The following is a 144179-nucleotide window of genomic DNA, read 5'->3' as shown; positions in this document are numbered from 1 at the left end:
GCTGGAGACGAGGTGAGGCTGGAGGCTGGAGACTTGAGGCGAGGTGAGTCTGGAGGCTGGAGGTTTGAGGCGAGGTGAGGCTGGAGGCTGGAGACTTGAGGCGAGGCGAGGCTGGAGGCTGGAGACTTGAGGCGAGGCGAGGCTGGAGGTTTGAGGCGAGGAGAGGCTGGAAGCTGGAGACTTGAGGTGAGGCGAGGCTGGAGGCTGGAGACTTGAGGCGAGGAGAGGCTGGAGGCTGGAGACTTGAGGCGAGGTGAGGCTGGAGGCTGGAGACGTGAGGCGAGGCTGGAGGCTGGAGACCTGAGGCGAGGTGAGGCTGGAGGCTGGAGACTTGAGGTGAGGCAAGGCTGGAGGCTGGAGACTTGAGGCGAGGTGAGGCTGGAGGCTGGAGACTTGAGGCGAGGTGAGGCTGGAGGCTGGAGACTTGAGGCGAGGCTGGAGGCTGGAGACTTGAGGCGAGGTGAGGCTGGAGGCTGTAGACTTGAGGCGAGGCGAGGCTGGAGGTTTGAGGCCAGGTGAGGCTGGAGTCTGTAGACTTGAGGCGAGGCTGGAGGCTGGAGACTTGAGGCGAGGCGAGGCTGGAGGCTGGAGACTTGAGGCAAGGTGAGGCTGGAGACTTGAGGCGAGGCTGGAGGCTGGAGACTTGAGGCGAGGTGAGGCTGGAGGCTGGAGACTTGAGGCGAGGCTGGAGGCTGGAGGCTTGAGGCGAGGTGAGGCTGGAGGCTGGAGACTTGAGGCGAGGAGAGGCTGGAGGCTGGAGACTTGAGGCGAGGAGAGGCTGGAGGCTGGAGACTTGAGGCGAGGTGAGGCTGGAGGCTGGAGACTTGAGGCGAGGAGAGGCTGGAGGCTGGAGACTTGAGGCGAGGTGAGGCTGGAGGCTGTAGACTTGAGGCGAGGTGAGGCTGGAGGCTGGAGACTTGAGGTGAGGTGAGGCTGGAGGCTGGAGACTTGAGGCGAGACGAGGCTGGAGGCTGGAGACTTGAGGCGAGGAGAGGCTGGAGGCTGGAGACTTGAGGTGAGGCAAGGCTGGAGGCTGGAGACTTGAGGCGAGGTGAGGCTGGAGGCTGGAGACTTGAGGCGAGGCTGGAGGCTGGAGACTTGAGGCGAGGTGAGGCTGGAGGCGGGAGACTTGAGGTGAGGCAAGGCTGGAGGCTGGAGACTTGAGGCGAGGCTGGAGACTTGAGGTGAGGCAAGGCTGGAGGCGGGAGACTTGAGGCGAGGCAAGGCTGGAGGCTGGAGACTTGAGGCGAGGTGAGGCTGGAGGCTGGAGACTTGAGGCGAGGCTGGAGGCTGGAGACTTGAGGCGAGGTGAGGCTGGAGGCTGGAGACTTGAGGTGAGGCAAGGCTGGAGGCTGGAGACTTGAGGCGAGGTGAGGCTGGAGGCTGGAGACTTGAGGCGAGGTGAGGCTGGAGGCTGGAGCGAGGTGAGGCTGGAGGCTGGAGACTTGAGGCGAGGTGAGTCTGGAGGCTGGAGGTTTGAGGCGAGGTGAGGCTGGAGGCTGGAGACTTGAGGCGAGGCGAGGCTGGAGGCTGGAGACTTGAGGCGAGGCTGGAGGCTGGAAACTTGAGGCGAGGTGAGGCTGGAGACTTGAGGCGAGGTGAGGCTGGAGGCTGTAGAGTTGAGGCGAGGCGAGGCTGGAGGTTTGAGGCGAGGAGAGGCTGGAGGCTGGAGACTTGAGGCGAGGCGAGGCTGGAGGTTTGAGGCGAGGCGAGGCTGGAGGCTGGAGACTTGAGGCGAGGTGAGGCTGGAGGCGGGAGACTTGAGGTGAGGCAAGGCTGGAGGCTGGAGACTTGAGGCGAGGCTGGAGACTTGAGGTGAGGCAAGGCTGGAGGCTGGAGACTTGAGGCGAGGCAAGGCTGGAGGCTGGAGACTTGAGGCGAGGTGAGGCTGGAGGCTGGAGACTTGAGGCGAGGCTGGAGGCTGGAGACTTGAGGCGAGGTGAGGCTGGAGGCTGGAGACTTGAGGTGAGGCAAGGCTGGAGGCTGGAGACTTGAGGCGAGGTGAGGCTGGAGGCTGGAGACTTGAGGCGAGGTGAGGCTGGAGGCTGGAGACTTGAGGCGAGGTGAGGCTGGAGGCTGGAGACTTGAGGCGAGGTGAGTCTGGAGGCTGGAGGTTTGAGGCGAGGTGAGGCTGGAGGCTGGAGACTTGAGGCGAGGCGAGGCTGGAGGCTGGAGACTTGAGGCGAGGCTGGAGGCTGGAAACTTGAGGCGAGGTGAGGCTGGAGACTTGAGGCGAGGTGAGGCTGGAGGCTGTAGAGTTGAGGCGAGGCGAGGCTGGAGGTTTGAGGCGAGGAGAGGCTGGAGGCTGGAGACTTGAGGTGAGGCGAGGCTGGAGGCTGGAGACTTGAGGCGAGGTGAGGCTGGAGGCTGGAGACTTGAGGCGAGGCTGGAGGCTGGAGACTTGAGGCGAGGTGAGGCTGGAGGCTGTAGACTTGAGGCGAGGCGAGGCTGGAGGTTTGAGGCGAGGAGAGGCTGGAGGCTGGAGACTTGAGGTGAGGCGAGGCGAGTCCGGAAGCTGGAGGTTTGAGGCGAGGAGAGGCTGGAGGCCGGAGACTTGAGGCGAGGCGAGGCTGGAGGCTGGAGACTTGAGGCGAGGCTGGAGGCTGGAAACTTGAGGCGAGGCGAGGCTGGAGGTTTGAGGCGAGGAGAGGCTGGAGGCTGGAGACGAGGTGAGGCGAGGCTGGAGGCTGGAGACTTGAGGTGAGGCGAGGCTGGAGGCTGGAGACTTGAGGTGTGGCGAGGCAAGGCCTGAGGTTTGAGGCGAGGAGAGGCTGGAGGCTGGAGACTTGAGGCGAGACGAGGCGAGTCCGGAAGCTGGTGACTTGAGGCGAGGTGAGGCTGGAGGCGGGAGACTTGAGGTGAGGCAAGGCTGGAGGCTGGAGACTTGAGGCGAGGAGAGGCTGGAGGCTGGAGACTTGAGGTGAGTTAAGGCTGGAGGCTGGAGACTTGAGGCGAGGTGAGGCTGGAGGCTGGAGACTTGAGGCGAGGCTGGAAGCTGGAGACTTGAGGCGAGGTGAGGCTGGAGGCGGGAGACTTGAGGTGAGGCAAGGCTGGAGGCTGGAGACTTGAGGCGAGGCTGGAGACTTGAGGTGAGGCAAGGCTGGAGGCTGGAGACTTGAGGCGAGGCAAGGCTGGAGGCTGGAGACTTGAGGCGAGGTGAGGCTGGAGACTTGAGGCGAGGCTGGAGGCTGGAGACTTGAGGCGAGGTGAGGCTGGAGGCTGGAGACTTGAGGTGAGGCAAGGCTGGAGGCTGGAGACTTGAGGCGAGGTGAGGCTGGAGGCTGGAGACTTGAGGCGAGGCTGGAGGCTGGAGGCTGGAGGCGAGGTGAGGCTGGAGGCTGGAGACTTGAGGCGAGGTGAGTCTGGAGGCTGGAGGTTTGAGGCGAGGTGAGGCTGGAGGCTGGAGACTTGAGGCGAGGCTGGAGGCTGGAAACTTGAGGCGAGGTGAGGCTGGAGACTTGAGGCGAGGTGAGGCTGGAGGCTGTAGAGTTGAGGTGAGGCGAGGCTGGAGGTTTGAGGCGAGGAGAGGCTGGAGGCTGGAGACTTGAGGTGAGGCGAGGCTGGAGGCTGGAGACTTGAGGCGAGGTGAGGCTGGAGGCTGGAGACTTGAGGCGAGGCTGGAGGCTGGAGACTTGAGGCGAGGTGAGGCTGGAGGCTGTAGACTTGAGGCGAGGCGAGGCTGGAGGTTTGAGGCGAGGAGAGGCTGGAGGCTGGAGACTTGAGGTGAGGCGAGGCTGGAGGCTGGAGGTTTGAGGCGAGGAGAGGCTGGAGGCTGGAGACTTGAGGCGAGGCGAGGCTGGAGGCTGGAGACTTGAGGCGAGGTGAGGCTGGAGGCTGGAGACTTGAGGCGAGGTGAGGCTGGAGGCTGGAGACTTGAGGCGAGGAGAGGCTGGAGGCTGGAGACTTGAGGCGAGGCGAGGCTGGAGGCTGGAGACTTGAGGTGTGGCGAGGCAAGGCTGGAGGTTTGAGGCGAGGAGAGGCTGGAGGCTGGAGACTTGAGGCGAGACGAGGCGAGTCCGGAAGACTTGAGGTGAGGCAAGGCTGGAGGCTGGAGACTTGAGGCGAGGCTGGAGGCTGGAGGCTGGAGACTTGAGGCGAGGTGAGGCTGGAGGCTGGAGACTTGAGGCGAGGCTGGAGGCTGGAGACCTGAGGCGAGGTGAGGCTGGAGGCTGTAGACTTGAGGCGAGGCGAGGCTGGAGGTTTGAGGCGAGGAGAGGCTGGAGGCTGGAGACTTGAGGCGAGGCGAGGCTGGAGGCTGGAGACTTGAGGCGAGGCTAGACGCTGGAAACTTGAGGCGAGGTGAGGCTGGTGACTTGAGGCGAGGTGAGGCTGGAGGCTGTAGAGTTGAGGCGAGGCGAGGCTGGAGGTTTGAGGCGAGGAGAGGCTGGAGGCTGGAGACTTGAGTTGAGGCGAGGCTGGAGGCTGGAGACTTGAGGCGAGGTGAGGCTGGAGGCTTGAGACTTGAGGCGAGGTGAGGCTGGAGGCTGGAGACTTGAGGCGAGGTGAGGCTGGAGGCTGTAGACTTGAGGCGAGGCTGGAGGCTGGAGACTTGAGGCGAGGCGAGGCTGGAGGCTGGAGACTTGAGGCGAGGTGAGGCAAGGCTGGAGGCTGGAGACGAGGCGAGGAGAGGCTGGAGGCTGGAGACTTGAGGTGAGGCAAGGCTGGAGGCTGGAGACTTGCGGCGAGGAGAGGCTGGAGGCTGGAGACTTGAGGTGAGGCAAGGCTGGAGGCTGGAGACTTGAGGCGAGGTGAGGCTGGAGGCTGGAGACTTGAGGCGAGGCTGGAGGCTGGAGACTTGAGGCGAGGTGAGGCTGGAGGCTGGAGACTTGAGGTGAGGCAAGGCTGGAGGCTGGAGACTTGAGGCGAGGTGAGGCTGGAGGCTGGAGACTTGAGGCGAGGTGAGGCTGGAGGCTGGAGACTTGAGGCGAGGCTGGAGGCTGGAGACTTGAGGTGAGGCAAGGCTGGAGGCTGGAGACTTGAGGCGAGGCTGGAGGCTGGAGACTTGAGGCGAGGTGAGGCTGGAGGCTGGAGACTTGAGGCGAGGTGAGGCTGGAGACTTGAGGCGAGGTGAGGCTGGAGGCTGGAGACTTGAGGTGAGGCAAGACTGGAGGCTGGAGACTTGAGGCGAGGTGAGGCTGGAGGCTGGAGACTTGAGGCGAGGTGAGGCTGGAGGCTGGAGACTTGAGGTGAGGCAAGGCTGGAGGCTGGAGACTTGAGGCGAGGTGAGGCTGGAGGCTGGAGACTTGAGGCGAGGAGAGGCTGGAGGCTGGACACTTGAGGCGTGGTGAGGCTGGAGGCTGGAGACTTGAGGCGAGGTGAGGCTGGAGGCTGGAGACTTGAGGTGAGGCAAGGCTGGAGGCTGGAGACTTGAGGCGAGGTGAGGCTGGAGGCTGTAGACTTGAGGCGAGGCGAGGCTGGAGGTTTGAGGCGAGGAGAGGCTGGAAGCTGGAGACTTGAGGTGAGGCGAGGCTGGAGGCTGGAGACTTGAGGCGAGGAGAGGCTGGAGGCTGGAGACTTGAGGCGTGGTGAGGCTGGAGGCTGGAGACTTGAGGCGAGGCTGGAGGCTGGAGACTTGAGGCGAGGTGAGGCTGGAGGCTGGAGACTTGAGGTGAGGCAAGGCTGGAGGCTGGAGACTTGAGGCGAGGTGAGGCTGGAGGCTGGAGACTTGAGGCGAGGTGAGGCTGGAGGCTGTAGACTTGAGGCGAGGCGAGGCTGGAGGCTGGAGACTTGAGGCAAGGTGAGGCTGGAGGCTGGAGACTTGAGGCGAGGCTGGAGGCTGGAGACTTGAGGCGAGGTGAGGCTGGAGGCTGGAGACTTGAGGCGAGGCTGGAGGCTGGAGGCTTGAGGCGAGGTGAGGCTGGAGGCTGGAGACTTGAGGCGAGGAGAGGCTGGAGGCTGGAGACTTGAGGCGAGGAGAGGCTGGAGGCTGGAGACTTGAGGCGAGGTGAGGCTGGAGGCTGTAGACTTGAGGCGAGGAGAGGCTGGAGGCTGGAGCCTTGAGGCGAGGTGAGGCTGGAGGCTGTAGACTTGAGGCGAAGTGAGGCTGGAGGCTGGAGACTTGAGGTGAGGTGAGGCTGGAGGCTGGAGACTTGAGGCGAGACGAGGCTGGAGGCTGGAGACTTGAGGCGAGGAGAGGCTGGAGGCTGGAGACTTGAGGTGAGGCAAGGCTGGAGGCTGGAGACTTGAGGCGAGGTGAGGCTGGAGGCTGGAGACTTGAGGCGAGGCTGGAGGCTGGAGACTTGAGGCGAGGTGAGGCTGGAGGCGGGAGACTTGAGGTGAGGCAAGGCTGGAGGCTGGAGACTTGAGGCGAGGTGAGGCTGGAGGCTGGAGACTTGAGGTGAGGCAAGGCTGGAGGCTGGAGACTTGAGGCGAGGCAAGGCTGGAGGCTGGAGACTTGAGGCGAGGCGAGGCTGGAGGCTGGAGACTTGAGGCGAGGCTGGAGGCTGGAGACTTGAGGCGAGGTGAGGCTGGAGGCTGGAGACTTGAGGTGAGGCAAGGCTGGAGGCTGGAGACTTGAGGCGAGGTGAGGCTGGAGGCTGGAGACTTGAGGCGAGGTGAGGCTGGAGGCTGGAGACTTGAGGCGAGGTGAGGCTGGAGGCTGGAGGTTTGAGGCGAGGTGAGGCTGGAGGCTGGAGACTTGAGGCGAGGCGAGGCTGGAGGCTGGAGACTTGAGGCGAGGCTGGAGGATGGAAACTTGAGGCGAGGTGAGGCTGGAGACTTGAGGCGAGGTGAGGCTGGAGGCTGTAGAGTTGAGGCGAGGCGAGGCTGGAGGTTTGTTAGGCGAGGAGAGGCTGGAGGCTGGAGACTTGAGGTGAGGCGAGGCTGGAGGCTGGAGACTTGAGGCGAGGTGAGGCTGGAGGCTGGAGACTTGAGGCGAGGCTGGAGGCTGGAGACTTGAGGCGAGGTGAGGCTGGAGGCTGTAGACTTGAGGCGAGGCGAGGCTGGAGGTTTGAGGCGAGGAGAGGCTGGAGGCTGGAGACTGGAGGAGAGACGAGGCGAGACAGGAAGCTGGAGACTTGAGGCGAGGAGAGGCTGGAGGCTGGAGACTTGAGGCGAGGCGAGGCTGGAGGCTGGAGACTTGAGGCGAGGTGAGGCTGGAGGCTGGAGACTTGAGGCGAGGCTGGAGGCTGGAGACTTGAGGCGAGGAGAGGCTGGAGGCTGGAGACTTGAGGTGAGGCGAGGCTGGAGGCTGGAGACTTGAGGTGAGGCGAGGCTGGAGGCTGGAGACTTGAGGTGTGGCGAGGCGAGGCTGGAGGTTTGAGGCGAGGAGAGGCTGGAGGCTGGAGACTTGAGGCGAGACGAGGCGAGTCCGGAAGCTGGAGACTTGAGGCGAGGTGAGGCTGGAGGCTGGAGACTTGAGGCGAGGCTGGAGGCTGGAGACTTGAGGCGAGGAGAGGCTGGAGGCTGTAGACTTGAGGCGAGGCGAGGCTGGAGGTTTGAGGCGAGGAGAGGCTGGAGGCTGGAGACTTGAGGCGAGGTGAGGCTGGAGGCTGGAGACTTGAGGCAAGGCTGGAGGCTGGAGACTTGAGGCGAGGTGAGGCTGGAGACTGGAGACTTGAGGCGAGGCTGGAGGCTGGAGACTTGAGGCGAGGAGAGGCTGGAGGCTGGAGACTTGAGGTGAGGCAAGGCTGGAGGCTGGAGACTTGAGGCGAGGTGAGGCTGGAGGCTGGAGACTTGAGGCGAGGCTGGAGGCTGGAGACTTGAGGCGAGGTGAGGCTGGAGGCTGGAGACTTGAGGTGAGGCAAGGCTGGAGGCTGGAGACTTGAGGCGAGGTGAGGCTGGAGGCTGGAGACTTGAGGTGAGGTGAGGCTGGAGGCTGGAGACTTGAGCTGAGGCAAGGCTGGAGGCTGGAGACTTGAGGCGAGGTGAGGCTGGAGGCTGGAGACTTGAGGCTAGGTGAGGCTGGAGGCTGGAGACTTGAGGCGAGGAGAGGCTGGAGGCTGGAGACTTGAGGTGAGGCAAGGCTGGAGGCTGGAGACTTGAGGCGAGGTGAGGCTGGAGGCTGGAGACTTGAGGCGAGGCTGGAGGCTGGAGACTTGAGGCGAGGTGAGGCTGGAGGCTGGAGACTTGAGGCGAGGTGAGGCTGGAGGCTGGAGACTTGAGGCGAGGCTGGAGGCTGGAGACTTGAGGCGAGGAGAGGCTGGAGGCTGGAGACTTGAGGTGAGGCAAGGCTGGAGGCTGGAGACTTGAGGCGAGGTGAGGCTGGAGGCTGGAGACTTGAGGCGAGGCTGGAGGCTGGAGACTTGAGGTGAGGTGAGGCTGGAGGCTGGAGACTTGAGGTGAGGCAAGGCTGGAGGCTGGAGACTTGAGGCGAGGTGAGGCTGGAGGCTGGAGACTTGAGGCGAGGTGAGACTGGAGGCTGGAGACTTGAGGCGAGGCTGGAGGCTGGAGACTTGAGGCGAGGAGAGGCTGGAGGCTGGAGACTTGAGGTGAGGCAAGGCTGGAGGCTGGAGACTTGAGGCGAGGTGAGGCTGGAGGCTGGAGACTTGAGGCGAGGTGAGGCTGGAGGCTGGAGACTTGAGGCGAGGCTGGAGGCTGGAGACTTGAGGCGAGGTGAGGCTGGAGGCTGGAGACTTGAGGTGAGGCAAGGCTGGAGGCTGGAGACTTGAGGCGAGGTGAGGCTGGAGGCTGGAGACTTGAGGCGAGGTGAGGCTGGAGGCTGGAGACTTGAGGCGAGGTGAGGCTGGAGGCTGTAGACTTGAGGCGAGGCGAGGCTGGAGGTTTGAGGCGAGGAGAGGCTGGAAGCTGGAGACTTGAGGTGAGGCGAGGCTGGAGACTTGAGGCGAGGAGAGGCTGGAGGCTGGAGACTTGAGGCGAGGTGAGGCTGGAGGCTGGAGACTTGAGGCGAGGCGAGGCTGGAGGCTGGAGACTTGAGGCGAGGTGAGGCAAGGCTGGAGGCTGGAGACTTGAGGCGAGGAGAGGCTGGAGGCTGGAGACTTGAGGTGAGGCAAGGCTGGAGGCTGGAGACTTGAGGCGAGGTGAGGCTGGAGGCTGGAGACTTGAGGCGAGGTGAGGCTGGAGGTTTGAGGCGAGGAGAGGCTGGAGGCTGGAGTCTTGAGGCGAGGCTGGAGGCTGGAGACTTGAGGCGAGGTGAGGCTGGAGGCTGGAGACTTGAGGCGAGGTGAGGCTGGAGGCTGGAGACTTGAGGCGAGGAGAGGCTGGAGGCTGGAGACTTGAGGTGAGGCAAGGCTGGAGGCTGGAGACTTGAGGCGAGGTGAGGCTGGAGGCTGGAGACTTGAGGCGAGGCTGGAGGCTGGAGACTTGAGGCGAGGTGAGGCTGGAGGCTGGAGACTTGAGGTGAGGCAAGGCTGGAGGCTGGAGACTTGAGGCGAGGTGAGGCTGGAGGCTGGAGACTTGAGGCGAGGTGAGGCTGGAGGCTGGAGACTTGAGGCGAGGCTGGAGGCTGGAGACTTGAGGCGAGGAGAGGCTGGAGGCTGGAGACTTGAGGTGAGGCAAGGCTGGAGGCTGGAGACTTGAGGCGAGGTGAGGCTGGAGGCTGGAGACTTGAGGCGAGGTGAGGCTGGAGGCTGGAGACTTGAGGCGAGGCTGGAGGCTGGAGACTTGAGGCGAGGTGAGGCTGGAGGCTGGAGACTTGAGGTGAGGCAAGGCTGGAGGCTGGAGACTTGAGGCGAGGTGAGGCTGGAGGCTGGAGACTTGAGGCGAGGTGAGGCTGGAGGCTGGAGACCTGAGGCGAGGTGAGGCTGGAGGCTGTAGACTTGAGGCGAGGTGAGGCTGGAGGCTGGAGACTTGAGGCGAGGCGAGGCTGGAGGCTGGAGACTTGAGGCGAGGTGAGGCAAGGCTGGAGGCTGGAGACTTGAGGCGAGGAGAGGCTGGAGGCTGGAGACTTGAGGTGAGGCAAGGCTGGAGGCTGGAGACTTGAGGCGAGGTGAGGCTGGAGGCTGGAGACTTGAGGCGAGGTGAGGCTGGAGGTTTGAGGCGAGGAGAGGCTGGAGGCTGGAGACTTGAGGCGAGGCTGGAGGCTGGAGACTTGAGGCGAGGTGAGGCTGGAGGCTGGAGACTTGAGGCGAGGTGAGGCTGGAGGCTGGAGACTTGAGGCGAGGCTGGAGGCTGGAGACTTGAGGCGAGGAGAGGCTGGAGGCTGGAGACTTGAGGTGAGGCAAGGCTGGAGGCTGGAGACTTGAGGCGAGGTGAGGCTGGAGGCTGGAGACTTGAGGCGAGGCTGGAGGCTGGAGACTTGAGGCGAGGTGAGGCTGGAGGCTGGAGACTTGAGGTGAGGCAAGGCTGGAGGCTGGAGACTTGAGGCGAGGTGAGGCTGGAGGCTGGAGACTTGAGGCGAGGTGAGGCTGGAGGCTGGAGACTTGAGGCGAGGCTGGAGGCTGGAGACTTGAGGCGAGGAGAGGCTGGAGGCTGGAGACTTGAGGTGAGGCAAGGCTGGAGGCTGGAGACTTGAGGCGAGGTGAGGCTGGAGGCTGGAGACTTGAGGCGAGGTGAGGCTGGAGGCTGGAGACTTGAGGCGAGGCTGGAGGCTGGAGACTTGAGGCGAGGTGAGTCTGGAGGCTGGAGACTTGAGGTGAGGCAAGGCTGGAGGCTGGAGACTTGAGGCGAGGTGAGGCTGGAGGCTGGAGACTTGAGGCGAGGTGAGGCTGGAGGCTGGAGACTTGAGGCGAGGTGAGGCTGGAGGCTGTAGACTTGAGGCGAGGCGAGGCTGGAGGTTTGAGGCGAGGAGAGGCTGGAGGCTGGAGACTTGAGGTGAGGCGAGGCTGGAGGCTGGAGACTTGAGGCGAGGTGAGGCTGGAGGCTGGAGACTTGAGGCGAGGCTGGAGGCTGGAGACTTGAGGCGAGGTGAGGCTGGAGGCTGGAGACTTGAGGCGAGGTGAGGCTGGAGGCTGGAGACTTGAGGCGAGGAGAGGCTGGAGGCTGGAGACTTGAGGTGAGGCAAGGATGGAGGCTGGAGACTTGAGGCGAGGTGAGGCTGGAGGCTGGAGACTTGAGGCGAGGCTGGAGGCTGGAGACTTGAGGCGAGGTGAGGCTGGAGGCTGGAGACTTGAGGCGAGGTGAGGCTGGAGGCTGGAGACTTGAGGCGAGGCTGGAGGCTGGAGACTTGAGGCGAGGAGAGGCTGGAGGCTGGAGACTTGAGGTGAGGCAAGGCTGGAGGCTGGAGACTTGAGGTGAGGCAAGGCTGGAGGCTGGAGACTTGAGGCGAGGAGAGGCTGGAGGCTGGAGACTTGAGGCGAGGTGAGGCTGGAGGCTGGAGACTTGAGGTGAGGCAAGGCTGGAGGCTGGAGACTTGAGGCGAGGTGAGGCTGGAGGCTGGAGACTTGAGGCGAGGTGAGGCTGGAGGCTGGAGACTTGAGGCGAGGCTGGAGGCTGGAGACTTGAGGCGAGGAGAGGCTGGAGGCTGGAGACTTGAGGTGAGGCAAGGCTGGAGGCTGGAGACTTGAGGCGAGGTGAGGCTGGAGGCTGGAGACTTGAGGCGAGGTGAGGCTGGAGGCTGGAGACTTGAGGCGAGGCTGGAGGCTGGAGACTTGAGGCGAGGTGAGGCTGGAGGCTGGAGACTTGAGGTGAGGCAAGGCTGGAGGCTGGAGACTTGAGGCGAGGTGAGGCTGGAGGCTGGAGACTTGAGGCGAGGTGAGGCTGGAGGCTGGAGACTTGAGGCGAGGTGAGGCTGGAGACTTGAGGCGAGGTGAGGCTGGAGGCTGGAGACTTGAGGTGAGGCAAGGCTGGAGGCTGGAGACTTGAGGCGAGGTGAGGCTGGAGGCTGGAGACTTGAGGTGAGGCAAGGCTGGAGGCTGGAGACTTGAGGCGAGGTGAGGCTGGAGGCTGGAGACTTGAGGCGAGGTGTGGCTGGAGGCTGGAGACTTGAGGTGAGGCAAGGCTGGAGGCTGGAGACTTGAGGCGAGGTGAGGCTGGAGGCTGTAGACTTGAGGCGAGGCGAGGCTGGAGGTTTGAGGCGAGGAGAGGCTGGAAGCTGGAGACTTGAGGTGAGGCGAGGCTGGAGGCTGGAGACTTGAGGCGAGGAGAGGCTGGAGGCTGGAGACTTGAGGCGAGGTGAGGCTGGAGGCTGGAGACTTGAGGCGAGGCTGGAGGCTGGAGACCTGAGGCGAGGTGAGGCTGGAGGCTGGAGACTTGAGGTGAGGCAAGGCTGGAGGCTGGAGACTTGAGGCGAAGTGAGGCTGGAGGCTGGAGACTTGAGGCGAGGTGAGGCTGGAGGCTGGAGACTTGAGGCGAGGCTGGAGGCTGGAGACTTGAGGCGACGTGAGGCTGGAGGCTGTAGACTTGAGGCGAGGCGAGGCTGGAGGTTTGAGGCCAGGTGAGGCTGGAGTCTGTAGACTTGAGGCGAGGCTGGAGGCTGGAGACTTGAGGCGAGGCGAGGCTGGAGGCTGGAGACTTGAGGCAAGGTGAGGCTGGAGGCTGGAGACTTGAGGCGAGGCTGGAGGCTGGAGACTTGAGGCGAGGTGAGGCTGGAGGCTGGAGACTTGAGGCGAGGCTGGAGGCTGGAGGCTTGAGGCGAGGTGAGGCTGGAGGCTGGAGACTTGAGGCGAGGAGAGGCTGGAGGCTGGAGACTTGAGGCGAGGAGAGGCTGGAGGCTGGAGACTTGAGGCGAGGAGAGGCTGGAGGCTGGAGACTTGAGGCGAGGTGAGGCTGGAGGCTGTAGACTTGAGGCGAGGTGAGGCTGGAGGCTGGAGACTTGAGGTGAGGTGAGGCTGGAGGCTGGAGACTTGAGGCGAGACGAGGCTGGAGGCTGGAGACTTGAGGCGAGGAGAGGCTGGAGGCTGGAGACTTGAGGTGAGGCAAGGCTGGAGGCTGGAGACTTGAGGCGAGGTGAGGCTGGAGGCTGGAGACTTGAGGCGAGGCTGGAGGCTGGAGACTTGAGGCGAGGTGAGGCTGGAGGCGGGAGACTTGAGGTGAGGCAAGGCTGGAGGCTGGAGACTTGAGGCGAGGCAAGGCTGGAGGCTGGAGACTTGAGGCGAGGTGAGGCTGGAGGCTGGAGACTTGAGGCGAGGCTGGAGGCTGGAGACTTGAGGCGAGGTGAGGCTGGAGGCTGGAGACTTGAGGTGAGGCAAGGCTGGAGGCTGGAGACTTGAGGCGAGGTGAGGCTGGAGGCTGGAGACTTGAGGCGAGGTGAGGCTGGAGGCTGGAGCGAGGTGAGGCTGGAGGCTGGAGACTTGAGGCGAGGTGAGTCTGGAGGCTGGAGGTTTGAGGTGAGGTGAGGCTGGAGGCTGGAGACTTGAGGCGAGGCGAGGCTGGAGGCTGGAGACTTGAGGCGAGGCTGGAGGCTGGAAACTTGAGGCGAGGTGAGGCTGGAGACTTGAGGCGAGGTGAGGCTGGAGGCTGTAGAGTTGAGGCGAGGCGAGGCTGGAGGTTTGAGGCGAGGAGAGGCTGGAGGCTGGAGACTTGAGGCGAGGCGAGGCTGGAGGTTTGAGGCGAGGCGAGGCTGGAGGCTGGAGACTTGAGGCGAGGTGAGGCTGGAGGCGGGAGACTTGAGGTGAGGCAAGGCTGGAGGCTGGAGACTTGAGGCGAGGCTGGAGACTTGAGGTGAGGCAAGGCTGGAGGCTGGAGACTTGAGGCGAGGCAAGGCTGGAGGCTGGAGACTTGAGGCGAGGTGAGGCTGGAGGCTGGAGACTTGAGGCGAGGCTGGAGGCTGGAGACTTGAGGCGAGGTGAGGCTGGAGGCTGGAGACTTGAGGTGAGGCAAGGCTGGAGGCTGGAGACTTGAGGCGAGGTGAGGCTGGAGGCTGGAGACTTGAGGCGAGGTGAGGCTGGAGGCTGGAGCGAGGTGAGGCTGGAGGCTGGAGACTTGAGGCGAGGTGAGTCTGGAGGCTGGAGGTTTGAGGCGAGGTGAGGCTGGAGGCTGGAGACTTGAGGCGAGGCGAGGCTGGAGGCTGGAGACTTGAGGCGAGGCTGGAGGCTGGAAACTTGAGGCGAGGTGAGGCTGGAGACTTGAGGCGAGGTGAGGCTGGAGGCTGTAGAGTTGAGGCGAGGCGAGGCTGGAGGTTTGAGGCGAGGAGAGGCTGGAGGCTGGAGACTTGAGGTGAGGCGAGGCTGGAGGCTGGAGACTTGAGGCGAGGTGAGGCTGGAGGCTGGAGACTTGAGGCGAGGCTGGAGGCTGGAGACTTGAGGCGAGGTGAGGCTGGAGGCTGTAGACTTGAGGCGAGGCGAGGCTGGAGGTTTGAGGCGAGGAGAGGCTGGAGGCTGGAGACTTGAGGTGAGGCGAGGCGAGTCCGGAAGCTGGAGGTTTGAGGCGAGGAGAGGCTGGAGGCTGGAGACTTGAGGCGAGGCGAGGCTGGAGGCTGGAGACTTGAGGCGAGGCTGGAGGCTGGAAACTTGAGGCGAGGCGAGGCTGGAGGTTTGAGGTGAGGAGAGGCTGGAGGCTGGAGACGAGGTGAGGCGAGGCTGGAGGCTGGAGACTTGAGGTGAGGCGAGGCTGGAGGCTGGAGACTTGAGGTGTGGCGAGGCAAGGCTGGAGGTTTGAGGCGAGGAGAGGCTGGAGGCTGGAGACTTGAGGCGAGACGAGGCGAGTCCGGAAGCTGGTGACTTGAGGCGAGGTGAGGCTGGAGGCGGGAGACTTGAGGTGAGGCAAGGCTGGAGGCTGGAGACTTGAGGTGAGACGAGGCTGGAGGCTGGAGACTTGAGGCGAGGTGAGGCTGGAGGCTGGAGACTTGAGGCGAGGCTGGAAGCTGGAGACTTGAGGCGAGGTGAGGCTGGAGGCGGGAGACTTGAGGTGAGGCAAGGCTGGAGGCTGGAGACTTGAGGCGAGGTGAGGCTGGAGGCTGGAGACTTGAGGCGAGGCTGGAGGCTGGAGACTTGAGGCGAGGTGAGGCTGGACGCTGGAGACTTGAGGTGAGGCAAGGCTGGAGGCTGGAGACTTGAGGCGAGGAGAGGCTGGAGGCTGGAGACTTGAGGCAAGGTGAGGCTGGAGACTTGAGACTTCAGGCGAGGTGAGACTGGAGGCTGGAGACTTGAGGTGAGGCTGGAGGCTGGAGACTTGAGGCGAGGTGAGGCTGGAGGCTGGAGACTTGAGGCGAGGTGAGGCTGGAGGCTGGAGACTTGAGGCGAGGCTGGAGGCTGGAGACTTGAGGCGAGGTGAGGCTGGAGGCTGGAGACTTGAGGCGAGGCTGGAAACTGGAGGCTGGAGACTTGAGGCGAGGTGAGGCTGGAGGCTGGAGACTTGAGGCGAGGCTGGAGGCTGGAGACTTGAGGCGAGGTGAGGCTGGAGGCTGTAGACTTGAGGCGAGGTGAGGCTGGAGGTTTGAGGTGAGGCGAGGCGAGGCTGGAGGTTTGAGGCGAGGAGAGGCTGGAGGCTGGAGACTTGAGGCGAGGCGAGGCTGGAGGCTGGAGACTTGAGGCGAGGCTAGAGGCTGGAAACTTGAGGCGAAGTGAGGCTGGAGACTTGAGGCGAGGTGAGGCTGGAGGCTGTACAGTTGAGGCGAGGCGAGGCTGGAGGTTTGAGGCGAGGAGAGGCTGGAGGCTGGAGACTTGAGGTGAGGCGAGGCTGGAGGCTGGAGACTTGAGGCGAGGTGAGGCTGGAGGCTTGAGACTTGAGGCGAGGTGAGGCTGGAGGCTGTAGACTTGAGGCGAGGCTGGAGGCTGGAGACTTGAGGCGAGGTGAGGCTGGAGGCTGTAGACTTGAGGCGAGGCTGGAGGCTGGAGACTGGAGACTTGAGGCGAGGTGAGGCAAGGCTGGAGGCTGGAGACGAGGCGAGGAGAGGCTGGAGGCTGGAGACTTGAGGTGAGGCAAGGCTGGAGGCTGGAGACTTGCGGCGAGGAGAGGCTGGAGGCTTGAGGTGAGGCAAGGCTGGAGGCTGGAGACTTGAGGCGAGGTGAGGCTGGAGGCTGGAGACTTGAGGCGAGGCTGGAGGCTGGAGACTTGAGGCGAGGTGAGGCTGGAGGCTGGAGACTTGAGGTGAGGCAAGGCTGGAGGCTGGAGACTTGAGGCGAGGTGAGGCTGGAGGCTGGAGACTTGAGGCGAGGTGAGGCTGGAGGCTGGAGACTTGAGGCGAGGTGAGGCTGGAGACTTGAGGCGAGGTGAGGCTGGAGACTTGAGGTGAGGCAAGGCTGGAGGCTGGAGACTTGAGGCGAGGCTGAAGGCTGGAGACTTGAGGCGAGGTGAGGCTGGAGGCTGGAGACTTGAGGCGAGGTGAGGCTGGAGACTTGAGGCGAGGTGAGGCTGGAGGCTGGAGACTTGAGGTGAGGCAAGACTGGAGGCTGGAGACTTGAGGCGAGGTGAGGCTGGAGGCTGGAGACTTGAGGTGAGGCAAGGCTGGAGGCTGGAGACTTGAGGCGAGGTGAGGCTGGAGGCTGGAGACTTGAGGCGAGGAGAGGCTGGAGGCTGGACACTTGAGGCGAGGTGAGGCTGGAGGCTGGAGACTTGAGGCGAGGTGTGGCTGGAGGCTGGAGACTTGAGGTGAGGCAAGGCTGGAGGCTGGAGACTTGAGGCGAGGTGAGGCTGGAGGCTGTAGACTTGAGGCGAGGCGAGGCTGGAGGTTTGAGGCGAGGAGAGGCTGGAAGCTGGAGACTTGAGGTGAGGCGAGGCTGGAGGCTGGAGACTTGAGGCGAGGAGAGGCTGGAGGCTGGAGACTTGAGGCGAGGTGAGGCTGGAGGCTGGAGACTTGAGGCGAGGCTGGAGGCTGGAGACCTGAGGCGAGGTGAGGCTGGAGGCTGGAGACTTGAGGTGAGGCAAGGCTGGAGGCTGGAGACTTGAGGCGAGGTGAGGCTGGAGGCTGGAGACTTGAGGCGAGGTGAGGCTGGAGGCTGGAGACTTCAGGCGAGGCTGGAGGCTGGAGACTTGAGGCGACGTGAGGCTGGAGGCTGTAGACTTGAGGCGAGGCGAGGCTGGAGGTTTGAGGCCAGGTGAGGCTGGAGTCTGTAGACTTGAGGCGAGGCTGGAGGCTGGAGACTTGAGGCGAGGCGAGGCTGGAGGCTGGAGACTTGAGGCAAGGTGAGGCTGGAGACTTGAGGCGAGGCTGGAGGCTGGAGACTTGAGGCGAGGTGAGGCTGGAGGCTGGAGACTTGAGGCGAGGCTGGAGGCTGGAGGCTTGAGGCGAGGTGAGGCTGGAGGCTGGAGACTTGAGGCGAGGAGAGGCTGGAGGCTGGAGACTTGAGGCGAGGAGAGGCTGGAGGCTGGAGACTTGAGGCGAGGTGAGGCTGGAGGCTGGAGACTTGAGGCGAGGAGAGGCTGGAGGCTGGAGACTTGAGGCGAGGTGAGGCTGGAGGCTGTAGACTTGAGGCGAGGTGAGGCTGGAGGCTGGAGACTTGAGCTGAGGTGAGGCTGGAGGCTGGAGACTTGAGGCGAGACGAGGCTGGAGGCTGGAGACTTGAGGCGAGGAGAGGCTGGAGGCTGGAGACTTGAGGTGAGGCAAGGCTGGAGGCTGGAGACTTGAGGCGAGGTGAGGCTGGAGGCTGGAGACTTGAGGCGAGGCTGGAGGCTGGAGACTTGAGGCGAGGTGAGGCTGGAGGCGGGAGACTTGAGGTGAGGCAAGGCTGGAGGCTGGAGACTTGAGGCGAGGCTGGAGACTTGAGGTGAGGCAAGGCTGGAGGCGGGAGACTTGAGGCGAGGCAAGGCTGGAGGCTGGAGACTTGAGGCGAGGTGAGGCTGGAGGCTGGAGACTTGAGGCGAGGCTGGAGGCTGGAGACTTGAGGCGAGGTGAGGCTGGAGGCTGGAGACTTGAGGTGAGGCAAGGCTGGAGGCTGGAGACTTGAGGCGAGGTGAGGCTGGAGGCTGGAGACTTGAGGCGAGGTGAGGCTGGAGGCTGGAGCGAGGTGAGGCTGGAGGCTGGAGACTTGAGGCGAGGTGAGTCTGGAGGCTGGAGGTTTGAGGCGAGGTGAGGCTGGAGGCTGGAGACTTGAGGCGAGGCGAGGCTGGAGGCTGGAGACTTGAGGCGAGGCTGGAGGCTGGAAACTTGAGGCGAGGTGAGGCTGGAGACTTGAGGCGAGGTGAGGCTGGAGGCTGTAGAGTTGAGGCGAGGCGAGGCTGGAGGTTTGAGGCGAGGAGAGGCTGGAGGCTGGAGACTTGAGGCGAGGCGAGGCTGGAGGTTTGAGGCGAGGCGAGGCTGGAGGCTGGAGACTTGAGGCGAGGTGAGGCTGGAGGCGGGAGACTTGAGGTGAGGCAAGGCTGGAGGCTGGAGACTTGAGGCGAGGCTGGAGACTTGAGGTGAGGCAAGGCTGGAGGCTGGAGACTTGAGGCGAGGCAAGGCTGGAGGCTGGAGACTTGAGGCGAGGTGAGGCTGGAGGCTGGAGACTTGAGGCGAGGCTGGAGGCTGGAGACTTGAGGCGAGGTGAGGCTGGAGGCTGGAGACTTGAGGTGAGGCAAGGCTGGAGGCTGGAGACTTGAGGCGAGGTGAGGCTGGAGGCTGGAGACTTGAGGCGAGGTGAGGCTGGAGGCTGGAGCGAGGTGAGGCTGGAGGCTGGAGACTTGAGGCGAGGTGAGTCTGGAGGCTGGAGGTTTGAGGCGAGGTGAGGCTGGAGGCTGGAGACTTGAGGCGAGGCGAGGCTGGAGGCTGGAGACTTGAGGCGAGGCTCGAGGCTAGAGGCTGGAAACTTGAGGCGAGGTGAGGCTGGAGACTTGAGGCGAGGTGAGGCTGGAGGCTGTAGAGTTGAGGCGAGGCGAGGCTGGAGGTTTGAGGCGAGGAGAGGCTGGAGGCTGGAGACTTGAGGTGAGGCAAGGCTGGAGGCTGGAGACTTGAGGCGAGGTGAGGCTGGAGGCTGGAGACTTGAGGCGAGGCTGGAGGCTGGAGACTTGAGGCGAGGTGAGGCTGGAGGCTGTAGACTTGAGGCGAGGCGAGGCTGGAGGTTTGAGGCGAGGAGAGGCTGGAGGCTGGAGACTTGAGGTGAGGCGAGGCGAGTCCGGAAGCTGGAGGTTTGAGGCGAGGAGAGGCTGGAGGCTGGAGACTTGAGGCGAGGCGAGGCTGGAGGCTGGAGACTTGAGGCGAGGCTGGAGGCTGGAAACTTGAGGCGAGGCGAGGCTGGAGGTTTGAGGCGAGGAGAGGCTGGAGGCTGGAGACGAGGTGAGGCGAGGCTGGAGGCTGGAGACTTGAGGTGAGGCGAGGCTGGAGGCTGGAGACTTGAGGTGTGGCGAGGCAAGGCTGGAGGTTTGAGGCGAGGAGAGGCTGCAGGCTGGAGACTTGAGGCGAGACGAGGCGAGTCCGGAAGCTGGTGACTTGAGGCGAGGTGAGGCTGGAGGCGGGAGACTTGAGGTGAGGCAAGGCTGGAGGCTGGAGACTTGAGGTGAGACGAGGCTGGAGGCTGGAGACTTGAGGCGAGGAGAGGCTGGAGGCTGGAGACTTGAGGTGAGTTAAGGCTGGAGGCTGGAGACTTGAGGCGAGGTGAGGCTGGAGGCTGGAGACTTGAGGCGAGGCTGGAAGCTGGAGACTTGAGGCGAGGTGAGGCTGGAGGCGGGAGACTTGAGGTGAGGCAAGGCTGGAGGCTGGAGACTTGAGGCGAGGCTGGAGACTTGAGGTGAGGCAAGGCTGGAGGCTGGAGACTTGAGGCGAGGCAAGGCTGGAGGCTGGAGACTTGAGGCGAGGTGAGGCTGGAGACTTGAGGCGAGGCTGGAGGCTGGAGACTTGAGGCGAGGTGAGGCTGGAGGCTGGAGACTTGAGGTGAGGCAAGGCTGGAGGCTGGAGACTTGAGGCGAGGTGAGGCTGGAGGCTGGAGACTTGAGGCGAGGTGAGGCTGGAGGCTGGAGGCGAGGTGAGGCTGGAGGCTGGAGACTTGAGGCGAGGTGAGTCTGGAGGCTGGAGGTTTGAGGCGAGGTGAGGCTGGAGGCTGGAGACTTGAGGCGAGGCTGGAGGCTGGAAACTTGAGGCGAGGTGAGGCTGGAGACTTGAGGCGAGGTGAGGCTGGAGGCTGTAGAGTTGAGGCGAGGCGAGGCTGGAGGTTTGAGGCGAGGAGAGGCTGGAGGCTGGAGACTTGAGGTGAGGCGAGGCTGGAGGCTGGAGACTTGAGGCGAGGTGAGGCTGGAGGCTGGAGACTTGAGGCGAGGCTGGAGGCTGGAGACTTGAGGCGAGGTGAGGCTGGAGGCTGTAGACTTGAGGCGAGGCGAGGCTGGAGGTTTGAGGCGAGGAGAGGCTGGAGGCTGGAGACTTGAGGTGAGGCGAGGCGAGTCCGGAAGCTGGAGGTTTGAGGCGAGGAGAGGCTGGAGGCTGGAGACTTGAGGCGAGGCGAGGCTGGAGGCTGGAGACTTGAGGCGAGGCTGGAGGCTGGAAACTTGAGGCGAGGCGAGGCTGGAGGTTTGAGGCGAGGAGAGGCTGGAGGCTGGAGACTTGAGGTGAGGCGAGGCTGGAGGCTGGAGACTTGAGGTGTGGCGAGGCAAGGCTGGAGGTTTGAGGCGAGGAGAGGCTGGAGGCTGGAGACTTGAGGCGAGACGAGGCGAGTCCGGAAGACTTGAGGTGAGGCAAGGCTGGAGGCTGGAGACTTGAGGCGAGGCTGGAGGCTGGAGGCTGGAGACTTGAGGCGAGGTGAGGCTGGAGGCTGGAGACTTGAGGCGAGGCTGGAGGCTGGAGACTTGAGGCGAGGTGAGGCTGGAGGCTGTAGACTTGAGGCGAGGCGAGGCTGGAGGTTTGAGGCGAGGAGAGGCTGGAGGCTGGAGACTTGAGGCGAGGCGAGGCTGGAGGCTGGAGACTTGAGGCGAGGCTAGAGGCTGGAAACTTGAGGCGAGGTGAGGCTGGTGACTTGAGGCGAGGTGAGGCTGGAGGCTGTAGAGTTGAGGCGAGGCGAGGCTGGAGGTTTGAGGCGAGGAGAGGCTGGAGGCTGGAGACTTGAGTTGAGGCGAGGCTGGAGGCTGGAGACTTGAGGCGAGGTGAGGCTGGAGGCTTGAGACTTGAGGCGAGGTGAGGCTGGAGGCTGGAGACTTGAGGCGAGGTGAGGCTGGAGGCTGTAGACTTGAGGCGAGGCTGGAGGCTGGAGACTTGAGGCGAGGCGAGGCTGGAGGCTGGAGACTTGAGGCGAGGTGAGGCAAGGCTGGAGGCTGGAGACGAGGCGAGGAGAGGCTGGAGGCTGGAGACTTGAGGTGAGGCAAGGCTGGAGGCTGGAGACTTGCGGCGAGGAGAGGCTGGAGGCTGGAGACTTGAGGTGAGGCAAGGCTGGAGGCTGGAGACTTGAGGCGAGGTGAGGCTGGAGGCTGGAGACTTGAGGCGAGGCTGGAGGCTGGAGACTTGAGGCGAGGTGAGGCTGGAGGCTGGAGACTTGAGGCGAGGCTGGAGGCTGGAGACTTGAGGCGAGGTGAGGCTGGAGCCTGGAGACTTGAGGTGAGGCAAGGCTGGAGGCTGGAGACTTGAGGCGAGGTGAGGCTGGAGGCTGTAGACTTGATCGAGGCGAGGCTGGAGGTTTGAGGCGAGGAGAGGCTGGAAGCTGGAGACTTGAGGTGAGGCGTGGCTGGAGGCTGGAGACTTGAGGCGAGGAGAGGCTGGAGGCTGGAGACTTGAGGCGAGGTGAGGCTGGAGGCTGGAGACTTGAGGCGAGGCTGGAGGCTGGAGACTTGAGGCGAGGAGAGGCTGGAGGCTGGAGACTTGAGGTGAGGCAAGGCTGGAGGCTGGAGACTTGAGGCGAGGTGAGGCTGGAGGCTGGAGACTTGAGGTGAGGCTGGAGGCTGGAGACTTGAGGCGAGGCTGGAGGCTGGAGACTTGAGGCGAGGTGAGGCTGGAGGCTGTAGACTTGAGGCGAGGCGAGGCTGGAGGTTTGAGGCGAGGTGAGGCTGGAGGCTGTAGACTTGAGGCGAGGCTGGAGGCTGGAGACTTGAGGCGAGGCGAGGCTGGAGGCTGGAGACTTGAGGCGAGGGGAGGCAAGGCTGGAGGCCGGAGACTTGAGGCGAGGAGAGGCTGGAGGCTGGAGACTTGAGGTGAGGCAAGGCTGGAGGCTGGAGACTTGAGGCGAGGTGAGGCTGGAGGCTGGAGACTTGAGGCGAGGCGAGGCTGGAGGCTGGAGACTTGAGGCGAGGAGAGGCTGGAGGCTGGAGACTTGAGGCGAGGTGAGGCTGGAGGCTGGAGACTTGAGGCGAGGCGAGGCTGGAGGCTGGAGACTTGAGGCGAGGTGAGGCAAGGCTGGAGACTTGAGGCGAGGAGAGGCTGGAGGCTGGAGACTTGAGGTGAGGCAAGGCTGGAGGCTGGAGACTTGAGGCGAGGTGAGGCTGGAGGCTGGAGACTTGAGGCGAGGTGAGGCTGGAGGTTTGAGGCGAGGAGAGGCTGGAGGCTGGAGTCTTGAGGCGAGGCTGGAGGCTGGAGACTTGCGGCGAGGAGAGGCTGGAGGCTGGAGACTTGAGGTGAGGCAAGGCTGGAGGCTGGAGACTTGAGGCGAGGTGAGACTGGAGGCTGTAGACTTGAGGCGAGGCGAGGCTGGAGGTTTGAGGCGAGGAGAGGCTGGAGACTTGAGGTGAGGTGAGGCTGGAGGCTGGAGACTTGAGGCGAGGCGAGGCTGGAGGCTGGAGACTTGAGGCAAGGTGAGGCTGGAGGTTTGAGGCGAGGTGAGGCTGGAGGCTGGAGACTTGAGGTGAGGCGAGGCTGGAGGCTGGAGACTTGAGGCGAGACGAGGCGAGTCCGGAAGCTGGAGACTTGAGGCGAGGTGAGGCTGGAGGCTGTATACTTGAGGCGCGGCGAGGCTGGAGGCTGGAGACTTGAGGCGAGGCGAGGCTGGAGACTGGAGGCTGGAGACTTGAGGTGAGGAGAGGCTGGAGGCTGGAGACTTGAGGCGAGGCGAGGCTGGAGGCTGGAGACTTGAGGAGACTTGAGGTGAGGCTGGGCTGGAGCCTGGAGGCTGGAGACTTGAGGCGAGGCTGGGCTGGAGGCAGGAGACTTGAGGCGAGGCGAGGCTGGAGTCTTCAGGCTTGAGGCTAGGCAGGCTCCTCTGGGGCAGGGCACGGTTCACCTGGGCAGGGCACGGTACTCCTGGGCAGGGCGCGGATCACCACCCGACAGAGGCATGGGACAGGAAGGGACAGAACCAACCGCAGGTAACGGCGAGACGGCCTGGCTTACCCGACGGAGGCAAGGGACAGGAAGGGAGCTAGGTACAGGGTGGCTCCAGGACAAGACTGCAGGCGAGACGAGGCGAGAGTTACCAGCAAGACAAGGCAAGGCTTCAGGCAAAGCAAGGCGAGACGAGAACTTCAGGCGAGGCGAGAGTTACCGGCAAGACAAGACAGGGGCTTCAGGCGAGGAAACAGAAGGCAGAGGACAGGATACAAGGAGTAAGGACAAGAATTATTCAAATATTATTGACATATTAAATACAAAACTTGTCTCTTCTCAGGGTGCTCTAATTTCCTCCCAGATCCCAGACACATTTAGTTTGTGCCTCTAGTATGTAGGTGAGTGTCAGAATGTGAGGAGAATGAAAAAATAAGATTAATGTAGGATAAGTATAAATGGATGGTTGATGACTGGTGTGGACTTGATGGGCTGAATGGATGAATTCTGTGCTGTATTTCTCTATGACTGTGATTATAATAGCCTGAAAGCTCCAGTTTCACCGCTGCTGACTTTTGGAATCATAATTAAATCATTTGATTCATTGTGGGCTGTAACTGGCTTCTTGACCACAAGCTAAATGCAGCCAATTTGCAAGCTCCATAAGCAGCTGCTTGTAACATATGCTATTCAGACTGACACATTTGGAATTGCCATAACAGAAGTGATATCTGATATAGAACAAAAGTTGAAAAGGCTTCATTTGGTTGTTCTATGGTTTACGTTGTCCATCCACTTTACAAATGTGTGGAAGAACTGTTGTGCCAAGAAATACATTTTCAGTGCATAATGGGCCAACATGTGCTTTCTGAGTACTTGCCACAGAAAAGTTCTATCACAGCTAAGTCCAAGGCACTCTATTATTAAGGGGAAGGGATGTGGTCATAATAAGTTGCGAGGAGAAGAAGTTGAGATAGCTGCCTCCAGGTGGAGAGGACCTTTCCATGTGGGACAGTAAATAGGGCTTAAATATAATTTCTTATTCATAGGGCAGCCCATCCTATAAAGCTGGAATCCCCCACATAACAATGTACTGCCAGTGCAGATTTTGGTGCTCAAATATTTTGAATGTGACCCATATCCAAACACCACAGAGATAGCTGTTCTACCACCCGAGCTAAAGCCAACCTGACATACATTTAAAAATAACAGATATTGTAAGACCTCAAGTCCTGCATAGATTCTTTATTCTATAAACATTCCCTTTCATTGTTAGGCATTCTTGAGTTCGTGAAAAACTTTCAAGTCTGATTATCCAACAAAGAACTGAAAATTCCTCCTTGGCTATGTGTACATGTGATGAATATCAAACTAAGTTCTGGAAATAGAATCCAATGCCCATGCATTATAAAATACACCTTCAGTGCATGCAGCCGGAAATGAGCGATGGACTCCCACAGATAAATGAACAAATGCTGAATCAACATTCACCATTGTCACCCATTTTCCATTGATTTCATAATGAGAGAAAATGTCCCCATTGAAACATCAGACCATGCAGTCCTGAAGGGCTAAAGAGCACTAACTAATGCAACCCAAGAGACTGTAGGTGCTGGTTTTGACGCAGGCTTTCACCCTGAAACCTTGACAATTCCTTTTTCCCTCTACAGATCCTGCTCGACTCACTGTGTTCCTCCAGCACATTGTTTGTTGCACCAACTCATGCAAAATACTCTATAAAAATGAGAGATCTTTCAAAAATAATGCTTAGACAATGTCTGGACCGTACTGATATTGTGGTACTGAAGATCCTATTGTCAAGGGATGTTCTGTCTGTTGCCCTGAACAAATCTCCAATTAAAAAGCAACTCCTGCTTGGTGAGGAAAGGAATTGATGGAATCTCTCAAGGTGCTTTGTAACTCCTTGCAGAGAGAGCAACAAGCTGGTAAAAAATCCAATGTGTGGTCTTGGCTTCTTTGTGGTTTCAGCAAGATGGCAGACTCACAAATGTGAACATATCACTGCAGAAGTGATGCCTAGTCTGTCACACAAGTGGTTATCAACTGCCAGGCCCAAGGCCAATATAATTTTCTGTATTATTTTAGAGATACAGCATGGTAACAGGCTATCCCAACCCAATGAGCCTGCACCATCCACTTACATCCATGTGATGAATTAATCCGCTAACACGCATGTCTGTGAGATGTTGAAGGAGACCAGAGCACCCAGAAGAAACCCACACAATCACAAGGAGAACATATAAACTCTTAAAGACATTTTAAGCTATATAAAAGGCTTTGGTATTTTGTACATGGTCTTCATAAAAGTGAATTAAGGACCAGAAGAGCACGAAACATATATTGGAGTTCATTCCAAAGCCCTCAGCAACTATACAAGCAGAGAAGAGCCCAACTTTCCTATTAGCCACCTACCCAGCGTTTCATCTCGTTCAAGTATTGTAGGCACTATATGTTACCGCACAATAAAGACATCATGTCTGCCTCCTGCATAGCAACCATACCTGCGCAAGGATGTCTCTGTGGTTAGATACGACCTGAAAATTAATTGATTGCAATAGCTTTCTCGTTTTTAAAGCAATGGGGTTGACATGAAGAACCCTGAATCCCACATGGACACCATATGTGATTCTTTGTACATGAAGCATCCTGCCAATTTGTCAAAACTATGGGTTCTGTCAAGCAGATGTCTTCTGGCCACAGAAAACATGACAAGGTGTTAACCCTTTCAAACGAAGTGTCTGTCACTTCTCTGAGGCATGTGTGTGCTTCAGACTGCTGCCTGGTGGCTTCTGGGTGGCTTGGAAGGATGCGGTTTCATGAAAGCTTGATGCTGTGGTAACTGTCACTTCTACAGGAAGAATAAACTCTGATCCAGATGTTCACTGCTCTTCATCATGCAGCATCTGGCACAATTGTATCATACCCTATCCTGTAAATTAGAGCAAGTAAACACTGTGCTCCTTCAACCTAACCAGGTGCAGCTCTTATGATAATAAAAGATGCAACTAGATATCCTCAGGCTCTCTCAAATGCATCATAATGCACCAACGGAGCTTCTATAACAGATAACATTAAAAACAGTGGTAGATACAACAATAGAATAAAGTTTTACTGGAGGGAAAGAGAAACATTCTAGTAGAGCTTAAGGATAACTAAACAGTAATGATTTAACATTTTAGTGGGATTGGCATTCCAGAAAGAAAACATCAAATGGGCAGAGTGGTCAGAGCAAGTAAGAAGACAATATATTGGCTGCCGATAAAGTCCTGATGAATTCTGTCTGGGTCTGTTGGAGAGCCAAAGTGCCATGAACTATAACTTGGTTTAGAATGGTAAGTGATAAAATAGTGAGCAAAAATAATGCAGGGTCTCAACCTGAAAAATAGATAATGCCTTTTACTCTGTTCGTGCTGCATTCTTTCGGTGTTCTAGCTTTGTTCTAGGTTACTGCATAAGCAGTATCTTTTGATTTTTGAACAACATATCAATGTCAAATGGAGTTGAAAATGAAAAGCAAATGAAAAGGTGTGTTTCTCCTCACGGTAAGTAGATTGCATGTAGTTTGGGAACAAGAAAACCCTTTGGCTTAGTTGAGCGTTGTCTAGAATGGCTGGCTCCACCATTTCCCCACTGCATCTTTTAGTTATTGCTAAATATATTCAGCATCCTAAGCTTAAGAGCTCATTGCAAACTTCCCATGACTACCTTAAGCTTTTTCTCCACAAGCTTCAACCTCACCCTCTTCTCCAGCACCCCAATAATGTCTCTTAGTTATGTTTTCAAAGTGGAGGAATGAGATCTGGTCATTCTTCTTCAATTCTCCCTTTATTACCAAGAGACAGATTTGTTATTTCCCTAGAACTACAGGGGCAAAAAAAAACAAGAAATGCTTGCAGTATTCCTGACACAAATGATTGGACTACTTCTAGTTTCAGCATTCTTTCTAAGAATTTGAAGTAGAAAAAATTTGGCATTGTGTCATAGCATCCTGTTCATTTTATTTATTTTGCTTTATGCTGTTTAAACAAGTCAGCCAAAACTTTCTTTCAACTTGTACTGGGTAAATTCCATTCCATTCCTGTAGAACATATGCAAGCCACTTCTACCTTAAACATATGCTCTCATTAGTTGTCCCCATTGAACCTCGTAGACATTCTCTCAAAATACTTTTGTCAGATTTGAACTTCCTTTATTTGCCTCCTCGTTGTCCCTTATTTCGACTTTGTCTGCTTTTTGGTATATATTAATGACTTTAAGATCTCTGCTGGCAAATTCTGGACAGCCACCAAAGGTAGTCGAAAGACAACAACCAATTCTCCTGGTAGGGAATCGTGAGCCTTCCCTACAGCCTGTTTATGCAAAAGTGCCTTTTGATAATGGATATCTGTAAGAGACAAAATGATTTTTACAGATCTGCAAATATAAATATCATTGTGAATCTTGACCTACGAAAAGCAAGAAAAGTGGAATCAAATTATTGGCCTTAGACAAAGTGCAAGAAGAGACACAGTTTTGTTCATGAGCTAATAGGCACAGGAGCTTCTAAAAGGTTATTACCATTATGGTGGCCACCTTCATCCCTTGTCCATAAGACCATAAGACATAGGAGCAGAATTAGGCCATTCCATCATTGCTGATTCCACTGAACCCCAAACACATGCCTTCTCACCATATCCCTTGATGCTCTGACCAATCAGGAAACTATCAACTTCCAGTTTAAATATGCCCACAGACTTGGCCTCCACCACAGTCTGTGTTAGAGCATTCCACAGATTCACTACTCTTTGGTTAAAAAAAAAATTACTCCTTACCCCTGTTCTAAAAGGTCGCCCCTCAATTTTGAGACTGTGCCCTCTATTTCTGTATACCCCTACCCTAGGAAGCATCCTCTCCACATCCACCTTATATAGTCCTTTCAACATTCAGTAGGTTTCAATGAGATCCCCCTCATTCTTCTAAATTTCACTGAGTACAGGCCCAAAGCTGCCAAACACTCCTCATATGTTAACCCCTTCATTCCTGGAAACATACCCGTGAACCTCCCCTGGACTCTCTCCAATGACAACACATACTTTCTGAGACACGGGGCCCAATACTGTTGATGATACTCCAAGTGCAGCCTGATCAGTGTCTTATAAAGCCTCAGCATTATCTCCTTATCTTCTTGCTTTTATATTCTATTCCCCTTGAAATAAGTGCACAACATTGAATTTGCCTTCTTCACCACAGACTCAACCTGTAAATTAATCTTCTGGGAGTCTTGCAGAGGACTCCTAAGTCCCTTTACATCTCTGATGTTTGAACCTTCTCCCCATTTAGATAATAGACCACACTATTGTTCCTTTTACCAAATTTTGTTATCATACATTTCCCAACACTGCATTCCACCTGTCACTTTTTTGCCCAGTCTTTTGTCTAAGTCCTACTGCATAAATGCTGAGGAAAGGGCATATAAGGTAGCAAAAGTGAGTGGGAAGTTAGATGATTGGAAAACTTTTAAAATCCAACAAAAGGCAACTTAAAAAAAGCTATAAAAAGGGAAAAGGTGAAATATGTGGGCAACCTAGCCAATAATATAAAGCAGGATACTAAAAAATGTTCAGTTATATAAACTCCTCTCTCATGCCTTTGTAATTCCCTTTATTCCATTGCGAAACTGATACATGTGACTTATGATTTTCCCTCTCACATTGCAGTATGAATTCAATTATATTATGATCACTGTTTCCTAAAGGTTCTTTTACATTAAGCTCCCTCATAAGATCTGGGTTATTACACAACACCCAATCTAAAATAGCATTTCCCCTAGTAGGTTCGAGCACAAGCTGCTCTAAAGAACTATCTCGTAGGCATTCAATAAATTCCATCTCTTGCGATCCAACACCAACCTAATTGTCCCAATCCCCTTGCATATTGTAGTTCCCATTACAATTGTGACATAACCCTTATTACATGCATTTTCCTGCTCCCTTTGCAATCTCAACCCCACATCTTGGTTACTATTTAGGGGCCTATATATGATACTCATAATGGTATTGTTGCCCTTGTAGTTTCCACTCATAAAGCTTCAACATTCTCTTTCTAAAGATGTAATTCTATCTCTTAGCACATCACCGCCTTTGCCTTCTTGCCTGTCCTTTCAATATAAAGTATATCTTTGGATGTTAAGCTCCCAATTATGGCCTTCTTTCAGCCATGACAGCGATGCCCACAATGGCATACTGACCAATCTCTAATTGCATCACACGTTCATCTACCTTAAACCTTACCTATTTTAAAGAATGTGTGGCGCGTAGCCAAGTGGTTAGGGTGTTGGGCTCACGATCTGAAGGTCGTGGGTTTGAGTCTTGGCCAAGGCAGCGTGTTGTGTCTTTGAGCAAGGCACTTAACCACACACTGCTCCAGTCCACCCAGCTGAGAATGGGTACCGGCAAATGCTGGGGGTTAACCTCATGATAGACTGGCATCCTATCCGGGGGGGGGGGGGGAAAGTCTCGTACTCTCAGTTGCTTCCCGCCACAGAAACCAGCATAAGCACTGACCTGATGGGCCACAAGGCTCAGGACAGACCTTAACTTTTTTTAATTTTAAAGAATATCTCCACAAGTATTTATATCTTTCATTGTTTAAATAAGTAAACTACAAATAAGTTTCCCTTTGATTTAGGATGTTATTTATCAAATGAAGTTCAGGAGGTTGCTTCAAAAAGATCTGTCCCTTGTGAAGTTGCTTTGACTCTTATTTGGAAATTATTTTCAATCAGGCTTCATTCATACATTTTAGTTCTGGCTAGTGACTCAATAATTCCACTTGCTATTGAGATCTATTGAATGAGACAAATGTTGCCTGAAATGGTTGTTACCTTTTTTCAGTATGAAAATGGCATTTGCACAAGAGATTCTGCAGATGCTGGAAATCGAGAGTAATAGACACAGAATACTGAAGGAACTCAATAGGTCTAGCAGCATCTATGCAGAGGAATAAACATTCAACATTTCGGGCCAAGACCCTTCATTGGCTTGTTTTTGACACATTCAGAGTCAATAAATAGCAAGCTGCCTCTCCATACATAGACCTGAATGCACCAAACTTGAAAATTGAAGTAGCATCCTACACCCATACAAGTTGATGAGTGAGATTTGCAGAGAAGTATGTGAATCCTGTGAGGAAGCTGATTTCCCTTTCAACCTTGATGCCCCCTGTATTTGTCAGCATGGAAAATTGTATGTTTCCTGTAAAATGTGTTTTCTGTAGGTGTTTTATCCCCCTCTTAAATTCTTCTGCTATGACCCAGTCGTGGTTAACTGCAAAACAGCCTTTGGGGATTTCAGTTCCATGCTCTTTCACGCTTCACCAAGTTGTTGTTGCCTTGGCTTTTTGCTTCTTCCCGTTGGTCCTGTGTTCAATTTTGTTATGGATTCATTAGAGCAGGATTGTTTGGATGAATTTGGTAAATTTCCTGTACAAGTGTTTTGCCTGCAGAAAAATTCATAATGCCATGCTCTGAGAAGGAGTCTGTATTTCATGTAGTGAACACTGTTATTGGGGAAAGAGCAGCAGAATTTCATTGTCTTCTGAATCTTAGTCTTCACTAACTCTTGCAACCAAGAAGTCCTATTTTCAGAAGCCCAATGAATGAACATTTATCAACACGGGTGGGGAAATAAATTGCAAATATTAATCTATCAAACATCCAATAAAGTGCAGAGAAAAGAGATACATTACTTCTGACGTGTCTATTGGCACATTCAAATTGGTGATCATTACTGGGGTTTACTCTCAGTGGCCACTTTATTAGATACATCTGTTAATGCTTGTTAATGCAAATATCTAGTCAGCCAATCATGTGGCAGTGACTCAATACAAAAAAGCATGCAGACATCAAAGTTTAAAATTTAAAGTTCAAAGTAAATTTATTATCAAGGTGTATACTGTATATGTCACCATATACAACCCTGAGATTCATTTTCTTGCTGACATACTCAATACATCCAATAACCATAACAGAATCAGTTATTCAGACTGCACTCAACAGGGCAGACAACCAGTGTGTAAAAGACACAAAGTGCACAAATAGAAAAGAAAAAAAATAAGAGGAAAAATAAAAAAAAATTGAGAATATGAGATGATGAGTACTTCAAAGTGAGTCCATAGGTTGTGAAAACAGTTCAGTGATGGGTCAAGTGAAGTTGAGTGAAATTATTACCTCTGGTTCAAGAGCCTCATGGTTGAGGGGTAATAACTGTTCCTGAACCTGGTGGTGTGGGTCCTGAGGCTCCTGTACCTCCTTCCTGATGGTAGCGATGAGAAGAGAGCATGGTCTAGATGGTGGGCATCCTTGATGATGGATGCTGCTTTCCTATGACAATGCTCCATGGTGGGGAAGGCTTTACCCCTGATGAATTTGCCTGTATCCACTACTTTTTATAGGATTTTCCATTCAAGGGCATTGGTGTTTCCATACAAGGCTGTGATGCAGTCAGTCAATATATCTCCACCACATATCTATAAAAGTTTGTCAAGAGTTTTAGATGCCATGCCAAATCTTCGCAAGCTTCTAAATAAATAGAGGCTTTCTTTGCAATTATCCTTATGTACTGGGCCCAGGACAAGTCTGCTGAAATGATAATACTGTGGATTTTAAAGTTGCTGACCCTCTCCACCTCTGACTCCCCAATGAGGACTGGCTCATGGACCTCTGGTTTCTTCTGAAGTCAATAATCAGCTCCTTGGTCTTGCTGACATTGAGTGAGAGGTTGCTGTTATGGCACCAGTCAGCTAGATTTTCAGTCTCCCTCCTAAATGTTCATTTGTCATCACCTTTGATTCCAGCAACAACAGTAGTGTTGTTAGCAAACTTGAATATGGCATTGGAGCTGTGCTTAGCCACGCAGTCATAAGTATAAAGCGAGTAGAGCAGGGGACTAAGAACAGCCTTGTGGTGCACCTGTGCTGATGGAGATTGTGGAGGAGACATTGTTGCCAATCTAATCTGACTGGGGTCTGCAAGTGAGGAAATCTTGGATTCAATTGCACAAGGAGTCATTGAGATCAAGGTCTTGAAGCTTATTGATTAGTTTTGAGGGGATGGTAATATTGAATACCAAGCTGTAGTCGATAAAGAGCATCCTGACGATCCTTGTCCAGATGTTCTTGGGTTCAATGAAGAGCCAATGAAATAGCATCTGCCATTTGAAATGGCAAATGGCATAGTCAAGAGGCTCAGTTGTTGTTCAGACCAAACATCAGAATGGGAAAGAAATGTTATCTAAATGATTTTGACCATGGATTGTTTGTGCCAGACAGGGTGGTTTGACTATCTCAGAAACTACTGGTCTCCTGGTTCAAACTGACAGGAAGGTGATGGTAACTCAAATAACTACACATAACAGTGGTATGCAGATGAACATCTCTGGATGCACAACTCTTCGAACCTTGCGGTGGATGGGCTGCAGTTGTGCAAGGTCACAAACATACACTCAGGGGCCACTTTATTAGGTACAAGAAGCACCTAATAAAGTTACCACTGAGTGTATATGAGCAATTACATTTGACTCATTATCCAATTAACTTCAGCGAACTGAACAGAGGGAGATGGTATAGCAATTTGAAGGTAAAAATTGGGTTAATTATTTTGCCATTGTTAATGGATATCCTTTTAGCCAGCAATGAGAATGGAACAGGTTGGACACGCAACTATTAATCAGCAAATTCTGCTGTTCTCCAGATTTGTTGTTCTACCCTAGTCAGGGAAAAAAGGAAGGTAGCTTAAATTTTAAAGCTAAAAGAATATTTCTCCAATTGCAATTCCCAAGAATAAATACAGCTGAAAACCATGGCCCTTCTGGAGCTATTATGCCTGAGCTGCAGTGGGAATGTGACAGAAGTGCACTCACTTAAGGCCATACTAAATATATCAAATCCCAACCTACACCAGAGTTTGTATTAATCATTAGGAAGATAAAGAAAAGCAGGGTCTTCATTCACTCTTCAATAAGGTCATGGCTGGTTTCTTTACACAGCACCAGATTTCTTGATTCTTTTAATATCTAAAGGTCTATTAGGTTCTGTTCAGAAATACTCAGTGATTGAACTCTTACAGCCCTCCAGTAAAATATGCTGAATGTTCACCATCATATTGTTGAAAAAGTTACTTATTTCAGTCCTGAATGACCAACTGCCTAACTTGTGACTGTGACTTCTGATTTTAGTCATTCCAGACAAAGAATATATCAGTCCTGCAGTAATCCTCTAAGGCTATAACAATTTGCAATAAGAGCAGCTGCCATTCTTCTAATTTCAGCGGGATACAGAAGTCATACATTTTAATTCTGATTCCCATTCCTCTTCCAACATATCAGTCCATGGTCTGCTCTTGTGTCATGATGAGGCAACCCTCTGGGTGGAGGAGCAACACCTTGTGTTCCACCTGGGTAGCCTCCAACTTGATAGCATGAATATCGATTTCTCCTTCCGGCCAAAAAAAATCCCCCCCCCTCCCCTCTTTTTCTATTATCCACTCTGGCCTCTTACCTTTTCTCACCTGCCTATCACCACCACCCCCTGCCACAGCTCCCTCTCTTCTATGGTTCACTCTCATCTCCAATCAAGTTTCCTTCCTCTCCAGTCCCTTACTGTTCCTACCCATTTGGCTTCACCTAACACTTCCAGCTATCCTCCTTCCCCTCCTCCCAGTTTTTTTTGTTGCATATTCCTCTTTCCTTTCCAGCCCCAACGAAGGGCCTCAGCCTGAAACATCGACTGCTTATTGATGTTTAGCATCTGCAGAATTTCTTGTGTACAGGAGAAGTCTATTTAGTCTCTCTTTAAATGAACAACTTCCAGCCAAGGACTCAATCTGGTGAATCTTTGCTGTACTCCCTCTATCACAAGTCTGTCCTTCCTTGGGTCGTGAAACTGGATATATACATAAAATTCCAGGTGGAATCTCACCAAGGCCCTATATAATTGCAGGCCATTATACCTGGAAGGATCAGGCACTTCTTTTGGGTTTTCAGTTTCAGATGCAGAGGGTTAAGAGGTGCTGAAACTCAGCTTGGAAGTCAATCTTCAGTCAGGGCTTTATTTTCACTTAATATATGCTACTGGTAATGTTACAATCTGTTTTGGAGGTGTAAATAAAAATATGGCATACCCATACTTCTTTACTCCTGACAGCATTTATCAGATTAACTCACACAATGCTTTAGGTCCTGTCTGGCAATTCCCCATCTTGCTATTACCTCATTAATTGGGCCTTAATCCCCTCGTCTGATTTCCAATCATTCCCAGTTCCACTAATTACACCACACCTGGTTTCCATTAGCAAACATAGGATAAAACTCGGGTGCCACAGCCATGCTTTACCAGCACCATTAAACTGACTGACTGACTGACTGACTGACTGACTGACTGACTGACTGACTGACTGACTGACTGACTGACTGACTGACTGACTGACTGACTGACTGACTGACTGACTGACTGACTGACTGACTGACTGACTGACTGACTGACTGACTGACTGACTGACTGACTGACTGACTGACTACCAGTTTGTTGGTTGACTTTAGTGAGAGTAAACCTTATTTCCTGATTCCTTAGGACTACCAGTTCTTAGCTCTGCATCATTCCCTAGGTACTCTATGTAAACCTTGTCTCTGTGTAAAGACTCTCCTGGATACTGGTTTCCTGTTTGTGGTGGTGCTAATGCTTCATGACTCTGCCTCTGTGCCTGTGTCCTGCATGTAGGTTTGTGCTTAGCCTTGTCCTTGCAACAGGTCCATATATCAGGTCCTTCCAGCTAATGTAGTGAGTTTTAGCAGAATGAGCAATGGGAGTGGTCAATAGTTATATCCATGTGCTTCAGGGCAGGGTAGCTGGTTCATGTTTTTTTGGAGTCACACCTACTTTCATAAGCTTTGCAATTTATTTTGCTTTCTAAGCACTTCATGCAAAAATCACACACTTTGCAACCATATTCACTAGACTCAATCCTTGCTATACAAATGTCCATCTCAAAAAAAAAATCCCAAATGTCTTTAACTTAGCATTCTTTATCTTGTTTTCAGTGGGCTGTGTTCCTTTTTCTGTAGGGTAATTTAAAAAAAAATTATACTTAATACCATACAGTATTAAATATGTCCCTGATCAGACTATGGCTATTTTTGTATTTTGATTCAAAATAAGTTTGCTGCAAGAGTAATTCTAAAGCACAAACCAGATTGATTAGCAGAGTTCTCCATAATTGCCTGTATGTTTTTTTTTCTTGAGCTTTTACAATGTTATGGTAAGCTTGCCTGGATCAAAGTTTCTGGTTAACCACAAATGGATAGATATTGGCAACTCAACAAAGGCTTAGTTTATTAGTTAGTTGAGAATAATGTGAACCATGGACAACACAACAGTAAATGTATATTTCTAACTCACTGAAACCTTGAACAGATATCTGGGTGGGGGGAAGCAAAAGAAAGACTTGCATATATCTTTCACAACATCAGGGCATTTTAAAGCACTTTACAGTTGATAAAACAGATCATATTTGAGGCACAGTTATTGTTATAATGGGGAAATTTGACAGCTAATTTTCATATTGTAAGCTCTGACAAAGAGAAATGTAATAGCAACCAGATAATCTGTATTAAGTACTGGTTACAGGATAAATATTGCAGGGTATTGGAGAACAAACCTGTTATTCATTGAAATAGTGCCATGGGGTTCTTTTCCAACTAGCTGATGGTGCATTTGAAGATTTGGTTTAACTTCTCGTCCAATAGATGGTACTTCATTGGGAGTGTCAGTAAAGATTATGTGCTCGGACCTCTGGAGAATGGAATCAGGCTTGAACCAATGACTTTCTAACTCAGGCAAGGTGTTACTACAGAGCCACAGCTAAACAATTAATCCATTAAGTGTAGAAATGTATATTTATAATTCACAAATGCTTTAAACCAGCACCTGTAAGGAGTTTGTACGTTCTCCCCATGATCGCATGGGTTTCCTCTGGGTACTCCGGTTTCCTCCCACAGTCCAACGATATGCCAGTTGGTAGGTTAATTGGTCATTGTAAATTGTCCTGTGATTAGGCTAGGGTCAAATCAATGGGTTGCTGGGTAGCAAGGCTTGAAAGGCCGGTTCTGTGCCATATCTCAATAAATAAATAAAAGATGTAATCCTGCAATATGTTACTTTTTTAGACTATTATGAATAATTTCTTCTGTCAACGATTTACCAGTGAATTTAAAAGGCACCAAAAAACTAATCTGAAGAAAAATAACTTGGTATCAAGCCTCACATATCCCTCAACTAATTAAATGCAACAGCCAAAGGTTGTTTACCTCATTGCAGTTTGTTGGGGTTCGTTTGCAAATATTTACCTTGCAAAGGAATTAGGGTGTTATTTTTGGAGGTTCCAGTACCATGAAAAATATTTTCCAATGCTGTGCCCAACAGTGGATCTAAAAAAAAGAGGGTTGACAATGTCTGTATTAATTATTAAATGTGGTGAAGTGGATTTATTTTAGAGGTAGTCTTTGAAAATTTATTTCAATGAAGTAGTTCTCTATCCTTCAGTTTCACGTCAGCAAAGAGGTGTGATGAAAGAAGTCTCAAGTATTCTGAAATCTTTGGGCAAACTGAAACACAAGAGATTCTGTCGATTCTGGAAATCTTGAAGAACAAAGACAAAATGCTGAAGGAATTCAGGTCAGGCAGCATCTAAGGAGGGAAATGATACAATTACAATGGTAAAAAGACAATTGTACAGGTATGTGGATGGGAAGGGCACAGAGGGATATGTGACTAATACAGGCAGATGGTATTGGTATAGATAGAGATCTCAGTTGGCATAGATGAGGTGGATCAAAATGGCCCAATTCAATGTTGTACGATTCTATAATTCTATAATTAGCCGAGCTCTGTATCTTATACAGCTGAGGAACAACCAGCCCTATTATTTATTAGGATTAACAAGCCTAAAGTCATCAAGAGTTTGCTGAAATTAAAAAAAGGAAAATGCTGGAAATACTTAGTAGGTCAGGAAATGAGATCTGAAAATGGAATTAAAATCTCAGGATGAGAACTTTTTGTCAGAATGAGCTTCCTCAGTGATATGTGCCTTAATGAGTCCATACACGGTCCTAAAGGAAGTACAAAATGAAGTTTGAATATCCAGAATATTTTCACCGTATTAGGTTTCCATTCTGTTGATGTGGTATGTCTGTTTTCAGTTCCATTACTTCTTAGACAGTCCCTAAGAATGAGGATAACTCACTTCCATCCAGTTCAGTAGATTCTGTGGCATATCTTAAGCAGGTGCTAGAGACTTTGGCAAAGGTGTACAGGAAGTGTTTGATGGGTGTTGAGCAAATATTTCTTCTGAAACAACAGACACTGGAGGCAGCATCTACAGAGAGAAATAAACAGTCAATGTTTTGGGCTAAGGTTCTTCATCAAAACTCCAGGTTTCCAGTATCTGCAGTCTCTCTTGTGTGTCTGGAATATTTCTTCTGCTGTTTGTGGGTATTCCAATCACAGTCATAGTGCTCGGCAGCTTAGGAATTCCTGCATTTCTATTTCAAGGACTCATACAGAACAGAAAAGGTATTGCATTTTATCAAGGAGACTTCCAGAATTTCTTTGAATATTTGCTCTGCATTCTGGGAAGTCTCTTGCGTTAATAAAGTTTGCAATAGAATGTCTGTTTCAGGAGCCTCATTTTAGACCTGTACATGATGTGATCCACCAACTGGAGCCAATTGAAAAGGATCTGTGGCTTATTATTGGGGATGTTGATCTCAGACATTAGGCATACTTTGCCTATTCAGCCAATGGATTTTGGAAAATTTATCTGAACAGGCTTGGTGGTACCTCTCCATATCTCTGAAGCATATGGGAATATGACCCTGGTTCTGTGTTTGAGGCCTTGATGTTTGAATATATTCATGAACATATGGAAGGTTATCCACTTTCCCAAGGTTTTCTTGTGTATCTTCATTCTGCAGGGGTGTTGTGGGGTAGGCAGACTATATTATCAAAGATCTTTTGTTTTTGAATTTTAGTGCAATGATCCTCTTCTTTTACACTTCAATACAAAAAAAAAAGATCTCTGTTCTTCCAAATATGCCAAGATGCAAACTCTGTCTATATAATTCAGCTCAATAGTAAAGGTCAGTGATTTTGTTTCTGAAGTGGACATTATGAAGGAGGAAAATTTCCTGTTAATCCTTTAGATTAACTTCATTGGAAAATGTTTTTCTGGAGGTGAGATGCAGTATTCCAGAGAAAGTTGAGAAGTAGGTCAGACTGGTGATACAAACCTGCTTGACCTCATATTTGGACGTGATTCATGGTTGCTAAGGAGCAAAGCTTGTATTTGATTACATAACAGGCAAGAAATAGTCCACTGATCAGCAGGATAGTCACTGCCATATTCTTCCATTTATCAGAAATTGCAAAGATAATGTAAATAAAATATCCTGAAACTACTTAATAAAAATGTTAAGAGGTGACACTGGAAAGACCATTGGGTCATTTTGAAAGACTCAACTAAGGTGGTGTAAATGACATTACTCATCCATCTTTAGCTTGAGACCTTGTGAATAGGGGTCTAATCCATATAAAATGAAAACCTAAACCAGCCATGCCTAATCCAAACTCAACCCTACTCTGAATATTTGAAATCAACCCCACCTGACATAATCTGCAGGCATTTGCAAAATATTAAGAATAAAGATTTGTTGCACTGTGGTTATTGATTGATATACTTAGGTTTATTTGCTGTGGAAAACTCTAACTGGATAATGTCAAAGTCAAGTTTATTGTCACATGCACAATGAAAAACTTACTTGCAGTAGCATCACAGACAAATAGCATCAAACAAGTAGCATTCACAAGAAAAACATAAAATAAACATAAATGATACATACTGCTGACTAGAAACTACACAATGAGAGCAAAGAAGTCCACTTGAGTGCAAAGTATTTAAAATGGTCATAGTATTGATTTACCCATGTTTCAGGGTTGTGCTGATTAGTTCAAGAACTGAATGGTTGAAAGAAAGTAGCTATTCTTGAAATTGGTGGTGTGCGACCCAGGCTTCCGTACCACCTACCTGATAGTACCGTACCTGTGAGACAATGACATGGTCTGGGTGGTGGGGATCTTTGATAGATGTTACTTTCTTGAGACAGTGCCTCATATAAATATTACTGATGTGTTTGTCATGTATTGCGCTGAATCAACTACTCTCTGCAGCTTGTTACGTTCTTGTGCATTCAACTTGCCATATTATATGGTGCTGAAACCAGTTAGGATACTTTCAACAGTACATCTGTTGAAGTTTGTTAGTGTTCAGTGACTCCTTAGCTTTCTAAGTAAAAATGCTGGCATTCTTTCTTTGTGATTGCATCTATGTACTGGCTCCAGGATAGGTCATTCAATATATAGTTTCAGAGAGTCAATAGAGTCATTGTAAACAGGGCCTTCAGCTCATCTGATCCATGCTGACCAAGATTCCCATCAGAGCTAGTCTCATTTGCCTGCATTTGACACATATCCCTCTAAACCTTTCCTACCTGTGTCATTGTCCAAATAACTTTTAAATGTTGTTAATGTACCTGCCTCAGCCACTTCCTCTGGCAGCTCATTCCATGTACTGACCACCCTCCATGTGAAAAATGTAACATGTTAACACCCAGGAATTTAAAGCTGCTGTCTCTGTTCACTAGCAATATCACAATGTAGACTGGTGTATGCTTGCCCTCCTTCCTCCTCCTGAAGCCAACAATCATCTCTGTGGTTTTACTGATTTTAACTGAGAGATTGGTGTTGTGGGACCATTTAGCCAGGTGTCCTATCTCGCACCTGAATGCTGACTCATTATCTCATATTTCATGTTAATGTTCCAGGGCATAGCTGCAAGTTGAGTACCATATCAGAAAGTATACATGGCCTGTCCTCCATAGTGAGGTTCCATCAGACCTGGGTCAGCTAATACAGCCCTACTTGAGTATTAAAGAAGAAGGGATAGATTGGTGAAACCACATTATCCACAAGAGCTCTGCTTGCTTTTCAATTATACTCCATGGATGGTCTCCAGGAACATCTGCAACTTAACTAGAGATATACAGAGATAGTTTCTGAACAGCAATTTAAAAACATCCAAATACACCAGTTTCACCACCTGTTAACTGGAATGTTTATTTTATCTCCCTTCCCTCTAACAACATTCTTCAGCTTTAATCCCAAAGTAACAACCAGCAAGTACTCTGGTATTCCTTTCATGCTCTGTAGTGGGCAGATATGGAGCAGACCAGATAAAGCCATCGTCTGTGAGAGCAGCCTACCAATCTCGCAACTCCCAACCAATTAAGGTAAACTGGACAACATGCTACGAAGAAGGCAGAATGGTTTCTGAAAGCATTAGGGTTCCTCCTCAATTATCAGCTCCCAAATATAGTTCTTAATGGATACTGATAAGGATCTTAAATTATGTTTAGAATATAACAGCGCAGACATAATGCACAAAATAGCCTTTCTATTTTACTTATAGAATCCAAGGTTTAAGGTTCAAAGTACATTGATTATTGAAGTATTTCTGCAGTATACAACTCTGAGATTCATCTTCTTCAGACAGCCACGAAACAAAGAAAACCAAGGAAGCCGTTCAAAGAAAAATGCCAAGCCCCTCCCCCATGCACAAAATGACAACAAGAACATCAACCCTGCCCCACGCAAAAAAAAGTAGTGCAAACAGCAACAAGAACATCAAACCCCACGTGCAAAAAACAAAGAAATTGTGCAAATGGCATCTGGAGAAAATGGGTGTAAACACAGAATATAAAAACATAAAACTTAGAGTCCAAATGAACTGCTGTCCAATCTATAAATCATAGATCGGGAACTTCGGTATTATCTTCCATCAGAATCAAGGGAGAGTGAGACCATTCAAATGCAGGGGCCTTCCCTTTGGAGCAGTGAGCAAGAGATCGTCACACACAAACATTAAAGATCATGCAAAGTTTTATATCAGTGGAAAGATAATTGAATTCCAATAATAGATTGTGGAGGTATCTTTCAAGAATTACTAGAATTTGGAATGGTTCTGGAAGACTAGAAAATTGCAAATGTCACTCCATTCATTGAGACGGGAGGGAGGCAAAAGATAGGAAATGCTAGGCCAATTAGCCTACATTGAGTGTTTAGAAAGATGTTGGAGTGAACTATTAAGGATGAGTTTTTGGGATACATGATAAAATAGGCTTAAGTCAGTATGGTTTCCTGAAGGAAAAAATTTTGCCTGACAAGTCTGTTGGAATTCCTTGAAAAGTAAAAGGCGAGATAGACAAAAGAGAGTCAGTGGATGTTGTTTACTTGGATTTTCAGAAGGCCTTTGACAAGGCTATCAAATGATGCAAGCCACAAAAAAAGAGGCTTGTCAAATGGGGTGAGAACAACAACCTGAGTCTCAACATGGACAAGACAAAAGAGATGCTTGAGGATTTCAGGAATGTACAGGTCGACCATTCTCCATTGCACATCAACGGCTCTGTCGTGGAGAAAGCATACTTGAAGTATTTTGTCAACCAGTTTGTCAATAGTTTGGTGCTCTGTCGTTGCCAAGAAAATATTGAAAACAACATCATTGAATGCCTTCCATGCGATTTTCTCTAGTCCCACTTGAATTTCTTCGAATTGCCTGTCATTGATGAAGTTTTTGATTTCTGGACAAACAAAAATGTCTTCCTCAATCTTGGCATGAATTACTCTGGGAAACACTTGTCTCAAGTATTGAAATCCTTTGTGAAAATTTTTGTGACAAGTGACAGCAGAGTTCATCCTTGCAATCTTGAACCCAGTAATTCTGCTTTTGCCTTCAACAAGCCCAAGTCTCTGACCAGGTTATTTAACTCAGATTGAGTTATCAGATGAAGCTCACTCAACATAAAGGATTCTAAATCTGTATCAGTATCAGTGTTGATTTCCATTCCTGGTGCATGCATCATGGCATCTCCGTCTGTCTCCTTGAGACTCCATGTCTCTAGTGGCTTCAGTACTGGATGACTATCATCACGTGGGACAGTTCTCATGGCGGGAGGGAGATTGGGGTATTCAATTGATATCTTGTTTTTAGCAGAGAAACCAGACACGCTGGTTAGACTGAAGTAGCAGTCAGGTCATATGATCCTTCTGCTCTCACTATGTCATCGGTACAGCGAACGGCATTGACTTCTGAATACCTCTGAGCAAGCTCTCAGATCAACAGCGCATGTTGCACAACAAATGTAAGGACTGGGTCTTTACAGACTTTGTCTTGGTCACTAATTTTACACCCAAAATAGAGCTCACAGGCTTTCTTAATAAGAGGAGTCCTGCGCCGTCTTTGAGATTTAAGCGTATACTCGCCACAAATATAACAAAAAGTATTGCAGCTGTTGCAACATTGATGAGACATTTTGCTATCACAAATACTCCTGAAAATACAATTACTTTATTATAATGAGTACACACAGTGTGCTATGAGCGTAGAGCAATGTGCATCAACATGATCACAAGCTGATTTTACATGTAAATCCAATGCACATTATGGTGTGTGTGTGATGCTTTTATAGCCTTTCCAAAGCCTATCCTGCCATGCACCATCTGCCCCACTTAAGCATGCCTGGCATACCTGGAGAAGATTATAAAAAAAAACTTTTCAGCTTACATTGTGGGCAAGATTTTAATTGACTTGATTCATCAATTGAAATAGCAAATAGCCAATTTCAAAATAATGGTGCATGAAAGGGGAATGTCATGTTGATTTTCATGATCAGCAGCCCAAAATAATAAGATAGACTCAAAAGTATTCAGGAAGCAGTGTACTTTATGGTAATTTTTTAGTTTATGTGCTGTGTATGATATACATATGTTTTGTGTGTGCACTGTGGTCAAGGAACATTGTTTAGTTTGACCATGGCCAGTCCTCTTTGGGAGATCAAAGGTGGAGAGGGTCAGCAACTTTAAATTCCTCAGTGTTATCATTTTAGAAGCTCTGTCCTGGGTCCATCACGTAAGTGCCATCGCAAAGAAAGTACAGCAGTACCTCTACTTTCTTAGACATTTGCAAAAATTTGGCATGTCATCCCTTTGACAAACTTCTATAGATGTGTGGTGGTGAGCATATTGACTGGTTGTATCATGGCCTGGTATGGAAACACCAATGCCCTTGAATGGAAAAGCCTACAAAAAGAAGCAGATACGGCCCAGTCCATCAAAGGTAAAGCCCACTCCACCATTGAGCACACCAACACAGAACACTGTCACAAAAAAGCAGCATCCATCATGAAGGTCCCCCACCATCCAGGCCATGCTCTCTTCTTGCTACTGCCATCAGGAAGGAGGTACAGGGGCCTCAGGGACAACACCACCAGACTCAGGAACAGTTATTACTCCTCAACCATCAGATTCCTGAATGAAAGGGGATAACTTTGATCACCCTAACACTCACTCCATCACTGAACTGTTCCTACAATCTATAGACTCACTTTCAAGGACTCATCATCTTATGTTCTCTATTTATTGGTTATTTATTTATTATTGCTATTATTGTTATTTCTCTTTTCTCTTTCTTTTTGTACTTGCACAATTTGCTTTTTATTGCACATTGGTTGTTTGTCCGTACTGTTGGGTGTGGTCTTTCATTGATTATATTGTGTTTCGTATATTCACTCTGAACGCCCACAACAAAATGAATCTCAAGGTCGTATATGGTGATGCATACATTGATAATAAACTTACTTTGAACTTTGAACTTTAAACTTTGATATATTCAGAGAAATATAATGACAGAAATGCTATATATGTTTGGCAACAGACAATGACTCATAGCATCTAATAATAGCACCATTTATTCTATTTATTTAACATCACTGTCATGGCAATGAGTCAAAACTTATGGTTGAGGAAACAAAATTATCTGTTAAAGAAACCAGAGAGGACAAAGAGAAAGCCTGAGGTCTTATTATTGAAACATTGTCCTTTGCTCATTGCTGATCAGAGACTTTTTCAGTAATACTGTTAATGGACAAGAAGTATTAATAAATCAACAAAAAATATCCCATTGTCATTGAAAAAGAAAGATTCTTGACATATCCATTAAAGAACTGTAGAGTAGTACTTAATTTGGAGCTGCAAGCCTTTAGCACTACAGCAAACCTCCACCTGATGCACATTACAGATTTTCAAATTGAAGCAGCGGAACTAGATTTTCATAGCTGATAATTGGTAAAGGACATCATCAGCTAGAGTATTGCAGTTGAAATTTTACATAAAACATTGGCAGTCATGTCAGCTCATGATCTGGGATATTCTGTCTTTCAAAATCCAATTTGTGGCATCTAGAAATATTCCATATATTTTCATATTTCTATTGGTGTTTGTACATTTGCAACAGTGACATCATTTTATTGACTTGATTGCCTTTGGAACATCCTGAGATTATGAAAAAAGCTATATAAATTAAATAATTCATTCTTGGTTAAGGCTATAATATAGTTCCTCATCTTCTCTTACACATAATTTTTAAGTTAAGATGAATTGAGCTGCATTGCTTACATTCACACACAAAATGCTGGAGGAACTCAGCAGACCAGCTCCCTCACCCGACCTTCTTATTTTGGCTTCTTCCCCTTTCCTTTCCAGTCCTAATAAAAGGTCTCAGCTCAAAACATCAGATGATTATTCCTTTCCATAGATGATGCTGCCTGAACTGCTGATTTTCTCCAGCATTTTATGTGTGTTACTCCGGATTACCCACATTTGCAGAACCATTTGTTTTCATGTGTGCATTATTTCCATTCATCTGCTTTTTAATCCAATTTCTTTCTTTTTTCTTATAAAATGAGGACACTGATCTAGTCCCCTTTGAATCATTCAACAGAGTTAATGAAGGTAATGAAAGAAGTCATTGAAATAAAACTAGAGGAAAAGAATCTTAACAAAGATGAAGGTCTCACTCTAAGTACTGGAATTCGATTGTTAACATGGTAGGACAGCGGAAACCTGATTGGATGAGGACTAGCCAATCAGGAGGGATGGACGATGGTGGGGGGGGGGTATATATATCACCAGACTAGACTTACCCAGGCATTATCCCTGATGAAGATGGCAGAGTTTGTCACCAATCTGTCGGTTAAAATCTATACCTGTACCCAGCTGGCAGCCCAAGAGTACTGTATTTGTCATACAGTATATGCCAAGAAAGAACTAGATCCTCTTTCAATAAGCTGGATAATTGGAGTTTTATTGTAGAGCTCTTGAACTGAAGAAGCCGTTAAGTGGCAACTACTTTGGTGGGTCTGGAGTCACATACAGAACAAACCAAGTACAAATGGCAAACTGACTTTTTTGAAGGAAATCAATAAACCAGAGAGGTTTCTGCAGTGATCAGATAGGTTCATGATTATGAATGCCAAGACTTGTATTTGCATATACATATACCAGTCCAAAGCACCAGCTGTTCTTCCAGAAGCTTAATCGCTATATTAACCTGTCCTTAAGTCATTATTTTGCCCATTGAGAGCTATCATAGACAGCACAGTCCTTGCAATGAGCTGAATAGTGAAATCTGGGATTGATTGTGGCTAGCAGTGGGGGAGGATGTCGAGGGTGACTGAGGACCAGTTGGACCAGAGGAGCCACCATTGCTTTCTGCTCAGGCCTCGGTGGAAATCAGAGAACAGCCACGAGTGGACTTAATCAGTATCCAATCTGCATAATTCAAGACTTAGGATTCTTCCGGTTTCAGAATCTGCAGTTATTTTTTCCTCAAAAACTGCAGAATCCTATATACATACACACATACATACACACAGCTATTCATGTGTCAGGACTGATTAATTTACCAAGGAGGCATCAAAGAGCCATTTTGGCATTATCTGCATATATAAATGGACAATCACCCATCTCTTGATATCTGTACTAAAGTAACAGGAACCAGCCTTGAGTTTATACTGTGCATGTGCTCAATCGCAACCACCATGTTTAGCTTGCATCAAATTTATTGACTTTCATTGCATCTGAAACACCACCTCATCATTCCACACACTTATCTGAAAAACGTCCTTAAGCCTTCTACTTAATTTCTTTAATTTCTGGTCTCTTCCTGCACTCAGCTCTGAGCTGTTATCCAAGCTGAGGATCATTGGACAAAGTGAAGTTGCTGCAGCATTTGACATTATTACTTCCACTGTGGAAATAATACTGTAAACTGCATTTTCACTTACATGCAACACACATCAAAGTTGCTGGTGAACGCAGCAGGCCAAGCAGCATCTATAGGAAGAAGTCCAGTTGACGTTTCCGGCCGAGACCCTTCGTCAGATGCTGCCTGGCCTGCTGCATTCACCAGCAACTTTTATGTCTGTTGCTTGAAATTACAGCATCTGCAGATTTCCTCGTGTTTGCGTTTTCACTTACATAACAGCTTGATTATGAAAAATAGAAACCTACAGGATAAAATTATAACATATTATAATTATGTAAAATATAAATTGATCAGCAATGAAGAAGTTCCATCCAGTTGGGCTATTCATTGATGTTGGTGCAATATTCAGTCCCATTTGTGACTCTTCAGATAATGAAGCAGTCCACGTCTAAATGCCGCAAGACCTGGACAAAATCCAGCACTGGGCTGAAAGAATGCTTGTTCGCTTATATAACACAAATGCTAGGCAATGATGGTATCCATCAAGAGAAAATCTAGCTATCACGTTACCATCAATGAATCCCTCACACCTTCAGCTCCACTCTCAGCCTGCACCCTGGAAACCTTCCACCACTTTTGTGGCTCAAGAATTTATTTAACTCTGCCTTCAAAGTATTCAAATATTATTTCTATTGCTCTAAGTGGAAAAGAGTTCCTAAGATCCATGATCCCTGAGACAGAATTTCTCTCAGCTTTTAAATATCACTTTACATTTGCCCCTGAAAACTCCCATCTAGGGGTTGGACCACTAATAATCTGCATTGTGTCTTTCTGAATTCTACAACCTATGAGCTTAATTTTATGTAAACTGTCCATATATTGTCTCTCCTGTGTGACAAATGACATTAATCCTTGTATCAGTCTTTCTGACTTCCATTGATTCTTCATCTTTCAGAATAAGCTCCTGTCTTGAGCCTTAAACCCTTTGAGAAAGTCACCTCAGAGACTTTGGTGAAAAGGGCATTACAGACAGTCATTTAAAGGAAAATAAATATGGATTAGTGTTTAAACAAGGTGAAAAGAGAGAGGTAAATTATGCTTTGGAGATTAAAGTAAACCTCATTTTGATGATCGATGAGAAGTGAGGCAAGGAAGTAACACCTGTCATCATGTAGAACAATACATGAATAATATTCTCCAACTTTACACAATGGCTTTAGTCCTACAACTGTGATCAGTTTATATGTCTTGCTTTCTATTGATTCTGTCACCAACCACCAACCCCTCCCCCAACATTTCCGACCACATCAACTTCATCATTTTCCCTAAACTTCCATTAACTTCTTACTGGACATACATTCAGTTCCTCTATGGTTTGTTATAATAATTACAAAGGGTTTACTCTGCTGCTGCTGTACTTAGCCATATTTATTGGCTTGTTAACAGTTGGGTTCTGCCCAAAACAGTATAGTAATAAACTTGAGGACTCATGCAATGGTTGAACAGATTGTCCTTCTGTGCCTGAAACTAGATTGACAGCAGCTCACTGTGAGGAGTTGCAATCTTCCTGTCAATGGTGTTAATGTCTGAGCCTTGAGAATAAGGGCTACATCAAACACTAATAATTTTACATAAATCACTAAATAGTTTGTCAGGCATGGGTAATGACTAATGGACTTCAGCAAAATCCAATGCCTCGATGGCTTGAATTTGACAGACATCAGCAAGAGCCATTTTTTTAAATGTCTATGACAAATGCCAACTTGAGCTAAGTCTATTATTATTTCTGGGAAAAAAATTGACATCCACAAAAAGGCCTACATGTAAACAGTCTAAAGTAAATCCTTTAGAAAATATTTTAAATAGGGTCAGAATGTCAAATTTCAAAATGCATTGACATTTTTAATATTTAAGAGTGTCACATAAACAGATAGCTAGATCCAGAATTTCAATAAATGACAGCATTTTCTTCTGTCTTCTGTGCAATTTATAAAGGCTTCACCTGTCCAGTCACTCATGTTGACTGTTTAAGTGCTTTTAAAAGAGAACAAGTATTCAATGAAGGCTCAACTGTTGCATTACATTCGCACAGAGATATGCTTATTTGTATATTTTTTCTATCTTTGAAAGCTTATTGGTTGTATTGTAGAACAGAAACAAGACAACAACCTTACTACTATAAGTATGAAAAATAGCAGGACCGTGATAGCACACTGTAGAGTTTTGTTCTTGCAGTGGAAGTTTTTCCAGCAAGGTCACGATTATTATCTCTATATAATTGCCTTGATAATGATAACGCTGGGTTGCCCTGTTGAACCATCACAAAGGCATTCATAAAAACCATCCCTGAAAATGAATAAAAGAGATGGCAAAACTTGGAAATTATATAGTTACTGTTTTGGAGAAAATGTCCAGAATTTCATGAAGGCAAAAGGTAATTAGTGATTGAAAAAAGGATGATCAAATTACTAAGGGTATCCAGAAACTCAGAACACAGAAGGATCTTAAGAGAACAGGTTTTGTGAGGGAATTCCAGATACGTAAGCAAAACTACCAATATGAATTTTGTAAATGGGAACAAATGAAGGAATATGAACAGGCCATTTATTTTCTCATATTCTCCTCATTAAACTTCTGCTGCCATGTGCTTGCCCAGATCAAATGGTTCAAATGGTTCCATTTATTATCAGAGAATATATACAATATACAACCTGAAATACTTGTCTTTGTAGACATCAATGAAAAACAGAATAACCCCAAAAGAATGAATGACAGAAAAAATTTAGGACCTCAAAGCTCCCAACCCAACCCCCTTCCATGCAAGCAGCAACAAAGCATCAAAGCACCAACCTCCCCCCTCCCACTGGCCTGTTTCAGCAAAAAGCAACAGTACCCACCACTCTCCAAGCAAAAGCAAAGCACCCCAAAGAGAGAGACCATGATCTGCAGTCAACAAAAACTATTCTATACTCGACAGCTTGATGTGCCACAGGCTCGCTCTCTCTCACTAATAAGACACAGAGATGCCACCTATCTTCACAGTGAAAGGTGAGACTGACAGTTGCTGTTACGGTGTTACAGTCTGCCACATCACTTTTTATTCCAAGATTCTCCGACTCGAGAATCAGCAACAAACTTTGCCACCATTGAGAGAAAGAGAGACAGAGTGCGATCGCTTGACCACAGAGACCTCCCCATCTATACGTCCACCACAGTGAAATCCTAATGTTCCACCTCCTGCAATGATGGTTGCCAAGTCCCCTGATCCTGATGGAATGCATCCCAGGGTACTGAAAGGAAGGGCGTAAGTTATAGTAGACGTGTTTGTGATAATTTGCCAAAATGGTCTGGACTTTGGACAGGTCCTGCCGAATTTGAAGACAGTATATATCATGCTACTGTTTATAAAAGGATGCAGGCAAAAGGTGAGTAACCATAAGCCAGTTAACTTCATGTTTGTCATCAGGAAAATACTTGAAGCTATCATTAGAGAAGAATAGCGAGACATCTATATCAATGTGGCTCCATCAGCCAGAAACAGCATAGATTCATGAAGGGCAAGTCCTGTTTGACAAACTTACCGGAGTTTTTTGAGGGTATAATGAGCGCAGTGGATAGAGGGGAACAGGTGAATGTTGTATACTTGCTTTCTAGAAGATATTCAATTAGGTGCTGCATAAAAGCCTTATCTATAAGATAAGGATGCATTGAGTTGGAGGTAATGTATTAGCATGGATAGAGGATTGGGTAACCAATGGAAGGCAGAGAGTTGGGATAAATGTATGTTTCTCTAGTTGGCAGTGGTCAGAGTTGGACCCGCAGCTGTTCATGATATACATTAACGATTTGGAGGAGGGGACTGAGGGTAATGTATCTGAGTTTGCTGATGACACTAAATTGAGTGGAAAAGCAATTTGTGCAAATGTATCAGGGAATCTGCAGAGAGATATAGATTGGTTAAATGAGTGGGCAAGGGTCTGGGAGATGGAGTACAACATTGAATATGAGATCATCCACTTTGGAAGGAAAGATGGAAGATAAAAGGTCATGATTTAAATAGTGAGGGATTCCAACATGCTATTCTGCAGAGGGACTTAGGAGTACTTGTCTATGAATTGGAAAATGTTAGATTTCAGCTGCAACAGTCTATCAAGAAGGCAAATAGAATGTTGGCCTTGACATAGCCTCAAGATTCTGGGGAATAGATTTAGGATGGAGATGAGAAGATGAGGAGAAACTGCTTTTCCCAGAGAGCAGTGAATTCGTGGAATTCTCTGCCCAATGAAGTAGCAGAGTTTACCTCATTTAAGTATATTGATAACACGTCTGCATAATCTCTTGCGGTGTATCTTCTGGGTTTTTCACTATGCCACTTTGAAAATCATTTCTTTGAAGAATTGGCCACTTGAATTGGATATGGATATGGAAGCTGTTGGAGCAGGAAGAAAAAAATCCTGGTTTATCAGCTTCTGTGTAATCAACATTTATCTTGATAAAGGGACAGTTTGCATATTCACTTAGTAAACTCAGCAACTGCGAAGGCAATCATCTACTGAAAGTATCAGTTAAAGATCACATTTGATTTGTCCATTAACAATTTTAAGCAATTCAAAGAGCAACAAAAACACAATTATCATTTTGAGAACATAACTCTGACAGTCTGCAGCAAGTATTCCAGATGACATTCATTTTTGGTTTCTGGCAAATGATTCTTTAAATTATGGTGTCAAAACTTCGACCATCTTTGCAAAATACTTTTATGGGAGAAGCATTTTTTGAGGTTATTGCAAAATACAGAAATATTTCTGTATTTGAGTAATCATCTGGGAGCCAAGTTGTGGATGGTTGAACTAGTTGTCTGATTTTATTGATAAGAGATTTAATTCGGTAAGGAACTGACTGAGCTTTTCTGCTGTGCCTTGGGCTTGATTGAATTGGCCTGATGAGTGGATAATGATAGATATATTTTTGTGCCTTTTTCTCAATTGGTTACATAGTTGAAAAGATAATTCATTTAAATAATAAGGCAACTATTTTGACCAAGTTATTTGGTAACTAAGAATGTAAATATTACTCGTTTGGCTTGAAAATAAAACTGAAACAAAATCTCATCATAACCTCTACACCCAACACAGCATCTGCAGATTTTCTCTTGTTTATGACTGGACAACTTCTACACTTACGGTTTTTTAGGGAGTTGAGAAAAGTAACTAGTGCAGTATTTTGTTCAGAGCACCTGAGAGTTCTGGCTGCCTGGATAACAATGAGAGGTGCCCATGTGTTATTGTGATTACCTGACTATAATATTGCGTAAAGAAAAAAGACTCACATAGAGACAATGTGGAATTTCATATTACTTTGAAATATTATATAATTGAAATATGTAATATTTGATCTGTATGAACAGTACGCAAGACAAGCTTTTCGCTGAATCTTGGTACATATGACAATAATAAACCTAAACCAATACCAGTGTTTATGTCTGTACAGGTAAGTACTTAGTGTGTGGGTAGAGTGTGTGGGTATGCAAATGGATACAGTACAGAAATGGTTAACAAGTAGGAATTTGTGGGCCTATTATGTTGTTGGGCAGATTGACCCTTGATACTAGATAAGGGGAGAACAACATATGCTTCTGGTATACTGGATGACATGCATGAAAACAAGCTGAAAGTGTTGATTTGCGTAAGAGCAATCAATTACCTTGTCTCTAAAAATATTTTTCACATTGTTTGGTTGTAAGCTTAATAGGATGCATTGTCCCTGGGGAGGCAGAGGCCAACTGTTGAAGGTCACCCGAATGTGGCACTTGCCGGTATGGAGGATGTATGTTGGCTTAATAGGTGGCCAGGAATTGGAATTGGCCCAAGTTAGGGTTGTGTAAGCGTCAGATTGGATGCCTAGCCCCTTCCAGTTGGACTGGGAGGTGGCGATAGTGCTATAAAGGTGGGAAATTTCTTTCTTGGGCAGACCACTCGCCTGGGTCCCACCTTCGGGCCAAGCAGCTGAACCGGCGCCAAGGACCTCCACCCTAGCCAGTCCACGGTCGATCGCCTGCCTCAGGGACCACACAGACGTTGCTAAGTATACTCGGCGGTGTAGACTACTCGGGGTTGTTTAAGTTAGCACTACCTATTAGTGGTGTAGGTAGTGTACATTATAAAGCATTTCTCGCAACTCTCTATTTTCTTCTCTGTATCAACAATAAAGTGAGTCTTGGAGGAACTATGAGTCTGGGTCCATTTGTTCAAGTGAAACCAAATAGTCACAGCATCCACCCGTCACGGTTATACTTATTTGGTATCAGCTTATGTGCAACAATGTCAAATATGCAACAGTGATTAAGCATTTAGCACTAGTTGATCTAGAAAGAAGTATTTCAGAAAGAAAGTTTAGTACCTGATACCCAGTTCAGACATGATGGTCCATTGGTGTTGAGTTTTGAATGGTGGGTAAACTGGTGGGTGTAAACATCAAGGGTCTGTCATAATTCATTTGAAAACCAAAAGGAATTTTGAACACGGTCAGTAATTTTTTTTCTTCGGCAGTTGAACAGAGCACGACTGTGCAAGTGCGTGAAAGTCGGACCGTGAGGCAGCAGGAGAGTTTAAAAGCAAGCAGATTAATGGAGCGGGCAGCGTTGTAGCGGGCGACAGAGTAGTGGGAGACAGGATAGGAAGGCTTTGGCTCGAGAGGCTTCAGCGAGCAGAGGCTGAGGACGAGCTTCACTCCAAGTGAGGTAAGGCCAGGTAAGTTCCTTTAATTAATTTAATTACCTTAGGAGTAGGTAATGCAGGCAGCAGTTAGGGCAGTTGAGTGCTCCGTTTGCAGTATGTGGGAAGTTAGGGCGAGCACAATCGTCCCTGATGACTACACCTATAAAAGGTGCATCCAGCTGCAGCTCCTGACAAACCAAGTTAGGGAACTGGAGCTGGATGAACTTTGGATTATTCGGGAGGCAGAGGCAGAAATAAACAGGAGTTACAGGGAGATAGTCACCCCTAAGAGTCAGGAGACAGGTAGCTGGGTGACTGTCAGGAGAGGGAAGAGGAATAGACAGATTGAGCAAAGCACCCCTGTGGTGTTCCCATCAATAATAAGTACATCATTTTGGATACTATTGGTGGGGATGACCTACCAGGGACAGGTTGCAGTGGTTGCGTCTCTGGCACAGAGACGGGACCCTCAGCTCAGAAGGGAAGGAGGGAAAAGAGGAGGGCAGTAGTGATAGGGAATTTGATAGTTAGGGGGATAAATAAGCGGTTCTATGGAAAAGATCGAGAATCCCAGATGGTCTGTTGCCTCCCTGGTGCTAAGGTCCGTGATATCTCGGATCGAGTTCTCAGTATTCTCAAGAGGGAGGGTGAGCAGCCAGATGTCGTGGTCCGTGTGGGGACCAATGACGTGGGTAGGAAGAGTGAGGAGGTCCTGAAAGGTGAGTTTAGGGAGTTAGGCACCAAGTTAAAGGACAGGACCTTCAGGATAGCAATCTGAAGATTACTACCAGTGCCACGTGCAGGTGGGTTTAGAAATAGTAAGATAGCGCAGATCAATACGTGGCTGAAGACATGGTGCAGGAGCCATTATAGATAATTATTATATAGATATTATTATTATTATTATTATTATTATTATAGATAATTGGGCAGTTTTCCAGGGAAGGTTGGACCTGTTCAAGCAGGACGGTTTACATCTGAACTGGAGGGCGACAAATATTCTTGCAGGTAGGTTTGCTAGAGAGGCTCCAGTGGATTTAAACTAGGTACAAGCGGGGAGGGGAACCAGAATGTAGGAACAGATGTAGGGGAGAAGGAAGAAAAAGAAAATCGTAAAGTCGTTTGCACTGTTAGTGATAAACAGAGAGTAAGAGGTGGGAAATTTCTTAAGTGCATTTATTTTAATGCTAGGAGCATTATAAGAAAGGTGGATGAGCTTAAAGCATGGATTGATACCTAGAAGTATGATGTGGTAGCTATTAGTGAAACATGGTTGCAGGAGGGGTGTGATTGGCAACAAAATATTCCTGGATTTCGTTGCTTCAGGTGTGATAGAATCGGAGTGACAAGAGGGGGAGGTGTTGCATTGCTTGTCAGAGAAAATATTACAGCTTGGCTCTGGAAGGATAGATTAGAGGGCTCATCTAGGGAGGCTATTTGGGTAGAATTGAGGAATGGGAAAGGTGTAGTAACACTTATAGGGGTGTATTATAGACCACCTAATGGGGAACGAGAATTGGAGGAGCAAATTTGTAAGGAGATAGCAGATATTTGTAGTAAGCACAAGGTTGTGATTGTGGGAGATTTTAATTTTCCACACAGACTGGGAAGCCCATACTGTAAAAGGGCTGGATGGTTTGGAGTTTGTAAAATGTGAGCAGGATAGTTTTTTGCAGCAATACATAGAGGTACCAACTAGAGAAGGGGCAGTGTTGGATCTCCTGTTAGGGAATGAGATAGGTCAGGTGATGGAGATATGTGTTGGGGAGCACTTCGGGTCCAGTGATCACAATTCCATTAGTTTCAATATAATTATGGAGAAGGATAGGTCTGGACCCAGGGTTGAGATTTTTGATTAGAGAAAAACTAACTTTGAGGAGATGTGAAAGGATTTAGAAGGAGTGGATTGGGAAAATTTGTTTTATGGGAAGGATGTAATAGAGAAATGGAGGTCAGTTAAAGGTGAAATTTTGAAGGTACAGAATATTTATGTTCCTGTTGGGTTGAAAGGAAAGGTTAAAAGTTTGAGAGAGCCAGGGTTTTCAAAGGATATTGGAAACTTGGTTTGGAAAAAGAGAGATATCTACAATAAATATAAGCAGCATGGAGTAAATGAGGTGCTTGATGAATATAAAGAATATAAAAAGAATCCTAAAGAAATTAGAAAAGCTAAAAGAAGATACAAGGTTGCAAGTAAAGTGAAAATAAATCCAAAGGGTTTCTACGGTTATATTAATAACAGAAGGATAGTGAGGGATAAAATTGGTCCCTTAGAGAATCAGAGTGGGCAGCTGTGTGTGGAAGCAAAAGAGATGGGGGAGATTTTGAACAATTTCTTTTCTTCCGTATTCACTAAGGAGAAGGATATTGAATTGTGTAAGGTAAGGGAAACAGGTAGGGAAGTTATACAAACTATGATGATTAAAGAAGAGGAAGTACTGGTGCTTTTAAGGAATATAAAAGTGGGTAAGTCTCCAGGTCCTGACAGGATATTCCCTAGGACCCTGAGGGAAGTTAGTGTAGAAATAGCAGGGGCTCTGAAAGAAATATTTCAAATGTCATTAGAAATGGGGATGGTGCCGGAGGATTGGCGTATTGCTCATGTTGTTCCATTGTTTAAAAAGGGTTCTAAGAGTAAAGCCAGCAATTATCGGCCTGTGAGTTTGACATCAGTGGTAGGTAAATTGATAGAAAGTATTCTTAGAGATGGTATATATAATTGTCTGGATAGACAAGGTCTGATTAGGAACAGTCAACATGGATTTGTACGTGGAAGGTCATGTTTGACAAATCTTATTGAATTTTTTGAAGAGGTTACTAGGAAAGTTGACGAGGGTAAAGCAGTGGATGTTGTCTATATGGACTTCAGTAAGGACTTTGACAAGGTTCCACACGGAAGGTTAGTTAGGAAGGTTCAATCGTTTAGTATTAATATTGAAGTAGTAAAATGGATTCAGCAGTGGTTGGATGGGAGATGCCAGAGAGTAGCGGTGGATAACTGTTTGTCAGATTGGAGGCCGATGGCTAGTGGTGTGCCTCAGGGATCTGTACTGGGTCCAATGTTGTTTGTCATATACATTAATGATCTGGATGATGGGGTGGGAAATTGGATTCGTAAGTATGCAGATGATACTAAGATAGGTCGCGTTGTGGATAATGACGTAGATTTTCAAAGCTTGCAGAGAAATTTAGGCCAGTTAGAAGAGTGGGCTGAAAGATGGCAGATGGAGTTTAATGCTGATAAATGTGAGGTGCTACATTTTTGTAGGACTAATCAAAATAGAACACACGTGATAAATGGTAGGGCATTGAAGAATGCAGTAGAACAGAGGGATCAAGGAATAATGGTGCATAGTTCCCTGAAGGTGGAATCTCATGTGGATAGGGTGGTGAAGAAAGCTTTTGGTATTCTGGCCTTTATTAATCAGAGCATTGACTATAGGAGTTGGGATGTAATGTTGAAATTGTACAAGGCATTGGTAAGGCCAAATTTGGAGTATTGTGTACAGTTCTGATCACCGAATTATAGGAAAGATGTCAACAAAATAAAGAGAGTACAGAAAAGATTTACTAGGATGTTACCTGCGTTTCAGCACCTAAGTTAGAAAGAAAGGTTGAACAAGTTGGGCCTTTATTCTTTGGAGCGTAGAAGGTTGAGGGGGGACTTAATAGACATTTTTAAAATTATGAGGGGGATAGATAGAGTTGACGTGGATAGGCTTTTTCCATTGAGAGTAGGGGACAAGAGGACATGAGTTGAGAATTAGGGGGCAACAGTTTAGGGGTAACATGAGGGGGAACTTCTTTACTCAGAGTGGTAGCTGTATGGAACGAGCTTCCAGCAGAAGTGGTAGAGGCAGGTTTGATATTGTCATTTAAAATAAAATTGGATTGCTTTGCACCAGTCTGTTCCATCAGTCGCGGTTGTGTGCCAGAGCCTGGGTCACCGCAAATGTTTTCCCTGTCCATTCTTTAATGTTGTCCATCCACCTTTTCCTCTGTCTACCTCTTCTTCTTTCCCCCTCCACAGTTCCTTGTAGAATGGTCTTTGCAAGGCCACTAGATCTTGTTATGTGGCTGTACCATCTCAGCTTTCTTTTCTTCACTGTTGTGAGAAGGTCTTCATGGGGGCCAATGTGGTGCTGGATGGTCTTGCGGACCTGCTCGTTTGTGATGTGGTCCAAGTATGAGATGCCCAAGATGTTGTAATAGCACCTCATTGCCAATGCCTGTATCTTCCTCTGTAGCTCTGCTGTGAGGGTCCATGTCTCACATGCGTACAGGAAGATGGAGAATACCAATGCACGCAGGAGTCTGATCTTGTACTTCATGGTGATGTTGCTGTTCCTCCACATTGTCTTTTGTTTGGCTAGTGCAGTCATTGTCTGTGCGGTTCTTGCCAGGACTTCTGGTCTTGATCCTTCATCATTGATGATTGCCCCAAGGTATTTAAACTGCTGCACTGTCTCAAGTTTCTGACCATGGACTGAGATGTCTGTTGTGATGGCACCATTGGCATTTGCCATGAACTTGGTTTTCTCGGCACTTATTTCTATTCCAAACTTTGTGGAGGCTCTGTCAAGTTGGCTGACCAGGTTGGCCAGTTCATCCTCTTTTCCTGCAAGTCCATCAATGTCGTCAGCAAATCTTAGGGTTGTGATGTTCCTCCCTCCGATGCTGACTGTGCCCACATGATCTTCAAGGGCAACACTCATGATTCGTTCCAGGAAGATGTTGAAGGGAGTAGGGGAGAGGAGGTTCCATGTTGATGGGAATATAGAGGGAATAAACTGGAACCAGTGTGAATGATGCTTGTTCCAGTTTAGTATGGCTGTGGTGAAGCACAGTGATAACTTGCTGGCATTTTTGCAGTGTGAACTGAAGTCGTGAAGGTGCAGGACAGTTGCGGCGTGGTGTGTACAGGCCGAATCGAGGTGGCCCGGGCCGAAGAGAGCGGAATGAGCCAATGTTTGGCCATTTCTGGAGCAGACTTGGAGGTGAGTTAATATGGCAGAACTGAGGCAAGGTGAACGGAGGTCATGCCGAGTCGAGGCCACGGGGTTTGATCAACTTAAGCATTAGGCCAAGATGCCTGAGAGCATATTGAAGTGGCAAGCCCTGGGTCTGAAAGCAAGGAATGACCTGAAGTTTGGACGATTTAAGTGCCGGGCCAGATTGAAAATGTCAGTGTTAGGCTGGCGGTGAGGGCCAAGCCAATTCAGCTTGCCGCCCCGTGAGGTTTACTTGTCTCTGTGCTGAACTGAGGCTGTGGCCTGCAACTGATGAGCTCCGGAATCGGCTGCAGTGATGACTGACTTGGTGGCTGTGGACTCACTTTGTGAACTTCAGTACTGAATGTTAGTTGCTTACTTTTATTGTTGCATGTTTTTTTTTCTTCTGCACACTGAGTGTTTGATGGTCTTTTTTAAATGGGTTTCTTTGTTTTGTGGCTGCCTGTAAAAAGATGAATCTCAAGGTTGTGCACAGTATACATACTTTGATAATAAATGTACTTTGAACTTTGATGGTTAGCATGCATTCAATGCTCTAAAGAGTCTGTTCCCCCAAAGTATGACTTTATATATGTATGACTCTTATAGCATTAATGCCTATGAGCTTTTTTTAAATGGTCTGAATCTGGTGATATGTTTCCTTCAGAAGGTACAGTATCATTGCTCCAAATAATATTCAAAAAGTAACTAAGTATATTATAACTTATAAAATATTACATTTTCTGCATAATAATAATAATTCAAATATATAACAACGTTTATAAAGTATATTGGATGTCCTAAGGATGTGAAAGCTATAACTTCAACTCTTGATTTTATTTCTAATTTTTCAGAAACTATGATAAAATGCAGATCTAACATAAATTATGATAAAGCATGGTGAGAGTTCTGTGCTGTGCTGGCTCCAAAATTTTATAGAATGAAATTAATTATGGACTTAATAATTTTAGATGATACTAAAGGATTATTATGCATTTCTCAATGTCACCACTTTATATCATATTGTTTTTAATATTTTCCAACTGACAAGTTGTCGTATTCCAAAAGAATATTTTAATAAATTCTATGATGACTTTAAAAAAAACAATTTGCATGTCTTACTCTAATGGATCGAAACCATGATGGTAGCAGCACTATCACACTATGCAAAGTAGAGTGATTCACTCAGGTGCAAGATGTTGCTATGACATACAGCTGGGACAATGGTTTAGTTCTTATTACCATACACTTGGTAAACTGCAAGAAGAGAATAATGTTACACTCTTCAAATACCAAGTTACTACACTGTACCATATATACTTTATACTTTATTGCTGCCAAACAATTGATACTAGAGCGTACAATCATCACTGCGATATTTGATTCTGCGCTTCGTGCTCCCTGGAGTACAAATCAATAGTAAACATTATAAATTTAAATTATAGATCAGAAATAGAAAATAGAAAAGGGACAGTAAGGTAGTGCAAAAAAACCGAGAGGCAGGTCTGGATATTTGAAGAGTATGGCCCAGATCCGGGTCAGGATCCGTTCAGCAGTCTTATCACAGTTGGAAAGAAGCTGTTCCCAAATCTGGCCGTACGAGTCTTCAAGCTCCTGAGCCTTCTCCCGGAGGGAAGAGGGACAAAGAGTATGTTGGCTGGGTGGGTCGTGTCCTTGATTATCCTGGCAGCACTGCTCCGACAGCGTGCAGTGTAAAGTGAGTCCAAGGACGGAATATTGGTTTGTGTGCTGTGCTGGGCTGTGTTCACGATCTTCTGCAGCTTCTTCCGGTCTTGGACAGTACAACTTCCATACCAGGTTGTGATGCACCCTAGAAGAATGCTTTCTACGGTGCATCTATAAAAATTAGTGAGGGTTTTAGAGGACAGGCCAAATTTCTTTAGCTTTCTCAGGAAGTAAAGGTGCTGGTAGGTCTTCTTGGCAGTGGACTCTGCTTGGTTGGACCAAGTCAGGTCATTTGTGATACTGACCCCGAGGAACTTAAAGCTTTTGACCTGTTCCACTTGCGCACCACCGATGTAAATTGGGTCGTGCGGTCCACTACTTCTTCTGAAGTCAACAACCAATTCCTTCGTCTTGCTGACATTGAGGGATAGGTTATTGTTTTCGCACCATGCCACCAGGTTCTTAATTTCCTCTCTGTACTCAAACTCATCATTACCCGAGGTACGGCCTACAATTGTTGTGTCATCAGCAAACTTATATATTGAGTTCGATGGAAACTTGGCTACACAATCATGGGTGTACAGTGAGTACAGCAGGGGGCTGAGTACACAGCCTTGTGGGGCACTGGTGCTCAGAGTGATTGTAGAGGAGAGCTTGTCCCCTATTTTTACAGCCTGGGTCCTGACCGTGAGGAAGTTGAAGATTCAGCTGCAGATCTGAGTGCTAAGGCCCAGGTTCTGGAGCTTAGGAATCAGTTTATTTGGAATGATGGTATTAAAGGCAGAGCTGTGGTCAATGAAAAGGAGCCTTACGTATGTGTCTTTATTTTCCAGGTGTTCTAAGGAGGAATGTAGGGCCAGAGAGATGGCATCTGCCGTTGACCTGTTGCTCCGGTAAGCGAATTGCAAAGTGTCAAGGTTGACCGGTAGGCTGTGGTTGATGTGTGCCATAACCAATCGCTCGAAGCACTTCATAGCAATTGATGTCAGAGCCACAGGTCGATAGTCAATCAGGCATGCCACCTTGCTCTTCTTCGGCACTGGGATTATCGTTACCTTCTTAAAACACGAGGGGATCTTAGACTGAAGCAAGGAGCAGTTGAAGATGTCAGCAAACACTCCAGCTAGCTCGCTTGCACAGGCCCGGAGAACCCCTCCTGGGACGCCATCTGGGCCCATCACCTTCCTTGGATTTATCTTCAGGAAGGTCCTTCTAACGTCCTCCTCGGTGACGATGAATCTCGATGCCACCAGGTCCGGTTCATCTGGAGGGAGTGGGACGTTCCTCTTCTGTTCGAATCTTGCGTAGAATACGCTAAGTTCGTCAGGAAGAGAAGCGCCACAGTTATTGATATTCCCAGCCTTTTCTTTGCGCTCAGTGATCTCATTTAGACCCTGCCATAGTCTACCAGCATCCCTCTGGTTAGCCTGGGCTTCCAACTTGGCTCAATATCGCCTCTTGGCGCCCTTAATGGCTTTCCGGAGTTCACGCTTGGATTCCATGTAGCAACTGGTATCCCCGGACCTAAAAGCTGCAGCTCTAGCCTTCAAAAGGGACTTGACCTCATAATTCATCCAAGGTTTCCGGTTAGGGAATACCCGGATCGTCTTGCGAGACACACAGTCCTCTGTGCATTTCCAAATAAAGTCCGTGACAGCTGAGGCATACTCATCGAGGTTAGCTGCCGAGTCCTTGAATACTAAACAGTCCACCGATTCAAAGCAGTCATGGAGGACCTCATCCGTTTCCTCTGTCCAATGCGACACTACTTTTGACACCGTGACCTCCTGCTTCAGTTTCTGTTTGTAAGCCGGGAGGAGGAGTATGGCCTGATGGTTCGATTTTCCGAAGTGAGGTCGTGGGACGGAACGGCAGGCATCCTTGACTGCTGTGTAGCAGTGGTCAAGTATATTAGGGCCTCTAGTGGGGCAGGAGACGTGTTGGTACAACTTTGGCAGCACCTTTCTGAGGTTGGCCTGGTTAAAGTCCCGGGCTGTAATGAGCAAAGCCTCTGGATACCTGGTCTCAAGTTCACTGATGTTGGCGTACAGTATGCTCAGAGCACACTCCACGTCTGCCTGGGGGGGAATGTAGACCGCTGTCAGTATGACCGAGGTGAACTCCAGTGGCAGATAGTGGGGACGACACTTCACCGACAGGTGTTCCAGGTCTGGGCTATAGGAGCTTGTCAGTGCCACTGTGTCCAAGCACCACACAGTGTTGATCAGTAGGCAGACACCACCTCCCCTCGTCTTGCCCGAAGACACCGTGTGGTCCATCCGATGGATTGAAAATCTCTCTGGTCGGATGACACAGTCGCGGGTGGCAGGGGAGAGCCAGGTCTCGGTGAAACAGAATACACAGCAGTTCTGCATCTCCCTGCAGTAGGTGAGTCTCCCTTTAAGATCATCCACCTTGTTCTCTGTGGCTTGCACATTAGCTAGTAGGATGGTGGGCATCGGGTCCCTGAAGCCCCTCAGCTTCAATCTGACCAGCAGCCCAGCTCTTTTCTCACGCTTCCTCAGTAAATAGTGCATCTTTCCAGGTTTCCATCGATGCAGTGTGTTGTTGTCAGCTCTTTGAGGTTGCTGGACGTGTCCCACGGGGATCGATCGGCGGGCGTTGGGCGCCGTGGGTCAGGCCGAGTGACGGGGAAGGCTCCTCTGCCACTTCCAGCTGCTGGGGGCCCGGGCTGTTGATTGGGTCTGGCCCTGAAGCCGACACTTAATCCCGGAGGGCCGGTCTCCTGGCTGAAACAAGCCCGTGAGCTGAGTCACGGTTGCGGAGGCCTCCACTCCAGCCAAGCCTCAGGCTCGACTTCTGAGGTCGACGGTGGAGGCCTCACTTTTGGCAGCTGTGGATGGCCACCAATGGGGCTTTATGGTGGTCACTCCAGGGAAGCGTCTGAGGCACCATGAGGTCTCCGACATCACTTCTTTTTGGTTGTCTGCTCCAGAGAGGTGCTGGTTGGAATGGGCTGCGTCTCCAAGCGCACCGGAATGGCAGCAGGCCGCGGGTCTCCAGGAACGTGGTGGGCCTCGGACCAGGCCTTGCTGGTCAGGTCCAGGTGCAGTCCGGAGTTGAAGAAGCAATTCTGGCACGGTGATCTCCAACTAGGTCAGTAGCTTCGCCAGGGTGTTGTTGATCTTGCCAGATGTAGCAGATTGGAGGTTTAGAAGAGTTTCTCGGGTATAGGATAGTGTAAAAGGTAGTTTGCTCGGGAGAGCACGCGCAGAGTTGCCAGATACCGGCGCTATCTTGAAAATCATATATTTGCTTCAACCAGCCTGACGTAGGAATCATTTGGTTTGGTAGAAGGAATATTAAAGGTTGACACATCAGTGTGACCACTGACAGCTAAATTCAATAGCTCCTGGTGCCTAAATTGCCTCTTATACAATTTACTTCACACAAGTATTCTGCTAGATTTAATAATTGACAGCCACAAGGTAGCCTTTTCCTGAAGGTGAGATCACATGGGATCCAGGGTTAGCTGTCAAACTGGGTACAAATTGGCTTAGTGGAAAGAGTCTGATAGTGAAGAATTGCTTTTCAGATTGGACGCCTGTGACCTATTGTGATTGCAGGTATTGGCCCTGGGCCCACTGTTCTTTATCATATATGTGTATCAATGATTTGAATGAGAAAGCATGATTAATAAGTTTGCAGGTGACATCAAAGTTAGTGGTTTGGAGGACAATGAAGAACGCTGTATAAAGTTACAAGAGGATGTTGCAAGTATTAACACTCAACAATAATGATCAGTTAGGCTCAGAGAGATCAGTATTTACTGACAAATATCTTTACTTGATTCAATTAATAACAGGCATGTGAATTTGCAAAACTAAATACCTGTGAGTACACCCACTGGGCTTCTCTGACCGTGCATGAACAGGTAATACCCAGGAAAAGGAGTCTAATTCTAGCCAGGTGTTTCTCTTAATCCAGATGTAATCTCCACATTTCTACCATAGGGGCATCTACTTCTGTGATGGCTGCTCTCCAGGGCTGTTGTTGCCTGAAATCCTCCATTCTAATTCTTTTCTTTATCATATAAATCTGTTTTGTTTTAATTTGGTTGGCTCAGGCTCATCTGGCTGACCTGTGCTAGCTTCTCATTAGATCTGGCCCGGCTACAGGGTGTATACTGGTGCCCTAGTTAACATCCTTTGGTCTTTCCAAATCAGACCAGTTCAAACTAGTTTAGTCAGGTCAGACAAACACTCGGCTCAGGCTACTTCAGACCACAGGTTGTTCTTTCTACAACCCTACCATTTTTACATAACCAAATAAACAGCTTCTAATTTGGAAATGGTCTCAGGCTTAGCAGATCACCAGTAGGAAACTCACTGTGTCCACGTTAAGTTGCTCTATTTGAGCGATCCCCCAACAAGAACCAGTTCACAAGACAGCTCACAAGATGGTGTCTGTAAGAACAGCCTCATGAAATCGAAACCTCTACTCTTTCAACCACATAGTAGGAACAAAGATATTTGTTTCGTTTGTTTCCATTGCCCTTGGCTCATTCCTGTTAGCTGACTCACAGATTTTAATTCTTTCTGATCAACCGGGAAAGTGGGCCAAGGAAACTTAGATGGAATTGAGCCCAGGCAAGAACAAAGGGGTATCTATTGGGAAGTTAAACCTGGACTTACAAATCAAATGTCAGGACCCTGTAGAGTGCTGTAGAACAGAGACCTTGGGGTACAAGCACATGGTTCTCTGAAAGTGGTGAAGAATGACAGAGTAATGAAAAAGACATATGGCATGCTTGCCTTCATAGGATGGGGCATAAACCTGGGATGTCATTTTATAGTTCTTGGTGAGACTACACCTGGAATATCATACGTAGTCTGGCTGCCCTATGATAGGAAGGATGCAATTGAGCTAAAGCGGATACAGAAATCGTTGCTAGGACTGGAGGACTTGAGTTATAAGGAGACACTGGATAGGCAAGGACTATTATCCTAGAGTAAAGGATTCTGATGGAGTAATTGTTATGTTTTGTAATTTTAAAATATGAAACTAATTCAAAGAAACTCATGGGAGTCTTGATACTCACTTAGATCTTTGACCAGCGACTGATCGGGAAATTAGAAGCTTGAGAGGAGGGAATTTTACTCAGGCTCGATAATGGAGTAGGAAAAGGCAGTGACATGCAGCAGTTTCTTCGGAGCTCTGACTAATGTCCAATCAGCACTTAGGACTGGTTAGAAGGATCAAATTAAAGGAAGACAGGGGCAAGCGCAACAGCTGTCATCTAAGTGGACAGAATTCGAGTGGTGGTTTTGAGGCTTTTGGTCTTCGAGGCTTCAGCGAAGAGAGATTTCAGTCGGAGAAAGTGTTACGTAAACGGCAACGATGAATATCAATCGAGACAGGTTATATAAAAGCAACCAAACATTTATTAAACCCGGATAAACAATAAAAAAAAACCAAACGAAAACCTTAACCGGAAGCTAACTGCTATGCAGCCGTTCAACAAATTGTCACTCGGCAATGGTTCTTAAAGCGTTAAATGCGAAAACAGTTCTTAAAGCGGTGAAGTCAGATATAGTTCTTAAAATGGTAAATTCAAAAGTCCAACAGATTTATACGTTCAATTGGGAGAGACTTCTTCATAGACGTGACATTCCTGTTGGTGCCATCCAAAGGATTCACGATGCAGGAAATAAACAGTTTAAGACAACTGACCTTAAATTCTAGAGAGCACCTTGCATGAACTGTTTTCTCTTTTGGCAAGAGTTATCTTCGATGCAGGGCACTACTCCTTCAACAAAGACTCAATAACGTCGATCCTTTGTTAAACTGCCGAACGATACCGACTCCTCTCAATCTTTAGGGTCCTGTACTTCGATAAAGTCTTCACTCTCCCGTACTACTGCTGGAATAAGGTACATCAACACATCTAGCAAAAATTTCCAGTCCAGCACTATTGTACCTTGCAACAGAACGTACATTCCGTTTTAAAAATGAAACTGTGGGTGGAGAATTGGTTAGCAGACAGGAAGCAAAGAGTGGGAATAAACGGGACCTTTTCAGAATGGCAGGCGGTGACTAGTGGGGTACCGCAAGGCTCAGTGCTGGGACCCCAGTTGTTTACAATATATATTAATGACTTGGATGAGGGAATTAAATGCAGCATCTCCAAGTTTGCGGATGACACGAAGCTGGGTGGCAGTGTTAGCAGTGAGGAGGATGCTAAGAGGATGCAGGGTGACTTGGATAGGTTGGGTGAGTGGGCAAACTCATGGCAGATGCAATTTAATGTGGATAAATGTGAAGTTATCCACTTTGGTGGCAAAAATAGGAAAACAGATTATTATCTGAATGGTGGCCGATTAGGAAAAGGGGAGGTGCAACGAGACCTGGGTGTCATTATACACCAGTCATTGAAAGTGGGCATGCAGGTACAGCAGGCAGTGAAAAAGGCGAACGGTATGCTGGCATTTATAGCGAGAGGATTCGAGTACAGGAGCAGGGAGGTACTACGGCAGTTGTACAAGGCCTTGGTGAGACCACACCTGGAGTATTGTGTGCAGTTTTGGTCCCCTAATCTGAGGAAAGACATCTTTGCCATAGAGGGAGTACAAAGAAGGTTCACCAGATTGATTCCTGGGATGGCAGGTCTTTCATATGAAGAAAGACTGGATGAACTGGGCTTGTACTCGTTGGAATTTAGAAGATTGAGGGGGGATCTGATTGAAACGTATAAGATCCTAAAGGGATTGGACAGGCTAGATGCGGGAAGATTGTTCCCGATGTTGGGGAGGTCCAGAACGAGGGGTCACAGTTTGAGGATAGAGGGGAAGCCTTTTAGGACCGAGATTAGGAAAAACTTCTTCACACAGAGAGTGGTGAATCTGTGGAATTCTCTGCCACAGGAAACAGTTGAGGCCAGTTCATTGGCTATGTTTAAGAGGGAGTTAGATATGGCCCTTGTGGCTACAGGGGTCAGGGGGTATGGAGGGAAGGCTGGGGCGGGGTTCTGAGTTGGATGATCAGCCATGATCATAATAAATGGCGGTGCAGGCTCGAAGGGCCGAATGGCCTACTCCTGCACCTATTTTCTATGTTTCTATGTTTCTAACTGCATCATCTGAGGTCTTCCCTTATATACCTGTGGTGCACATGTCATCACGTGACCTCACATCGGCGGGAAAATTACATCAGGTGACCTCCAAAAGACCATTACATCATTCTCCCAAAAAAAAATCACAGATCTCCTTGAGGTATGTAACAAAAGCAAAAAAGAAAAGCTCCAGGTAGAGTATTTTCCCTCCTCCTTTCTTTACATTTGCTCAGCTAGGACAGTAGAGATGTCAGGCAGAATAGATGAATGCTCCTTTTGCGGGATGTGGGACGGCAGGGAGATCTCCAGTGTCCGTGACAACTACAAATGCAATGTGCAAAACTTTCGGCACATTGGCCTTCATAAATCAATGTACTGAGTACAGAAGATGGGATGTTATGTTGAAGTTGTGTAAGATGTTGGTAAGACCTATTCTGCAGTATTGTATGCAGTTTTGATCACATACCTACAGGAAAGATCGAAATCAGGTTGAAGGAGTACAGAGAAAATTTACAAGGATGTTGCTGGGTCTGGAGGATCTGAGTTATAAGGAAAGATTGAATAGGTTAGGACTGTATTCTTTAGAATATAGAACACTGAGTGAAGATTTGATAGAAATACAAAATTGTGAAGAGTATAGAAAGGGGAAATGCAGCAGACTTTTTCCACTGAGCTTGGGTAGGACTACAAACAAGGGTCATAGATTAAGGGTGAAAGGTAAGTTTAAGGGGAACTTGAGGGTCGTGAGAGTGTGGAATGAGCTGCCTGTAGAAGTGGAGCATGCAAGTTCGATTTTAATGTTTAAGAGATGTTTGGATAGATACACGGATGGTAGGGGTATGGAGGGTTGTGGTGCTGGTGCATGTCGATGGGAGTAGGCCTGTTAAGTGGTTTTGCAATGGACTCGATGGGCCGAAGGATCTGTTTCTGTGCTGCACTTCTCTATGACTCTGAGTCCAAAAAGTTTGAGTTTACTTTAAGCGAGGCACACAGGGAGCATGTGGTAGTGTGATAACATATACTATCCATGTATTTATAAATATAACCTATAATGTATTATTTAAACAAACAAGAATGTTTAATCAAACAATATATATACAAGATTACTCAAATATTAAATATACTATAGTCCTCGCTGCTTAGCTATAGACTCCAGCTCAATAGATAATGCTATGTTACACAATTACTATTTTCAGACATCCACAGCACAGTAAATTTAACTTGTCCTATTCAGGGCTAAAGATTTGATCGCTGTGGAGGATTTCTTACTGTCATGGGATAACGTCTTTCATGACAAATGGATTGCTCTGCTTGGCAGGTGAGACTTGTGGCTGTGAAAACAATCTCAGGTTCTGGGGCTTCCTCTGTGGTGGTTGTAGGAGTTGTCTCTTAGACTGCTCGAAGTGCCTATAAAGTGCTGTGGAGAGCGTTCTGACAGGCTGCAACACTGTTGGTATGGGGGGGAGGGGCTACTGCACAGGACTGAAAGAAGCTGCAGAGGGTCATAAATTTAGTCAGCTCCATCTTGGGTACTAGCCTACAAGGTACCCAGGACATCTTCAAGGAGCAGTGTCTCAGAAAGGCAACATCCATTATGAAAGACCTCCAGCACCCAGGGCATGCCCTTTTCTCACTGTTACCATCAGGTAGGAGATACAGAAGCCTGAAGGCACACACTCAGCATCTGCAGAATTCCTGTTGTCAGCGATTCAGGAACAGCTTCTTCCCCTCTGCCATCCGATTCCTAAATGGACATTGAACCCCTGAACACTACCTCACTTTTTAAATATATATTATTTCTGTTTTTTGCATGATTTTAATCTATTCAATATGCGTATACTGTAATTGATTTATTTATTAGTATTTTTTTCCTTCTATATTAGGTATTGCATTGAACTGCTGCTGCTAAGTTAACTAATTTCATGACACACGCCGTGATTGTGATTGCAGGAGCCACCTTTCTTCTTTCTTTTTCTTCTTCTAGTTTGGTTATCTTGATCTTGGGAAGGTGCATTTAGTTCACTGATAACCCTCCTGTTACTCCCTTTACGATCTGTTAGCTCCTCTTGGTTACATCATCCACAAAGTCATTTGACAAATTGTCTGTTTTCATACTTCCATTGACTCCTTTCTTCCTGACCTTCCATTCATCCAGCTGGGCTTTGGTCTTAGCGTCTGCTTTTAAAAGTAGCTTTTTGCCTCCCACTTGAAGTTCATGCAATAACCTTAATGCACAGAGAGTATATTCCGGTTTTTTGTACTCACAAAAGCTGAATACTTCTAACTTTCCTGAAACTCCTGGAACTCTCTTCCAGCTTAAAACTAAGCCACATTGTACAAGTGACAAGAAACACACATCAAAGTTGCTGGTGAACGCAGCAGGCCAGGCAGCATCTCTAGGAAGAGGTACAGTCGACGTTTCAGGCCGAGACCCTTCGTCAGGACTAACTGAAGGAAGAGTTAGTAAGAGATTTGAAAGGGGGAGGGGGAGGGGGAGATCCAAAACGATAGGAGAAGACAGGAGGGGCAGGGATGGAGCCAAGAGCTGGGCAGGTGATTGGCAAAAGGGATATGAGAGGATCATGGGACAGGAGGCCCAGGGAGAAAGACAAGGGGGGGGGGACCCAGAGGATGGGCAAGAGGTATAGTCAGAGGGACAGAGGGAGAAAAAGGAGAGTGAGAGAAAGAATGTGTGTATAAAAATAAATAACGGCTGGGGTACGAGGGGGAGGTGGGGCATTAGCGGAAGTTAGAGAAGTCAATGTTCATGCCATCAGGTTGGAGGCTACCCAGACAGAATATAAGGTGTTGTTCCTCCAACCTGAGTGTGGCTTCATCTTTACAGTAGAGGAGGCCGTGGATAGACATGTCAGAATGGGAATGGGATGTGGAATTAAAATGTGTGGCCACTGGGAGGTCCTGCTTTCTCTGGCGGACAGAGTGTAGATGTTCAGCAAAGCAGTCTCCCAGTCTGCGTCGGGTCTCGCCAATGTATAGAAGGCCACATCGGGAGCACCGGACGCAGTATATCACCCCAGCCGACTCACAGGTGAAGTGTCGCCTCACCTGGAAGGACTGTCTGGGGCCCTGAATGGTGGTAAGGGAGGAAGTGTAATGGCATGTGTAGCACTTGTTCCGCTTACAAGGATAAGTACCAGGAGGGAGATCAGTGGGGAGGGATGGGGGGGACAAATGGACAAGGGAGTCGCGTAGGGAGCGATCCCTGTGGAAAGCGGGGGGGGGTGGGGAGAGAAAGATGTGCTTAGTGGTGGGATCCCGTTGGAGGTGGCGGCAGTTACAGAGAATAATATGTTGGACCCGGAGGCTGGTGGGGTGGTTGGTGAGGATCAGGGGAACCCTATTCCTCGGGGGGTGGCGGGAGGATGGACTGAGAGCAGATGTGCGTGAAATGGGGAGATGCGTTGGAGAGCTGATGGTGGAGGAAGGGAAGCCCCTTTCTTTAAAAAAGGAGGACATCTCCCTTGTCCTGGAATGAAAAGCCTCATCCTGAGAGCAGATGCAGCGGAGACAGAGGAATTGCGAGAAGGGGATGGCGTTTTTGCAAGAGACAGGGTGAGAAGAGGAATAGTCCAGATAGCTGTGAGAGTCAGTAGACTTATAGTAGACATCAGTGGATAAGCCGTCTCCAGAGATAGAGACAGAAAGATCTAGAAAGGGGAGGGAGGTGACGGAAATGGACCAGGAAAACTTGAGGGCAGGGTGAAAGTTGGAGGCAAAGTTAATAAAGTCAACGAGCTCAGCATGCGTGCAAGAAGCAGCGCCAATGCAGTCGTCGATGTAGCGAAGGAAAAGTGGGGGACAGATACTAGAATAGGCACGGAACATGGATTGTTCCACAAAGCCAGCAAAAAGGCAGGCATAGCTCGGACCCATACGGGTGCCCATAGCTACACCTTTAGTTTGGAGGAAGTGGGAGGAGCCAAAGGAGAAATTATTAAGAGTAAGGACTAATTCCGCTAGATGGAGCAGAGTGGTGGTAGAGGGGAAATGATTAGGTCTGGAATCCAAAAAGAAGCGGAGAGCTTTGAGACCTTCCTGATGGGGGATGGAAGTATATAGGGACTGGACATCCATGGTGAAAATAAAGCGGTGGGGGCCAGGGAACTTAAAATCATCAAAAAGTTTAAGAGCGTGAGAAGTGTCACGAACATAGGTAGGAAGGGATTGAACAAGGGGGGAATAAAACCGGTCGAGGTATGCAGAAACAAGTTCGGTGGGGCAGGAGCAAGCTGAGAGAATAGGTCTGCCAGGACAGGCAGGTTTGTGGATCTTGGGTAGGAGGTAGAAACGGGAAGTGCGAGGTGTGGGAACTATAAGGTTGGTAGCAGTGGATGGGAGATCCCCTGAGCGGATAAAGTCGGTGATGGCGTGGGAGACAATGGCCTAGTGCTCCTTAGTGGGGTCACGATCAAGGGGTAAATAAGAGGAGGTATCGTCGAGTCGTCACTGTGCCTCGGCAAGGTAGAGGTCAGTACGCCAGACTACAACAGCACCCCCTTTATCAGCGGGTTTAATAATAATGTTAGGATTAGTGCGGAGGGAGTGGAGAGCAGAGCATTCGGAAGGAGTGAGGCTGGAATGGGAACAAGATGCGGTGAAGTCGAGATGGTTGATGTCCCGTCGGCAGTTAGCAATAAAGAGATCCAGAGCAGGCAGAAGACCAGAGCAGGGTGTCCATGAAGAGGAGGAGGGTTGAAGATGGGAGAAGGGGTCATCGGTGGGGGTGGAGGAGTCCTTGCCGAAGAAGTCGGCTTGGAGACGGAGACGGCGGAAGAAGAGTTCTGCATCATGGCAAACACGCAACTCGCTGAGGTGTGGGCGAAGGGGGACAAAGGTGAGGCCCTTACTGAGGACAGAACGCTCTGCCTCAGAGAGTTGAAGGTCGGAGGGGATAGTAAAGACCTGGCATGGATAAGATCTGGGATCAGAGGAGGGAGGGGGGAGTCTGGTGGTGTCAGTGGAGAGGGGAGGGTTGGGGTGAGAGGAAGATGGAGCCTCTGAGTATCCAGGAGCTGACGATTGGATCTGAGGGAGACGGGGTTGCAGAGTTTTGGTGGGGGAAGGGGAGATGGGAGTCACAATAGCAGCACATAAAGATCCGGCCTGGAGTTCAAGGCTGGAGTCGCAGTTGGTGGTTGCGCAATCGCTTTGAATGTGTCCATGGTCGTTGCTGGAGTCCGGGTTTTGAATATGCCCTGAGGTGTTGGAGCCGGCGAGATCAATGGCAGAGGCAATCTGAAGTTCATGTCTGCTAGTTTCAGGGCCAGCAGGCTCTGGGGTCCGCAGATGTTGGATCTTCTGATCTTTGCCTAACGTGACAAAGTCAAAAAAATGGCGATTGCAGGCATAGATCCGATGGAGGATGAAATAACAGGTAGGACCATTACAGACGGCGAAGAAAGTGTCCCGAAGGTATGGAAGGGTCTGAGATAGGGACACCAAATACCTCCTCATGGCGGAGAGGGTCGCCTTCAGAGTTTGATGGGAGAAGTGACGAGAGGCAGAGTCAATAAAATGTGAGTACCTGGGATCCTCAGAAGGTCCAAATGGAGAGGCTCGAAAACGAATCCTAAAGCCAACTGGAGTAAGTTGGCGATGGAGGCACGTTCCAAGAAAGGATATATGGCTGTGATAGCGAGTCTGAGTCAAAATGTGGTCGAAAAGTTCAAGAGCCGAAGAAATTACAGATGGGGAGCAGTGAGAGATGGTTTCACTGAACTTCCATCAAGTTCCTCCCTTACCACCATTCAGGGCCCCAGACAGTCCTTCCAGGTGAGGCGACACTTCACCTGTGAGTCGGCTGGGGTGATGTACTGCGTCCGGTGCTCCCGATGTGGCCTTCTGTATATTGACGAGACCCGACGCAGACTGGGAGACCGCTTTGCTGAACATCTATGCTCTGTCCGCAGGAGAAAGCAGGATCTCCCAGTGGCCACACATTTTAATTCCACATCCCATTCCCATTCTGATATGTCTTTCCACGGCCTCCTCTACTGTAAAGATGAAGCCACGCTCAGGTTGGAGGAACAACACCTTATATTCCGTCTGGGTAGCCTCCAACCTGATGGCATGAACATTGACTTCTCTAACTTCCGCTAATGCCTCACCTCCCCCTCGTACCCCATCGTTATTTATTTTTATACGCACATTCTTTCTCTCACTCTCCTTTTTCTCCCTCTGTCCCTCTGACTATACCCCTTGCCCATCCTCTGGGTTCCCCCCCACCACCCGTCTTTCTCCCTGGGCCTCCTGTCCCATGATCCTCTCATATCCCCTTTGCCAATCACCCATCCAGCTCTTGGCTCCATCCCTCCCCCTCCTGTCTTCTCCTATCATTTTGGATCTCCCCCTCCTCCTCCCACTTTCAGATCTCTTACTAACTCTTCCTTCAGTTAGTCCTGATGAAGGGTCTCGGCCTGAAACGTCGACTGTACCTCTTCCTATAGATGCTGCCTGGCCTGCTGCGTTCACCAGCAACTTTGATGTGCGTTGCTTGAATTTCCAGCATCTGCAGAATTCCTGTTGTTTCACAAGTGACTGCCTGATTACCATATCAGAAGCTTTCTCAGATATGTTGCCAACAAAAACTGTTGTAGTCAGACCATTACTTTTGTCACTTTCATGTTTCCTCTGAAGAGCATGGTCCTTCCTGGGTCCCATATGTTTTCAACCAGAGGTACAAAGGATGGCATCAACACCTGCTTGCCTTCTGTTGAGCAACAGTGTGTGATGTTCGGCATGGAGACAGTTGTGGCATCATTCATTACCTTTCTTAATTTGCTTTCATATGTCTTCATCGTAAGGGATATGTGTTGTGTAATCAAGCTTGCCAATCTTTTCAGTGTAACCAGCCATTGCTGATTTTTTGTAATGATTAGTACCGCCCAGTACTCACAGTTAAAAAGTCCTGAATTCTCCTGTTTCTGGCCTTTTTAAAAAGAAAACTTGATCATGTCTTCCTTTCTGAATGCTGACTCTCCACATGCTGGGCTGTTTCGCTTAAATTTGACCATTGCCATGGTTATCTTGACTATACCTCTTCCCACCTGTTTTCTGTGAAAATGCTACTTCCTTTACTCAGTCCCTTCGCCTATGCCGCATCTGTTCCCAGGATGTGGCTTTCTTTTTCAGGACATCAAAAATATCCTCCTTCTTCAAAAAGTGTGGTTTCCCTCCCTCCAATATTGATGCTGCCCTCACGGAGATCACCTCCACTTCCCAAACATTCGTGTTCACCCCATCTTCCCGCTGCCTTAACAGTGATAGAGTTCCTTTTGTCCTCACCTACCACTTCATGAGCCTCCACATCCAATATATCATTCTCTTCAACTTCCACCATCTCCAAAGGGATCTTCACCTCCCCCCTCTCTCCGCTTTCTGCAGGGATCGCTCCTTCTATGACTCCCTTGTTCGTTTGTTCCTCCCTACTCATCTCCCTCATGGCACCTATCTCTGCAGGTAGCAAAGTGCTATACCTGCTCATTCACCTCCTCCCTCATCTGCTTTCAGGGCCCCAAACAGTCCTTCCAGGTGAGACAACACCTCACCTGCGAATATGCTGGGGACTTCAATTGTGTCCGGTGCTCCCGATGTGGCTTCCTCTCCATTTGAGACCCGTTGTAAGTTGGAGGACTACTTCCTCCAACACCTCCGCTCCATCTGCCAAAGGCGGAACTTCCAATGACCAAACATTTTAATTCCAATTCTCATTCCCGTTCCGCCATGGCTTCCTCTTATGCTACGATGAGGCCACCATCAGGGTGGATGAGCAACACCTCCAACCTAATGGCATGAATATTGATTTCTCCTTCCAATAAAAAAATCCCTCCCCTTTCCCCTTTTTCTATTCCCCACTCTGATTTCTTACCTCTTCTCACTTGCCAGACAGACAGGAACAGCAGGGCTCTCAACGCTAATGGTACGAGCTAACGATTTAAAAAGTTCTTCTGTTTGGCGAGGTAAGTGGGTGAGTAGACTTATTTTTCCTGTTTCATTCCTGTAGAATTAGATAGCATGCCTGCAGGGTTAGTGCTTTGTTCAGGGTGTCAGATGTGGGAATCCTGGGAGACCTCCAGCCTCCCTGATGGCCACATCCGTGCCAGGTGCACCGAGATGCAGCTCCTCAGAGACCGTGTTAGGGGTCTGGAGCTGCAGCTTGATGACCTACTGCTTATCAGGGAAAGTGAAGAGGTGATAGACAGGAGCTACAGGGAGGTAGTCATCCCTTGGCTACAGGGGTCAGAAAACTGGGTCACTGTCAAGAGAGAGAAGGGAAATGCCCGGATAGTGGAGAGCACCCCTGTGGCTGTCCCCCTCAGCAACAAATATCTTGTTCTGGATGCTGTTGAGGGGGATGACCTGACAGGGGATGCCCACGGTGACCGGGTCTCTGGCACTGAGCCTGGTGCTGTTGTGCAGGAGAGAAGGAGGGAGAAGAGAAATGCAGTAGTCGTAGGGGATTCCATAGTCAGGGGAACAGACAGGAGATTCTGTGAGCCTGACAGAGATACCCGCATGGTGTGTTGCCTCCCAGGTGCCAGGGTACGGGATGTTTCGGATTGGGTCCTGAATATTCGAAAGGGGGAGGGTGAGCAGCCAGTTGTCTTGGTACACATTGGTACCAATGACATAGACAGCACAAAGGAGGAGGTCCTGAAGAGAGATTTCCAGGAGTTAGGAAGGAAACTGAGAAGCAGGACCTCCAGGGTAGTAATCTCGGGATTGCTACCTGTGCCACGTGCTAGCGAGGGCAAGAGTAGTCGGATCAGGCAGATGAATACGTGGCTGAGAGACTGGTGTAGGGGGCAGGGCTTCAGATTCTTGGATAATTGGGATCTCTTCTGGGGGAAGTAATACTGGTCTTAAGGTGTTGTACTTAAATGCACGCAGCATAAGGAATAAGGTGGATGATCTTGTTGTGCAGCTACAGATTGGCAGGTATGATATTGTGGCCATCACTGAGACGTGGCTAAAGGATGCATGTCTCTGGGAGCTGAACGTCCAAGGATACACGGTGTATCGGAAGGATAGGAAGGTAGGCAGAGGGGGAGGCGTGGCTTTATTGGTAAGAAATGATATTAAATCATTAGAAAGAGGTGATATAGGATTGAAAGGCGCAGAATCTTTATGGGTTGAGCTCAGAAATTGCAGAGGTAAAAGGACCCTGATGGCAGTTATTTATAGGCCTCCAAACAGCTGCAGTGATGTGGACTACAAATTATAACAGGAAATAGAAAAGACTTGTCAGAAGGGCAGTGTTATGATAATTGTGGGGGATTTTAACATGCGAGTGGATTGGGAAAATCAGGTCGGCACTGGATCTCAAGAGAGAGAATTTGTAGAATGTCTGCGAGATGGCTTTTTAGAACAGCTTGTTGTTGAGCCCACCAGGGGACCGGCTGTACTGGATTGGGTATTGTGTAATGAACCAGATGTGATCAGAGAGATTGAGGTGAAGGAACCCTTAGGAGGCAGTGATCATAACATGATTGAGTTCACTGTGAAATTAGAAAAAGAGAAGCCAAAATCTGATGTGTCGATATTTCAGTGGAGTAAAGGAAATTACAGTGGCATGAGAGAGGAACTGGCCAAAGTTGACTGGAAAGAGACACTGGCAGGAAAGACAGCAGAGCAGCAGTGGCTGGAGTTTATGCGAGAAATGAGGAATGTGCAAGACAGGTATATTCCAAAAAAGAAGAAATTTTCGAGTGGAAAAAGGATGCAACCGTGGTTGACAAGAGAAGTCAAAGCCAAAGTTAAAGCAAAAGAGAGGGCATACAAGGAAGCAAAAATTAGTGGGAAGAGAGAGGATTGGGAAGTTTTTAAAACCTTACAAAAGGAAACCAAGAAGGTCATTAAGAGAGAAAAGATTAACTATGAAAGGAAACTAGCAAATAATATCGAAGAGGATACTAAAAGCTTTTTCAAGTATATGAAGAGTAAAAGACAGGTGAGAGTAGATATAGGACCGATAGAAAATGATGCTGGAGAAATTGTAATGGGAGATGAGGAGATGGCAGAGGAACTGAACAAGTATATTCACTGAGGAAGACAGCAGTATACCAGACACTCAAGGGTGGCAGGGAAGAGAAGTGTGCGCAGTCACAATTACGACAGAGAAAGTACTCAGGAAGCTGAATAGGCTAAAGGTAGATAAATCTCCCAGACCAGATGGAATGCACTCTCGTGTTCTGAAGGAAGTAGCTGTGAAGATTGCGGAGGAATTAGCGATGATCTTTCAAAAGTCGATAGATTCTGGCATGGTTCCGGAGGACTGGAAGATTGCAAATGTCACTCCGCTATTTAAGAAGGGGGCAAGGAAGCGAAAAGGAAATTATAGACCTGTTAGCTTAACATCAGTGTTTGGGAAGTTGTTGGAGTCGATTGTCAAGGATGAGGTTACAGAGTACCTGGAGGCATATGACAAGATAGGCAGAACTCAGCATGGATTCCTTAAAGGAAAATCCTGCCTGACAAACCTATTACAATTTTCTGAGGAAATTACAAGTAGGGAAGACAAGGGAGATGCAGTGGACGTTGTATATTTAGATTTTCAGAAGGCTTTTGACAAGGTGCCACACATGAGGCTACTTAACAAGATAAGAGCCCATGGAATTACGGGAAAGTTACATACGTGGATAGAGCGTTGGCTGATTGGCAGGAAACAGAGAAACAGAGAAATAAAGGGATCCTATTCTGGTTGGCTGCTGGTTACCAGTGGTGTTCCGCAGTGATCAGTGTTGGGGCCGTTTCTTTTTACATTGTACATCAACAATTCAGATTATGGAATAGATGGCTTTGTGGCTAAGTTTGCTGACGATACGGAGATAGGTGGAGGGGCCGGTAGTGCTGAGGAAACGGAGAGTCTGCAGAGAGACTTGGATAGATTGGAAGAATGGGCAGAGAAGTGGCAGATGAAGTACAATGTTGGAAAGTGTATGGTTATGCACTTTGGCAGAAAAAATAAACGGGCAGACTATTATTTAAATGGAGAAAGAATTCAAAGTTCTGAGATGCAACGGGACTTGGGAGTCCTCGTACAGGATACCCTTAAAGTTAACCTCCAGGTTGAGTCAGTAGTGAAGAAGGCGAATGCAATGTTGGCATTCATTTCTAAAGGAATAGAGTATAGGAGCAGGGATGTGATGCTGAGGCTCTATAAGGCGCTGGTGAGATCCTTTAAGAAAGGATGTGCTGACGTTGGAGAGGGTACAGAGGAGATTCACTAGAATGATTCCGGGAATGAGAGAGTTAACATATGAGGGACGTTTGTCCGCTCTTTGTCTGTATTCCTTGGAGTTTAGAAGAATGAGGGGAGACCTCATAGAAACATTTCGAATGTTAAAAGGCACGGACAGAGTGGATGTGGCAAAGTTGTTTCCCATGATGGGGGAGTCTAGTACGAGAGGGCATGACTTAAGGATTGAAGGGCGCCCATTCAGAACAGAATTGAGAAAAAATTTTTTTAGTCAGAGGGTGGTGAATCTATGGAATTTGTTGCCACGGGCAGCAGTGGAGACCAAGTCATTGGGTGTATTTAAGGCAGAGATTGATAGGTATCTGAGTAGCCAGGGCATCAAAGGTTATGGTGAGCAGGCAGGGGAGTGGGACTAAATAGGAGAAAATGGATCAGCTCATGATGAAATGGCGGAGCAGACTCGATGGGCCGAATGGCCTACTTCTGCTCCTTTGTCTTATGGTCTTATGGTCTTATGGTCTATCACCTTCCCCTGGATCCCCACCTCTTTCCCTTTCTCCTATGGTCCACTCTGGTTTCTTTTCAAATTCCTTCCTCTCGATCCCTTTACCTTTCCTACACACCTGGCTTCACCTATCACCTTCTAACTTTCCTCCTTCCACTCCCCTCACCTTTTTATTTTGTTGTCTTCTCCCTTCCTTTGTGCATGTTGCAATGCATTTTGTTGCGTAGACTAGAAGTGAACACATTCTGACTTCTGATTTTCACTGTTTCCTTTGAGAAGGTAAACTTCAAACAGATGCTTGCTTGAATAAAGCTGCAGAAATTGATGAAATTCAGCAGCATTAACGGAGTGCCTTTGAAATGCACTTCCTTTCGTTCGGGCACAGCACAGTTAAGATGTGGAAAGAATGATTCAAATTTCATGTGGCATTAAGGGAAACATTTTGTAATTAGGGCACATGATTAGTTGCAGCATTGTATGCTGCAAAACATTCTAAGAAATTTGTGCTGCCATACTAAGTACAGCAGTGGAGAAAATTCTAGTCCCTGATTCAATCTAAGCAATAACAATTAATTGTTATAAGATTCAGTGTAAGATATTATTGCAAGGATTATCCTCAGAGGCTGAATGTATTCATATTCTGCCAACTCTTTCTCACTCTCAAGCATTAAACAAATACTTCATGTTCAAAATGTGCAGTAAACAGAAGATTATTTGCAGTCCCTGTAACTATTTTTATATCACTGGTCTCTCATTGATAATTTTACCAGATAACTCTATCCTGCGTATGTTGCCTGGCTAAAAACATGCCAAAACTTTCAAGTCTAAGTTCAGCCCATTTTGCCAACCATGGTCTTCCCATGACTGACTCCAGGCTCATGGCAGATTGTCACTGAAGGCATACAGGCCTCTGATGTGATTGGGCAAGAATAACTTAAGGCCACAAGACCCCAGTTTTTGATGCATCTCCTGAATGGACAGCTCAGATAAATACATGTAAAATTTTAGAACCTCAAATGGGAGGAGTTGTCACCTTTGTCAATATGTTGCTCATTAGGACTCCTCCTACTTTACTCTCTATCTATCTGACAACCTGTCTTATTTTTATGCCAATGGAACTGAATGAGGATGGGCAGGTTGTAAAATGAAAGCTCATCAGCTGCCATTTATTTTATGCCTGGAGGTAGGAGTGAAAATCCAGGCCATACTTTTGCTCTATTAAACAGTACGGACATTTTCAAGATGCATGTGCATTTTTAGAGTTGGACTTGTTTGTTCTGTTCTCCAATTTCTTTTCTGGCTGAACAGTGTGGGCAGATGAAAAAGCTCTAATCCTAGCAATCAAATACTCTGGCACTGAGTCATCCACATGAGTGATCCTTACCTGAGGAAACAGCAAATTTGGCTCCATCAAATGGCTTCAAGAGGATCAGACTGTAATCAGAAAAGGGAAGTTTGTGAGCTCCAACCCACATCCTTGTGGCACAGCGTGCTACACACAACCACTCATTGCCTTCATGGAGATTTACAAACCATACCTAATTGTGTATTCCATCGTTTTTTCCACTGAATTCTTTCAGTCAATAGGATACAACTGACGTTACATCCTACAAACTTCTGGAGCAGTCATTTTTTAAAAAAAAAGTTATGACTATAAAAAGCAGTGAACACCAAATTTGACACTAGAGCTCTGTGTGTAGCTCTCAAACACGTATTTACTAACACTGTTTCTCTACAATTTTACAGACTGCTCCACTATGAACACTACTTATCCTAAAATCAAATACATTCTTTCTCTGTGCATTTTATGATTTTTATGATTCATTAAATAACATAGAGTGCTGCACTGACTGATGCATCCATTAGGTGTACAATAGCATAAAAATGTGAGTAGTTACCCTTAATGTGCTCTGTACAATCACTGACAGTCAAACTAAGGTATGGATTTCCCAGCACATTATGAATCATTTTGGAATTGATCATGAGTGTGATAGGTCTCTTTGATAATAAATATTTTGAAATACATTTGGAATAATGCAAACCCCACTGAAAGTTACCCTGCAAGCTTAGCCCTTTGTGAGCTGATTTATTTTAGCTTTGTTATCTCTTGCATTTTGTCCCTGTCAAATGCAATAATATGTTCTATTTCCTTTTTCACTTGGCTGGGCAGAAGTGTGCTGAAGTAGATTGCCTTCATGCCATGGAATCCATCTGCTTTTCAACCTGTCAACAACTGAGTGATTCATTCTGCCAACCTAGCATTGAGGCATCAGAATTATAAATTGAGCCTCTACTCTCAGATTTTATTTCTCCACTGGATAAGCAATATATGACCTCCAGGGCCTTCCTAGTACATTGAATGAGGAAACTGGTACCATGTTATGAAACTCTCCCTGTATTGTCACACAGCTAATAAGAGATAAGAATCATAAAGACTAAATTTACAAAAGTGCCTTATTAGTCTGTTTTCTGAGCAGATTAGAAGTCATTATCAAGCAAAATCAGCCACTTTAAAAGTGTGAAGTATATTTGCTTTGAATCCAGATCTTGGAAAGACATGTCTTTATAAATTAGTAAATTTACAAATCGCATTTTACATTTATTATTGTCACAGGTACCGAGGTACAGAGAAAAACTTCATTTTGCATGTCATTCATACAGATCAGTTCATCACATCAGTACATTGAGTTAGTACAAGGGAAGGCAATAAAAGAGCACAGAATAAAGTGTTACAGTTACAGAGAAAGTGCAGTGAAGATAGGCAATAAGGTGCAAGGACCATAACAAGGTTTATTGTGAATTCAAGGGTTAATCTTATTGTATTAGCGGTCTGTTCAATAATCTTATAACAGCAGGATAGAAACTGTCCTTGAGCCAGCTGGTACATGCTTTCGGGCTTTTGTATATTCTTCTTGATGGGAGACGTGAGAAAGGAAATATCTGGGGTTGGTGGGGTTTTTGATCATGCTGGTTGCTTTATGAGGGAGTGAAAAGTGTAGCCAGAGTTTGCTGTTTTTAAGTCTGGTGGTCCTGGCATGGATGTTATGTAGCCTTCTCCCTGATGGAAATAGGACAACAGTCCATTAGCAGGGTGGGTGGAATCCTTCATGATGATACTGGCCCTGTTCCCTAAGGGCTGCGGGACAATAATGTTGAATGCCGAACTGAAATCCAGAAACAACATGAATAATTACTATGGCAGCTTTCCTTCTGGTCACTTGCCCCCATGGAGGCACACATTACCTGAGCTATCTAACTGCTTTAACTCCACCAATCTCTGAACCAAACCAACCGTGAACACCTCGTACTGACCTCCTTGCCCAGCTTTGCCCCTTCCCCTGCTAAACAAAAAGTCCCCAGGCGAGTTCCATTCTGACTATCAACATCTCAACAAACTCGTCACCAGGTTCAGATGGTGCAAGTGTGGAGCGAGAGACCCTGAAGCAGGTCGATAGCTCACAGGCTTTAGTGCAAACAGTGTTGAAAGGAAAATAAACAATAGGCAAAACAGGGCCGTTAACTAAAACTCAAATGGAAAATGAAGCCTACACTGTGGCTGAAAAGAACAACTAAGAATAAAATGAATACCGCTAGTCTTCAGAGTCAGTTGACTCAACAGTCCAATTTCTCAGGCAAGGCGGAATGCAAGCTGGCATCGAAGCGTTGCTGTGTCCAAGTCTCGACAAATACTATGACAGAATGAATGGAGTTAAATGCTATCACAATGACATAATAATTAGCTGACATGCGCATATTCACAAGCACAATTGCCGTATCTGCTGTGCTGCCAAATCTGTGGCTGTGACAAAACTAACAGCCTCAACTCACTCATCTCAGCCACTCATTGAACCCAACCTTTAATCAATCATACCTCTTGGCTGATTATAGCCTGCCCTACTCCAGCCAATATCTGAGTCTCCCCTCCGCCTTTCACTCTGTTTCTCCCTTCAACCCACCAGTCCTTGACTTGAATTCTGGGTTCACTTATTACTCTGCAATGGCAACAGAAAAGCTTCTGAATCAGAATCAGAATTCAGAATCAGAATCAGGTTTATTATCAGTGACATACAGTGCTCCCCTTGGAAGTTTTTAAGTTTTATTGTTTTGCAACATTGAATCACAGTGGATTTAATTTGGCTTTTTTGACACTCATCAACAGAAAAAGACTCTTTCGTGTCGCAGTGAAATCAGATCTCTACAAAGTGATCTAAATTGATTACAAATATAAAACACAAAATAATTTATTGATTACATAAGTATTCACCCCCTTCAAATCAGTATTTAGTAGATGCATCTTTGGCAGAAATTACAGCCTTAAGTCTGTGTGGATAGGCCTCTATCAGTTTTGCACATCTGGACACTGCAAATTTTCCTCATTCCATTTTACAAAACTGCTCAAGCTCTGTTAGATTGCATGGGGATCGTGAGTGAACACCCCTTTTCAAGTCCAGTCACAAATTCTCAATTGGATCGAGGTCTGGATTTTGACTTGGCCACTCCAGGACATTAACTTTGTTGTTTTTAAGCCATTCCTGTGTAGCTTTGGCTTTATGCTTGAGGTCATTGTCTTGTTGGAAAACAAATCTTCTCCCAAGTCACAGTTCTCTTGCAGGCTGCATCAGGTTTTCCTCCAGGATTTCCCTATATTCATTTTACCCCCTGAAGGTTGTGGGTTCAAGCGTGTTGTGTCTTTGAGCGAGGCACTTAACCACACACTGCTCCAGTCCACCCAGCTGAAAATGGGTACCGGCAAATGCTGGGGTTAACCTCGCGATAGACTGGCGTCCTATCCGAGGGGTGGGGGGAGTGAGGAGTCTCATACTCTTAGTCACTTCACGCCATAGAAACCAACATAAGCACCAGCCTGATGGGCCACAAGGCCCGGGACAGACTTTAACTTTAAAATTTTACCCTCTACCTTCACAAGTCTTCCAGGGCAAGCTGCAGTGAGGCATCCCCCACAGCATGATGCAACCATCACCATGTTTCACGGTAGGGATTGTGTGTTTTTGATGATGTGTGGTTTTTGCCTTATGCCAAACATTGTGTTTAGTCTGATGGCCAAAAGGCTCAATTTTGGTTTCATCAGACTGTAGAACCTTCTTTCAGTTGATTTCAGAGTCTCCCACATGCCTCCTGGAAAACTCTAGCCAAGATTTCATGTGAGTTTTTTTTATCAAAGGTGGCTTTCTCTTTGCCCATGAAGCTGCGACTGGTGAAGAACCCGGACAACAGTTGTTGTCTGTGCACTCTCTCCCATCTCAGCCATTTAAGCTTGCAACTCCTCCAGAGTTGTCATAGGTCTCTTGGTGGCCTCCCTCACTAGTCCCTTTCTTGCACAGTCACTCAGTTTTTGAGGACAGCCTGCTCTAGGCAGATTTACAGCTGTGCCATATTCTTTCCATTTCTTGATGATTGACTTAACTATACTCCAAGATATTTGGTGACTTGGAAATTTTCTTGTGTCCATTTCCTGACGTGTGCTTTTCAGTAACCTTTTCACGGAGTTGCTTGGAGTGTTCTTTTGTCTTCATGGTGTAGTTTTTGACAGGATACTAACTCATCAGCAGTTGAACCTTCCAGATACAGGTGTATTTTTACTACAATCAATTGAAACACCTTGACTGTATACGATGATCTTCATTTAACTAATTGTGTGACTTCTAAGACCAGTTTGGCTGCACCAGTGATGATTTGGTGTGTCATATTAAAGGGGGAGGGGTGAATACTCAATTATTTTGTGTTTTATATTTGTAATTAATTTAGATCACTTTGTAGAGATTTGTTTTCACTTTAACACGAGTCTTTTTCTATTGATCAGAGTCAAAAAAGCCAAATTAAATCCACTGCGATTCAATGTTGTAGAACAATAAAATATGAAAACTTCCCTTGGGGGGGTGGGCTGGGGTGAATACTTTTTGTTGGAACTGTGTGCTGTGAAGTTTGTTGTTCTCTAGCAGCAGTACGACATAAACACTTCTAAAAAATACAAAAATTTTTAAAAAGTGCAAAAAGTGGGATAATGAGGTAGTGCTCATGGTTTCCTAGACCGGGCAGAAATATGATCTCCTTATTTAAGGAAGGATGTGCTGACGTTGGAGAGGGTACAGAGAAGATTCACTAGAATGATTCCGGGATTGAGAGGGTTAACATATGAGGAAAGTTTGTCCACTCTTGGACTGTATTTCTTGGAGTTTAGAAGAATGAGGGGAGACCTCATAGAAACATTTCGAATGTTGAAAGGCATGGTCAGAGTGGATATGGCAAAGTTGTTTCTTGTGATGGGGGAGTCTAGTACGAGAGGGCATGACTTAAGGATTGAAGGGCGCCCATTCAGACCAGAAATGCGAAGAAATTTTTTTAGTCAGAGGGTGATGAATCTATGGAATTTGTTGCCATGGGCAGCAGTGGAGGCCAAGTCATTGGGTGTATTTAAGGCAGAGATTGATAGGTATCTGAGGATCCAGGGCATCAAAGGTTATGGTGAGAAGGCGGGAGAGTGGGACTGAATGGGAGAATGGATCAGCTCATGATAAAATGGCGGAGCAGACTCGATGGGCCGAATGGCCGACTTCTGCTCCTTTGTCTTATGGTCTTATGATAGTGGAGCAGAAGAAGCTGTTCCTAAAATATTGAGTGTGGGTCTTTAGGCTGCTGTACCTCCTCCCCATTTAACTATAAATTTTGCATCAGGAAGCCTTCAAGCTAAGAATCATTGGTCCTCCACACAAGGTTTCTTTAATAAACCTTACTGGGCACCATTCAGTTTCAAAAACCTTAACCCTAGTTGAGAAAGTAAATCATGTATTTTAATGGTATTTGCTGAAGTACAAATATTTTGTTTTAATGTATTACTCAGTCACAAAAGCAAATTAAAACTTTATAGCATGTGTCTGAGAGACAATATGAAACCTTAATTGGAAGGGCATAGGTTAATCAGGACTGTTGGTATGGATTTTATAAGGGAAGGTAATTTCTGACTAAATTCATTGAAGATCTTTGAGGAAGTGATAAGGAGGCTCAAGGAAGGCTGTGCATTTGATGAATTTTGGAGAAAAATCTGTAAAGGTTCCAAATGGTAGACAAACAGAGTATTAAAAACACACAGGATCCAAGTGAAAATGGCAGGTTAGGCCCATAATTGGCGGAGTAGCATAAATCAAGAAGAGCCAATGAGAGTTTTACTAACCATAGGACTGCTGTCATTAGAGCTCTACAGGGCTCCTAGTCAGATTGTGCCTTTTTTCAATCATTAGCTTAATAAGGGATACATTCCAGATTCTTCAAAATGCAAACACCACTTTAATATAAGTGCAGGAGTAAAAAAATACAGTATGTATGAATAGTGTAATAAGTAATATTTCAAAACTGTTGATATACTTAGCTTAACAAATACTAATGATGTACTTGCTATGATCATGTAATGTGCCTACAATCCTGTTTGGCTGCTTCTATGGTTGCTATCAGCCCCCTGTTACTGTGGATAGTGAATAAAGTCAGAAGGTCGTCAGCCTCTCCATTAAGGATCCCGAATGAATCAAAAGCAAACTGCATTCAGTTTAATGAGCTGAAATATACACATTTGTAAGGGATTTCTTCTTTTATGTTACTTCGTAGGCTAATTAAAATGGCTTCTTTGTTATGTTATAATTGAAATGGCTTCTTTATTATGTTAACTGCTGAGAAAGTCCTCCCGCTAGCAGTTTGTTTGGATTATGTTATTGATAAGAGGATGAATGAACTAATTGGGATAGATGTTATTCTTTCTGTGTGTCTGTAAGTTATTGTGATGTGTGGGTTTTTGGGGAGAAGGCATGAGAGAGGGAGAGAGGATGGACAAGGTGCTGTGAGTCAGCTGACGGAGTTGGACCCCGATCAGGAGTCCAAGGTCCAGGGTGTTCGGCGAGGAGAGGAGATGGAGACAGACTCATGTGGGGCGTCTGGTCGACCACCGTTGTTGGTCCCAGGCGGCAGGTCAAGGTGGTCCGAGGGGATCACAGGCTGAAGAAGGAGGGTCCCGAACTCTAACTGGTTGTGCTCGAAGAGATTGAACTTTGATAAGTGTGGCGCCTTTTATTTTCCTTTTATATTTTATCTCTATTAATTATATAGTTCTAGTAATATCTATAAACTGTAATTCATTTAATCGTATCTGGTGTATTGTCTGTTATTTGGGTGAGGTGGGGTACATCACACAGCATCCGCACAAACTAATTACCCAGTTTGGTGGAGCCGAGGGCTGTTTCCCTAGATGACAGCGAGCTGAGCGACCCTGAGGCTTTCCAGGGGGGCTACACATTATTCCTCATTTATTGACAGAAATACCAAATGGAAGAACATCATTTGGGGTTGAGTAACCAATAAGATGCTGGGAAAAAGGGAAGCGCTGAATAATTCTGGAGTGTTTTTTTTAGCAATTGTTCTAACTTGATATTTTCTGATTGCAAGCACATTGTCTTACAAACCCAAGGCCATTCAGCTGATTCATTTTACCGAACCATTCAAGTGTTCTCCCCATTGCTTATTTAGTCTGGACGGGAAAGGAGACCTGAGGGAAGGTACACTGAATAGCTGAATGATGGCAAACAGCTGACATTTTCAAAATTCACATTGAATGCTGGCAAAATTATATTGTTTATAGAAATTGTTATAAACCTGAAGAGGTTACTATGAATTCACAAAAGCACACAAGCTGAACACGTGAAAGTTTTGGATATTTGTTTATCAATAATTTGGTATTGACTGTTGAATCATTCATAAGCAGTTACAGATCATATCAAAATGATGAAGTAGAGGCACAAGAGACTGCAGACGATGAGATCTTGAACAAACAACAAACTGACGGAGGAACTCAATATCTCGATCAACTAAGGGAAAAGGATTTGTTGACGTTTTAGGTGGAGATCCTGACCCAGGATCATCAGGAGACTTGAAATATCAATAGATGCTGCTTGATCCTCTGACTTCCTCATGTAGTTGTTAGATTTTCCCAAAAGTGGTGAAGTATGGGTGATAGTGAGGACAAATAGTTTAGGCTGCAGGAAAACTTCATCTAATTGTGTATAGTTAGGGCAGTAAGCACAGCTCCAGGAGCTGTGATCCTGTTTTGTGTGTGGGGTATGGGAATATTAGGAGACCTTCAGCTTCCCAGATAACCACATCTGAACCAGGTGCACCAAGCTGCAGCTCCTCAGAGAACATGTACAGAACTGGAACTGCAGCCTGATGACCTTTGGCTCATAAGGGAAACAGAGGAGATGATAGATAGAAGCTACATGGAGGTAGTCAGATTGCAGGAGGCAGGTGAATGGGTGACTGTCAGGAGAGGGGAGGGAAATAAATAGCTGGTGCCAAGAATCCCTGTGGCCATTTCCCTCAATAACAGGAATACTGTTAGGTGGGGGGGCTTCTAGCAGCGACTGGGTTTCTGACACTGAGTCTGGCGCTGTGGCCCAGAAGGGAAGGGGGCTGAGGAGGAATTCAGTGGTGATAGGAGATCCTATAGTGAGAGGAGTAGATAGGAGAGTCTGTTGACACGATAGGGAGACCCAGGTAGATTGCCTCTCAGGTGCCAGGGTCAGGGACATCTTGGATCATGTCCTCAACATTCTAAAAGGGGAGGGTGAGTAGCTAGAAGTCTTGGTACATATTGGTACCAATGCCATAGGAAAGAAAAGAGAGGAGCTCCTAAAGAAAGAATTTAGAGAGCTAGGTAAAAGCTGAAAAGCAGGACCTGCAGGGTAACAATCTCTGGATTGCTGCCTGTGCCATGCTCCAGTGAGGGTAAGAATAAGATGATCTGGCAGATGAATGCACGGCTGAGGAACTAGTGAAGGGGGCAGGGGTTCAGATTCATGGATCATTGGAATCTCTTCTGGGGAAGGTGTGACCTGTACAATAGGGATAGGCTACACCTGAACCTGAGGGGGACCAATATTCTTGCGGGCAGGTTTGCTAGAGTTTTTGGGGAGGGTTTAAACTAATTTTCCAGGGAGATAGGAACTGGACTGATTAGGCTGAGGATAGGGATGATGAGCAAGCAGAGGTAGTGTAGTGGCTACGGGGATCAGGGGGTTCACTTTTCTTTGGGTGCTCCAGTTTCTTCCCATATCCCAAAGATGTGAAGGTTGACAGGTTAATTTGTTGCTGTAAATTGCCCAAGGGTTTAACTGAATGGAAGGATCTGGAGGGAGCTGATGGGAACATGAGGAGAATGGTTTACTGTGTAAATTTGTGGGGAGGTGGAATTGTTCTGTGTGCCAGCGTTGAATTGCTGGACCAAAGCAAAATATGGGAATATAAGATAGTTGCTGAAGGAGCTCAAACATACATGAGATAGGGAAATTGGATTTAATAAGCATCCAAATGGTTTCCAAGGATCACGAAGAATACATCCTTCTCAATAAGATTCTGTTATTGAGAAGTTAATATATTTTTGCTCTTGAAAGTAAAGGTTCGGATGCAACAAATGATTTGGAAATACATAACATCAAAATTAAAATTGATTATTTTTGGAACATTTTATATAATATTTCAGTTAAACTGAGGTTTCTCAATTCAGCTGTGAGATAAACTTAATTGACTGGATAACATTTATGTAAATAACCTAAATGGGGTATTAGCATTTTTTAAGGAATAAGGACCTTAAACATTTTATTTCACTCAAATTAATTATAGTTCATAGCAGGCCTTCTATTATATTTTTCATAATTGTAATGTGCCCAGTGAGATTCATTTTTAATATATTGAAATCTTAAAGAACTATGTATTGCTGCAGAGAAAACTCTAAAATTAGGTTTCATAAACAAGAGAAAATCTACTCATGTTGGAAATCCAAGTAACAGACACAAAATGCTGGAGGAACTCAACAGGACAAGCAGCATCTATGCAAAAGAGAACAGTCAACAGTTCAGGTTGAGACCTTTCATCAGGAATGGAAAAAAAAAGTTGAGCAGTCAGAGTTAGAAGGTGGGGGGGGGGGAGAGAAGGAAACACAAGGTGATAGGTGAAACTGGGATGAGGGGAGGGGTGAGGTAATGAGCTGGGAAGTTGATTGGTGAAAGAGAAAGGGCTGGAAAAGGGGAAATCTGATAGAAGAAGATAAAGAACATGGAAGAAAGAAAAGGGGGAAGGAGCACTAGAGAGAGGTAATGGGCAGTTAAGGAGATAAGGTGAGAGAGGGAAAAGGAAATGGGAATGATGAAGGAGAGGGGCATTATTGCAAGTTCAAGAAATAGGCGTTCATGCCAACAGGTTGGAGGCTACCCAGATGGAATATAAGTTAAAACACACAAAATGCTGGAGGAACTCAGCAGGCCAGGCAGCACCTATGGAAAAGAGTACAGTCGACGTTTCAGGCTGAGACCCTTCAGCAAGACTGGAGAAAAAATGGATGAAGAATCAGAGTTAGAAGGTGGAGTGAGGGAAGGAAGAAACACAAGATGATAGGTGAAACTGGGAGAGAGAGGGATGAAGTCAAGAGCTTTAGGTTTGTCCATTTACTGTATACTTCCAAATCAATTTTTGGAATGTCTATGAAAAGCATTCATGTTTTCATGAAACATCTGTTACTTTTCATGCATATATTTGAGAAGGGGGAAGGGATGCACTGGTGCTGTGTGTACCAAGCAATAACTCAGAGGCCCACATATTGTTTTGAGCTAGGTCCTGTAAAAACAATACTGTCACTCCATCTGTGTTTTTGCTTAATTCAACAAACCTGTAGTGAAAGCAAAGTTATTGTAGTGATGTTAAAATGCCTTTTGATTCTTAAACTAATGGAGGGCAGAGGAAACTTCAACCAAACACAGTAATAGAGCATCAAGGAATATATTTATTTTTATTATTTGGTGAAGTTTCAGATCTTGCACAGAGCTGAGAGGGATTGCCAATAATCACATCTGAGCTACCAGCGCTGGGTGGGAGCAACATGCACAAAGTGGACCAGAGGTTAGTCTATCATATAGGGTAACCTACTAGGTAGTAAAGAGGTACCATTATCATTGTTACACCTCATATAAACTGGCAAAGTTCATAAGGTGTTTTACAGTTCAGGGTCTCCCTCAGCTCTGTTTTCTCTTGTGTTCATTTTGCCCATTTCATTTAGTTTTTTAAAAGAAGGCATGAATATCCTAATTGAATCTCTCCAGTATAACTGTGTTTTGAGATTTGTGCTTAAAAATGCTAGCAAGATCACTGTGTTGCCTTGCTGTCAGAGGTTTTATAAGACTTTGTGAGAAATTTGAATGATGAGCTCATGGAGATCAAACAACATTTAATAATTAGCAGTCATTAGATATGTAAAGTCAATTGTTTGATAGATTCCTCATTTACTGATTGTTCAGAATGAAATGAAGCACCTCTTTGCTTTGAGGCATGCAATTTTTTATATCTTCTTTTACAGGCAATTTGAGATATTTTAATAGGGTGTATCATACTCAAGCATTGACAGTTACTTGAGTATCAGTGTGTCTCTGAATTTCTCACCTGGTCATTGAAAGACTGAAGTTAGAGATGAAGTGACCTCCCACACCTGCAGTGGAGCATTGACATGCAAGTCAAGGGACTGGACGTGCTTCACATATGGCTCTTCAGCTTTATGACCATGAGGGTTATTTTAAGCAATATGGCTCTGTTCCTCGAAAAGGAATCACTAATGTCAAGTAAAAAAGTAAATGTAGGCAGGAGGTTTGTTAATCTTTCTTTATTTTACTTCATATTTTTCAACTGCACCAATTTCTGTGTCATTTCCAACTTACTAACCAACCCACTGTCACATGACCGGCAACAATGAATATAGAATTGAGTCAGGTTTTATAAACAAATAAACATTTATTAAACTCTGCTCAAAATTAGTAAAAAGATAAACAAACGAAAATCTTAACCAGAAGTAAAGTGCTATGTGGCCATTTAACAAACCGCTAAACTCAGTACTAGTTCTTAAAGCGGTAAATGCGAACACAGTCTTAAAGTGGTAAATTAGAACACAGTTCTTAGAATGTTAAATTTGAAAGTCCAAGATATTTATACAGTCAATTAGGAGAGACTTTCCTGAAGTAAAGAATTCCTCGAAGACACGACGTTACTGTCGATCCCAGCCGGAACCTGCCTTGTCCGCAGGTTTCACGATGACGGAAATAAAACGGTTTAAAGGCACTGACCTTTTCCCTCTGTAGTCTAGATACTGCACAACCTTTCTGCTGCTTTTAGCAGAGGTTATCTCATGCAGATCTCTCTGTCTTGAACGTATTCAATAATGGTCGATCTCTCCAAAACCGCTGAACGACTCCTTCAGGTTCCCGTCTTCACTCTCCAATATCACTGAAAAGGTACATCAACAAATCTGGCAGCTATTGGTGAAACTATCAGCCAAACACTTCTGTACCTTACAATAGAAAGTAAAACTCCGTTTTAAAACTATATTGCGTCATGAGATTAATAAGCAGCGTAGCGGAGTATCTAACTGACGATCTAACTGAAAACTAACTGCGTCATCAGGGGTCTACACTTATATACCTGGTGAGAACAGGTCATCATGCGACCTCCGCAAGACTATTACATCATCCTCATAAGACAATCACAAGATATCCATGAAGTGTGTAACACCACCTACATTAAATCACACACAATACAGGTCCCAGCACTGACTTTATGAAGTACCATTGGTCACAGACCTCCAATCATATAAACACCCCTCCACCATTACACACTGTCTTCTCTGCCCAAGCTAATTTCAGATCCAATGACTAACTCACTGTGGTTTGCATGTGATTTAATCCTCTGTACCAACAGACCATAAGTGATCTTGTCAAATTGATATTATTTTGATTAAATAGCGGGAAGGTATTTTAATAATTTTCAAATTATTTGAATTAATTTCTGTTTATATATGCTTGAAAATAGTTCAAAGGTCATTGGCATCAGTTTACTGTCTTAAGGTTCATAGGTGTGTTCCTGGGTGGGGCCTGGGAATCTGTCACCCAAGACCTAGTCATCACTTGTGGCCTACTTTGCTTCAGAGGAAGATTCTTGGATACAGAAGTCACCATGGTTGTATCTAACTTGGTTTAGTGCAGGTGAACAGGAAACACTAGTGACCATTCAGGCAGTTACCCTGACCAATACAGACATTGAACATACACTCAGTGGCCACTTTATGAGGTACAACTGTACACCTGCTCTTAATGCAAATACCTAATCAGCCAGTCATGTGGCAGCAAATTAATGTATAAAAGCATGCAGACTTGGTCAAGAAGTTCAGTTGTCGTTCAGACTAATCATCAGAATAGAGAAGAAATGTGATCTAAGATACTTTGACCATGGAATGATTTTTGGTGCCAGACGGGGTGATTTGAGTATCCCAGAAACTGCTGATCATGTTTTTCATGTACAACAGTCTTTAGAGTTTACAGAGAATGGTGTAATGAAGAAAAGTATCTAGTGAGTGGCAGTTCTATGGGCAAAAATGTCTTGTTAATGAGAGACATCAGAGTGAGGTGCTCACATATGACATGGTATAATGATGACGTTTGCCATTCATGCACTTCTTACATATAACCCATAATGAATTACATGAACAAAGAATGTTTAATCAAACAATATATTTACAATATTAAATATTAAATATGAATATAAAATTCACTACAGAAAGGGTGAGCAATTTCAACTTCCTGGGTATCAACATCTCTGAATATAAAGAGAATTACATTCTCACAACCGACATTAAGTGACTACATAATGATTTAATGATTTCAATTAAGGGTTCAATTGATAAATTATACCATGGAATTCCTGAGCTTATTTCCAAGTTAGGGATTTCATAATTCCACTCAAGACAAACATGTTTCAAATGGAGTTGGTATTCAACTGTGGCTCCATACTCCATACTCCATTCAAGTGTCAGCTCCAGTTATTGGCTTATGTTTCTAAACTGAACCTTAATCCCACAATAATATGACTGAAAAGCCAGAGTGGCATCACAAAGCCAAGGCTCTGATTTTGATTTTTGTACAAGTACAAACTTGCCATCTGCGACTGGAAGGAACTTGAATTTTATTCTCGAGTATTGGTACAAGCATTTGGTCATTGTGCCTCGTTAGGAGCCCAAAATGCCCAACAGGTTTGCAATAATATTAATACTGGGAGAATTTGACAAAACCTTGATCGTCACAAAAATATTTAGTGCACAAACTAGAATACAGGCAAAGATTTTCTTGGCTTTTTAAAATCATCCTAAAATTGCTTTGCCATATTTTCAAGTTCATTTCCTTTCAAAAAAATGTTGACCACCTTCATATTCTAAATGCGCATTGGACAATTCCCAAATGGTGCATCTTTCTTCCACAACTCAATTTCCTAAATGCTTCACCACTATATACAGTATTTTGCAATTACAGTCAATTCTAATAATAAAGGTTACTTTCAAAGCAGTTGTAGTCTAAATTTTGTCAACACGAGGAAAGTTTTAAAGTATAATTTAGAATTTGTTTTAATTCATCAAGAAATGTATTCAGTATCAAAGGCAGCTTGTGCAAACGTTAATATTCTCTCAAAGTTGCTAATCCCTACCATGCTTGGATAAAAGGAGGACAAAGGGCTGCTGGTTTATCCAAAGCATTATAATATTGCAGATACCAATTCAATTGGTGCAACTCAAGGATGTGTGGTTTATTCCACTGCTCTACTCTCTCTAAACTCACGACTGTGTGGCTAGGCACAGCTCAAATGCCATCTACAAATTTGCTGATGACACAACCGTTGTTGGTATAATTTCAGCTGGTGATGAGAAGGCATACAAGGACAAGGTAAATCAGCTGGTTGAGTGGTGTTGCAGCCACAACCTTGCTCTCAAAGCCAGCAAGACCAAAGAACTGATGGAGGACTTCAGAAAGGGTAAGATAAAGGAACATACACCAGTCTTCAGAGGGTCAGCAGTGGAAAAAGTAAACAATTTCAAGTTCCTGGGTGTCAACATCTCTGAGGATCGATCTTGGGCCCAACATATTGATGCAATTACTAAGAAGGCACAACAGCGGCTATATTTCATTAGGAGTTTGAGGAGACTTGGTATGTCACCAAAGACACTTGCAAATTTCTACAGATGTACCATGAGGAGCATTCTAACTAGTTGCATCACCATCTAGTATGGAGGGGCCATTGCACAGGATTGGAAAAATTTGCAGAAATATTTAAACTCAGTCAGCTCCATTATGGGCATTAACCTCCCCAGCATTGTGGACACGTTCAAAGGGCGATGCCTGAAAGAAGCTTCATTCATAATTAAGGACCCCCATCACCCATGACATGGCTACCCTTATTGCTACCATCAAGGAGGTGGTACGGGAGGCTAAAGACACATACTCAACATTTCAGGAACAGCTTCTTCCACTCTGCCATTGGATTTCTGAACGGACATTAAATCTGTGAATACCACCTCACAACTGTTTCTCCCCTTTTGCACGACTAATTTATTTTTATATATACTTACTATAATTTAAGTTTTAAAAAATTATTATGCATTGCAACGTACACTGCTGCCACAAAACAACAAATTTCATGACAAGTGATATTAAACCTGATTCTGATTCTGACATGCCTTCCATCATTTTATACACTTTTGTCAGGACGTCCCGCAGTCTATGACACTCAAAACAATTCAGGCTTGTCCAATTTCTCTTTATAGTTAGTGCACAGTCATCAATCCCTCTTATCAATTCTCCTAAGGATCCTGCCATCTACTGTATAGTATCCTCATATTTTTAACTTCCCAAAATGTATGAGCTCTCACTTGGCTGGATTAAACTAATTCTATGTTCTATTGTGTATGTTCTAAACTGTCTGCCATTTCTGTACCCAAATTTTCAACTGAATCATATCCTCCTGTACCTTTTAACAAACTTCCTCACTATCCACAACTTATCAATTTCTATGTAATTTTCAAATTTACTCATTAAATCACCTACATTTTCACCCAAATCACAAACAATAGAGGTCCTAGCACTGATCCTTATCAAACACCACACAGACCTCCACCATTACCTTTTGTCTTCTATAACCAAACTAATTTTGGAACCAATTTACAAACTTACTGTCCATCCCATGTGACTTAATCTTCTAGACCAACTGACCATGAACTCCACCATGAATGGTCCCAAGCCTGGCTGCGAAAGGAGGAGAGTTGGGCATGGGGCTATTCCACCCCCCCATCTCATAAAAAACCAAGAGCTACAGAAGCCAACAGTAGCTCCAAAGACATCATCTTTGGAGAGAGGAAGGATCTTTGCCTGGAAGATATATGAAGCCATGTGGTGGAAGTAGAATCACAAGTCTGATCAACCTTCAACCCAGGACAGAAGAAGTTGGCAAGCCAGTGTCAGCAGCCTATGCCCTAGTAGGGGTGAAAGGACTAAGAAGAAGAAACGATCATGAGGGATCTTGTCAAAAGCATCACTAAACTCCATGTAGACAACATCTACTGCCCTCAATTATTTTTGTTACTTTCTCTAAAAGCCTAATTAACCTTGAGGCAGGATCTCTCCCTTACAAAGCCTTGGTGACTATCCTTTATGAGTTCATGAATCCAGACCAACCATGTTCTCTACCAATTCAGAATCAAAATCAGGTTTAATATCACTGGCATAAGTCATGAAATGTGTTGTTATGCTGCAGTACATTCGGATAGATAATAAAAACTGTAAATTGCAGTAAGGAGTATACATGTATAAATTATGTTATTGTATGTTAAATAAGTTGTGCAAAAAGAAAAAAAAGTAGAGAGGTAGTGTTCAGGTATTCAATGTCCATTCAGAGATTAAATGGCAGAGAGGAAGAAGCTATTCCTGAATTAATTGAGTGCGTGCATTCAGGCGCCTGTACCTTCTCCCTGATGGTAGCAATGAGCAGAGGGCATGTCCTAGGAGATGGGGGTCCTTAATGATGGATGCCACCTTTTTGAGGCATCGCTCTTTGAAGACATTCCAGATGCTGGGGAGGCTAGTGCCCATCATGGAGCTGACAGAGTTTACAATGTTCTGCAGTTTATTTCGATCCTGTGCAATCTCCCACCCCCACTCCCCCACTCCCCCTATACTAGATGGTGATCAGCCAATTAAAATGTTCTCCATGGTACAACTGCAGAAATTCGCAAGTGTCTTTGGTGATATACTAAATCTCCTCAAACTCCTAATGAAATATATCCGCTGTCAGGCCTTTTTTGTAATATGTATCGATATGTTGGGCCCGGGACAGGTCCTCAGAGATGTTGACACCGAAGAACTTGAAGTTGTTCACCATTTCCACTTCTGATCCCTTGATGAGGAATGGGTGTAGAGAGAGTAGAGCAGTGAGCTAAACACACATTCTTGAGGTGTGGTAGTGTTAATTATCAGTGAGGTGAAGATGTGATTTCTGATCTGCACAGACTGTGGTCTTCTGATGAGGAAGTCGAGGATCCAGTTGCAGAGGGAAGTAAAAAGGCCCAGATTCCAACTTACACTGAACATTAGGAAGACAAAGGTCCTCTATCGATCAAATGTAGAGTGGGAAAGCCCAGACACCAATCAGTAAAAGATCCTGGAATCAATTACTAATGATTCCTGATTAACAATCATTCTCTGATTAAATATCCATGCACATAATATTGATCATTTTATTGCTGCTGGAATCTTGCTGTAAACAACTATCCCACACAAAGACAATTACTAAGAAGCAGCTATAAAGACCCAGACTTCTTCTGCTGGCCAGGACCATTTAAAATTTCAACCAGTCTCTAACTAATTATTACCAACATATCACTTGTGGAAGCAGAGGAGCCAACACACTGGACCATTGTTAATCTACCATCAAGAGTGCTTGCCATGCTATTCCATGCCCACACTTTGGAAAGCCTGATCACCTGGCTGTACTTTTACTTCCTGACTATAGGCAGAGGCTGAAGACTGCAGCACCAGTCTTGGCTTCTTAGTCCTCACAATGCTCACTGCTTATTGTATATGTCAGAGTTTGGAGTGATCTTTGATCCCTCTTTGAGGCCACAGTGGTTGAACAATTTCCCATCCACTTTTTAGATTAAATCCAGCCCAACAGAAAGCTTGTTGGAAGTGTAGTGCAGTAGTGAGGATATAGAATGATGGTGAATTTCTGTAGATAGCTAAATTTAGAAGATTATCTATCATCATTTTCAGCTGAAAATGTGCTTCTGTCTACATCAGTGATGCTGAAGTTGAGAGGGTTGAGGGCTTCAATTTCCTAGGGGTGAACATTACCAATAAGATTGTAATGGTTCAATGACATAGACTCCATGGCTAAGAAAACACACCAATGCCTCTACTTCCTTCGGAGACTAAAATAATTTGACATGTCCCTATCAACCCTCAGCAATTTCTATCACTTCATCATAAAATCATCCTATCTCCACTCTTATGGAAACTGCTCTGCCCGTGACCACAAGAAACTGTAGAGAGTTGTGGACACAGCTCAGCACATCTTGGGAAAGTGTTTCCTCTCCATGGACTCAGCCTGTACTTTCCACTGCCTCAGCAAAGCAGCCAGCATAATCAAAGATCCCACCCATCCTGGATATTCTCTCTTCTCTCCTCTCCCATTGAGCAGAAGATAGAAAAGCCTGAAAGCAAGTACAACCAGGTGCAGGGGGAACTTCTACCATACCACCCAGCCCGCTTTCCCAGGTTATAAGACTATTGAATGGTTTCCTAGTACGATACAATTGACTCAACCTCAAAATCTACCTTGCCATGACCTTGCACCTTATAGTCTACCTGCACTGCCCCTTCTCTGTAACTGCCACATTTTATTCGACACCCTGTTAATGTTTTACCTTGCACTATGTCAATGCACTGTGTCATGAATTGATCTGTGTGAACAGTATGCACGACAATCTTTTCACTGTACCCTGGTAAATGTGACAGTAATAAACCAATACCAATTTCTATTGAAGAAGACAAGGCTTTTGTGGAGTGAAAATAACCACCTGTAATAGTTGATATCACTCCATAATCTTTCCTTGATACTATTGTATGATGAAGATCATGCCTCTTGATGTATGGAACCGGCCAATATCCTTGGGAAGAATCTATGGGCCAGTGGGATGGGGCAGTTGAGAAGACTTTCAATGACTTCCTCTGTGGGAAACCATAGGGACACTCTTCTGTAATTACCACAATCAACATCTCCTTTCATAAAATGGCCACAATTATGGCATTTTTGAGATCCCCTGCATGTTCTTCTCTTCCCACATGAGGTCATGAATTTGTGCCAGAAATATTTCTCTGTCTTTTTTTATATATAGGTTTACAAGAGGTTTTGTTTTTTTTTTGATCAGCTGTCAAAGAGTGTAGGGCTGAGACTAGTGCTGAACAATGTAGTGTAGAATAGAAGTAAGCACACACTAGAACCAACATCTTATGCCAGGGAGCAAAGAACTACTGAGATATGTCCACTACTTCTGTGCAGTCCACGCTATTATAGTACAGAATTAAACATTTTAATGCATAGAAATAAGACATTTCAAATTTTTGCATGACACAATGGTTTAGTTATCACTCAGGAACCAAACCAGGGTGATGCCACTCCTCCTGCATGATTATCATGTGTATTTGGACTACTTCCTCTGCACACTGTCAAGTAGTCTCATGGCATTAGAATTCCTTTGATCTAGCATGTTCACTCTAATATAAGTTCTTGCAGTGATCTGTGAAAAATGACCTTGTAAACTTGGTGCAGACAACTTCACTGCTGGTGAACTGCATTGTTATTTATCTCCCGCAGTCACATTCTGTTAATTTAGGCATTTCAGTGAATGCCTGCCTGACCTGGAGACAATCAAACCTGCTTCACATTATCCTCACATTGCTGGCTTCCTTCTTCCCTCTTCCCTCTGTTGGTCTTTGTTCTCAGCAGGGTGGGTCCTTTGTTGTTTAGGTCATTAATAGTCTTGACAGTGTTGGTCATCAGCTAATTGCTCGATTACTGGACCTACAATGTTTACAAAAAGCCCAAAACAGTTAGAGATATTTTATATCTATATGAGATCACTGTAGCAGGGCAGTTGTTACTGTTCCAACATACAGAGGCTTGGATCATTAATGAAATGAAATCAAATCAAGTTTAATTATCATTCAAATCATACATGGATACAACTGAACGAGACAGCGTTCCTCTGGGGCCAAGGCGCAAGAACATACATGCGCATTCAAAATAATGAGAGAGAAAAAAATAAAAGAACATAGTTACGCAAGAAACACATTATGAGCCCAAGACCTTGAGCAATATCCTGCAATTGATGGTTCCTGGCAGACCAGCCTGGAATTCCCCAATCCAATGCTGGAGGCAGCACTGACAGGAGAGGCCACCTCCGACCGCGCACGGAACACACACTACATTGCTTCCAGCGTCTCCTCCTTACCTGGACTGCAGCAGCAGGCAAGCCCACAGCTTGAGGCCTTGACCTTGCTACAACAGACACTGCTGCCTCACCTCCTGTCTCACCACCAAACAAGGGAAACAGGCCTGCAGCAATCAATGTCCAACAGGGTCTTGTGATCGCAAAAGAAACATTCAAGCCTATCACTTGTGGTTTCTCTGCATTCCACCTTTGCACACCAATCTCCGGTGCCTTTGAGAAGCAGGCAGCAGCATGGTTTCCACCCAAGTCGGCTACTCTGAACTCAATCCAGCTCCTTCCACGGCCCGGCGTCCCCACTCCAGAGGTCTAGGGTCAAATCCCATGAAAACATTAAACATCAAAAAAAGTAGTAAAGTAAATTTGGAATGAAGAAAACCCTGTAACCATAAAACTATCAAGTTACGCTAAAAATCAATCTGACTCACTTATCAGTTTCAGAACATAAGAACATAAGAAGATAGGACCAGGCCACTGCTCAGTTCTACTTCAAGTTTATTATCATGGTATATACATATATCCATGCTATAAATACCAAAAATATAGCTTTTTGAAGAAGCAACACAGTACATTACAAGCATACTAAACATAAATTACATGAACAAAAATGTTGTCATTCACATAAACTGAAATTAATATTAATTATACTTAATTTACATACTAAAATCTAAAAAAGTATATAAAATTAAACATAACAATATTAGTGCAACATGAGGGGAATAGAGGCCAGTAGAATTAAGGTTATTCAGGTCAGTTCAAGAACCTGATAGCAGTGGGGAAGACATGGTTGTTGTCAGGATTGAAAATGTGTACCTTTTACCTGGTTCGGCCTACATATGACTCCAGATTAATCTAATTTAGTATTCAAATATGTTTATTTTTAGGTCAGTGCAAGGAGCTCCTAAGGAAATTTTAATGTTGCTAATAATTGCATCTCTAATTTCTTGCAATGAATATTTTTGTTACTGTTCTTTGATGGTGTACAATGATGTCAGAATTTGACTTTAGGCACTTTCTTTCCTGTCACAACCTTCTTTGATCTTTCATTACAATTTGGCAAGATTGACTAGATTTTGAGGGGATTTTGCTAAACTGGATGACCAAGTTCATATGAGCAAAAATGCTTTCTCCCTTACATGATCTGCTTATTGGTATTTCTTGCTATTAAGACAACGTGCTGTATTCCTGAGATTTAATGGTTTTACACATCAAAACTTTGTTTTTGATTAGTACCAAACAAAAGCTAATTACAAAGAAGGCAAGGCAGAGAACTCAGTCCTCATCATGTTGGAAACACATTGTTACGTACCCCGTAACTGGGTTGCCAAACCAGCAGAAATGGATCACTCAGTTGGAGTCTGGAGTACTAGAACTAAGAAAGTTTTATTAAAGAAACAAGCAACACAGTAATCGAAAGGATAATAAATGCAACAGTTCAGCAATTATAAACACACATGTGCACAGAATTAAGATAACAGCATCAATCAAGCTCTATCGTTGTCGAGGGGTAAATGACCAAATTTCAAAGTGACTCAAAGTTCAGTCCAGTTTAGTAGTTCAGTTCGCAGTAATCGTTTCCATGGCGATGGACAACGTGGGGGAGAGAGAGAGAGAGAGAGAGAGAGAGAACAGGAACAACTGATCATTCAGACACGGCTTCACTCACAGACCGGCGAGATGGCTCACAAGCAGCTTTTTGGGCGGGTCCTTGGTGATGTCACCTGAGGTCACCGACTGTGACCCCTCCTCCAGATGCAGTCGATACTCTGCAGTGAACCCGGCACCCAGGCAAGGGCGGGGACACACCGGGTTCCCGCTGATCGTACCTTTCCACCCTCGCCGTTGTCTGGTACTTCCCACCGACTCGTGAGAAGCGTACCGCTTCCAGGGTCTCGTTACCTCGGGTGGCGTGTGTGTCCTGCCTTAGCGAACCGGTCCCTTTTTATCCCCCTGCTGGGGTATCGCCTGTCCATCACTTCAAACAGTTCAAGGTTCAAAGGGGGGAGCCACTCCAGACAGCTCTCTCTCTCCCCCGTCCCTTCATTACACATCTCCAGACGCTGCTCCATTGTTCCTTATCTCTCCTTCCCCTGAGGGCAGGTGGCAGACCAACTGCTGATGTCACTGATGCTAACCCAGGCCAGCAAACATCTTAATTTTATGTGTATTCTCGTCACACTTCCCCCCTTTAAGGATTTTTACCGGGAGGTAAAAATTACAAACATGAATAAATTATTTGATACATACACAAATATACATCTTTATCAGCTATTTGGCTAACACAGCGAGTTTGAAGCTGTCAACACCTTGACAGACAGTCATCACATTTTCTGTTCCTTTTACATGTGTTATTAATAAGCCCTTAGACCAGGCTCCAACTCAGCGAACTTCATAGTGGCCAAAAACACTGATGAATTGCGACCAATGTAACCTCTCATTTGGTTTTGTCCCGGACCACAATAACAAGGGTCGTCCCATTCCGACTCAGTTTTCTCTCGCAAGGGCTTAGTAGGAGGGTGACGGGTATTGACCGCAGAGTTATTGCAAAACTTCCTGCAGTACCCCACCATCTCCAAGAGCCTTCTGAGGGCCTTCTTGTCTGTCAGGGTTGGGAGGTCAGCGATAGCCTGCACTGTAGCTTGCATCGCATCCAGCTGCCCCTGTGTCACCACAATTCCTAGGTAAGTGACCCTCGTGTGGCCGAATTCATTTTTTTCAAGGTTCACTATCAAGCTGGCTTCAGACAGCCGTATTAAATTGCCAATACACACCTCTGTGTTCATCAGCCCTTTAGTCACTGAATTACTCATTATATATCGGTGTTCTTTACTAGGCTGTCCTATTGTAACAGACATCACCCAACGTCCCAGTTCTTTGCATTTCCTCGGGACAATCAAACACATGGGTGCGAGTCGTTTAATTACTTCTTCTAAAGATTCGCTTTGTTCGGAGATTAAGGGAGAGACCTTATCAGTAGACCTGGCCAAAACAATAGCCTTCTCCCATCTGATCGATCCCATACTAATCTTTTCAAAATGTTTTTTTCCTCTTATCGGGGGCCCCTAGCTTCATTGATTTCCACGCTAACACCGACTAGGTTTGTTAGCATATCAAAAGCCGGTGACCGTCTCAGTTCGCGTCGGTCATGATCAATAACATTCTTCCCCATGGGCAGCCAGTAAATCTCTTTCATGATTCCACCAACTGTTTCCTCCAGCACCGCAAAATGTCCACCGGGGGGGGTACCTCGTGGGCCATGTTAAAAACCTCATCCCCATAACTCTTTTGCACCACCCCCCACTCCTCATCTGCGGATACTGTACTTGATTTCCCTTTTAGCACTTCCTCATCCGCACAATAGCCTACTAGTTCCCTTGTCAAGGCTGTGTCAGAGAGAGCGGTCTCTGCCAAAACCATCAGCCCCTCGTCTCGCTCCTGCGTCTGCACAAATTCTTTCCTGGCTACTGCTACGTCCATCCCAGCTCCCTCACTACCTCTTGTCTCACTACACCCCGTCTCACACAAGGTTGGTAGAAATGTTTCAGCTAAATTCACTATCGCGGGCCTGTGATGAACCTGTGAGTCCATGGGCGGGGCCTCAATGCTGGCAGGCTGACCTGTCAATCTCACGACTGGGAACACGATTCCTCCGGCGATGTCATTACCGAGCAAGACTTCCACGTCTTTCATCGATAATTCGGACCTCACCCCGATCGTGACTAGTCCAGAGACCAGGTTGCTCTGTAAGTGTATCTGGTGCAAAGGGACTGACTCTGTCCCTTCCCCAACACCTTTGACCTCTACCTCCCCAGTCTGGGTCTCTGAGCTAAACTCTAATACACTCTTCAGTATTAGTGACTGACACGCTCCCGTGTCTCTTCAGATCCGCACTGGAACTGGTTTTAACCTCTCCTTCACTGACACCAATCCGGCCGAGATAAACCTCTTGCGCCCTTCCTGGACTTTTTCAGACCTGTCCTTCCCTAGCGGTTCGCTTAACAGCTCGATACAGCCATTCAAAATTTCCGCTTTTCCTTTCCCCGTCTCCTTCCTTGGGGCAAAGCACCTGGACGCAAAGTGTCCGGTTTTCCCACAATTATAACAGACGACCCCAGGAGACTTCCTACCAGACTTCTCCCGGTCTACCTTATCCTTTTCACTAGTCCCCGGCTTACTTTCTGACTTTTCTGGCGGAATCTCCCCGCCGTCCTGACTACCTTCTGGTAGCCTTTACTCGGGGCAAACTTCATTTTATGCGTCAGCGCATACTCATCCGCTAACTTAGCAGTTGCGGCTAACGTGGTTGCCTCTTTCTCATCGAGGTAGGGTCTCATACCCTCAGGGACACAACTTTTAAACTGCTCAATCAGAATCAGTTGTAGCAGTCTGTCATAATCCCCCTCTACCCCCTTCGAGGCGCACCAACGCTCACAATATGTCTGCATCTCTCGGGCAAACTCCAAATACGGGCGGTCCCACTGCTTCCTCGCATTCCGGAACCTCTGCCGGTATGCCTCCGGGACCAACTCATAAATCCTGAGGATGGCCTCCTTCACCACCTCATACTTCTGGGCATCTTCCGCGGATAAAGCGGAGTAAGCTTGTTGGGCCTTCCCTTTCAGTACACTCTGAAGTAAGACAACCCACTTATCCCTCGGCCATTCCTGACTTATAGCCACCTTTTCGAAGTGGAGAAAGTACCGATCCACGTCGGTATCGTTAAATGGGGGAACCAGCCTAACCTCCTGGGTCACCCGAAACCCTCCACCTTAGTTAGGCATGAGCCCCTGCTCGGCCCTTATCTTTAACTTCTCCAGCTCAAATTCCCTTTCCCTCTGTTTCCCTCTCTCTTCTCGCTCCCATTGCCTCTCTTTCTCCTCTCTCTCTCTAACTGTCTCTCTCTCTCTTTCTCTTCTCTCTCCCTTTCTAACTGCTTCTCTTCATGTTCTAACTGCCGTACCCAGAACTCGTGCTCGAGTCTCAGTTTTTCAAGCTGTACCTGTACTGCGTCTCCAGCAGGTTTTTCAATAGACACCACCCCCAGCTCACCTTGGGGAAACACACCTTTAGATACATAGTGCTCTACAATAGCTCTGTGTATCTCCTCTCTCCTCATTGTCGACTTCACCTTAGCAAGATTCAACCGTTTGGCCACAGCTATCAATTCCGATTTCCTGGCATCCTCTAATGCCTCCAAGGTCGGCGCCTTTATAAATTCCTCAGCCTCCATTTCTGCTGTTTGTCTTTTCTTTCTTTCAGGAATTTTAACCCAATCAATTTACTCGTCCCAAATTTAGCGTTCAAAATCCCGGACGAGCCCCCACTTATGCTACGTACCCCGTAACTGGGTTGCCAAACCAGCAGAAATGGATCACTCAGTTGGAGTCTGGAGTACTAGAACTAAGAAAGTTTTATTAAAGAAACAAGCAACACAGTAATCGAAAGGATAATAAATGCAACAGTTCAGCAATTATAAACACACATGTGCACAGAATTAAGATAACAGCATCAATCAAGCTCTATCGTTGTCTAGGGGTAAATGACCAAATTTCAAAGTGACTCAAAGTTCAGTCCAGTTTAGTAGTTCAGTTCGCAGTAATCGTTTCCATGGCGATGGACAACGTGGTGGGGAGAGAGAGAGAGAACAGGAACAACTGATCATTCAGACACGGCTTCACTCACAGACCGGCGAGATGGCTCACAAGCAGCTTTTTGGGCGGGTCCTTGGTGATGTCACCTGAGGTCACCGACTGTGACCCCTCCTCCAGATGCGGTCGATCCTCTGCAGTGAACCCGGCACCCAGGCAAGGGCGGACACACACCGGGTTCCCGCTGATCGTACCTTTCCACCCTCGCCGTTGTCTGGTACTTCCCACCGACTCGTGAGAAGCGTACCGCTTCCAGGGTCTCGTTACCTCGGGTGGCGTGTGTGTCCTGCCTTAGCGAACCGGTCCCTTTTTATCCCCCTGCTGGGGTATCGCCTGTCCATCACTTCAAACAGTTCAAGGTTCAAAGGGGGGAGCTGCTCCAGACAACTCTCTCTCCCCCGTCCCTTCATTACACATCTCCAGACGCTGCTCCATTGTTCCTTATCTCTCCTTCCCCTGAGGGCAGGTGGAAGACCACTTGATGATGTCACTGATGCTAACCCAGGCTAGCAAACATCTTAATTTTATTTGTATTCTCGTCACAACATCTATTCAACAACAAAGAATGCCCAGGTCAGTATTTCTTTTGCCTTCATGAGATGCTGTTCAAAGTTATGCATGAAGATTTCATTTCAGTGATTTTTTGGTATAACCTGCTTCTAAATAGGACAGCAATTGTGAAAAGATTGCAGAATTTTGAGCAGTGTTTGCTTTCAGCTGTGGTTGTTTGTGTTGCCTTGAAAACAGATCCCTCCCATCACCAGTCCCTGCCTCCAGCGTTAATGACTCACCCTTGGGAATTTTCACTAAAGGTGCTCATTTGTAGACCTTCAAGTAGGCACTTATAATCAAGGTCTGAAAATAAGATGGAATATCATTGACCTTAACGGAGGTCATATTATATTTAAATATTGATAGCAGTTGCTAGTTTTTAAATGATCATCTCCAACATTATACTTTCAGTGGCCACTTTAATAGGTACCTCCTGTACCCAATAAAGTGGTCACTGAGTGTACGTTTATTGTCTTCTGCTGTTGTCGCCCATCCAGCTTCAAGATTCAACATGTTGTGTATTCAGACATTCTCTTCTACACACCACTGTTGTAGTGTGTGGTTGTTTGAGCTACAGGCACCTTCCTGTCAGCTTGAACCAATCTGGCCATTCTCCTCTGACTTCTCTCATTAACAAGGTGCTTTTGCCCACTCTACTGCCAGTCACTGGATTTTCTTTTGCTGTTTTACACACCATTCTCTGTAAACTCTAGAGATTGTTGTGAGTAAAAATCCCAGGAGATCAGCAATTTCAGAGATACCCAAACCACCCCGTCTAGCACCAACAATGGTTCAACAGTTAATGCCAATTCGATCACATTTCTTTTCCCCAATCTGATATTTGGTCTGAACAACAAATGAACCTCTTGACCATGTCTGCATGCTTTTATGCATTGAATTGCTGCCACGTGATTGGCGGGTTAGATATTTGCATTAACAAGCATGTGCACAGGTGCACCTGATAAAGTTGCCACTAGGTGTATTTTAGATCTCCTTATGTTCCTTTACTTTCTCCTGCCCAATAGAGTATGCTGACAACTCATTTGCAAAGTTACCTGATAATTATCCTACAGGATGGAAACAAAGCAGTAACAATTACCTTTAACTTGGCATCTTCCTTAATGGCTGCTGCAAAGGTCAAAAACTTGTCACACTTGGAATGTAGGCATAAAGACTACTATCCAACTAATGCCTGACTTAGCAAGAAGCTGCCAGTAAAATGCAAAACACAAGAGATTCTTCAGATGATGGAAATTTTGAGCAACACACATAAAATGCTTGAGTACATCAGCAAGTCAGGCAGCATCTATGGAGGGGAATAAACAGTGAACACTTCAGGCCAAGACGCTTTATCAGGACCTTCATCAGTAAAATACTAAAAAACATTTAAAATTTTGGCACTGCAGTTCCAGAGCTCATGAGGTTAGAAATACTCATGTAATCAAAGAACATGGGTAGCAAGAAATGGGACTGTGAGGGGTTAACACCCTCAGCTTCTTGAAACATGCAAGGAAAAATGATACAGATATGAATCACTGATCACAGACTGACATTCCAAATGCAACATAGAATGGGCTAGGTTCCAAATGTTAATTAAATGTCAGGCAGAGAATACAATGCTTCAAAACATAAAGAGGCTCTGTAAGATAGTGATCGAGAAATAATGTTAATAAAATATAATTGAAATGAAGGGAACAGCACTGTTTAAGTAAATTAATGTCAGATCCAGCTAGAGTATTAATTTAATCCAGTTTTGTATTGAAACTTTATTACCTACATCTCTTCATGAAGCTGCATTTAACCCATTTTACAAAGGCTGTTGTTGGAAAGATACCATCAACAAAGAACCAGAAATGATGGTTGCATTATAGTAATATCCCATGGCAAATCTTGTAATTTTTTCTGAATAAAGCTCAAAAGCCCTGTAACCAACAGTTCCCTAGCTATGTGAAACAGGCCATTTCTTGTTATATACAACAGTATTGGCAAGTGTATTTTCTTCTTTATTCTTCAAACCAAAAATCAATTAATTTCGTTAGATGTACTGTAGATCACCTTTCATTTTAAATCCGTACCCTATATATACACAACAATGTGCTCACTGACATAACCTCTCTACGGCAGATGCTATAGCATCTGTCATTCACCTGGCCCTGACGCACTGAGAAAGCAAGGATGCATAGGTCAGAATGTTGCTTCAGGATTCGACACTATTGTTCCACAGACCTTGGTAAACAAACTCCAACTCCTTAGTCTAAATACACCACTGTACATTTGGGTGTCGGGCTTCCAATTGAACAGACCACAGAGAGTCAGGATACACAATCGCTCCTCACTCTCCATCGTCCTCAACATGGGTGCCCCCCAGGGCTGTGTGCTGAGCTCATTGCTTTATACTCTGCTCACACATAAGTGCATGACCAAACACCCACGCAATCACATTGTCAAGTTCGCCAATGACACGGCAGTGGTGGGGATCATCACCAACAATGATGAGTCAGACTGCAGAGTGGGTGGAAGAGCTCAAGGCCTAGCACCGGGCAAATTACCTCTTCCTCAATGTTACCAAGACAAAGGAGATGGTTATCAATTTTAGAAGAACTCGCATCACTCACTCCTACCTCCCTTTACATCAGTAGCGCAGCAGTGGAAACTGCAATCAGTTTCAAACTCCTGAGAGTGTACATCTCACGCAACCTCTCATGGTCCAACAACACGTCCTACACAGTGAAGAAAACTCACCAACACTTCTATGTTCTGAGGAGGCTGAAGAGAGCTGGACTTTGCACATCTATACTCACTTCATTCTATAGATTTGCAGTAGAGAGCATCCTAACATGCTGCATCACTGCATGGTACAGAAACTGCACTGCAGCCAACAGGAAGGCTCTACAATGGGTAGTCAAAACTGCCCAAAAAATCATCAGCACTAGCCTACCCACATATATACAGCAAGGTGCTGGAAAAGGGCCAGTGACATCATGAATGATCCCACACACCCTGCTCGTGGACTGTTTGTCCCACTCCCATCAAGTAGGAGGTTAAGTAGCATCCATGCCAGGACCACCCTACAGTCAAAAACAGTTACTTTCCCAAAGCAGTAAGACTGATCAACGCTTCTACCCACTAACTCCGCCACTACTTTATTATTTCCCATCAGTCACTTTATGTACAGCCAAACATCACTTTATGGACATACAATCAATTTAAGCTATCTTATGTATTTATATTTATTGTGTGCTTTTTTTTAGTACAGGTAGAGTACCCCTTATCTGAAATTCCAAAATCAGAAATACTCCAAAATCAAAACATTTTTTGAGAGCTAACGTGACGTCATAAATGGAAAATTCCACATGGTGCTGACAATGTTCCCAGGCAATGTGCAGGTCTCTACACACCACAGAAAGTTCAGAGAAATTACCTCACATAGGTAATGAACAGAAGTTAATGAGAAATAGACAAACACTGCATCAAGCGAGAAATGAAAATCTTGAATGCATACTGAAAAAGTGGATTAGTTCATGTTGGAGTGAACATGTGCTGCTTAACGGTATGCCGATCATGAAACAAGCAAAGATCTATCAAAATGAAATGAAAATTGAGGGTAATTGTACATATTCATCAGGCTGATGGTAGAATGTTTTAAATATTTATAGTGATAATGTGTCTGCTGATCATGAAGCTGCAGAGAAATTCATGTATAGTCCAAGTCCCTGAGTGACATGCAACAGGTACAGTTCTCAGTAATTCAGCTGGTCATTCCACCAATCAAACACTGGAGGGCAGCACTGACTGGAGAGGCCATCTCCCAGCTGAGGACAAACTCCACGCTACACTGCCTCCAGTGTATTATCCCCTGAATTGCAGCAGCAGGCAAGCCACAGCTTAAGGCCCAGTCCTTGCTGCAGCCGAGGCCACGCTGCTGCCTCGTCTCCCGTCTCACCGCCAAACAAGGGAAACAGGCTTGCAGCATCTTACAGTATCAATGTCCACCAGGGTCTTGTGATCACAAGGGAAATGTTTAAGACAGGCACTCACAGTTACACTGCATGCTGCTTTCATGCACCAACTCTGATGTCTTCAAGTAGCAGGCAGCACGGTCTGCACCCAGGTCAGCTCTCCAAACTTTCTCTGACCTGCCCGCCGGCTTCCCCTTCTCCTGGCCAAGCACTGGCTTCTTCATCTCCAACCTGAGCGCCGGATCTCCTTTGCCAGCCGATCGTCAGCTTCTTCTTCTCAGAGCCGAGTGCCGGCTCTCCTTCTCCGATCCAATGTGTGATAAGTGATGAACAAGCGTAAGACAAAGACAGCCTACCAATAACACATAAATTCAGAGTCAGAAATGATAGTGATCCCAAGCTATCTCATTATATATTCCAATATCTGGAAAAAATCCGAAATCTGAAACACCTCCAGCCCCATGCATTTTGGATAAAAGTACTCAAGCTGTATTATTATTGTGTTCTTTATCCTTTGTGGGTTTTTTTTTGCACTGCATTGGATCTGGAGTAACGGTTATTTCATTCACCTTACAAGTGTGTACAGGGGATAACACTAAACAATATTGAAAACTTTATATACTAACATTCCTCACGAAGTTTTACAGTATCAAAGGCGTTGTAGATTACTTTTACTTCAATCGTTACTTTCTCTACACACATTGTCATTAGATTTGATCACCATCAAGTTTCTGCTCCCAGAAACTTGTCTCCATTTTATAATTACTCCACAATGGCATACAGAGTCGTGATTGACAAACTGGTCCACAATAGAACCATTCTCAGTGAAGACTCTTAAGAATTAAAGCTGTATCATTGCACTAATGTTTTTCTCTTTTTTCTTCTTCTTCCTCTACTGTTGCATCTCATCTCCAACAAACAGCCCATAGGATGGAGCACATCTTCAGAAGTTACAGGAGGCTGTTAAACCTATGGTGAATACACTCCAGAGAACCAAGGTTACTCAAACCTCAGTATTCCAGCTGCCATACGCAGATGGCCAATGTGTTTACATATGCTCAGAGGGCAAGTTCTGAGCCATCATCAATACTGTCACTGAAGCATAGAGGCAGATGGGCCTTGTGCTTAAAATCTGCAAGGTAAAGATTCTTTTCCAACCTGTTCTGGCAATAAGGATTCTAAACAGACTCTGGAAAATGTGAACCATTTCCTATATCTCAAGAGCCAACCCTCGGCAAAAACAGACATGAAATTTATCCGTAAACAACAGGAATTCTGCAGATGCTGGAAATTCAAGCAACATACATCAAAGTTGCTGGTGAACGCAGCAGGCCAAGCAGCATCTATAGGAAGAGGCGCAGTCGACGTTTCAGGCCGAGACCCTTCGTCAGGACTAACTGAAGGAAGAGTGAGTAAGGGATTTGAAAGCTGGAGGGGGAGGGGGAGATGCAAAATGATAGGAGAAGACAGGAGGGGGAGGGATAGAGCCGAGAGCTGGACAGGTGATAGGCAAAAGGGGATACGAGAGGATCATGGGACAGGAGGCCTAGGGAGAAAGACGGGGGGGGGGTGACCCAGAGGATGGGCAAGAGGTATATTCAGAGGGACAGAGGGAGAAAAAGGAGACTGAGAGAAAGAATGTGTGCATAAAAAGGAGTAACAGCTGGGGTACGAGGGGGAGGTGGGGCCTAGCGGAAGTTAGAGAAGTCAATGTTCATGCCATCAGGTTGGAGGCTACCCAGACGGAATATAAGGTGTTGTTCCTCCAACCTGAGTGTGGCTTCATCTTTATAGTAGAGGAGGCCGTGGATAGACATGTCAGAATGGGAATGGGATGTGGAATTAAAATGTGTGGCCACTGGGAGATCCTGCTTTCTCTGGCGGACAGAGCGTAGATGTTCAGCAAAGCGGTCTCCCAGTCTGCGTCGGGTCTCACCAATATATAAAAGGCCACATCGGGAGCACCGGACGCAGTATATCACCCCAGTCGACTCACAGGTGAAGTGATGCCTCACCTGGAAGGACTGTTTGGGGCCCTGAATGGTTATATCACCCCAGTCTTTCTCCCTAGGCCTCCTGTCCCATGATCCTCTCGTATCCCCTTTTGCCTATCACCTGTCCAGCTCTCGGCTCTATCCCTCCCCCTCCTGTCTTCTCCTATCATTTTGCATCTCCCCCTCCCCCTCCAGCTTTCAAATCCCTTACTCACTCTTCCTTCAGTTAGTCCTGACGAAGGGTCTCGGCCTGAAACGTCGACTGCGCCTCTTCCTATAGATGCTGCTTGGCCTGCTGCGTTCACCAGCAACTTTGATGTATGAAATTTATCTTTGCTTTTAACACTCCAGTCGAGGAAACAGTATATGAAAGTTAATAGGTCAGAGCTGACACATCGCTTAAAGATGACTGGGTAGAAGCAATCTCTGCCTTACTTTAAATTATTCTTGCTCCTAAGGGACTGCCACTTAGGAATTGAATTGTAATTGAATTACAATTTGTAAATAAACTGCTCTTTCTCAAAAGCTATCTAATTAAAATTGAATAAGTATACCCATAGGCAAATGGGGAAAACAAAATTCCCAAATTACTGTTGAGTCTCTATTTTGGAGGTATCATCGGAGACTTGGCGTGCAGCATTTAAACCAAGGCAGGGGAGTAATCTAAAAGCCTTGCAGTCGATACCAACCAAGGAGTAACGCGGGGAAATAGGTGTATGGATGGCAATGATCAGACTGTCTCACATTTTTTTTTGTTCATGAGACAGAATAAACACAGTCAATATTGGAATACTATGAGAAAAAAGTTTAGGTTCTACTTGTGGCAAAGGATTGGGAAGATTAAACCATTTCATTCTTTGGAAGATGACAAGTGACAGGAAATTTTACAATTCCAGCATTCCAAAGACCCTGTCAAATTTCAGTTTCTTGGTTTGCTTTTCCATTTCTAGTAAGCAATCCTTTCTCATGGCACTTTCTCAGTGGAAGGTGCAACACCTGTCCTTTTGTCTCTACCCTTCTCATTAACAAGAAGCCTAATTGGAGTCAGCAATTCACTTGCCATTATTCAAATCAAGTGTATTGCATCCAGTGCTCACGTGTGGCCTTCTCATTGGAGAAAGCTGTTAAGTTTGTTATTGAGGGATAATGCAGAATACACCAAGAAGCCAGCATATGGGTACTCAACTGAATATTATTGATAATCGTACTTGTACAATATGTGAACTCCTCCCATGTGGGAGTGGCTAACTGAGTGGAATAGGAGTAGCAATATCAACTACCACAACATCTCCCCTTCTTGGGAAAAAATTAAAAACTAGTTCTATGGACTGCATTGAAATTATAGTCACTGAAATTGAGCAATTCAGTTCACTGTGCCCATCACACATAATTTCTGCTCCTTACATAGACATAAAAATGAATTACCAACATTATAACTATCTTTCTCTTTCTTTTTAATGATCTCTCACTCTCTTTGCTTTCCTTCTTGTTTTTTAAGAAGTCTCATTTTGTGAAATGTTTTCAACATTAGAACTCTTTTTAAAAACACGCTAAATCTAATGGAGTTCACGGTAGACTACCTGAACACGCCGGCAAAGTGAGAAGATTATTCTGCCTCTTCAGTCACTTATCCTAAGCTATGGAGTATATTTCTGTGGTGTGACACTTTATCATTTTCACTAATGAACTTCCCAGCTCTTTATTACATTCCTCTCCTTCTCTGTTTTGACCTGTCACCCACCATTTTGTACATCTCTCTCTCCTCCCCCCACCTTCTTACTCTGACTTCTCATCTTTTTTTCCAATCCTGATGAAGGGTCTTGACCTGAAACATCGACTGCTTACTCTTGTCCATAGATGCTGCCCGGTCTGCTGAGCTCCTCCAGTATTTTGTGTCTGTTGCAGATACTGTAGATAACCTGATCTGGTATTGGTTCTTGGAAGTGTTGGAGCGGATGAAGGTTCTTGAACAGGCGTGTCTACCTCAGGTAAATGGTCTTCTTCATAAGGATCAGGCCACTCTATTTCTTTTTCTACCTTTTGTGGACTTTGAAGGTGCGCGAGCACATGCCTGTTCTGCCTGATTTCACCTTGAGATGCTCTTGATCACAAATGATCTTGGTGCACGCTGCTGGACTATTGTTCCTTTGGTGAATTAGTCTGAATCCCAAACATCTTCACCACTCCTGAGCAATGACAAAGATTTTGCTCTGTGCCTGAGATCATCCATGCTCTTCGTTTTCTCACACTGTGTTGTCTCAAAATGTCTCACTTTGTCTCAGTCCAGTAAGGGAGGTTGGAGAATGGAAGGAAGAATGGACAAGCTTGTTCTCATTCTCTGGCCCATTGACAGCTCTAATGGGTTGCAGCCAATCGCAAGAGGTGTGGGGCGATAAGCTAGCACTGCTTTGTAGGGTTTTTTTTGCCATCAGCAGGATACTCTTAACACTGCTCTTTCTGCTCCTGTGGGCAAGGCTGGATTAAGCTAATGTGGGGCCTGTAGCATATGTCATAAAGGGGCCCTAAATTTTAAAAAATGCACAAAAGTTTTAAAGCATAAATTATTTGCTTGCATAGTAAAGTAATTTAATTTTGTCATTTGCTATACAGCCAGATAATACAACAAATGCCCGACACTTTAGTAGTAGTATTACTTACATGTTGGTATCAATTTCAAATGTCAAAGGTAAAAAACTACAATTTAGAAGTTATGTTTTCCAGATTTAGCATGAGCAAATTTGTTGATGATACTGAAAATGTCTATTTCATGCAGAAGTTCATGTTCAATGCTCATTAGAGTGAGATTGTTCAATCTGTTTTGACCCCTGGTGCTCCTTAGTTCATTTTTAATCCTTTTCAGTTTTGAAAATGAGCGTTCTCCACTACAGTTGGTAACCATGAGTGACAAATAGATTGCCAAGGCATTTTCTACATTTGGAAAACATGACTCCAAAGAATTGTCAGTTATCAAACGGTACAACTGTAACTCTACAAGGTCTTTTTAAATGCAAACAACAGGAATTCTGCAGATGCTGGAAATTCAAGCAACACACATCAAAGTTGCTGGTGAACGCAGCAGGCCAGGCAGCATCTGTAGGAAGAGGTGCAGTCGACGTTTCAGGCCGAGACCCTTCGTCAGGACTAACTGAAGGAAGAGTGAGTAAGGGATTTGAAAGTTGGAGGGGGAGGGGGAGATCCAAAATGATAGGAGAAGACAGGAGGGGGAGGGATAGAGCCAAGAGCTGGACAGGTGATAGGCAAAAGGGGATACAAGAGCATCATGGGACAGGAGGTCCGGGAAGAAAGACAAGGGGGGGGGTGTGACCCAGAGGATGGGCAAGAGGTATATTCAGAGGGACAGAAGGAGAAAAAGGAGAGTGAGAGGAGGATACTTTACCTGTGAGTCGGCTGGGGTGATATACTGCGTCCGGTGCTCCCGATGTGGTCTTTTATATATTGGCGAGACCCGACGCAGACTGGGAGACTGCTTTGCTGAACATCTACGCTCTGTCCGCCAGAGAAAGCAGGATCTCCCAGTGGCCACACATTTTAATTCCACATCCCATTCCCATTCTGACATGTCTATCCACAGCCTCCTCTACTGTAAAGATGAAGCCACACTCAGGCTGGAGGAACAACACCTTATATTCCGTCTGGGTAGCCTCCAACCTGATGGAATAAACATCGACTTCTCTAACTTCTGCTAAGGCCCCACCTCCCCCTCGTACCCCATCTGTTACTTATTTTTATGCACACATTCTTTCTCTCACTCTCCTTTTTCTCCCTCTGTCCCTCTGAATATACCTCTTGCCCATCATCTGGGTCACACGCCCCCCCCCTTGTCTTTCTTCCCGGACCTCCTGTCCCATGATCCTGGTTACCTGAGACAAATTGAGATAAATTGATCCTTTTCCAATGGTTAGAAAAAGGCAGTTCAAATTGCAGTTCTGTCACTTATGAATTCCATTTATAGAGTACTTTTAACTTAGCAGAAATGCTGCAAGAGAGCATTTAACAGTACAGTTATCAACTAAACAACTGATGATGTGCCATGCAAGGGGATACTGGGGAAGGGAATTAGTTGAAGACTTGAGCAGAATGGAGTGGGGGAGATTTACATGCCTCTCAAGGCTTACAGGTTGTGTCTGTTTCTTCCCCATCATATTAAGCTTTGTTGTCTTTCATTGTAAGGCAAACCATGCAGTACACACCACAAACTTACGGTTCCCTTCTTCCTGAGCCTCATCTCAGTCCAGAACCTCTGCCAGAAGGTGGACTTGGACAATCCTCTCTGCCCAGTCACACTTTCCCCCAACAGTCACTCTCCCTCCTTTACTGCCAAAGTCGTTTACTTTTGCAGTATTCAAAAACTTTTCCATCCCGTTATCATTTTAAATACAACAAAAAGCTCTTAAAGATTAGCTTTATTTGTCACATGTACATTAAACATTAAAACATACAGTGAAATGCGTCATTTTGTGTCGATAACCAATGCAGTCCGTGGATGTGTATGTGAAGATGATATTTGCTGATGATAGGGCCAGAAAGAAATAAGAATTTGCTAAGTCTGTTAGTACTATGAATTACAGATGATGTATCATACAAGAGTCTAGCAAAAACAAAACTTGAAGGGATATTTTAATCTGATGTCATTAGAGATTTCTGAGGCTTGTAAATCTTCAAACAGATATTGGAAAAATGGTTGGTGAATACAAAGACCCTAGTAGGGATATCCAGATCTTTTTAAATTGGGGTTTGTGGGATTGGGAAGTGAGAGAATTCCGGTGATTTTATACAATGGAATTAGCATTGAAGGGAGCACATCGAATAGACACCAGTGTGGGTATGGTACAGTATTTAAAAATGTGAGACACCTATTTTCAACATCTATAGATGCCACCTGATCTGCTGAGTTCCTTTAGCATTTTGTGTATGTTGCTCTGGATTTCCAGAATCTGCAGAATCTGCTGTGTTTATGATTTGCAGCTTCTTTCAAAGTATGATTGACAGAGATGTTACAAAGACATTTGTGGCCAAGTCAGCAAGATGCTACAAAGGTACGGATGCCAGAATTAGTGTAGGAGTAGGCTATTCAACTCATCAACCCTGTTCTACTTTTCAGTAACTTCATGCTGGATCTGATTATAGCCTCACCTTCACATTCCTTTCTACCCACAGAACATAGAGGAATACAGCACAGGAACAGGCCCTTCAGCCCATGACTTCTGTGCTTGCCATGTTGCCAATTTAAACTAATTCCACCTGCTTTCATGTGGACTGTATCCCTCTATTCGCTACTTGTTCACGTGCCTATCTAAATGCCTGTTAAATGTTGCTACGATATGTGCTTCCACCTCTTCCCTGGCAATGTGGTCCAAGCATTTAGCGCTTGCTGTGTGTAAAAAAAAAGCTGCCTCTGTCATGACCACTCGGGATTTAATTCATGACACTTCTTACTATTTTAAACTCCAGTGAGTCTGCCAAACCTTTCTTCATAATGTAACCATATCATTCCACGTGTTCAGCTGCCACAGCGAATACCAATGGATAAGGTGAATTCGTTTAAGTTCTGGTGAAGTTTACACAGCTCATGTTGTTGATAGAATTGCTAAGTGGCATGAAACAAGCAAAGCTTGAGTTGGATGCTTTAAATGAAGATAGCATTGGAATATGGAGACATTTCCAAAATTCTAAAGATCCAAGACAGATGTCAGAGGAGGTATAGATTTATAACATCAGTCTAATACAATGTAGCTACAGTTAAGCAACACAAAGTGAAAAGTGACAGAATTTATTGTTTCTTTCTCATTTTTACTTAGTTATATTTTTCTAATGCATGTTCAGTAAGAACTCATTTTTATCCTATATTCCAAACTTTTTGTATTGATATGTGAATTCCATGAGGGTGATTTTGTTTCCCCAACTGCAGTAACAAGGAGGTGTAAGTGTAGGTGTACTTTGAAGAATGGAACATACAATGTGATACATGCTTGCACTATGGTTGGCCTGGTTGAGAGTAATTGCCCTCAATAATGGACATGGCATTGATATACCTACCTTTTTTATTCAGCCACACTTACCAAATAAAAGGCTGGTAGTGGTAACAGTAATCTACTGATTTTTGTCAAAATCTATCTGATAATGTCATCAAGGGAATGAAACCAGCCATCCTTACCTGGTCTGGTCTATATGTGAATCCAGACCCCTGGTGGTTTTTGGCTTTCAGTTGCCCCTTCAATTCTGGGGCCCTTAAGGATGGGGAATAAACGCTGGCGTTACCATGACATCCACATCCATTAATAAATAAATAATTTAAAACCATATTGAATGCTTGCACCATCCTGGCACAGAAACATATTCAAGCAACACACATCAAAGTTGCTGGTGAACGCAGCAGGCCAGGCAGTGTCTCTAGGAAGAGGTATTGTTTTTTTTTATTGTCACTGATTCTAAATTCTGTGTACCCCTGGAGCAGAAGCAGTGTAGCTGTTCAAGAAGGCATCATATTGTCATTACCTGAAGGGCAATTGGGTGGGGAAATAACTACAGGCCTTGCCAGAGGACCTCCATACAAACTGAAAACTGAAAATTCCAAGAAATTCACCAGCGTCATCCCAAAGCTCAAAGATCAGTTATTCTGCAGCTCATTCCTGTAAAGAAGGAGGTGGATGTACAGTATAGAGCTAATGCTCCATGTTTGTCATTTAGGCTAAAGGATGGCCTATTTGTTCAACAAGACCCTAAGATCCTACAACAGCATTATGATCATGACCCGATCATTTGTCTAAGTAACGTTGATTGAAGAATAAATATTGGCGAGGTCCCCAGGAATAACATCTGCACTCTTCCTCTTCAACAATACCTATTGTTGACTTTATAGGGGTGAGCTTGGCATCTTATATGAAGGACAGCATCTTTAAGTGGGTTGTAGTTGCTTTGGGTACCACAGGTGACAGTATGGATTTTTGTGTTGCAATTGGATTTGAACCCACATTTTGGCTCAGAAGTTATTTGCCTAATCTTTGAGCTATAATTGACATTGCAATGATTCAGGTTCATTAAGGGTGGAGACAGAAATCAGGTAAGTTTCCCATTCTTAATTTCTTTCTGGTGACCTTTAGATGAAAGAGGTGTGTGAATACACCTGTGGGCTAAATCAGGTTCTTCTATGAAGTATTTTCTTTCATTAATCCTGCCAGTCCTCCGAGATCAAGCTCCCACATGAAGACAGGATGGTCGGATGTGAGTGATGTTTAGAACAAGGATAGTCCGTTCCACCACAAGCTCATTCTGCTATTCAATGAGATCATGGCTGATCTGTAAATTCACCTATATCCCCTGCCTTGGCTCTGTGTACTTTAACACACCTACCAAGGGTAGGTTTGTCAGCAGATTTAAAGCTATTTGTTAAGTAAGCTTTAGGTGGAGGCAGGGCCGGATTAAACTAGTGCGGGGCCTGTAGCGTATGTTATAAAGGGGCCCTAAATTTTAAAAATGCACTAAGTTTTAAAATATAAATTATTTACATGCATAGTAAAGTAATTCAATTTTTTCATTTGCTATACAGCCAGATAATATGACAAATGTCTGACACTTCAGTAATAGTATTACTTACATGTAGGTATCAATTTCAAATGTCAAAAGTAACAAAACTACAATTTAAAAGTTAGATTTTCTAGATTTAGCATGAGCAAATTTGTTGATACTGGAAATGTCTATTTCACATAGAAGTCCATGTTCAATGCTCATTAGAGTGAGATTGTTCAATCTGTTTTGACCCATGGTGTTCCTTAGTCCATTTTTAATCCTTTTCAGTTTTGAAAATGAGCATTCTCCACTACAGTTGGTAACCATGAGTGACAAATAGATTGCCAAGGCATTTTCTACATTTGGAAAACATGACTCCAAAGAATTGTCAGTTATCAAACGGTACAGCTGTAACTCTACAAGGTCTTGTTTGGTGTCAATATGAGAAGCAAGATCAGTTTTCAACAGTTCAGTAAACTGCACAAATTCTTCATTAAGACTTCCTTCCAGATCTTCTGGATATGATTTAATATGATTTGATGACCTCTTTACAATCTCTTCAGGTGTAAACGACTGTAACTGATGAAGGAATCCAAAAACACCTTTCACCTTTAGATAAGCTTTCTGCATTTTTGACAGGGCAGAAAGCAAGCTGACAATAATGGCAAGAAATGTTCAGCTTTTAAACTTCTGAGAAGGCATTTGAGATTCAACAAGTGGATCAAGAGTGCTGGAACCACTGAAATCATCATACACGTGATTTTGCTTGTTTTCTCGGAGTTTGCTGTTGATAATCTTCATACTTAGTCAGATCCTTGGCTTTCTGCTCAATGTCTGAAAAAGTAGACCGCATAGCTTGAATATATCCATGCAAGGATTCATAGAGTGCACAAGCTGTGTTCAAGTCTTGGTCAGAAGATTGCAAAGAAGCACTGGTCATTTGAAAACGCTGTAATACTTGATCCCACAATATGACCATTATGCCTGTTTCCAACTTCATCATGGTTGAAAGTAGTCCACGAGCTTGTTGTCGACACTCTGCCTTCTGATCATTGTTATTTGAAATGTTCTCCAAGACTTGTTTTTTTGCAGAAAAGCTGTGTAAAAGTGCTTTTGTTGCATCTGCATGAGCTGACCACCTGGTATCTGACATTCTTTTCACAATGGGCAAATGAGCTCCACCGTCAGATAATGCAGCAGAAAGATGATCCCACCGATAAGTAGAAGCAGAAAAAAATATGTACAGGCTTTCTACAAATTGAAAGAAAATTAATGCTTCTTGACAACATTCAGCAGCACAGTTTCCAACCAAATTTAGTGAATGTGCAGAACATGGAATGTAATCCACAAACTCATTCAGCTCTTTAATTCATGCTTGTAAGCCACTAAACTTGCCATTCATGTTGCTGGCATTGTCATAATTTTGACCACGGCAGTCTTTTGTATCAATGTCATTTTCCTTTAAAAAGTTAAGTAAACTTTGAGCGAGCTGTTCAGCACTATGACCTTCCATATCCAAAAACTTCACAAATCTTTCAACTGGTCCAGACGGCAAAACATAGTGCACAGTCAAAATCAGCGATGCACCCTCCAGCGGCGTAACAGCGCACACTGCAGCAGCTTGAGAGCATGGGAGATAGCACAAAGGTCACCAGGACACAGCAAGGAGCCAACATACGCCTGCACACACATACTATGCAGCATGCAGCTCCCCCGACATGAAAGCAACAGCGTTGCCAGATTGTCGTGAGAACACAGTGTGTAGTGTTCTCGTGCAGTGTGTTGAAACTCTGACTAAACACCAGGTTAAACCAGAGCCAATGAAGACAGAGTCGCAGTAAAATTGGCCATTTACTGTCACTCTTCCACATTGATATCGTATGGTGAAAACTGTTCATAAAATAATACAAGACATATTCAGTGTCTGTTTCATTCTCTACACCACATTTGCATTGTAAATACTTGTGAGTAACCTCATCAACTGATGCTACTTTTAACAGAATCCGCGTTACTATAGTTACTTCAACACGTCTACTGTTATATGAACTTACGGCGTTTCTTTGTGGGTGGAGATGGAGCTTTTCACCTTCATGCTGCTCACTCGGGCCCCCTACTTTCCCTTTTCCCCGAAACGGAAGTTACCCACAAGACACAGTGAAACCGGACGTGACGTCATCACATGCCGCGATATACCATAAACAATAAATTTTACCCTTTGTTAAACTGCAAAGTAGTTATCAACCTTTAACTTCAACTAGAAAACAGTTACAAACAAATTATTTAAAGCAGAAATTTAATAAAGTTAAATAAATACCTTAAGGGCAACACAACCAGATTGCAGCTTGCAAACATTTAGTGCGGGGCCCTCGAAAATGCACGACCCGTCGCATATGCTACTTTTGCTACGAGGTTAATCCGGCCCTGATTATGGGTACGGTGGACTGTTCTCTGGTGTTTAAACTCATTATCCCTAGCAAAGGCTTTGAATTCGGAGCAGCAGAATTGTTGTCTGACACAAGTGGCTCTGGTATTCTATGGAGAGTGAATACAGCATTCAGGTGCTGTATAACTGCTGCTGAGGATGTGGAGGACAGCTTGGATACCTCAACATTCTGTGAGTAGTAATCCACAGTGAGAAGATATTTGTCTCTTTTCAGCTTGAAAACATTTGTGCCTGCAATTTACAATGGAAAGTCTGGGAATTCCATGCGACAGAGTAGTTCAGCATAACGTTTATGCATGTGTCACATTGCTTTACATAATCTCCCAGATGTGTGCTCAGACCAGGCCACCACATGGATTGCTTTGCTCTTATGCGACATTTTTTGATGCCTTAATATCCTTGGTGGATTTCACTGATGATTTTAGCGTACATAGAGGCAGGAATGATGAGGCCGGAACCTTTTGTTAGCAAACCATCAAGAATAATGAGTGTGTATCTCTCAAGCCAGTATGGTCTGAGTTTGTGAGCTTCTTTTAGAACAGCTGGCCATCCATGCTCACAATATTGCATGACATTGCTGCAGATTTTGTCCTTTTTCAACTCAATGCAAATTTTGTCCAGTTGCTGTGATGCAGGAAAGCTTTCACGTACCTGAACTAAGTAGATGTTGGTATATTCCATGAGGGTGAAGTCAACTTCTGTACACTCACTTTTGCATGACATCTTTGACAGATATTCTGGTGTTGTGAAAGATTTACCAGGAACATGTTTAACGTCATAGCGGTATTGCATAAGCTTCATTCTGAATTGTTGCAGTCGTGGAGGTAATCATCCAAGTGTTTTGAGCTGAGGAGGCTGACAAGTGGCTTGTGGTCTGTTTTAAGTAGGAATTTGGTGACTATTTAGTAGCAGCTGAAACAGTCACAAGGCCACACATGAGTCAGTGTCTCCTTTTTGATTTGGGTGTAACGCTGCTCAATAGGAGTCAGTGCTCTTGATGCATATGCCACTGGTTTCCATACACCACTGCAGTATTGCATGAGCACTCCCCCTCGGCCAAAGGAAGAGTCACTTGCTGAGACCTTGGTTGCTTTGTTCAGATCAAAGAACACCAACGTTGGTGGAGAGGTAAGCTCTGCTTAAGTGAAGAGAATGATTTCTCCTGCGGTGCATCCCAGGTCCAAATGTTTCTCTGAGAGAGGAGGTCACATAGTGGCTTTGTTTTCTCTGCTAAATCTGGAATGAACTTTCCCATCTGGTTTACCATGCCAAGGAAACTACGAATCTCTGATACAATCATAGGTTGTTCCATGTTCTGAACTCCTGTCGGTTTATCTGAATCTAGTTGCATTCCCTCTGAGGACAGTTGGACACCTAAGTACTTCACCTCCTACTTTGCAAATTCACATTTCATTTTGCTCAGGGTGATTCCAGCCTGTTTCAGTTTCTCCAAGGCAGCTTCCACTCTTTTGTCATGTTCCTCACTTGAGATTCCGAAGATGAGTATATCATCCATGTGGCAGACTACTCCTTCCAGTCCCTCCAAAATGTGGTTCATCCTCATCTGGAAGAGTTCAGGGGCTGATGCGGTGGCAAAAAGGAGTCTCTTGAAGGCATAGCATCCACATGATGTGATAAAGTTTGTGAACTTCTGTGACTCAGGAGCTAAATGGATCAGCCAGAATCCTGAGTTTGCATCTAGTTTTGTGAAGATCTTTGCTCCACCCAATATGTCCAATGTGTGCTCAACAGAGGGCAGAATAAACTTCTCCCACCTCACTGCATTATTCAATTTTGTTAGATCAACATGGGATTCTCACTGTGCCATCTGGCTTGGGAACAAGAACAATGCCCACACAAGAGTCAGTAGGTCCATTCACTCTAGTCATGAAGTCAAGTGAATCTTAAGTGCAGCTTTGACGTTGTCCATCCATGAGCCTGGTATATGCCTCACTGTGGTCAGAGAGTAGAGCATTACTCTTTCCTCAGTTGGATAAGGTACTCTTCTTTCAGTACCCCAGGTCTGTGAACAACTCCGGGTACTTCTCCTGCCACTGAACATTGTTTAGCAAATTCACCCTTGCCATGAAGTTCAGCTTCTCGATGGCACGTCATCCCAGTAGTGGTGAGAAGTGATTTTGAACAACATAGACATCCTCTTTTAACTGTTTCTCCATTTTACGGATGAATGTAATAAACATTCCTTTCACACTGAGCTTATATTTCCCTGGCCCTATAAGCATCCCTTTGTTGGGTTTAGCATAATACCTGTTTTCTTCACCAGTTTTGTGAACAGACATTTGGGGTTGGCTGTGATATCTGCCCAGTGTCCATTTTGAACATCACTGCTTCATTTTGCAACTGAATCGTAGTACACCAATCTTGTCTACTTGAATCTAGAGGTTCAAGGAAAGTTCTCTCTTTGTCTGAATCATGGTCTTCTTTGTCCTCCTGAAGAACTATTTTTGAGTGACAATGGCCACCTCTATTGCATTGGTGGCATTTCACTACTTTTTCTGGACAGAGCTCTTTGACGTGAAATGGAGACTTGCCACATTTCCTAGAGACGGACAACTTACTTGCTCTTTGTTTTACTTGTCTGATTTGTTTGAGCTGAGCTCTGCTGTCATTTCTTTCTGTAGCCTTTCTGACTGCACCATGTTTGTGCCCCTCTTTTTGTACAGTTTCTAGCTTTATCTCAGCATATTTTTGTGCCTGAGTCCTGCCTGTTGCTGATGACCATTCTCACTCAGCCTGACCAGAGTAATAGCTTTCTCCAGTGTGAGATTTGCCTACAACTGATGTCTTTCTGACAGGTTGGTGTCTAGTAGCCCAACAACAATCCTGTCTCTAATGAGCTCATCTCTCAGATTTCCATATGCACCATTGTCTGACAGGGCATACAATGCTGTGATGAAGTCATTTACACTTTCATTTGGCTCCTGTTTTCTGGAGTTCAACTTTGCCATCTCATATATCACATTTCACTTTCCTGCGAAATATTCTTCAAATTTGTCCTGCACTGTTTTGTATTCCTTTTTCAGAGCATCTGTCAGTCCTAATCCACCCATGATGTCATCTGCTTTGTCACCCATGTAGTATATCAGTGTGCTTATTTGATACTCTTCTGAGGCCTGAAAGAGATTGCTTGCAACCCCAGATCTCTCAATGCATCTGAGCTATTCTCAAAGTCCCCGGGTTTAGAGAAATCAAATGTCTCTGGGGGCTTTCTTGGGTAAGTAGATGTAGGTACTGTGGGTATTTGTTTCATTCTCTTGTTTGTTTACTTATTATTTTATTTAGTTGGACTACATAAGTCTTCTTTATTCTCCCTTGGAGTTTGACGAACTTCTGTGACTTCTCTGCTGTTTCTGTGCCTCTGTGCACTTCCCCAGACTAGTGGCTCACTGATTATTAAAATGTATCCACTTTTAGGTGTAGTTTGAAGGCATTGCCTAGCAACCCTGGTCCTTTCTCTGCTCATGCCTTGTGCATACAGTTAGCAAATTAGCACTGGCAGTTTAGGTTGATAAGTCTGTGGATACTTTTCATAGATATCTAAAACAAGCACAGTTTTAATGTAAATTCTTTCTTGCTGGGGATCTCACTTGATATTGTTACGAGAATACACATAAAATTAAGATGTTTGCTGGCCTGGGTTAGCATCAGTGACATCAGCAAGTGGTCTGCCACCTGCCCTCAGGGGAAGGAGAGATAAGGAACAATGGAGCAGCGTCTGGAGATGTGTAATGAAGGGACGTGGGAGAGAGAGAGCTGTCTGGAGCGGTTCCCCCCTTTGAACCCTGAACTGTTTGAAGTGATGGACAGGCGATACCCCAGCAGGGGGATAAAAAGGGACAGGTTCGCTAAGACAGACACACACGCCACCCGAGGTAACGAGACCCTGGAAGCGGTGCGCCTCTCACGAGTGGGTGAGAAGTACCAGACAACGACCAGGGTGGAAAGGTACGATCAGCGGGAACCCGGTGTGTGTCCGCCCTTGCCTGGGTGCCGGGTTCACTGCAGAGGATCGACCGCATCTGGAGGAGGGGTCACAGTCGGTGACCTCAGGTGACATCACCAAGGACCCGCCCAAAAGTTGCTTGTGAGCCATCTCGCCGGTCTGTGAGTGAAGCCGTTCTGAATGATCAGTTGTTCCTGTTCTATCGCTCTCTTCCCCCACGTTGTCCATCGCCATGGCAACGATTACTGCGAACTGAACTGGACTGAACTTTGAGTCATTTTGAAATTTGGTCATTTACCCCTAGACAACGATAGAGCTTGTTTGATGCTGTTATCTTAATTCTGTGCACATGTGTGGTTATCATTGTTGAACTGTTGCATTTATTATCCTTTCGATTACTGTGTTGCTTGTTTCTTTAATAAAACTTTCTTAGTTCTAGTACTCCAGACTCCAACTGAGTGATCCATTTCTGCTGGTTTGGCAACCCAGTTACGGGGTACATAACATAAGTGGGGGCTCATCCGGGATTTTGAACGCTAAATTTGGGACGGAATAAATTGATTGGGTTAAAGTTCCTGAAAGAAAGAAAAGACAAACAGCAGAAATGGAGGCTGAGGAATTTATAAAGGCGCCGACCTTGGAGGCATTAGAGGATGCCAGGAAATCGGAATTGATAGCTGTGGCAAAACGGTTGAATCTTGCTAAGGTGAAGTCGACAATGAGGAGAGAGGAGATACACAGAGCTATTGTAGAGCACTATGTATCTAAAGGTGTGTTTCCCCAAGGTGAGCTGGGGGTGGTGTCTATTGAAAAACCTGCTGAAGACGCGGTACAGGCACAGCTTGAAAAACTGAGACTCGAGCACGAGTTCCGGGTACGGCAGTTAGAACACGAAGAGAAGCAGTTAGAAAGGCAAGAGAGAGAAAGACAGTTGGAGAGAGAACAGAGAGAGAGGGACAGACAGTTAGAGAGAGAGGAGAAAGAGAGGCAATGGGAGCGAGAAGAGAGAGGGAAACAGAGGGAAAGGGAATTTGAGCTGGAGAAGTTAAAGATAAGGGCCGAGCAGGGGCTCGTGCCGAACCAAGGTGGAGGGTTCCGGGCGACCCAGGAGGTTAGGCTGGTTCCCCCATTTGACGATACCGACGTGGATCGGTACTTCCTCCACTTCGAAAAAGTGGCTATAAGTCAGGACTGGCCGAGGGATAAGTGGGTTGTTTTACTTCAGTGTGTACTGAAAGGGAAGGCCCAAGAAGCTTACTCAGCTTTGTCCGCGGAAGATGCCCAGAGGTATGAGGTGGTGAGAGGCCATCCTCAGGATTTATGAGTTGGTCCCGGAGGCATACCGGCAGAGGTTCCGGAATGCGAGGAAGCAGTGGGACCGCACGTATTTGGAGTTTGCCCGTGAGATGCAGACATATTGTGAGCGTTGGTGCGCCTCGAAGGGGGTAGAGAGGGATTATGACAGACTGCTACAACTGATCCTGATTGAGCAGTTTAAAGGTTGTGTCGCTGAGGGTATGAGACCCTACCTCGATGAGAAGGAGGCAGCCACGTTAGCCGCAACTGCTAAGTTAGCGGATGAGTATGCGTTGACGCATCAAATGAAGTTTGCCCCGAGTAAAGGCTACCAGAAGGGTAGTCAGGACGGCGGGGAGATTCCGCCGGAAAAGTCAGAAAGTAAGCCGGGGACTAGTGAAAAGGATAAGGTAGACCGGGAGAAGTCTGGTAGGAAGTCTCCTGGGGTCGTCTGTTATAATTGTGGGAAAGCCGGACACTTTGCGTCCAGGTGCTTTGCCCCAAGGAAGGAGACGGGGAAAGGAAAGGCGGAAATTTGGAATGGCTGTATCGAGCTGTTAAGCGAACCGCTAGGGAAGGACAGGTCTGAAAAAGTCCAGGAAGGGCGCGAGAGGTTTATCTCGGCCGGACTGGTGTCAGTGAAGGAGAGGTTAAAACCAGTTCCAGTGCGGATCTGGAGAGACACGGGAGCGTGTCAGTCACTAATACTGAAGAGTGTATTAGAGTTTAGCTCAGAAACCCAGACTGGGGAGGTAGAGGTCAAAGGTGTTGGGGAAGGGACAGAGTCAGTCCCTTTGCACCAGATACACTTACAGAGCAACCTGGTCTCTGGACTAGTCACGATCGGGGTGAGGTCCGAATTACCGATGAAAGACGTGGAAGTCTTGCTCGGTAATGACCTCGCCGGGGGAATCGTGTTCCCAGTCGTGAGATTGACAGGTCAGCCTGCCAGCAGTGAGGCCCCGCCCATGGACTCACAGGTTCATCACCGGCCCGCGATAGTGAATTTGGCTGAAACGTTTCTGCCAACCTTTTAGAGACAGGAGGTAGTGAAACAAGTGGTAGTGAGGGAGCTGGGACGGACGTAGCAGTAGCCAGGAAAGAATTTGTGCAGACGCAGGAGCGAGGCGAGGGGCTGATGGTTTTTGCCGAGACAGCTCTCTCTGACACAGCCTTGACAAGCTATTGTGCGGAGGAGGAAGTGCTAAGGAAGAAAGGGAATCAAGTACAGTATCCGCAGATGAGGAGTGGGGGGTGGTGCAAAAGAGTTATGGGGATGAGGTTTTTAACATGGCCCACGAGGTACCCCCCGGTGGACATTTTGCGGTGCTGGAGGAAACAGTTGGTGGAATCATGAAAGAGATTTACCGGCTGCCCAGGGAAAAAAATGTTATTGATCATGACCAACGCGAACTGAGACGGTCACCGGCTTTTGATATCCTAACAAACCTAGTCGGTGTTAGCGTAGAAATCAATGAAGCTAGGGGCCCCCTGATAAGAGAAAAAAAGCATTTTGAAAAGATTAGTATGGGATCGATCAGATGGGAGAAGGCTATTGTTTTGGCCAGGTCTACTGATAAGCTCTCTCCCTTCATACCCAAACAAAGCGAATCTTTAGAAGGAGTAATTAAACGACTCGCACCCATGTGTTTGATTGTCCCGAGGAAATGCAAAGAACTGGGACGTTGGGTGATTGTGGTTACAATAGGGCAGCCAAGTAAACAACACCCATATTTAATGAGTAATTCAGTGACTAAAGGGCTGATGAACACAGAGGTGTGTATTGGCAATTTAATACGGATGTCTGAAGCCAGTTTGATAGTGAACCTTGAAAAAAATGAATTCGGCCACACGAGTGTCACTTACCTGGGAATTGTGGTGACACAGGGGCAGCTGGCAGCGATGCAAGCTACAGTGCAGGCTATCGCTGACCTCCCAACCCCGACAGACAAGAGGGCCCTCAGAAGGCTCTTGGAGATGGTGGGGTACTGCAGGAAGTTTTGCAATAACTCTGCGGTCAATACCCGTCCCCCTCCAACTAAGCCCTTGCGAGAGAAAACTGAGTCGGAATGGGACGACCCTTGTTATTGTGGTCCGGGACAAAACCAAATGAGAGGTTACATTGGTCGCAATTCATCAGTGTTTTTGGCCATTATGAAGTTTGCTGAGTTGGAGCCTCGTCTAAGGGATTATTAATAACACGTGTAAAAGGAACAGAAAATGTGATGACTGTCTGTCAAGGTGTTGACAGCTTCAAATTCTCTGTATTAGCCAAATAACTGATAAAGATGCATATTTGTGTGTGTATCCAATAATGTAGTCATGTTTGTAATTTTTACCTCCCGGTAAAAATCCTTAAAAGGAGGGAAGTGTTACAAGAATACACATAAAATTAAGATGTTTGCTGGCCTGGGTTAGCATCAGTGACATCAGCAAGTGGTCTGCCACCTGTCCTCAGGGGAAGGAGAGATAAGGAACAATGGAGCAGCGTCTGGAGATGTGTAATGAAGGGACGTGGGAGAGAGAGAGCTGTCTGGAGCGGCTCCCCCCTTTGAACCCTGAACTGTTTGAAGTGATGGACAGGCGATACCCCAGCAGGGGGATAAAAAGGGACAGGTTCGCTAAGACAGGGACACACGCCACCCGAGGTAACGAGACCCTGGAAGCGGTACGCCTCTCACGAGTCGGTGGGAAGTATCAGACAACGGCCAGGGTGGAAAGGTACGATCAGCGGGAACCCGGTGTGTGTCCGCCCTTGCCTGGGTGCCGGGTTCACTGCAGAGGATCGACCGCATCTGGAGGAGGGGTCACAGTCGGTGACCTCAGGTGACATCACCAAGGACCCGCCCAATAAGCTGTTTGTGAGCCATATCGCCGGTCTGTGAGTGAAGCCGTGTCTGAATGATCAGTTGTTCCTGTTCTCTCTCTCTCTTCCCCCACGTTGTCCATCGCCATGGCAACGATTACTGCGAACTGAACTGGACTGAACTTTGAGTCATTTTGAAATTTGGTCATTTACCCCTAGACAACGATAGAGCTTGTTTGATGCTGTTATCTTAATTCTGTGCACATGTGTGGTTATCATTGTTGAACTGTTGCATTTATTATCCTTTCGATTACTGTGTTGCTTGTTTCTTTAATAAAACTTTCTTAGTTCTAGTACTCCAGACTCCAACTGAGTGATCCATTTCTGCTGGTTTGGCAACCCAGTTACGGGGTACGTAACAGTATGTAGCACCAATTCATCAATGATCAACCACTTCTGACACCATGTTGTTGTCCTTATTGAGGGGTGGTGCAGAGCACACCAAGACGCCAGCATGCAGGATATTCAGCTGAACATTATGGATAACCATGCTTGTATAGTATGTGAACTCCTCTCACGTGGGAGTGGCTAACTGAGTGGCACAGGAGTAGCACTATTAACTATCTCAACAAAACCAAACACAGGTTCAAAACAATGTTGACAGACTGAAACATAAACAGAAGCAGGCGGGAGGAGAAGATGGCAGTGCGCCACGCGTGTGCAGCTCTCCGGTGAAAATGGTATTGTATCCGTTAAATAAGGGCCGTGGACAATTTTGAATTGATGGAGAATGGACGTGAAAGCACAAAGGAACATCTGGAGAAATTTCTGAAACGCCTGTTCGCTGCTATCGTTACCGTGTGGTCGTGAATCTTTCGGAGGGTAGGCCTCAAAATCCCCGGCCTTGCCTGCTTTTGGCGACCGAGAAGGAGGTCGAATCGTTCCGACAGAGATGGCGCTCAGTACTCGGTGTCGGAGAGCTGATCAGAGCTCGAAGTTTCCGGATGACTCAGAGTCGGATTGTGGTCGGCATGGCAGGAAGAGTTTTTCTTCCTTCTCCCGTCTGCGTGAGATGGGGGACATTTGAGAAACTTTGAACTTTACTGTGCTCACGGACTTCTTCAAGTTATGGTATTGTTATACTGTTTGTAACTATATGTATAATTATGTGGTTTTGTCAGTTTTTTCAGTCTTGGTTCGTCCTGTGTTTTGTGATATCACACCAGAGGAAATAATGTATCATTTCTTAATGCATGCATTACTTAATGACAATAAAAGAGGACTACGTGTCTTCATAATCACATCATAAAATGGTGAAAAACTCAGACGAGGAGGTGGTCTCTGTGGAAAGAGAAACAATTAACATTAACATTAACATTTTAGCTCTAAGACCACTCATCAGTTTTTTTAAGATAAGGTGACCATCTTGTAGAAAACATCCTCAGTCTGCAGGATTGATTCTGACCATCAGATATATATCACTACAGTTCTGCATTCTATTCTCACCCTGACGTTTGAGACTTTGCTCTCCTACTCAATACTCAGTAGTCCCCATCCACTCTCCCTTGCTGCAGTTTAAGACCATATGATACAGGAACAGACTTTGGCCATTCAACTCATCGAGTCTGCTCTGCAATTCCATCATGGCTGATTTATTATCCTTCTCAACCCTACTCTCCTGCCTTATTTCCGTAACCTTTGACACTCTTACTAATGAGGAAGCTCTGACCTAAATTTCCATTTTTTCTGTTTTCCAATTCTTGTGAGGGATCATGAAATATTAACTCTTTTCTCCCTCCATGGAGGCTGCCTGACTTACTGAGTTTCTGCAGCATTTTCTGCTTTTATTTATGGTTTCTAACATTTTCAGATTGCTTTTTGAAGAGCTTGTAACTATTGACAAGGCAGAATGGGAACCGATGAAACTGTAACAGATGGGTGGTGGTTAAACCTTAGAAATTAGATGCAGGAAAATAAGGCTAAAGGTACTAGTGAAGGCAAACTCAGGAACTCATGCAGAGGTGAACAGCCACTGAGAATCTCCTGAATTATATAATAGAGGTGAAAAACCCGAGAATCAGTTCAGAAGCAGTTGGGTGCTGTGATCGAGAAACTTTTGATTTGTGGACAGAAAAATATAGATAAGTAAATAGCCTTCCTCATTTTTAATTATTTTATGAATTAAAGGCAACTGCAACTACCGAATAAACAGTGATTGGAAATGTGCCTGTGCCCAACTAAATATGTATCAGATAAAAGCATGCACACAGGAGTTGACTTTAACTGGTGTATGCACATTGTAGTGAGAGACAGAGGGAACAATGCACATGTGTAGACAACAGTGTATGCACAGACAAGTGTTGCTAAGGGGGGGGCACGGTCATTGCTCAAAAAGAAATAGATCCATACATTACACTTCTTCCCCCTTTAGATTAATGTGACATAAAACGGTTTATGTACAAAATATTCAATTCCCCTTTCATAAACCATTGCTGGGTGGTGAGGAGCTGATTTGAAATATCTGATGCCATTTTTCGTCATGAACAGTCGGAATTCTTCTGACGTGTGGTGGTCCGTTGTCACTCACAATTTGTTCTGGTTTGCCGTTTCTGGCAAATATAGACACAGGGCCAAGACAATCTTTGCTGATGTGGTTGACTTCATTGGTATAACCTCCAGCCACTTCGAATAAGCATCTACAGCAAAGTCTATGAATGGCCCAGCAAAGTCAATATGTACTCTTTGCCATGGTGAAGACGGCCACTCCCTTGGGTGTAACAGTGCCTGTGGGGGTGCATTTTGAACTTTTCGGCATCTTGAACAGCTTTTGGCCAAGTTTTCAATCTGTTTGTCTATTCTCGGCCACCACACATACCTCCAGGTGGGACTCTTCATCTTGACTATACCCAAGCATCCTTCATGCAGATTCTCTAACACTCTGGTGCGCAATTTTGAGGGAACCCACAACACGAGATCCACACGTCAGGGTTATTTAACATACCGACAGTTGGTCTCGTCTCGCTGAGAACTCTGGAAAAATAGGGTTATCATGAGCTGGCCGTCCTTGCATGGTGATTTCATAGACTTCTGACAATGTCAGGTCTTTCCTTATTTCCCTTTGTATTTCAGAATTTGTTATCGGTAACTGGTCCACAAACGCTGTGTGGAACGCTTCTGCTGGGTCACAGTATAAAGACTTTTCTTCAGTTGCCGGTAGTGGAAGACGTGACAAGCCATCAGCGTGCTGTGTCGTTTGGTACCCTTGAACTTCACATCATAAGATTGGGCTCCTAGGAATAATGCCCAACATTGTAACCAGGTAGCAGTCCTGGGATTGAAAATGGACACAAGGAGCTAGTGATCTGTCACCAATGTAAACTTTTGACCGTAGAGGTAGTGGTGGAACTTCTTTATTCCCCATACTAGGCTAGGGCCCTCTCGGATGATCTGTGCGTAGTTGCATTCTGCTCTCGTCAGTGATCTTGAAGCAAATACATTTGGGTGTTCAGGTCCATCTTTCACAGAGTGTGACAAAATGATTCCAATGTCATAAGGGGATGCATCACATGCCAGTCTGATGGGCAGGGATGGGTCATAATGGGTGAGCAGTTCATCTGATATTATTCATCTCTGTTTCCTTGAATACTCTTTCGTATTTTTCTGACCATTCCTGTTTTGCCCCTGTTGACAACAGTGCATTCAATGGGTGGAGCACTGTGGCAATGTTTGGGAGAAACCGGTGGTGGTAATTTACAAGGCCCAAATATGACCTGAGTTGTGACACATTTTCCAGTTTGGGTACCTGCATCACTGCTTCAGTCTTCTTTTGTGACTTATGTAAGCCATGCTGGTCGATGACATGCCTACAATATGAGATTTAATTCTCGAAAAACTCTCATTTCTCTCTTTTTGCACACAGACCATACTCACTCAGCCTGGTAAGCCCTTTCCCAATGTTCTGGAGGTGCTCTTCATCATTCTTGCCAGTCATGATGATGTCATCAAGATAACATTGTGTTCCTGGGATATCTTGGAGCACTTGGTCCATTGCTCTTTGCCAAATTGCTGGAGCTGATGCGATACCAAAGTCAAGATGATTATACTGGAAAGTCCCTTGTGAGTGTTGATTGTGAGGAAATTCCTGTTTGACTCCTCAATCTCCATTTGCAAATAGGCTTGTAACAAGCCAATCTTTAAAAACCTCTCCCTGCCTGCAAAAGATGCAAAAATGTCTTCTATTCGTGGCAGGGGATACTGCACAATATGCAGCACTAGGTTGTTGTTCACCTTAAAATCCCCACATATGCAAACAGCTCCAGCCTTCCATTTCTTGATCACCAGGACAATGGGCATGGCCCAATTGCTCCACTCAACCTTAGAGAAAATTCCAGATGCCTCCAAGGTCTGAAGTTCAGCATCCACTTTAGGACGTAGTGCGTAAAGCACTGGACGTGCTTTATGGAATCTTGGTGTGTCTGTTTCATCCAGTTCAATTCTGGTCTTCATGCATTTGAGTTTACCAATCCCCTTCTGATTAGAATTAAGTAGCTGTGCCAGTTTCTGGTTAGTGCTACCATTTGGGCTGCTGTTGCTTATTGATGTCACACTGAGAGTTTGACTGAGTGTCAATCTGGTTGGATTTTTCTCAACTATTCACATCCGATAAGTACTGGCCCTGAACTTTTCAATATACAAATCACCAGCTGTTATGTTTGGCCTCCATACATCACATTTACTTTCAGTCAGCCTCTGGAATTATGGACAAAGGTGACCCTGTATCCAGCTCCATTTTCAGTTTTGCACTGGACACATCTATTGTGATCCATGATGATTTTGTGATCTGCTTTAATTATACTATGCAGTTTTCGGCATGACAATTCACCTTTGTGAACTTCTGTGTTGTCTGGTTCTGTTTTACGTTTGGTGACTTAATGCACTTGATTAGTTTTATGTTTGAGGCTTTGCATTCAGTTGTGCTTTTTGTCTGCCTTGCACATTCACTCTATGTGACCTTGTCTGTAATACTTTTTGCAGACTTTTTCTCTGAACCAACAGTCATTTGTATCATGGGAGGATTTGCCACATCAATAACATTTTTGGCTTTTTGTACCATTCAGTGACACTTTGTGCATTTCACATTCTAACCACTTTTTCTGTAGTTCGGTTGCATCCTTTGCTGCAGTCTCCAACAATAATGCAATGGTGAATGCCCTTTCTAAGGTTAGGTCTCTTTCTGACAGCAGACTCTTTTCAGTGCTTTGACTCTGCATGCCACATGCAAGCCTGTCCTTTAATGCATCAGAAAGTCCATCTCTAAATTCACAGTACTAGGAAAGTTATCGCAGTTATGCAATGTATTCAGAAAGGCTTTCATCTTTTGGCTGGTTCCTTTTGTAAAATCTGAAACTCTCAGTTATTACCAGCAGTTTAGGGTTCAAATGATTTTGTAAAATAGTAACAATTTCATTGAATGTCTTGCTTGCTGGCTTTTCAGTGGTTAATAAGTTACATAAGAGACTGTACGTTCTTGGGCCCATTAAGCTAAGAAGTATAGGGGCCTTCTTTTGCTCCTCCATGTTGTTCACTTACAATATAGTTCAACCCTCTCAATATACGACTCCCAGTGTTCATTAGGGCTTTCAAATTTGTCAACTTTCCCAAATGAAGCTATTGCCATGTTATTTTCACTTGGCTATCAAATTCATTAATTTTCCCAACTGAAGCCATCACCACATTATTTTCACTTTAAATTCAGGGTGTCTTTCACTGTTACTCATGCATTCCTTTGTTGGTATCTGTGACAGCTTTCTCATGCTGTTTAACTCTCACTGTATCATTTTGTAACTGTCAGTGCAGTTGGTGATATTCTCTGACATTTAGGTTCTACTCATCGCCAATTTGTTGTATCTGTGCACAACTACTTATATATTAAATAAAAGCACCTATGCGGAAGATGGCTTTAACTGGTGTACTCAAGAGAGAGAGAGAGAGAGAGAGAAAGAGAACAATGTGCATGCGTAGACAACAGCACATGCACAGACAACAAATCAAGACATTGTGCTAAGGGGGGAGGGGTCATTGCTCTAAAAGAAATAGATCCATACATTACAAGAAACAAATTCTCAATGAAAGAATTTCCTTTTTTATGGTAATGTCAACTTTTATCTTACTGGAAAAATGTGATTTATTTACTTTTGGTTTAAATACAATTTCAAGTTACTGAGCTATAACAGGTAATAGTTCTGGTTTTTTAAGTGGTGAGTGAGTATTAACTCAGAATTATCTCTCAGAGATGGATGATAATGATGCTGGAAGAAAAAACTGATATAGATTCAATGAGTTATCACCATTTTATCAGAAGATGTATTGATTCAAACCCATCTAGAATAAAATGCATATATGACGTAGTCAAGTTGTAACCATAAATTTATGGAAGACCAATGTGAAGCAGTGTATCAAATTACATAAGACTGACTAAAAACACTCTGTTAGTGATTATGAAGTTCAAAATTAACCTCTGTTTATAAAGTGCATTAAACCCAGATCTGTGCTGTTTCTCCTTGCAACAAATGGAGCAGAACAATCTCCATTAAGATAAACTGCTCAAATCGTTCTACTTTAACCCTGTTTCATAAATTCTGCTCAAAGTTGAATGCCAATAGGATCTTAAACATTTTGCCAACACTTCTAATGATGTGCAATCTCTAAGAGGTGATTCTTCAAGAAGGTAGTGTCCATCACTATGGACCCTCACTGTCCAGGGCATGTCCATGCTCTCTTCTTGTTACTACCATTGGGGAGAAGGTGCAGGAGTCTGAAGGCCCAAACTCAATGATTGAGGAGCAGTTTCTTCCTCTCTGCCATAAGATTTTTGAATGGTCCTTGAACACTACCTTATTACTCCATTTTTTTTGCAATATTTATTCATTTATGTAATTTATAGTAACCTTATATCTGTACTGTAGCTTATCCTGGTCCAACCTCATCGATGGCATGGCCAGGAAAATTCACCAATGTCTCTACTTCCTCAGGAGCTAAAAAAATTGGCATATCCCTGTCAATCTTTATCAATGTTTATTGCTGCATCATGGAAAGTATTCTATCAAGTTGCATAATGGCTTGGTACATCAACCACTTTGCGTGTGACTGCAAGAAATTACAGAGGGTTGTGGATGCAGCTGAACACATCATGAAAACTACCTTCCCCTCTACGTACTCTGTCTATACTTCTTATTGTCTCAATAAGGTGGCCAGCATAATCCGGGACCCCACACATACAAAACAACAAATTTCATTTCATGTAAGTCAGTGATAATAAATTTGATTCTGATTTTGAATGAAAGAAATGCTTGCATTAAAGGAAACAAGACTGCCTGGAAAGCATAATTTACTTACAATGACCAGTTGTAAATGTTGGAAGTATTTATCTATGAGGACAATTAGAGAAGAATTCATATTTTGCTGTTGACACTATTGGCTCCAGTGGGAGCCAACCCCTGCATTTCGTTCCTTTGACATCATGATCAGCAAGTGAATATAATTGTTGCCAATACTTCTAAGCACATTTAGCACCAGTAACCAAAGCCAGATTTCTTCTCCTTCAATGCCTCTAAAGATATTTATTGTGAACAAACTATCATTCATAATTGCCTTGGGCTGATGAATGTGATAAGCTTGGAATTGTTCAAAAGAATTTTGTATTTTATATTTGTTTCTCAGAATCGATTTTATCAACTTAAACTGAATAAAAAAAAACTGCTTTTCAATCTCAGACTTCCAGTTCTATTATATTAAACAGAGAAAGAATACTGAAAAAAAATAAACAAAAATGCTCCCTTTCCCTGATCTGACGAAAAATCTTGAACCAGGGATGTTAGTTACTGTTTCTTTTTCCATAATGTAAATGCTGCTTGACTTGCTGAGTTTTCTAGCATTTTCTGTTGTTATTTTAGATTTCTGGAATCTGTAGTTGTTTTGTTGATTTACAAATAAAGTAATGAACAATCTGAGTTATTGATGATATTTCATCCCTGACACGTGAGTCTGAGCTCATCCATGTTCACAATAGATGGACTATTTCAATTTCTCCTCTTTATACATTTTATTTTTTCATAATAAAAAAATGTACAATGAGAGCATGAGCAGTAACTTTAACTTATTTCATAGGAGGGTTGTTTAGATGACTTGTAGAGAGTAAAATGGTGTCATGCCAAGTATATCATCCATTTCAAAGTTTGGGGACTGAAAAATGGCTCAGGATCAAAGTCATAAAATATGAAATGTGTGTCAAAATTCCTAGTTCTGAATGCATCTACAATTCTTACAGGAATGTTTACAAATGACTTCTTGATGTGAGAACAAGACAGACTTTGTGCCTTTCTGGAATCAATTCGGTTGAAATCTCCAGAGACTTGTGTTTTACAATCTATCTGACACCATGCAGCACTGAAGAAGTACATTTTTGTGATTTCATCTCTCAGTTAAGATGTAAAGCCCTTTTATTTGGAACTGATAGATCCCAGGAAATTATTTTGAAGAAAAGTGAATGGGTTACCTCTAATGTCTTGACCAATAGCGATCCTTCATTTAATATCACAATATGAGATTATTTTATCATTATTACAATGATGTTTCTGGAGTTTGCTATGCATAAAGTGGTTGCCATTTTTCCAATATTCCAACAAAGGTTCTTCAGTGGCTGTAAAGTGCTCCAGGATATACTGAGGTGGAGATAGACACTACACTAAAGCAAATTTACTTTTTCTTCTTACTTAGTTTCAAGATCATGGAAACCTGACAGAAACAGTTGAGCTACACCTCTGTAGGAATCAAGGAAGGAGAGGGGAAAGAAAGGAAGAAACATGGAAGACAACAAAAAAATCAAAGAAATCCGGCATCAGATATGGCGCAGGAACATTGCACTTTGACCATGCAGTGCCTTTGTGGTACAATTTAGATCTTTAAATTAGCCACGCACTGCAATATTTGGCTGAATTAGTTCACATGAAGCAAACAATGAGAGTTTATGTAATTACAATTCATAAATTATTATTGGTAAACAAACTTTAGACAAATTGCTATGAATGAAGCAACTCTTTGCAGTGGTAATTTATTAACCAGACAGAATTACTGTCAAAATCTGATGTTTTATTCACAGCTTTATAACAAATTGCAACAATTTAAAGTTATTAAGTGAACTGGCCACATATGGTGCACAGCTAGTTACACAATTTTCCTCCTCAGCATGCCATTGCAAACCATTTATTTTGATAGCATCATTTGTCATTCATTGTTAGTGCTGGAAAAGCCAAGGGCAGTTCTTTTGGTCATTGGCCGGAAAAGTGATTGTATGACCTCATTCTTCAGCAAAGCTGTAAGGTAGCAGCGACACGGTGTCAAAAATGAACTTAAAATACAACAGCCAAATGGCAATTACTGGCAGCAGTTAATGATGGAATTGCTGAACCACAATGTATCCTCCTGGCTAGGAGGCTATCAGATGTACAATTGGAAGGTGGCATTTTTTACGATGGCTGAGAAACACTGGGTACTCAAGGGAAAAGACAAGTAATGTAGATCAGAATGTCACAGGTAAATATGTGGGTAGAAAGTCTGTATCAACTTCCCTTTCCAATATTATGTTCCATGAAAGATCTAACGCCCAGTCACAAACTATGAATAGCAACTTCAAGTTCAAAATGCCTGCACAGTAATTTTGAAGGTTCTATCAGCCATTTCCAGTGGCATTCAAGGAGGCCAACCAGCCCAGCACACAGAGCAATCTCATTCCCCACTGAGTTTTCCTGTAACCGGGTTTCTCCACATTCTCATCAATTTTATCACCCACCGACACCAGGGTAAATTACAATGAACAATTTGCATGGCAGCATACAAAGGTAACACACGTACTGACAGAGAGAACACGCAAGCTCCACACGGACAGAACCCAAGTCGCTGGAGTTGTGAGGCAGTAGCTCTACCAGCTGTGCTGCTATGCAAGGTGTTGATGCCCAGTGCTCTGATTTACCTTCATTATTCAGGATAATTCAAGCCATTTATTTTCTTTCATCAATATACTGTACTTCATCCCATATTCTTTACGATTGTTTGTTTAGAAGGGTTCAATATACAATGACATAGTTCAGAGTATTTTATCCATTTTTCCACAAAGCATTATAGGAGATATTCTGCAAGCCCAATATAGCCTTAAAAAGTAAAAGAAAGCAGGGAATAAATTGAACAGAATGAGGGAGATTACAATCTAAGACAAGACCCCATTCCTTCGAACAATCAAAATAAAGGATAACTCATTTTCACTCCAATTATCTGAGTTTTGTTTCCTTTGTAGAATCCACAGGAAGGACAGGTGAGTTCAAAAGGTTAGGTTATTTGAATTATTTTGTGTTTCATTGGTTGTCCATGCTTGCTGTGGAAGTCTGGCATCAAGTATAGAAACATAGAAACATAGAAAATAGGTGCAGGAGTAGGCCATTCGGCCCTTCGAGCCTGCACCGCCATTTATTATGATCATGGCTGATCATCCAACTCAGAACCCCGCCCCAGCCTTCCCTCCATACCCCCTGATCCCCGTAGCCACAAGGGCCATATCTAACTCCCTCTTAAATATAGCCAATGAACTGGCCTCAACTGTTTCCTGTGGCAGAGAATTCCACAGATTCACCACTCTCTGTGTGAAGAAGTTTTTCCTAATCTTGGTCCTAAAAGGCTTCCCCTTTATCCTCAAACTGTGACCCCTCGCTCTGGACTTCCCCAACATCGGGAACAATCTTCCTGCATCTAGCCTGTCCAATCCCTTTAGGATCTTATACGTTTCAATCAGATCCCCCCTCAATCTTCTAAATTCCAACGAGTACAAGCCCAGTTCATCCAGTCTTTCTTCATATGAAAGTCCTGCCATCCCAGGAATCAATCTGGGGAACCTTCTTTGTACTCCCTCTATGGCACGAATGTCTTTCCTCAGATTAGGGGACCAAAACTGCACACAATACTCCAGGTGTGGTCTCACCAAGGCCTTGTACAACTGCAGTAGTACCTCCCTGCTCCTGTACTCGAATCCTCTCGCTATAAATGCCAGCATACCATTCGCCTTTTTCACCGCCTGCTGTACCTGCATGCCCACTTTCAATGACTGGTGTATAACGACACCCAGGTCTCGTTGCACCTCCCCTTTTCCTAATCGGCCACCATTCAGATAATAATCTGTTTTCCTATTTTTGCCACCAAAGTGGATAACTTCACATTTATCCACATTAAATTGCATCTGCCATGAATTTGCCCACTCACCCAACCTATCCAAGTCACCCTGCATCCTCTTAGCATCCTCCTCACTGCTAACACTGCCACCCAGCTTCGTGTCATCCACAAACTTGGAGATGCTGCATTTAATTCCCTCATCCAAGTCATTAATATATATTGTAAACAACTGGGGTCCCAGCACTGAGCTTTGCGGTACCCCACTAGTCACCGCCTGCCATTCTGAAAAGGTCCTGTTTATTCCCACTCTTTGCTTCCTGTCTGCTAACCAATTCTCCACCCACATCAATACCTGACCCCCAATACCGTGTGCTTTAAGTTTGCACATTAATCTCCTGTGTGGGACCTTGTCAAAAGCCTTTTGGAAATCCAAATATACCACATCCACTGGTTCTCCCCTATCCACTCTACTAGTTACTTCCTCAAAAAATTCTATGAGATTCGTCAGACATGATTTTCCTTTTTATAGAGGCCATATAGACTACCTATTGAAGGTGGAAATATAAGCCTGGGAGGCGACCCTATCTTGTTATCCAGTGACAGAGTTACCATAATTCCAGCAGCCAATTGGCATGGAATTCCTACAGATGTGCACAATGGAATGCTTGATACAATAGTAAACATTTTCAGCATGAAAGTGGTGGGCAGTTTCATTCCTAAGCCTGCCGAAACTAAAATATCATCTGAGGGTTAGAAGCTTTATGCTTCAGTTTCCATTGCAGAGGTGTCACTTCATCTGAATGAAGAGACATGTGCCATTTTGATGTCAGGTTTGTGCTATTATATCTCCAGACATCCAAGTCCATAAGGTCTTTGATGGTTTCATGGCAGTCATCTAATCTATAAGGAACCAAATTATAAAGGTTAGTGATGCTCTATGCCAGAGGTTTAATAATGTCTCCACAGAAAATGGATCTGTTATCTTTCCTCAGGAACTTAGCACCATTTTGGCTTTGAACACTACCATTTTGACAATGTTACTTATTAACAATATTACTTATTAGTACCCACACTGCTGCCTTTCGTAGTGAGATAGTGCAAGTCAAAGCTGGGCCTTCTGAGTTGAGATCTGCTCAGGGTTGTCCTGCAGTTCCCTGCACTAAATGTCAGCAGTTTCAGCAGGCCATGCCACTGATGGAGCACTGAGCATAGGATATCTGGGCAGGCGAAGGCCTTCAGCTCAAGATGTTAAAAACATGGTTCATGAGGTGACATTTTATATCATGGGTTCAATGCATGAATTCAAATGGTATGTTGAGCTGGTGAATGTTTTTTGTTGTGTCAGTGTGGTCAAGCTGTGATGATCAGGAAAAGAGGAAGGCTAGTATGGGCATTGAACTGGAATGAGGAAATTGGATGATTATTATTGAAATCTTAATCAAGTCAGTTTATCTCATGCACTGGCCAAATAAGGTCTCTAGATGTTGACTCGTCCCTTCTTCTAACTCTTCCTCTTCGTCCCCTCCTTCACAATTGCTGACAAAGGCAAAGATTACATGACTGCTGAGATGCAGAGTATTATGCATGGCAGTGTATCTGGGGAGCTGCTTTGTTGTACCTTGTAATCAGTCCACAGTAGTCGAGGAAGTGAAAACATTGTTTAAAATAGCAATAATGATGCTGTGCTGGTGACATGCCTCTTGTTGCAAGAGCATTGTCCTCCTGGGCTTTGAAGTGGAGACGGGAGACAAGATTGTAAGATGATAGCCCTTGAATTCAAAAAGGTAGGATTTCTAAAAGACAGAGAGAACAACAGCCTGTAACAATTGTGATGCTCCCTGGGTATTAGGCAATGACTGTCCAGAGCTTCTGGATTTGCTCACAGACTAGACCCACTTTAAAGACCTCCTGTCAATGTAAAATATTTCTTGATGCAAAGGTAGAGTCTTCAAACAGAGATGAATACTGCATACACAGCCTCCAATATTATCAAACGATAGCACTCAAACAATAAGGTCTTGCTGCCCCATGCTCTCTACGAAAGGGAAATTGAGCATTTGTGACCACATGACTTAGGAGCTGAATTAGGCAATTCGGCCCACCGGGTCTGCTCCGCCATTCCAGCATGGCTGATTTATTATCCCTCTCAACCCCTTCTCCTGCCTTCTCTCCATAACCTTTGACACCCTTACTAATCAAGAACCTATCCACCTCCACTTTAAATATACCCAATGAGTTGGTCTCCACAGCAATCTGTGGTATATGCGCCATCATTTGGCTAAATAAATTCATCCTCATCTCTGTTCTAAAGGAATGTCCTTGTATTCTGAGACTGTGTCCTTTGATCCTAGACTTCCCCCATATAGGAAACGTCCTCTTGATGTCCATTCTATCTAGGGCTTTCAATATTCAATAGGTTTTAATGAGATACCCCACCACCACCTTATTTTTCTAAACTTCAGCGAGTACAGGCCCAGAGCTATCAAACGCTCCTCATACATTAACTATTTCATTTCCAGGATTATTCTTGTGAAAATCTTCAGGACGCACCCCAATGCCAGCACATCCTTTCTTAGATACAATAAAGAGTCAAAACCTGCTCACAATACTGTAAGTGCTGTCTGACCAAAGTCTTATAAAGCCTCAGCATTTACATCTTTGCTTTTATATTCTAGTCCTCTCAAAATGAATGCTTGATGCTGCACTGTGATGCAAACTGTGAAATGTTACTGATATCCCTTTCAACAATGCAAGAAAGTACAGAGTCCCAGAAATGGACAGAAATCTTCAACTACACAAGAAAATCTGCAGATGCTGAAACCCCAAAGGAACACACACAAAATGCTGGAGGAACTCAGCGGGCCAGATAACATCTGCGGAAAAGAGTAAACAGTCGCCGTTTTGGATCGACACCCCTTATCAGGGCTCAGAAACCTTCAGCTCTTTGGTTGGTTGTATCTGCAGCATATTAAGTATCTCTGGTAACACTCTACTGAAAAGACAATATTTCCCTAAGCAATGCTTTTTGCTGCATTAACTTTGATGGAGGGATTTTGCTGATTATTTTCTAATTGATTGTTCTACTCAGCAAACCCACTAACCTTTC

This window comes from Mobula hypostoma, chromosome X1 (assembly GCF_963921235.1).
Source record: "Mobula hypostoma chromosome X1, sMobHyp1.1, whole genome shotgun sequence".
NCBI classification, from domain to species: domain Eukaryota; kingdom Metazoa; phylum Chordata; class Chondrichthyes; order Myliobatiformes; family Myliobatidae; genus Mobula; species Mobula hypostoma.
This window is presented reverse-complemented; position numbering follows the sequence as displayed.